At 39.3% G+C, this 144,179-nt stretch overlaps 2 protein-coding genes across 5 annotated transcripts; both read right to left on the bottom strand.

The window, feature by feature from the left end:
• Nucleotides 1–28,686: 28,686 nt before the first annotated feature.
• Nucleotides 28,687–60,119, bottom strand: LOC127415838 (tubulin epsilon chain-like). 3 transcript variants are annotated; one of them, XM_051654826.1, is made up of 12 exons: nucleotides 59,982–60,119; nucleotides 59,693–59,766; nucleotides 54,436–54,488; nucleotides 54,239–54,293; nucleotides 49,998–50,113; nucleotides 40,038–40,159; nucleotides 36,101–36,288; nucleotides 35,329–35,501; nucleotides 32,128–32,268; nucleotides 31,721–31,861; nucleotides 30,373–30,547; nucleotides 28,687–30,200 (listed from the first exon to the last, which is right to left on the bottom strand). In XM_051654826.1, exons 1-12 carry the CDS (start codon nucleotides 60,004–60,006, stop codon nucleotides 30,051–30,053), a joined length of 1,413 nt encoding a protein of 470 aa, XP_051510786.1. In that variant the 5' UTR covers nucleotides 60,007–60,119; the 3' UTR covers nucleotides 28,687–30,050. The 3 variants fall into 3 exon arrangements, with proteins under 3 accessions (XP_051510786.1, XP_051510787.1, XP_051510788.1); XM_051654827.1 differs by lacking the exon at nucleotides 30,373–30,547; XM_051654828.1 differs by lacking the exons at nucleotides 54,436–54,488; nucleotides 59,982–60,119 and having other exon boundaries at nucleotides 54,239–54,345; nucleotides 59,693–59,732.
• Nucleotides 60,120–60,794: 675 nt separating this feature from the next.
• LOC127415769 (laminin subunit alpha-4-like) lies at nucleotides 60,795–129,434 on the bottom strand. 2 transcript variants are annotated; one of them, XM_051654664.1, is made up of 40 exons: nucleotides 129,128–129,434; nucleotides 117,106–117,207; nucleotides 115,855–115,982; nucleotides 108,853–108,933; nucleotides 108,333–108,547; nucleotides 101,680–101,780; nucleotides 98,299–98,479; nucleotides 96,376–96,459; nucleotides 95,652–95,803; nucleotides 95,378–95,488; nucleotides 89,238–89,349; nucleotides 88,527–88,691; nucleotides 88,251–88,444; nucleotides 86,111–86,227; nucleotides 85,409–85,557; nucleotides 85,163–85,304; nucleotides 83,960–84,053; nucleotides 82,844–82,960; nucleotides 81,433–81,618; nucleotides 81,119–81,258; nucleotides 79,787–79,951; nucleotides 78,053–78,198; nucleotides 77,740–77,902; nucleotides 77,357–77,490; nucleotides 76,933–77,104; nucleotides 76,677–76,808; nucleotides 76,368–76,510; nucleotides 76,123–76,252; nucleotides 75,802–75,939; nucleotides 75,544–75,677; nucleotides 75,259–75,417; nucleotides 72,214–72,367; nucleotides 71,945–72,129; nucleotides 71,629–71,818; nucleotides 68,817–68,972; nucleotides 66,797–66,953; nucleotides 65,957–66,087; nucleotides 64,264–64,357; nucleotides 63,875–63,994; nucleotides 60,795–63,162 (listed from the first exon to the last, which is right to left on the bottom strand). In XM_051654664.1, exons 1-40 carry the CDS (start codon nucleotides 129,221–129,223, stop codon nucleotides 63,017–63,019), a joined length of 5,616 nt encoding a protein of 1,871 aa, XP_051510624.1. In that variant the 5' UTR covers nucleotides 129,224–129,434; the 3' UTR covers nucleotides 60,795–63,016. The 2 variants fall into 2 exon arrangements, with proteins under 2 accessions (XP_051510624.1, XP_051510623.1); XM_051654663.1 differs by having other exon boundaries at nucleotides 66,797–66,956; nucleotides 129,128–129,433.
• Between the last annotated feature and the right edge of the window lie 14,745 nt (nucleotides 129,435–144,179).

Here is a 144,179-nt window from a genome sequence, read left to right as displayed (position 1 = left end):
AGAGTCTTCTTTGATTTACGGCATATCTATTCTCCTGTGTTTTTCTTCACCTGTTTGTCAACGGATTGTTCTGAATATACACATCAAGTGACACTGTGATTACGGCGTTTTCACTCACCTGGACTAATCTCACCTGTTTATCTACGATCCCCTCCTGACACGCAAGATAATGACTTTATGTATTCCTAGTTTACAGCATATCTACTTACCTGTTGGAACTTGCATGTTATACCACGAACCACTCTGAATACTAAGGAAACGTGACTTTGAGATCCTTGAAATGACTTTGTGTTTCTATATAGTAACCTGCCCTTCAGTTTACATACCTTACTCACCTGTGTTCTGATTTGATGCTGAAGTTACCTGTTTGGACCAGTTTTTACCTGGTAGTTACCACTCATGGATTAGTGCCTTCTGCCTTGGTTCTCAATTTAATCAAAGACTGTTTCCTAAGACTGTGTGCCACATCTGAATGCTTACCTGCTTTTCCAGTGTCCTGTTTAATAAACTCCCACATCTGGGTTCATCTCAAGCTTCTGTGTCAGCGTATCATTACACATATAGAGTTGATGTTGATACTATAGAAATTCTACCGCAGAGCGATGACATCTCAGATCATTACTACATCTCTTGTTTGCTGCGATCAGCTAATGCCACTCAATCTACACCATGCTATCATTCAGGTAGAACTATTCTTTCGACAACTAAAGATTAGCTTCACTAATAATCTTCCAGAATTGTCTCACATATTCAGTAAGCCAAAAAGTCTTGAAGAACTTGATGTAATAACAGAAAATATAAAAACAATCTTCTCTAGCACTCTTGATAGTGTCGCCCTGCTTGGATAAAAGAAAATTCAAGAAAAAAGCCCTGCACCATGGTACAATGATCACACTCATGCTCTCAAGAGAGCAGCTCGGAAAATGGAGCGCAAGTTGAATACAAAATTAGAGGTATTTCGCTGTGCATGGAAGGATAGTGTCTGTAGCTACAGACAGGCACTAAAAGCTGCAAGGTCAGCATTTTTTAGCAAACTCATAGAAAATAACCACAACAATCCTAGGTCTTTAATCGGTACTGTGGTTAAATTGGTTAGGAATAAAGCATCGACTGAACCAGATATTCTGTCGCAGCACAATAGTAATGACTTCCTGAATTTCTTTACTGATAAAATTGAAATAAAATTGCAACTATGCAACTGTCACAGCACCTCATAAAACAGTGTCCCATAATTTTCCTCACAAGCAACTTCAATCCTTCACTGTCATAGGTCATGAAGTGCTAACAAAACTTATCAAAAAATCAAAAGCTACAACATGTATGTTATATCCAATACCAGCTAAGCTCTTAAAAGAGGTATTTCCTGTGATCTCAGAACCTCCTCTTTTTTTTTATTTGGTATGCCCAATTCCCACTACTTAGTAAATCCTCATGGAGGCATGGTTACTCACCTCAATCCGGGTGACGGACCACGCATCTTATCACGTGGTTCGCTGTGCATGACACCGTGGAGACTCACAGCATGGGAGGCTCGTGCTACCCTCCGCAATCCACGCACAACTTACCACGCGCCCCATTGAGAGCGAGAACCCCTAATGTTGCTGTCCTTTTCTGCATATTGCTGCCCCCTTCGGCATATCGCGGCACCATTTTGTGGCCCATTCTACATAACGTGGCGGCCCATTTCAGCTCATCGCAGCCCATTCGGCCCCGTTTCGTGGCCGGCCCTTCGGGAAAAGTCCCGGTTCTCCCGATGGCCAGTCCGCCCCTGCCTCCCAACTATGTTAATTTCTACAGAGAAATGGTATATATATGAACAATTTCAGTCAGGATTTAGGCCCCATCACAGTACAGAGAATGCACTTATCAGAGTTACAAATGACTTAATCTTATCATCTGATAATTTCTTTTCTAGCGATTTATATCTTGGTGGTGCTTTTGACACGATAGATCATGACATTTCTCTAGAATTGGACTTGCATTAGCATGGTTTAGGTCCCATTTATCAGACCGCTACCACTTTATATGTGTAAACGAGGAATTGTCAAATCAAACAAAAGTTAAGTATGGAGTGCCACAGGGATTAGTTTTAGGGCCTCTGTTTTTCTCCTTATTCATGCTTTTCCTGGGAGATATTATTAGGAATCATGGAATAAGTTTCCACTGTTATGCTGACATTACCTCACTTTATATTTCTTCTAAACCCAATGAAAATTCACATTTCTCAAAATTAGCAGAGTGTATCAATGAAATCAAAGATTGGATGGCCAGAAATGTCATTCTACTGAATTCCGACAAAACAGAGGTACTAATTATTAGACCAAAAACCTCTAAAAATAAGACGCTAAAATATAATTTGACTCTCAATGGATGTACTGTTACGTCGTATTCTACAGCGAAGAAATTAGGTGTTATATTTGATACCAATCTATCCTTTGAATATCAAATTTCCAATGTTTGTAGAACAGCATTCTTCCACCTCAGAAATATTGCTAAATTACAACACATGCTCTCTGTTGCTGATGCCAAAAAACTAATTCATGCGTTCATGACCTCAAGACTAGACTATTGTAATGCATTACTGGGAGGATGTCCAGCAAGTTCAATAAATAAACTTCAACTGGTTCAAAATGCAGCTGCCCAGAGTGCTGAATAGAACCAAGAAATACAATCATATTAGCCCCATTGTATCATCGTTACATTTGCCACCTGTTAAATTTCGTATTAATTTTAAAATTCTGTCAACTACATACAAAGCTTTGAATGGTCTAGCTCCACAGTACTTAAGTGACCTTCTGACATGCTATATTCTATCACGTTCATTACGATCACAAAATTCTGGCTTGTTAATATTTCCTAGAATATCAAAATCCACAAAAGGAGGTAGATCCTTTTCCTATTTGGCTCCTAAACTATGGAATAGTCTCCCTAACACTGTTCGGGACGCAGACACACTCACTCAGTTTAAGTCTAGACTAAAGACTCATCTGTTCAGCTAGGCATACACCATAATTTATCCATCAACTCACAATTAGGCTGCTTTATTTAGGTCTGCCGGAACCAGAAACATCTATCAACTCTGCAAAAAATTGAATGGCATCTACGCTAATATTATTTTATTTGTTTCCATTCATATCCCGAGGTTACCAGAGCTGGCCAGATCCTGCTCCATTCCTGCTTGGTGTTGGACTCAAATGCAACATGTTGCTGAGTGATGATGACAAACTACAGCCAATGCTAGCCAGACATCACTTCTGTTTTTACAGTGTACTTCAGAGGATGAACTGATGCCAACTCCAATTGTAAGACAGTGGATACTTCATATGCCACTGCCTGAACCTTGGACTTAGGATGGACCACACCAAACCTCACCAAAATGACCCGCCGGTTGAACTGCGATGCACCTCATTGATCTCTGCCTGCATCACTTTGTCTATTTATGGACTACACTCTTGAAATGGAATACATAGACTATCATTTACTGTAATTGCCAACAAATGCCTTCATCAGACAACTAACAAAGGACAATGCATCTATGTAAACTTCTGCAGTTAATCCAGGAAAGACATTAGTCATTAATCTTAAAGTTCATAAAAATATTTTTTTAAACACTGGACCTTAACACTTACTTAGTTAACAAATTTTAAACCATGACTTGCACTGCACACAAATAACTAATATGGGCATTGTATTCATGTTGTTTAGCCAGAGGGGAACTGGCCCCCACAGTGAGCCTGGTTTCTCCAAAGGTTATTTTTCTCCATTAACCAACATCTTATGGAGTTTTGTGTTCCTTGCCACAGTTGCCTTCAGCTTGCTCACAGGGGTTCAAAATACAATTATTTAATTATTTAATTTATATACACAATTTACAATCATATTTAATCAAACTACATAATGATCACTCTAAGACTATAAATATTACAGTTTCTTTGTCTGTTAAAGTGTGATTTTCTGTAAAGCTGCTTTGAAATAATGTGTGTTGTGAAAAGTGCTATACAAATAAAAATGACGACTACATAAATGTTTCCTTTGTTAAGGTTTTATAAAGTGGTTTGTTAATGATTAATAAGTCACTTACAAAGGCATTAAAAATGCATTTAAGTGCAGTTATTGAAACATGCATAAAATGGCAACTTTCATTCAATTCTTGCCAAAAAGTGAGAATTTTAACTTAAATGTTATAAATGCCATGTATCAAACAGCATATGTCAAATAATAAAGCCTGATGACCATTAATTCATACAGAAATTTATGTACAGGTTTCTAATTTTGGAAACTCCTTAATAAATGCTTTACAAGTGTCCACTTTACATTAAGGTACATTGTTAAAGGTTACTAATGTGTTATTAAGCATTTATAATATGTGATGTAAAATGGCTCTCTATTTGACAGGTATTGCATGAAAGTGACTCTTTTATGCATTTTGCTATAACTGCATATTAGTGATTTGTAATGCATTTGTAAGTGAATTATTAATCATTAATGAACCACTATAGTTCAAAAATGAAAATGTTCTCATCATTTACTTACCCTCATGCCATCTCAGATGTGTATGATTTTCTTTCTTCAACAGAACACAAACAATTTTCAGGAGAATAATTCAGCTCTGTAGGTCCATACAATGCAAGTGGGTGGTGATTAGCACTTTAAAGCACCTAAAAGCACAGATAATTGTAATAAAGGTAATCCATACAACTCCAGTGGTTAAATGAATACGATATGATCGCTTTGGGTGTGAAACAGATAAATATTTTAGTCCTTTTCACTATGAATAAGGAAAATGAGTAAAATAAATGGAAATCTTAAATGTAAGAGAAACTAGATTTTTACATTTTCTGTGGCAATCACTTACATTTTCATCACTTACATTTTCAGAGGAAAATGTAAGTGATGCTTGTCTGTGCAAAACTCGGTGCCATAATGCTAGGGTATTGTGGGTTGTTGCTAAGGCATTGCTATGTGGTTGATAAGGCCTTCTGGGTGGTTGCTAGCAACCCCCAAGTTTAGGACTGGCGCTGGAGATGGTGCCCTGACTTCGTAACATCCATATAGGTAGCCGCGGAACTGCCCAAGTCTCTTGATATGGTTAGGGTTACTCCTTAAATTTAAATCCATGGATTTGTTTGGTCCACCTATTTGATTTTCAACCAGGTGAAAATGGCTAGTCCGATATATTCGAAAATAATTGCCCCCAAGTCAACAAGCCACGCAATTTGAGGTATCATTTATGTCTGTAGCACATATACAGTTCAGTGAAGTTTAATACTTGGGGTTAGGGGTTTGTTCAAATCCTTCCTGTTAGCTTGGACCAGTCTGGCCATTCTCCTCTGACCTCTGTCATTAACAAGCCGTTTTTGTCCACAGAACTGCTGCTCGCTGGATGTTTTTTGTTTTTCGCATTATTCTCTTTACACTCTAGAGACTGTTGTGTGTGAAAATCTCAGGAGATCAGCAGTTACAGAAATACTCAAACCAGCCCGTCTGGCACCAACAATCATGCCACGGTCTAAATCACTGAGATCACATTTTCCCCCATTCTGATGGTTGATGTGAACATTAACTGAAGCTCCTGACACATATCTGCATTATTTTATACATTACACTGCTGCCACATGACTGGCTGATTAGATATTCGCATTAATATGTAGATGTACGGGTGTACCTAATAAAGTAGCCGGTAAGTGTATATATTTTTTTTATCGTAAAATAATGGCTCAGCCAATAACGTGAGTTTGAGATGCGACCAGTGGCAGACGAGAGAAGTGTCTGTAAAAATTGTTTCTTGTGTTGGTCCATGAGGCAGGGCCGTTTTTGAGCATATGGGGGCCCTAAGCGAAATCGTAGTTGGAGGCCCACAAAAGAATGACACCACAATTCAGTCTTTAACAAATCTAAATTTACTAACTTAAAACTGGAATATATTAACTAAACAAAATGCAAAACAATACATTACCAAAAAATTATAATAATTTAAAAATAAATTGATACATTTTTTAAATAAAAAATAAATAAATAAATAAATAAATGACTATGAATAACAATAAATAAGTATATACAATGGGACACAACTGCAAAATGTTAGCTACAGTAATTAATTGTTCCAACTTAATGCAGGACAACAAACAAACACCATCTACTGTAGCTAGGTAGCTGGCTTACATTCATTTGTTACCAGTAGTCTGACTTCGTTTCTCCTCCTTTTCATTTTTCCACTCCCAACTTGTAGGCGCACTTCATGACGATGAAACACCCTTTGAGTGTGAGCATGCCTGTGACATCTAGCTACATCTCTCTCCTTGCAGATACATTCTCCCTTCCCTCTTGGGCCACATGGGACTGTCTAATTGAGCCATAACATCTGCCTGAGTCTTACTCACAGCTTTTACTATATTTATTTATTTATTTGAAATTAATAAATAAAAAAACGACCTTGCTTTGTGGGGCCCCCTGGTGGCTCGGGGGCACTAAGGGGCTGTTTATACTGCTTATAGCTAGAAACTGTCCTGCTCTGAGGGGATTTTCCAGGGAGGCTAATGTGTAAATAAATACCATTATCAAATAAATAGTGAAAAAAGAGGTAGGATCATAATTATCAGCCTTACTATATATATATATATATATATATATATATATATATACTGTATATGTGTGCGCGCACGCGTGTGTACGTGTGTGCGTAAATACTGTATATTTGTCCACCAATCCAATCATGTATCAATCATGTGTGTTAAATTAATGAGTGCCCTTTTCCATCTAACATCTTGTAACGTTGTTGGCTGCGGCAACGACTATGACGAAGACGATGATGAAGATGAAGAACCCAAGTGCAGTTTATTTACAGATGTGGAATCCAAAAACCCTAACCATAAACGTGATCTAACAAAAACATAAACTAGACTTGACTATGACTAGGACTATGACTACAAAACAACATTCACATTCATCACATTCAATACTTGACCACTACACAATGGAAAACATGAGGCTTAAATACATGGACATGGGGGAACATAAACCAATAAACAAACAGAACTGATAACAAGATAATTAAACAATAACCCAATGAAAACATGACACAAGAACATGGAGGGAAAACAGAAATCACATGACAAGGGAAACAGGAACACATGACATGAACCAGGAACTAGAATTTCAAAATAAAAGACATGAATCAATACACAATACACATGACATATCCCCCCCACTAAGGGGTGGCTCCTGACACCCCAACACATAAACAAAACACGTAAAACATGACATAAATTCAAAGTTCTGTAGGGAGCTGGGGGGGGGGTGTCTTGAGGTGTGGGGCGTGGCATGGCGAGAAATGCGAGGGGCATGGGACCAAGGCAAAGTCCGTAGGGGGTGGAGCCATGAGAGGCTCGAGGGGCGGAGCCATGGAAGGCGGAGCCATGAGAGGCTCGAGGGGCGGAGCCATGGAACATGGTGCCCAGAGAGTAGCCAAGGACTCGAAGGGCCAGGGTGGAGCCGATGGCAGGGAGGACCAAGGCGGTGCTGGAGGCTCGGAGGAGCAAGGCGGAGCTGAGGGATCGGAAGACTGAGGTGGAGCCGGTGGGACTGCGGACCAAGGTGGAGCCGTAGGGAAGGAGGTCCCCGGTGAAGCTGACAGATCGGAGGGATGAGGCGCAGCCAGAGGATCGGAGAGCCAAAGCAGAGCCAGGTGACCGACAGAACAAGGAGGAGCCAGAGGGACGAGGGACCCCGGCACAGCCGACAGGCTGAAGGACCGTAGTGGAGCCGAGGGAACGCCGAGCTGAGGCAATGTCGAGGAACCGACAGGCCAAGGCGAAGTCCAGGGCTCGGAGGGTCCAGGCGGGATAGGAGGGCCGACAGTTCCCCATGCCTGTTCAGGAGAACTAAGGGTGGGTATAAGGGTGGGAACCATCTCCAGGTCCCACTGCTCAGGTGTGGCTGTGACATGGCATGGAGTAGGCTGAGGCGTTGCGGTGACGTGGCATGGAGCAGGCTGAGGCGTTGCTGTGACGTGGCATGGAGCAGGCTGAGGCGTTGCTGTGACGTGGCATGGAGCAGGCTGAGGCGTTGCTGTGACGTGGCATGGAGCAGGCTGAGGCGTTGCTGTGACGTGGCATGGAGCAGGCTGAGGCGTTGCTGTGACGTGGTATGGAGCAGGCTGAGGCGTTGCTGTGACGTGGTATGGAGCAGGCTGAGGCGTTGCTGTGACGTGGTATGGAGCAGGCTGAGGCCTTGCTGTGACGAGGCATGGAGCAGGCTGAGGCCTTGCTGTGACGTGGAACTCTGGCTCGGCGGCGGCCATGACGTGGAACTCCGGCTTGGCGGCGGCCATGACGTGGAACTCCGGCTCGGCGGCGGCCATGATGTGGAACTCCGGCTCGGCATCCGCCTCCCCCACAGTGAACGGGGAACCAATGAACCGTAGGGCGAGGTCGATATATTGAGCCAGGCTGAGGGAACTGCGACCGCCAGGCATCAAAAAAGAAATGGACTCATTCAGTCCAAATCTAAAACAGTCTTTGAGGGCAACCTCATTAAAGTCCACCTGGCTGGCTAGACCGCAGAAGTCCTCAACATAGTCCTCCAGGGGACAATTCCCCTGACGTAGGCGCAGAAGTAAAACTGCTGGGTTCATGGTTGGTCAAGTATTCTGTAACGTTGTTGGTTGCGGCAACGACTATGACGAAGACGATGATGAAGATGAAGAACCCAAGTGCAGTTTATTTACAGATGTGGAATCCAAAAACCCTAACCATAAACGTGATCTAACAAAAACATAAACTTGACTATGACTTTGACTATGACTTTGACTATGACTTTGACTATGACTTTGACTATGACTTTGACTATGACTTTGACTATGACTTTGACTATGACTTTGACTATGACTTTGACTACAAAACAACATTCACATTCATCACATTCAATACTTGACCACTACACAATGGAAAACATGAGGCTTAAATACATGGACATGGGGGAACATAAACCAATGAACAAACAGAACTGATAACAAGATAATTAAACAATAACCCAATGAAAACATGACACAAGAACATGGAGGGAAAACAGAAATCACATGACAAGGGAAACAGGAACACATGACATGAACCAGGAACTAGAATTTCAAAATAAAAGACATGAATCAACACAATACACATGACATATCTACTCACTTATAGTTTATAGGAACTCCATGCTCTGCTCCTTTTTTGTGGCAAATTTATATATTGCCCTTTTATATATATATATATATATATATATATATATATATATATATATATATATATATATATATATATATGTGTGTGTGTGTGTGTGTGTTTTATCGCAAGAACAAATGTAATTCTTTTGCACAAAGAAAGAGATTACTTTCCCCCCCATTTCCCATCCCTGCCCAACAAACCCAGAACTGGCTGCCTCAAGAGAAATCAATAACAACAACTCTAACAATAATAATAATAATAATAATAGTAACAGGAATAAAAATAATAAAATCAAGTTATGATCATAATAACAAGTTGTAATAATAATAATAATATTAGAGTAACAAGTGATAACCAACATTTGGGAACGTCAGAAATCAGAAATGTCGCAATACAGCTAAACATCATGAGCCTTATACATAAATGTGTATGAATTAAGGAAATAGTTAAAATAAAATTCCAATTAAACAAACAACCAAGTAAAAAGGTGTACCAGAGATGTCACAATTAACATCAATAAATCTCCTTAATCCTCCAGAATAGATTGTATGGTAGCAAAATATGAAAGCAAGGGTTGCCAGACATAAGAGAAATGAAGTGAACCTCTAATTGAATGTTTAATCTTTTCTAAATCCAAATATAACATCAAGTCCTGAAGCTAATGTGCTGCTTTAGGTGGATTTGCAGACTTCCAATGCAGAAGGATTTGCCTGTGAGCCAATAAGGATGCAAATGAAATGACATTCTGTTGTCTATAATTCAAGATAATTTCCCCACAAGGAACCCCAAAAATACCAAATTCAGCACATGGCTCCAGCAAAACATCACACATTTTTGAGAGTATTTTGAATACAGTGGACCAAAACAAAATCAATTTAGGGCAAGACCAAAAATTGTGTTAAATCTGCAACACCAGTCTGACATCTTAAACAGGTGTTATCGAAATTCGGATTAAAGGAAGATATTCTGGCCTGGATCAGGTGTAAATGGTGCAGTACCTTGAACTGTATTAAGTTAAAACGTGCAGAAGAAGTACTGCCATTTACTCTTTGCAATGCGCCACTCCAAATTTCTTGTGAAAGTTCTATTCCCAGCTCTTTTTCCCAGTTACTCTTGATCTTATCCATTCCTACATTTATAGACATGAGCATTGTATATACATGTGATATAGAAACTTGCAAAAGCAGGGGTGCTTCTAGGAGAGAATCTGCAAGTGACCTCAATGGAATATTCGAGAATAATGGAGTGTTAGCGTTAACAAAATGACGGACTTGAAAATAACGAAAAAGATCTGACTGATTGAGTTTAAATTTGGAATGCACATAATTAAAGTTAGCAAATATGCCATCTATTTAAAGATTACCAAACCAGGCTATGCCCTTGTTCTGCCATTGTATAAAAGTGGAATCTAGTTTGGAAGGCAAAAAAGTGTGATTATAACGTATTGGGCTTTGAAACAGAAGTGTTTGTCTTAACTGGAAATGCTGATGTAGCTGAGTCCATATCTTAAGAGTAGAGTAGACAATGGGATTAGATGTATATTGTACAGTTTTCTTTTTTTGGGGGGGGGGGGGGGGTTTCCCCCTTTTTCCCCCAATTTTGGAATGCCCAATTCCCAGTGTGCTTTTTACGTCCTCGTGGTCGTGTAGTGATTCGCCTCAATCCGGGTGGTGGAGGATGAATCCCAGTTGCCTCTGCGTCTGAGACCATCAACCCATGCATCTTATCACGTGGCTTGTTGAGCGCGTTGCCACGGAGACATAGTGCTTGTGGAGGCTTCACGCCATCCACCGCGGTGTCTGCGCTCAACTCACCACGCGCCCCACCGAGAACGAACCACATTATAGTGACCACGAGGAGGTTACCCAAAGTGACTCTACCCTCCCTAGCAACCGGGCCAATTTGGTTGCTTAGGAGACCTGGCTGGAGTCACTCAGCACGCCCTGGGATTCGAACTAGCGAACTCCAGGGGTGGTAGCCAGCGTCTTTTACCACTGAGCTACCCAGGCCCCCTTTATTGTACAGTTTTAATAGGTAAGCTGGATGTGACTAGCGCTGGTAAATAAGTTATGCAAGATTTAGATTCTGCCACACACCAGTCGGTGCCTGGTGAGTGCATCCAATAAACGATCTTTTGTACATGAGCTGCCCAATAGTAGTATAGAAAATTAGGTAGAGCTAAATCCCCATCATTCTTCTGCTTCTGAAGAAACTCCTTCCGGAGCCTAGGAATTTTTCCATCCCATATAAATCTAGAAATTAATTTACCTACCATGCTAAAAAAGCTTTTAGATAAAAAAATGGGGATACACTGAAATAAATGTAGAAATCTAGGAAGGACAGTCACTTTTACACAATTCACCCTGCCCACTAAAGACAAATGGAGAATTCTCCATTTTTGAAAGTCAGATTTAAGTTTGGTTAAAAGTGGAGTAAAATTATTTTCATAAATACCCTTGAAGTTACATATAAAGATAATGCCCAAATATTTAAACCCAGATCTCACTATGTGAAAAGGAAGAGTGGTATCAGGTATATTCCTAGCCAATGTATTAACAGGCACACACTCACTTTTGGAGATATTTAACTTGTACGCTGAAAAAATACCAAAAGTGTGTAAGACATTAATAATGTCAGTGATACATGATATGGGATTTGAAATGTAGAGAAGCAAGTCATCTTCATATAAGGAGAGCTTTTGATCCTCACCCCATCTTCGAATACCATAAATAGAAGGTGAAGCCTTAAGCATCAGGGATAATGGTTGTATTGCAATAGTGAACAAAAAGGTTCTTAATGGGCACCCCTGACGTGTACCCCTTGACAGGGGGAAATTTTCTGATCGCAACTTATTTGTAACTACTGAAGCCACTGGACATGTATAAAGAAGATGGATCCATCTATGAATTTGGGGCCAAAACCAAACCTTCCTATTGCAAAGAAAAGATAGTCCCACTCTACCCGATCAAATGCCTTTTCCACATCTAAAGACACTACAACTTCAGGGATATTTTGAGATGAGGGAGTGTAAAGGACATTAAAAAGACGACGGACATTAGAAAACAAATGCCGACCTTTTATGAAACCAGTCTTGTCGGTTGAAATAATATTAGCCAAGGGGGACTATAATCGAATAGCTAGTAGTTTTGCTAGAATTTTGATGTCGGCATTTAACAAAGAAATTGGGCGATACGAACTACACCGAGCTGCCTCCTTACCAGGTTTCAGTAAAAGTGTAATCAGTGCTTCAGTAAGAGACTTTGGCAGGGTACCTTGGGATAGAGAATGTCCAAACATATTGAGTAGAAGGGGAGATAATTTGTAAAATTCTTATAAAATTCAATGGCGAATCCGTCAGGCTTGCTACTCTGCAATGCTGAGATAGCGTTAGAAATTTCTTCAAGTTGAAGAGGTCGATCTAAATCTTTTTGTTCAACTGAAATTGTAGGGACCTTTATTTTATTAAAAAACTCTGTCAGCAGTGACTGATCACCAGGTGCCTCTGATTTATAAAGTTTAGCATAAAAATCCTTAAAAGTGTTATTGATTGTGAGGGGATTAACAGACAATTCACCAGTTTCAACTTCAATTTGGGAAATATGTTGCACTGCCACTCTAGATCTAAGTTGATGAGCCAGGGGTCGGTCTGCCTTTTCCCCATGCTCATAGGAAAAGCCTTGTGACTGAAGGATTAGCTGCTCTGTGCGAGATTGTTGAGAGTAAGTTAAATTGGGACTGAAGTGAAATCTGTTCTTTATAAAGTTCAGGTGTAGGAAATGTAGAATACTGACAATCAATTTCGAATATTGCATCCATTAGCTGTTGCTGTTTTCTTTTCCTCTCTTTATTAATGTAAGCAGAATATGATATAATGTCCCCTCTGAGCACAACTTTAAGTGTCTCCCAGAGAAGGGAGGGAGAAACCAGCTCAGATGAGTTAGAATCTAGAAAACTGTCAATAGAGTTAGAAAAAAATTGGCAAAATGTTTTATCTGTCAGCAATGCAGAGTTTAACCGCCAAAGGCTGCTGGTGTAGTTTAGGGAGAAAGAAAGATCAAGTTTCTTTTAAAGAAGAGAAAGAAAGATCAAGTTTCTTTTAAAGAAAAAAGAAGATTTTTATCTATGAAAAAATTATCAAATCTTGAATAGCAATGGTGAATATGTGAAAAGAAGTAAAATACCTTGCTGTGGGGGTTAAGAAAACGCCAGGGGTCTAAACACCCAGTCTGATTCGTGAAGGCTGACAAATCGACTGCCATTTTAGAGAGAGCATGGGGTTTAGGGTTGGAGCGGTCTAAAATTGGGTCCATTACACAATTAAGATCTCCACCCAAAATCAAATAATGGGAATTTAAATTAGGCTGCGCCGAAACAAGTTTATTCACAAATCCCCCATCGTCCCAGTTAGGGCCATAAACATTAACTAGCAATACAGGAGGATGAAACAGTTGTCCTGAAATGATAATATAATGACCCTGAGGGTCAGCGCTGATGTTAGAGATGGAAAACTGGATTTTTTAATGTATTATTATAGCTGTTCCTCTTGCCTTTGCGTTAAATTTAGAATGGAAAATTTGTCCCACCCATGGTTTCATTAATCGTAGGTGATCCGAATTAAGTAAATGTGTTTGTTGAAGAAAGGCTATATCATTTTTACGCTTAACAGGACCATTTAAACCTTCAACATTCCAGGATGTAAATCTAATTCCGGTCATTCTTCCCCCACATGATACACTAGTCATTATTTACTATAATAAAAATAAATATTGTACCTGTGACTCAATATGCATCAAAATGAATACCAGACTGAATTTTACGACATCCCTGATAACAAACGAGAACCATTACAAAACAGATAAAATAACCCTTACAAGAACGGATACAAAAGAAGATAAAAAGCAAGAGAGAGGCAGTAACCCAACCCAACATTATAACACTTTTTTCTATGTTTGCCTCCCCAACTGAGGCAAACTGCAGGACTCCATTAACACTACTCCGCTTCCAGTAACCTATCATTACATAGACTCTACTGTTGAGCTCCCATCAATTAAAATGTTATCATATGAAATACCACAGTTGTTTATATATAAGAACAGTAATCAAATGCCCAACAAAAGAAAAGAATGGGGGTCCTAGACCTTACACACGTGTATTACTGTTAGCAGATTCGCCCCCGGGGCTTACAGTCAAAGGAGATGCAATAAAAATGTGAGAGTTGGCGCAGCTGACGTGAACATACCAGTTCATACCGTACAGTTAAGTCAAGTCTACTTTTCCACAACAGCATTTATGTTGATCCGACATTCATAGAATGCTTCGGCTTCAGAGGCTGTCTCAAAGGTGACAGTTTCCCCCTCGTATGTCAGTCGCAGATGGGCAGGATAGAGAAACCTGAAGCAGATCCCTTTCTGAAAGAGTGTCACTTTGATGTTTCTGAAAGCAGCACGCTTTTTGGAGAGGCTCGCACTCAGGTCCGGGTAAAATCTTAGCAACTTTCCTCAGTACTACAGTTCGTGTTGTCTGGCCCAGCGCAAAGCCCGTTCTTTCTCCTGGTAGCAGTGGAAACAAACAATAATGGGCCTCGGATGTCCTGAGGCCCATTATTAGCCCATTTATGGGTTTAGGTGCCAATGCACGGTGTGCTCTTTCAAGCTCAGGTGGATTCTCAAACACCCGGTCACCCAAGATGTCCTTCAGCAAGCCTGAAGTAAACTTGACCATGTCTAATCCATTTTCACTGTCTTATGGAACATATATAATCTGAAGATTTGCTCTATGTGAGCGGTTTTCAAGATCGCCAAGACGGTCAAGCAGTGCTGCATTTGTCGTTTTTAGCTTAGCTACAGTATGTCTGCCTCCGCTTTGTTGAGAGCAGCGAAGTTTTCACCAGCCGTAGATTCCACAGAGGTAAGGCACTGCCCAAACGCATCCACTGTTTCTTGAAAAGTCTGTATAGACAGCTGTATAGGGGCAAGGGATGACTTAATTAATGCACTCATATCTTCCTTGAGACACACGTTAGCTCCTCAGTTAACAGACTCGGGGAAAATTCCACGTTAGTGCCCGAGGCCGCCGCCATATTTGCTGCTCAATGTAGCCTTCTTCGAATCTTGATCTGTTTTTATTTTGGAGTGTGGCATTTTATCTTAATTGCTGGGAAATATTAAAATTGCGATCCCAAAGGATATCTGACCCGCTGCCATGACAGTTCCTACAGATTAAATTAATTTAAATTGAAGTTGATGGGAGACTCGCATACACCGTCTGTTGCCTACATTGTCCTAAACCGGCAGCATAAGAGTAGTCTCGGCCCTTTTCTTTTGAGTGGTCAGTTTACTTATGAGGGAGATGTCATTTATGCTGTCAGCCTCCTCTGACATTCCATGCAGTTATTAAAACCGTTAAAACAATTATTAAAAAAAGTTATTCAAAAAAAGACTTCAATTTTGTTTCATGAAAAATATTACAACTGTCAATAAAAAAAATAATAAGAATTGATTTCATGATTTTTTTTGTTTTTGGCTCTTGTATGACCAGTAGCTTGTGATGTTCCTCATTTGTAAGTCACTTTGAATAAAATGTAATTAAATGTAAATGTACAGCATTTATCTACCAATATTCATCTTCAGTATTTGAGCATGCTTGTTTCTTTGGTGCATGCTTATAAAATGAAATGTTTTCCAAGTCTGTTTTGTACGATTTTAGAAACTATTCTAACAGCCTATACAAAAAGGATTTTCCTCAAATGGCAAAAAAAAAAATAAAAAAAATAAATAAAAAACACTTTGAAAGACTTGTTTGTTACACTAGGTCTCAGAATGCCGCTCAGCAACGCCCACATAATGGCTCCAGTCCTGTCGCCCAATTAGGATGCTGTAAATCGGCTTACAATTTTAGATTAGTTCTGTTGTAAGAGAGAGTTTGAAAGCAGAGAGGTGTGTTGGGTTGTGTCGAGTATCTTTGGGTCAGTCTCTCCCCGAAGACAGCATCAGGTGGGACAATAGCATCCATAAATTCACAGCCTTCACATGAGATTACCCCAGTGCTGGTTCTTAATAAATTTCACAGAATTCAGATATGGTTGGCAGGTTTTGCCTTGAAAGAAACTAAATCTTGACATGATACAACTGTGGAAACATTAAATACAACCACTGTAAAAACTCCCCAACCAAGTGAGACCCTTTAAAACAACATATTTCTAGGGCACCGGCAAAACTTTTCAAACTCCAACCACAGTTTAAAAAAATCTGTCATGCAGATTATAATCTCACAATCTTGCAGCTATGATTTCCTGATAAATATAGACCATTTCAAGAATGTAAACATAAACAAAGGAATTAGAACGGTCCAAACGTATTTCCGGATCCTTTCAACAAGGTCTCTTTTTCAAGGTAATCAGTCGACTCTGCGGCTGTCTTTGGATCACTCTTGGGCAGTTTGGGCAGCTATTTTTCTATGTAAACAAGCATCATAAAAGTGCAGCTCCTGTCTACTTGAATGGGGAAAGACGAAATCTCCAAAAAAGTTGGTCAAGATTACGATAAAAGAACATATTTCAAATAAGAAGTAAAATCTGACAACACTGTGTGGCGGGGTGAGCAAGAGATGGAGTTATTTGTGCCTTAACATGAATTTCTGTCAAAACATTACTGTCGCTAGAAACAAGGGATGCATGTGAGATTTCAAGAAGACATTTTTTTTTATTTATTTTTTATTTATTTTTATGGCACATGTGATTATCATTGCAGGACTCATAATAATAATAATAATAATAATAATAATAATAATAATAATAAATATTTTTATCATCCTCTAGAAAAAAAGCTTTTTGGAACAGGTATCAAAGACAGGAAGAGTAACAGAGTTATCTACTATTAGAGTAAATACTGTTAAAATACCATAACAGTAACTAAGACATAGACTACAACTTAACAGCTTCTAACATTACTGCAACTGAACAGGATTAATATTACCAGTTGTACAAACAACACAACAAAAAGAACAGAACTTGATACAGTGCTACACACACAAATGCGTTCATCAACATGCATGCGCGAACATTTTGACATGAGAGGGTTACCTTCTATACACGACCTTGATTGACAGGCGATTTCTATATCTAAAAGGTGATTGGCTATTTTACCTGTAAAGTGGGACTTCCTTTCTACATCCGCTGACCGTTGGCTGCCGTTGGGCATTCCAAATTCTCCCATTCATTTTAATAGAAGGGGCCTGACTCTGCTGAATAGTCTCTGTTTTGACAAGCAGGAAATGTTCATAGAACAATGACGCCACTTGACATCACCAACGAACAGTCCTCGAAATGGTCTATACAGGAGAGGTCATTAAAAGAGTTTAAAAGAGTATTTTTTAGTCTTCTGTTTTGTTTTTTAAAAGAGGTTCAATCTGAATTTTCAACGTTCATTTAGAAAAGTGCAATAGAACACCACTTTATGTCAATCTTGATGTCAAACTTGGAACACTACGATTCTGCTGAGATGTAGACGTATGACGTTATGTGAACATACTGTAGATGTACAGTATATATAGTGCATGATAAACATTCTCTTTTACGCAATAAAATACAGCACTGAGTCAAAGGCTATACATGATTGTAACAACTTCACAGCAGAAGGGAAGGAGAACACAGGGAAGCAGGTTTTCCAGGCTCAGGTAAGACTTTTAATCGGCCACTTCAGTGCTTTACAACTTCACAAACTCATCAGCTTCACAGGCACGTAGTTACTTAAACACATCAGCTTCACAAATACAACAGAACAAACGTAACAGCTTCAGGAGCACCGTGGCCTTCCTTGTGCCAAACTCTCTCTCTCCTCTGCTGGTGGTGTGGCTGCTTATATGCCGCTGTCCCCATGCTCACTGGAATTAGAGACAGGTGTTACACATAATCTAGCTCAGGTGCAAGTGCCCTTACCGCTTTCTCTCTCTCCGGACGGATGCTTGACCATGCCCCCGCTGCCACAATGATAAATCAACCAGTTAAGCAAACATTTGCAGAGACATATGTAAAACAGGTTAAATGATTTTCACTGATGTTTATCATATACCTGTAAAATAAATATTAGTAATGCAATTTTGTTTCTTTATATGCCATCTTCCAGACATCAGACAACAAAAAGGTATATGGTCGGTAGCCGGAGATATCAAGTAGAAATATTCCACATCCGACTTTGAATGGAACACCACAGTGACACTAAAAGAGACCCAATAATAAATACAAGCATAAAAAATGACTGCTGTATACTGTTGAAACACCTCTTTTGACAGTCTTATTAAAAAAAAAAAACAATGTGTTTGAAGGGGTTTTGGCCAGACAGTGTTGTAGAGTCAATCTGCAGTTAATCTGAAAGCAAAATTATTTTTAAGCCTCTATTGGGAGGAGAGAGAGAGAGAAAGAGAGAGACTTCTTTACCCTGTGCAAACATTACAGGAATGTAAAATCAAATACCCAGAGCTCCACCAAAACACAAGCTACAGGGGAAAGTGCAGTAGCCAGAATAAAAATGACCTGGGCTAGGTTTCCCTAAAGTATTGCAAGTTTAAATTGATCATAGAGACCAATGGTTTCTACAATCTACTTAGACTTACAATGCTTTTGGGAAACCCAGCCCGGGATTCTTAGAAAGTGGGAAAACTGGTTTGATTTCCTTATTCAAATGTTTGTATTTTAACTTTAACTTTAGTGATCCTGCAAAAACATTTGCTATTGAAAAAATAGAAAATGTATAAATACAGTGGGTCCCAAAAGTCTGAGACCACTAGTGAAAAGTCTTCTGTTGTGTATTTTTCTAATTTAATGTGGAAATTTTCATGACAAATTCTATTATCAGCAGATCAATTTAAATGAAATGTTAAACTGAAAAATTCAAATTAATTTTGGAATTTCTTATTTGGTATGTTGCCCTTTTGCTGTAATTATTGCATGCAATTGAGCTGGCATGGACTGCACAAGTTTGTGCAAAACCTGATGATCATGTTATCCAGAATGATTTGAGAATCTTCCAAAGAGCATCTTGTGTACTTCAAAGGAAGCAAAGAAATCTGACCTTTTGTACAAAGGAGTTAACATGACCAATGTCACCAATTAGCTTACATTTGATTAGTGACTATATATATATATATAAAATTAAAATTTTAAATTTCATAACATATGTTTATTACATTCCTTTGTCTTATATTTTTCAACATCCTAAAATTTAAGTTTTAAATTACATTTTGAAAAACTAATTTTCAATGTGGTCTCAGACTTTTGGACCCCAGTGTTTACATTTACATTTAATCATTTAACAGATGCTTTTATTTAAAGCTACTTTCAAATGAATCAATCAAGCAATTTGTAATACAAAAGCCAACAATATCTTCAGTAGTTGTCCACATATATATATATATATATATATATATATATATATATATAAATGGTATTATATACAGTATACATAACATTTTATAGAAATCCACAAAATTATATATTGTCAAACAGACGAGTTTAAAAACAGTGTTTATTTTTGGATTACAGTTTTCAACTCTAAACACCTTGTTATCAGAAAAAGATACTACAAGATGAGAAGAGAAGTGAGAAGAGAAAGGCAATGGTAAAAAGGGTAAAGAGAGGGAGAGAGTATATGGAGGGTGGAACATTTCAGATGGACATGTATGTGAGCTGCTGTAGGGGAAAGGTGTGTTTGGTGAAGAGAAAGAGGGGAGCTTTATATACCTCTCAGACAGGTCAGCTCTCTTTCTCTCTCTCCCAGCCTTCCCTCTGTCCCTCTCTCTTTTGCTCTGGCTGCACAGAGCTCCTTTGCAAGCTGTCTATGATGCTTTCACTACTGTGCTGGTGTCTGCTGCTATTTCAGGGTCAGGTAAGTGCCACCGATTCAATTCATTTCTCAAAATCAATGCTAGACTAGCCAATAGCATCCTTATCTTTCTATGAGCCATGTTGGCTGGCCTAGCGGCCTTTTAATCTACAATGCTGTGAATAAGTATTTCCTGATTTCTTCTATTTTTGTGTATTGTTCATATTAAATTGTTGTAGATCTTCAAACGAGATATAACATAAAACAATGGCAACCTTAGTAAACACAATATACAGTTTTCAAATATATATATATATATTTTATTATTGAAGCAAAAAAGCTATCCAACACCTATATCACTCGTGAAAAACGTACTGCCCCCTTAAACTTAATAGCTGGTTGTGCCACCTTTAGCAGCAACAACTGAAACCAAATGCTTCCAGTAACTGGAGATCAGTCTTTCACAATGCTGTGGTGGAATTTTGGCCCACTCTTCTTTGCAGAACTGCTTTAGTTCAGCCACAGTGGAGGGTTTTCGAGCATTAACTGACCGTTTAAGGTCCTGCCACAGCATCTCAATCGGGTTCAAGTCAGGACTTTGACTAGGCCACTCCAAAACTTTAATTTTGCTTCTTTTGAGCCATTCAGAGGTAATCTTACTCCTATGCTCTGGATCATTGTCTTGCTGCATAATCCAGTTGTGCTTGAGCTTCAATTCACAGACTGATGACTGGACATTTTCCTTTAGGATTTTCTGGTAGAGCGCAGAATTAATGTTTCCCTCAATTATTGCAAGTTGCCTTGGCCCTGAAGCAGCAAAGCATCCCCACACCATCACACTACCACCACCATGCTTGACCGTAGGTATGATGTTCTTTTTGTGGAATTCTGTGTTTGATTTATGCCAGATGTAATGGGACCCGTCTTCCAAATAGTTCCACTTTCGACTCATCAGTCCATAGAACATTCTCCCAACAGGTTTGAGGATCATCAAGGTGTGTTTTGGCAAAATTTAGACGAGTCTTAATGTTCTTCTGGGTTGGCAGTGGTTTTTGCCACGCCACTCTTCCATGGATGCCATTTTTGGCCAGTGTCTTTCTGATAGTGGAGTCATGAACAGTAACCTTTATTGATGCAAGAGAGGCCTGCAGTTCCTTGGATGTTGTCTTTCGCTTTTTTGTGACTTCCTGGATGAGTCATCACTGTGCTCTTGGAGGAATTTTTGAAGGCTGGCCACTACTGGGAAGGTTCACTACTGTGCCAAGTTTGCTCCATTTGTAGATAATGGCTCTCACTGTGGTTCTTTGGAGTCCCAGAGCCTTTGAAATAGCTTTGTAACCCTTCCCTGACTGATGTATTTCAATCACCTTTTTTCTCATACTTTCTGGAATTTCTTTCCAACTTGGCATGGTGTGTTACTGGGTTAGACCATTTAGCCAACTTCATGCTGCTGAAAAAGTTCTATTTATGTGTTGATTTGATTGAACAGGGCTGGCAGTAATCAGGCCTGGTTGTGTCTAGTCCAGCTGAACCCCATTATGAATGCAGTTTCATGGATTTGGGGATTTAGTAACTAAGGGGGCAAATACTTTTTTCATACAGGCCTAGTTAGTATTATTTAACCCTTTTGCTTCAATAAATAACATTATCATTTAAAAACTGTATTTTGTGTTTACTCAGATTGCCTTTGTTTTATGTTAGATTTTGTTTGAATTTTTAAAACAATTTAGTATGAGATATACACAAAAACAGAAGAAATCAGGATGGGATTTTCACAGCACTGATACTCTGCTAATGTGAGACAAACTGAGTTGTCTGTTATTTGTGCTAGTGTACTCCCTAAAAGTTTAAAAAATGAAATTATAGCAGATATATACGAAAATGTACTTTCCCAAAATTGTCGTTTTCTTCCTGGAAAATGTATGACATCATCTTGCACTCAAGGGTATGTCCAATATTTTAACCAATGCAATGCTCTCTGGAATGAGAATGCCTCTCCTCTTAATATCACCAAGTAGCAAATCGTGGTTCACTGTTGTGACGAAAAATAAAAACATTTGGCTATTGAAGACAAAAAATGGAAAGCCCTTCAATGTGTCCCACCCTAACTTCCCATTTCAATAGTAAATACTTCAACACAGCAATAAAAAATTTGCTCGTCAAGCCATTTCATGGGGTCTTTAAGTACTGGACAATGCAGAAGTTGTCAAAGTGCTTATGACAGGTCGGACTCTCAATGATGTAAGACATATGCTATTTAAAACCTGTCAGCTTCTAATGCAGGGGAAATAAACTGTTCGAGTAAGACTTCTCTGTCCATCAGATTTAGCCCTGAGAAATATGGTTTAAAACAGCTTCTACTAAAAGTGAAGCTTCATGGAGATGCTGTTTAGGAGTGTTTTTGCATTTATGTTTTGGCAATTCACATTATTATCCTGCTGTCACAGAATGAGCTTATTCTGTAAACTTCACAGAAAGACTTTTGATCTCTGGTGACCCTGAAAATTGTGTGCACTGGAGATGTGTTACAGTAGAGAGAAATAACTGCCTTTCTCTCAAGATGCAGCCCAGATTATGAAACACAAGTGCATTTTAAAACAATCTAACCACACTGAGCATTAAATCGGGTGAAAAAGAACAACACTCTGAAGCTCATAAGGCAATTAGAGACATCAGCTTCAAATCTTTGTTGTTATATATTATACAATTAAAAAAATATTTAAATAACAATTAAAACAACTATGCATTTTTATATATGTGTGTATATTCTGAACTATTGCAGGTGGTTAGTGAATAAGATGCAGGTGGCGCAACTGTTTAGTGAATAACCCCCTCAGAGTTCATGGTGTTGCTAAATAGATCTTGCCTCTAAAAATGATCAGAAATAGCTTTGGACTATTTTCAACATAAATGGTATTTTTATTAAAATGCCATTTTTATGTGCTGATGTCTGTGTGTTACCACATGCACACAGTAACACTACAGTAAACTTGGAAAAAAAAGAATAATAGTAAACTGATGCCCAAATGTAGTATCATTAAATGTAATACAAATTCCGAAGGTTTTATTTATTTATTTATTTATTTTTTAATTTCTTGTCTTGGCTCGGTTCAGTTTCCTCCGGCAAAACTCTTGGACATAATCCACCCAAATTAATGTGAAGAAAAATGGAAACTGATATGCTCATGTGGTATTTCTAAGCAAGAAAATGAAAAGGACTGGGTGTGCCACAACAACATGCCTTAGTTCAGACTTTAGCTCATATAAGTGCTATATATTTGCTGCCTGTTGAGTGTAGACACTGTAAAAGCAGCTGGGATGGGTAATGTTTTTCTTCCATAGGCTGCTATAACAGTAGAGTAGTCAGTAGAGCGGTGTAAAGGCATTGCTTGTAGACATCCAGATCTGATTTTTCCCCTGCCATGCCAAGCCTGTGGATTTGCTGCTAAACTCAGAAATAGCCATATAATTACAGTAACATAGTATTAACATAGAGGGACTGGGGTAGGGAGAAAGCAACCAGTTGCAATAAAATCACTCAGTGAAATAAATTGGTCAGCAATTGTTCTTGCCTTGTGGCATCTATAGCAGTTTGACTCTTTTGTAAAGGGCTTTTATGCATGCTAGTTTACGGCTGTAATAATCTTAAACAGTTGTACGAAAAAGTGGTGTAAATCACAACTTTATCACATCCACACCTAAATGAACTTGAAAGTACTTGAAATTATGATCTGTGAGTGAGCTTTGCTAGGCTGTCAATCGATTAAAAGTTTTAAATGAATGAATTAACTGTACAGTAAATTATGTGCAGATTAATTAAATTAATTGCAATTAATTGCTTATCATTTACTTAGAAAGGCCCCCAAATAAAGATAATTTAGTATATTATATATAAAATAATTATAAATATAATATATACTGTAATTGTCAGTTTTTATTCAGTGTCAGGACCTGTCATCTGCTTTTCTGTCTTTCTGTGTTTGTTTTAGTCTTGTGTTTCTTGCATCAGGATCCTGCCGCTTCAGTTGGTCTAGTTTATTGATTTTGTGGTTGGATTCTGACACTCGTGTTGTGTGAGTGCACTTGGCTTTGTGTTTTCTCATTGCCATGTGCACTGGTGCCTGCTGTCTTAAGTGAAACTCCACCACCTTGTGTGTCTAGTTATCTTGTCACCTGTTACACCTGTTCTCCTCATATCCTTCCGCCGCCGCCATCCCTGACCTCTCCCCAGCGGCCGCCACTGAGCCTGACTTCATCCCTGTCCTGAGGCTGCCTGACCTCATGCCCGCTCCTAGGCTTCCTGACCTCATCCTGTCTTTGGAGACCACCCCCTTCCTGGAGACCCTGACCCTGCTCCATTTCTGAAGCCTTTTTCCTGGCTGCCAGACCCCACCCCCTTCTTGGAACCTCCTCTCCGGACGCCTGACCCTGCCCCTTTGCTGGACCCTCCTCTCTGGTTGCCTGAATATATTCCTACCTTGGAGCCTCCCCCTTGGGTTTCCCAACCCTCCCCCTGGCCTCTGTCTGGTGCTCCAGCCCCGCCCTGGTCTGTCATGCTGGCGCCATCTTGTTTTGTTCTGTTGGTCCAGCTCTAGTCAGTGCCACCGGCTCCGCCCTGGTCTCTTGCCCTGCCCTGGTCTGTGCCTCCAGGGGACCTGTCACCTGTTTTTCTGTGTCTTTCTGTGTTTGTTTTAGTCTTATTTTTCTTGTGTCAGGATCTTGCCACTTCGGTTGGTCTGGTTTATTTATTTTTATTTTTTTTGGATTTTTCCTCTTTTTCTCCCAATTTGGAATGCCCAATTCCCAGTACGCTTTTAAGTCCTCGTGGTCGCGTAGTGATTCGCCTCAGTCCGGGTGGCGGAGGACGAATACCAGTTGCCTCCGCGTCTGAGACCATCAACCCGCGCATCTTATCACGTGGCTTGTTGAGCGCATTGCCACGGAGACATAGCGTGTGTGGAGGCTTCACGCCATCCATCGCGGCATCTGCGCTCAACTCACCACGTGCCCCACCGAGAATGAACCACATTATAGCGACCACGAGGAGGTTACCCCATGTGACTCTACCCTCCCTAGCAATCAGGTGTGTTTGATTAGGGAGATATCCAAAATGTGTAGTGTTGCGGACTTCCAGGGACAGGGTTGGGAACCACTGCCTTAGAGAAAAATATATGACTCGATGAAAATTATTTTAAACCATATGAATGTTGTAAAACAAGTATGTTTTAGCCAACACCAAAAAGAAATCAAAATGTTTGTTCTAATTTCCTTAAGAATAAGGGGAATCGCAGAGCAGTGCGCAAAATGCGTTGTTCCACATTAGAAAACGCACCCCATATGTATGTCACCTGATCTTAGTCACAGGAGGCCTCCTGAGTTTGGAGAACCCATAGTTGGTTTCTACAGAAGATGTAATAAAATATCACTGCATTTTAAAGCGAGCTTTTGGTGTTCAGAATAGCTGGTCACAACAAATCAGGGAAATTCTTTCTTGGCATTTCTTTGCTTTCAATAACTGGTGTGTGCGTAACGCACTTGCAAACATCTCGAAGGAATAGAGTGCAACAGTACGGAAGTAGCGGAAGTGAAAGTCCCATTCATTTTCTCCACAGAGAAATATATATATATATATTTCTTTTGTGCAAAAAAATTGCCTTTCAAGACAGACCAACCATGAGCTCTGTGATTAAGAGATAGGACATGTTTCTGCAGAAGCCTCAAGTCAGTGTGTAATTAAAACATAATAAAAACTTCCAAAAATATGATCACAGTAATGTGAAAAATAAGGTGTAAATACAGTAGCTGATCTACAAATACTGTACACCATCTATCAACAGATGACAGACAACAGAGATATATTTACTGAGGGCAAGAGCTGAGGCTTTCTTATGTACTGACTGTGTCAATGGAAAGATTATAGAATTGACTATGTTTACATAGTTTAAGATAGTGGACTGTTTCTTGTTTTAATACGGTGTAATGAAAAGTGAATCTGTGAATTCTATTGAAACCACATTGATGTGTTGTTTGATATTATGACACTTTTATGTGATAATTTCCCATTTACTTTTATGTAGTACTTTATTAACTCTCTTTTTATAAGACACAAAATCTATAAATTTTTAAAAGGAATATTCCAGTCCGACCACGAGACGTAAACAATATGCAAGTTAACATGATTTTAGAGTTGTAAAATAGCTTACTAACCTTTTGTGTTACATCCAATTTTACAACTTCGTTAAAACTCTAAAACAACCGTAAAAACAACGATTTAAACAACTTCACAGCTCAAAAAATACTCCAGTTTAAACAGAAGAATTAATGTAAGTGCTTAATTATAAGCTTCACATTTCTGCCTATAATCCCTCCAAAAATCGGTCCATTCACGTAAGTGCCTCACTAGTGTAACCTCGATTTTTTTTTTTTTTTTAGGAAAAGAAGGGACATGTCATAATTCTCTTTTTGTGGTAATCAATATTATGCCACAAATGCTGTCGATTAAGCATAACTTGTATTGAACTTGGAATATTTCATTAAAGGGATGGTTCAGCACAGTCAAAAATCAAATCTGTCATCATTTACTCATGTTGGGGCAAAATTAGGCAGAATGTTAGACTCAGTCACCATTCATTTTTATAACATGTTTTTTTTCTTTCCATACAATGAAATTGTTTGGTGATTAAGATTAAAGTTTAAGTGTGTAACTTTTTTGGTGTTAACATACTTTCTCGTACGACATAAGGGTGAGTAAATAATGACAGAATCATTGAGCCCGTTTTCATGCACTTAAGATAACAGTTCATTCCAGGGTTTTTGCAGAAAGCGGCATTCTGGAACGTCATGTAAACGAAAACGCATATTTCCTTATGCTGCTTATGGGATTAAGAAAAAGCGGTTTAACAAACCTGGGTTTCTCCTGGAGAATGATGCTTATTTTGATAATGTAAAAGTATTCTTACAGGTTTCTGAGTGCGCATGTGTGTGTGAGCAGACAGGATAACAAATGTCATAGGAAAGCCCAATCAGGGTTCCCACTCTTTTCAGGGCATAGTTTTCCAAGACATTTTATGTGCTACATGGTTGTAATACTAAAGCAAAAAAACAAACAAACAAAAAAAAAAAAAAAAAACACACAAGGTCATTAAAATTGTGGTTATTGGAGTTTTTTTTTCTTCAAAATTCCATATTCATTTAATTACATTTCATCATCAAAATGGTGTCTAATCAAATTAATTTGTTAAAACTTTAAATGAAAATAGAATTATTTTAATTTTTAACATTACATAATTTTTTTTATCAAATGAAGTGCTTTTCTACAAAATCCTCACAGCACAATCCGAAACAACACCGTCTTCACTCTTTTTGTCAAATAAAGTACTGCATGACAGAAGATCACAGATATTAGAGATATTGCTTTAATATCTTATTGTTATTAAATTGCATTATACATTTATTTTTTTCCAATTTCACACATCCATTTAAATCAAGCTTTTATTTAGTCGTTTCTGTGTGTTTTTGATGGTTGTTTCAAACCTCTGGATAAACGGTTTGCTATAAGGCCCAGTGTGACTATTAAACCCCAAAAAGCTATGATTTCATTAAAATAAATACACTCACCGACCACTTTATTAGGTTCACCTGTACGCCTACTTATTCATGCAATTATCTAATCAGCCTATGGTATGGCACCAGTGCAATGCATAAAATCATGCAGATATGGGTCAGGAGATTCCGTTAATTTTCAATCAACCATCAGAATGGGGGAAAAATATGAACTCAAGTGATTTAGACTGTGGCATGATTGTTGGTGCCAGACGGGCCGGTTTGAGTATTTCTGAAACTGCTCATCTCCTGGGATTTTCACGCACAACAGTCTCTAGAGAATTTACTCAGAATGGTGCCAAAAACAAAAAACATCCAGTGAGTGGCAGTTCTGCAGACAGAAACACTTTGTTGATGAGAGAGGTCAATGGAGAATGGCCTGAGCTGCATTTCCCAAAAGCATTGTAAGCTACGTAGATCTTAGAAACCATTGGTGCCAATGGTCTCTACGATCAACTTTAGCTTGCGATGCTTTTAGGAAACGCAGCCCAGACTGGTTCGAGCTGACAGAAAGGCTACGGTAACTCAGATTATCACTCTGTACAATTGTAGTGAGCAGAATAGAATCTCAGAACACACAACATGTCAAACCTTGAGGCGGAATAGGCTACAACAGAAGAAGACCAGGTTGGGTTCACGTCTGTCAGCCAAGAACAGAAAACTGAGGCTGCAGTGGGCACAGTTTCACCAAAACTGGACACTTAAAGATAGCAAACACATTTCTATACTTATGGTAGGCCCACCACAGTCTCAGCTTTCTATTCTTGGCTGACAGAAGTGGAACCTGACGTAGTCTTCTGCTGTTGTAGTCCATCAGCCTCAAGGTTCAACATGTTGTGCGTTCTGAGATGCTATTCTGCTCACTACAATTGTACAGAGTGGTTATCTGAGTTACCGTAGCTTTTCTGTCAGCTCGAAACAATTTGGCCAATCTCTGTTGACTTCTCTCATCAACAAGGCGTTTCCGTACGCAGAACTGCCACTCACTGGATGTTTTTTTGTTTTTGGCACCATTCTGAGTAAACTCTAGAGACTGTTGTGTGTGAAAGTCCCAGGAGATCAGCAGTTACAGAAATACTCAAACCAGCTCATCTGACACCAACAATCATGCCACGGTCAAAATCACTGAGATCAAATTTTTTTTTTTTCCCTATTCTGATGGTTGATGTGAACATTAACTAAAGCTCCTTTCCTGTCTCTGCGTGATTTTATGCATTGCCCTGCTGTCACACAATTGGCTGATTAGATAATCACACGAATAAGTAGGTGTACGTGTTCCTAATTAAGTGATCACTGAGTGTATATACAGTAGTCTGTATGTGCTACACACCTCAGAGCATTCTGCTCACTGTCATCAACGACACACATCTAAAGCATGTGTGATGCTCATGATAAGGTGTTTTCAGCATACGAGCGACCACCTTCACACATTTATTTTGGAGCACGAGGCACAAGCATAATGTGCAAATAATCACACTTGAACATATCGAGATTCTAATTAAATTAATTATGCATTTTCATCCCAAATATGTCAAATTCCATGACATTCCACATTTTATAGCTAATGCAATTTTTATGACTGGATTCAGTGAGGTATAAGCAGACTCCAGTGTTGAATGATTGAAAATGAATTTACATACTGAGGTGTAAAGGCTGCATCACCACGCTACCACCTCGGTGTAAAAAATACAAAAATAAAATCTTCAGTTTGAGCATCGTTGTTATGTTCAAATGTACAACTCAAATGGTTTTGTATTTAACACTACAGCAGTGTTGGAACGAAAAGAAAAAAAAAATTGCACTACATCAATACACGTAACAAAAACCTTGTCAGTGACACACGCAAACAGTTTTATTACGCTAATAATAATAATAACTAATAATTTTCCAGGATAAACTATTATTTTCCAGGACATTTAGGTATTTTTCTCATTTTCCAATGACTGGAAAACTGCATTGCAAAATTCCAGGTTTTCCAGGATTTCCAGGACACGTGGTAGCCCTGATAATAACAAGTCAACACAGTGGAAAGAATTTAACATTTCTGGGAGTACAGAGGGAAATGCACATACACTATAAACTATAGCCATTTATACATACCAATGTAAAATATCGTCTGTCCCACACATTCGCGAATATGCGCTCCTATATTGAGGGAATCCCAGAGTTTTATGTGAGAGGGAAACCCCATTATTGCAGTGAGTTCGCAATAGAACGTCAAGGAAACAAACACAGCAACAAGTGCCATGTTGTTTGTTATTTACACAAGCATCACGGGGTAATTACATGGCTGTGAAGAAAGCTGTTTACTGACTGAGTCGTGTGTAAATGGGAGTAAAGGGAAAGCTGCTTATATGGTGCATGCAAGCGGTAACGCCACTTTCTCGCAAAAAGCCGCTTTCAGTGTCATTTTCATTTTTGTTTCAAGTCAGGTGGCAATGGTAAATCTAGGGGCATTGGGCATGATAGGGCTTTCCAGGTGCGTGTAGTCCTCGATAAGAGTTGAGAGAGATGACAGTGCCTCACTGAATCCAGCTGACTCCATGCCATCCACTGAGAGATAGTGATGCAGGTGAGCCTGGGGGATGCACAACAAACACCATCAAACTTATATTTTGAAATTTCATGCAAAGACATTCATGCAAGTTTAAGAGTGGCTTAAGTGTCCAAAAATGTTGGGCCAATGCATGTATGCCCACTTAGCTTGAGTCTAAACGCACTGAAAACTTTTGGACAGTTTTGGCACACACCTTCCTACGGTAGAGCTTCACAAAACGCTCCCGTAGTTCACTAAATGTGGACTTGACACAAGTGTTGTTGGCCAGGGCCAGCAGGGAGTGGGTGTGGCCAACAGGAGGGACAGAACACAGGCTGGTCTTCCATCCTTCCTGATTCCATGGGACAAATGGCAGCGTGGGCCTTAGCCTAAGAAAACAGATAATTCTGAGCCTCGTTATGGAAATTTAAAGGGATAGTTCACCCAAAAATAAAAATTATCTTATTTACTCACGCCTCATGCTATCCAAGATGTGTATGACTTTCTTTCTTCAGCAGAACACAAACAAAATTCATTAGACCTTTGTAGCTCCAAAAAGCACATAAAGGAAACATAAAAGTAATCCATACTGTTTTATGTGTTAAGTGTTTAAATCCATATCTTCTGAAGCAATATAATAGGTGTGGGTGAGAAACAGAACAATATTTAAGTCCTTTTTTACTCTAAATCTCCACTTTCACTTTCAGATGTGAAAGTGAAACTAAAGAGGCACCACATGTGACTTTCAGATGTAAAAGTGAAAGTGGAGATTTAGAGTAAAAAAGGACTTAAATTTTTATCTGTTTCTCACCCACACCGATTATATTGCTTCTGAAGATTTATATTTAACCACTGGAGTCTTATGGATTACTTCTATGTTTCCTTTATGTGATTTTTGGAGCTACAAAAGGTCTGATACCCATTTACTTGCACTGTATGGACCTACAGAGCTGAGATATTCTTAAAAAAAATATTTGTTTGTGTTCTGCTAAAGAAAGAAAGCCATACACATCTGGGATGACATGAGGGTGAGTAAATTATGAGAATGTTCTTTTTTGAGAGAACCATCCCTTTAAAATCAAATAAAATGATCATGGATTATTTACGGATCATTTCATGGGTTATTAAAAAAAAAGAAAAAAAAAAAAAAGAGCGACATAGAAGCTGGCTAAATTTGGAACCGTATCTTTAAACGGCAGAAATAGTACGAGTAGTACGGTAGTGTGCTATTCTGTATTTTGCATCTGTTCTAAAATAAAGTACGCTGCCTACCTAGACAGCAAAAAAACAAACAACAACAACAACAACATTGTTTTGGCTGAGTTCAAAGGCAGCATCCACATGTATTAGGCAATGCCAGAATGCACTGCAACAAACAAAATTTTAGCCAAGATGGCAGGTATTTGGGTTGGGATGCTGCCTTAAAAGATAGCTGCCTATATACACAGCAAGGCAGCTCAGTAAGGTTTGGAACAGGCCAACAGTGTGAGAAAACTAAAGATTAGGCTGGGAAAATAGAAAGTGATGGATGAAAATATGTGAGAAAGGCAGAGGATATGAACCGTTCAATGTTCCTGCGCAGATCAGACAGCTGAACATTCCCTCGCACCATGAGAGCACAGGCCAGATACAGGTTGTGTTTGGGGTCGGCTCTGATCAGCTGATGATCCTTACTGAACGCATCTGAGAACATCTGATTGAGCCTGTAGCACAGAGAACAACAACCACTCCATAGACAGATGACACACTAGAACAGTGATTGTCAGTCCTGCTCCTTGAGTACCCCAGCACTGTCTAGCTTATTTAACACACCTGATTTAAGTCAGCTCATTAGAAGAGGCTTTAAGATCTAGGCAGGATGTGTCTTGCTTCAGCAAACACAACTAATGACAAGCAAGTATATTGACAATTTTAGGGCACTTGGGGCGGTTATAACATTACATGAGGAAAAACTGGGTGTAAATGAGACCTGCGCGGTGGCACGTTGACATCTGCGAGTGTGTAGAGGGGAGTGAGACTGGACACCAGGTAGTGTAACTGTGGGAAAGGCACCAGGTTCATGGCTATCTCATTTAGGTCCATGTTGAGAGAGCCCTCGAACCGTGCTGAGCTGCAAGAGAAGAAATCAAATCTGAACATCTCTAGCTGAAAGATCAAAAAGTCTAAAACGATGCACCCCAAATTGCACACTTCTGTGCTATTCCACGTCATTTTGTAGTGTAAGTAGTGTGATTAGTGTGCTAGCACTGAAAATGCAATAAAAAGAAGTGTACCATGTGTACCCGGTTGATCCACTTCTTCAACTGTCAAAACGGAGTGTGGAACGTTTGACACTTCCTGCACTCAGCACAAATCGTATGTAACGGAAGTGGCGGAGTTACAGTTGAAGTCAGAATTTACATACACTTAGGTTGAAGTCATTAAAACGTCTTTTTTAAACACTTCACAGATTTAATATGGGCAAACTATAGTTTTGGCAAGTAATTTAGGACATCTACTGTGTGCATGACACAAATATTTTTTCCAACAATTGTTTACAGACAGATTGTTTCACTTTTAATTGACTATCACAATTCCAGTAGGTCAGAAGTTTACATACACTAAGTTAACTGTGCCTTTAAGCAGCTTGGAAAATTCCAGAAAATTATGTCTAGCGTTTAGACAATTAGCTTCTGATAGGAAGTGTACTGAATTGGAGGTGTACCTGTGGATGTATTTTAAGGCCTACCTTCAGACTCAGTGCCTCTTAGCTTGACATCATGGGAAAATGAAAAGAAATCAGCCAAGACCCCAGAAAAAAACATTGTGGACCTCCACAAGTCTGGTTCATCCTTGGGAGCAATTTCCAAATGCCTGAAGATACAATGTTCATCTGTACAAACAATAGTACACAAGCATAAACACCATGGGACCACGCAGCCATCATACCGCTCAGGAAGGAGACATATTCTGTCTCCTAGAGATGAGCATAGTTTGGTGTGAAAAGTGCAAATCAATCCCAGAACAACAGCAAAGGACCTTGTGAAGATGCTGGAGGAAACAGGTAGACAAGTATCTATATCCACAGTCAAATGAGTCCTATATTGACATAACCTCAGCAAGGTTATCGGCTGCTCAGCAAGGAAGAAGCCACTGCTCCAAAACTGCCATAAAAAAGCCAGTCTACAGTTTGCAAGTGCACATGGGGACAAAGATCTTACTTTTTGGAGAAGTGTCCTCTGGTCTGATGTAACAAAAATTTAACTGTTTGGCCATAATTACCATCGTTATGTTTGGAGAAAAAAGGGTGAGGCTTGCAAGCCGAAGAACACCATCCCAACCTTGAAACATGGGGGTGGCAGCATCCTGTTGTGGGGGTGCTTTGCTGCAGGAGGGACTGGTGCATTTCACAAAATAGATGGCATCATGAGGAAGGAAAATTATGTGGATATATTGAAGCAACATCTCAAGACATCAGCCAAGTTAAAGCTCGGTTGCAAATGGGTCTTCCAAATGGACAATGCCCCAAGCATACCACCAAAGTTGTGGCACAATGGCTTAAGGACAACAAAGTCAAGGTACTGGAGTGGCACAAAGCCCTGATCTCAATCCGAAAATTTGTGGGCAGAACAGAAAAAGCGTGTGCGAGGAAGGAGGCCTACAAACCTGACTCAGTTACACCAGTTCTGTCTGGAGGAATGGGCCAAAATTCCAGCAACTTATTGTGAGAAGCTTGTGAAAGGCTACCCAAAACGTTTTGACCCAAGTTAAACAACTTAAAAACAATGCTACCAAATACTAACAAAGTGTATGTAAACTTCTGACCCACTGGGAGTGTGATGAAAGAAATAAAAACTGAAATAAATCATTCTCTCTACTATTATTCTGACATTTCACATTCTTAAAATAGTGATCCTAACTGACCTAAGACAGGGAATGTTTTCTACGATTAAATGTCTGGAATTGTGAAAAACTGAGTTTAAATGTATTTGGCTAAGGTGTATGTAAACTTCTGACTTCAACTGTACTTGGCTCCATGGCTGGTCTGACAAAACAACTGTAAATAATAGTGAATGTGGCAACTAGCAAAACGTCAGCAAAGACCTTACAAATATAAGTTTAACGATTTACCATCACCTCACGCTGTATGAACATGGACATTATTTGAGATACAAGTGTTGAACTGAGGTTGGCTTAAGCACTAAAGCTAGTTGCAACACACCACATGCCATAAAGAAGTCACACTGGAAATAAATTTTTAAGTAGGTATGTCAAAAGTACCAATACTTTGGTACCAAGTCAATACCAAAGTATCTACTCAATACTTGATGCTCTGGATTCAATATTTCTTCAGCATCATTAATAGCAACACTGGATCAGATAAAAATGGCTTTTTTGGATTGTCCAGCCCAGTGTGGATTGGTCAATTTTCCCCATTCCATTTTCTCTCAATCTGAGCAAAGTTGAGCCAAACCTATGTTACAGGACAGATCATAATCTAAAAAAATTATTTCTGTCATTACTTGTACATATTTTGTCACAATTGAGTTGTTACTGCGTTTTGCCTTTGCACAGTACTATTTTAGTACAGTGACCCTACATTTATCTCAATTGACATTATCAATACCATAGTGCCCAACAAAAACATGTGTAACTTGATTTGAAGGCATATTTCTAGGACATCTTGTTAGACCCCTATAATGTACCAATTCAAAATGTACTGGTTTTGTAATGGTATACAATATCATTTAATATGCTATATGATTTGCAATTAATATTACTCCATAAGATACTGTATGTTGATCACCACAGAGTAACAAAAATGCCACTGTTCCTTCAAGAACATGTCTACTTCGGTTTCAATGAGAGACACGTCTTGAATATAATGTGTGTAGAGGGCAGAAGATGCATGTCAAATCTTTCATTGAAGTTTCTCTGTATTTAACTGACCACAGCTCAACTCAGCTCAACGAGCCAGCTGTACAATCTTACAGATTTGTTTACTTTTACTGTTAAGTACTCTGTTTTGAACGCTTTTTGCATTTAGTACGTCTTTGTTTCAGGTGTAAAACATGTATCATTTCAATTAGCCTTAATGATTATAAATAGGCATAATTATTGCCTTTTTTAATGGGTTCATTTCTCTTTCATGAAATGTAAAGCTACCAATACATCTCAACCTATCTGGTACCTGGTAATATTAAGAAGTAGGTTGGCCACAATGTTGTTCATGGCATCAAAGGGCTTCTCAACCTTCACCATCCCTCCCTGCCCAGAAATGATGGTTGATTCCTTCTTGATGACACTGCCAAGTTTTCCAGTGTGGGACATATGCTGTATCTTACCAACAATATCCACCAGAGACTTCAGAAGAAAATGCAAAGAGAAAGAATAATTGATTTGCCTCATCCTGACACAGTATTCACTTGCCTTTAAAGGCACAATCCACTCAAAAATGAAAATTCTGTCATCATAATGCACCCTCATGTCGCTCAATCTCCATGACATTCTTTCTACCGTGGAACAAAATAGACGATTTTTAGCAGAATGTGCACACTGATCTTAATACATTTAATACAGCGGAAGCTTATAGTGGGGCTGTGAAGCTCCTAAAATGGCAAAAAAGTAGCATAAAAGTAATCCATATTATTAATATGCTGTATTACAACTCTTCTATAGACAAACAATAGCTTTGTGTGAGGAAAAGTCTGAAATGTAAGTTGTTATTTGCTGACAATCATTCCCTCCGCAATGACACCCAAATCTCATTTGCGCTGGTGCACATTCAAACTTGGTGCACTGCGATTGGCTACGAGACAACTAATGCCAAACATTTACTTGTGTTTCACAGAAGAAAGAGATTGGAATTTTGTCAAATATGTTTGGAGTGACATAAGGTGAATAAATGATCACAGAATTTACATTTTTGGGTGAACAGCTGCTTTAAATGGAGAGAGGCATACCTGGTTATCGACAGGCAAGACACAGTCTGCATGCTCAGTGAGTTCTTTCATGGCCAGGACGCTGTTGTAAGGAGAGGTGATGACATCATCTTCTGCTGTCGGGTAGACAGAGGTTACTATCCGATAGACCTCTGGGAACTCCTCTTCTAGAAGCTTCAACACAAATGTACCTAAACCCGATCCTGTCCCTAAGCACACAAATGTACTCTTATAAATACAAATCAAGAAAATACAGGGCTCAACATTAAGAATTATCAAAAATAAGGCCAGTGCTTATGTTCTTTTATGTCGCCAACATAAAGTTATCTAGCTGGCTGACATAGGGGAAGTTTTGTCGAAATTGCAGGAACGGCTTAGTCTTATAGACTTATAAACATTAGTCTTGGAAGCATCAGTTAAAATGTGTTAAAATTATAAACAAATCAGTAATGTTTTGCACTGCATGCTGTCATTTTCCAGCAAATGTTTAGCAGTGAAGTCTTTTGAAGTCTACAAGTCTGTCAGAGTTACATTATAGCTGTAACTAGGGTTGGGAAATTAGAACAGGTTATTTTTCTGAACCAGTTCCTTTAAAAAATTAAAAAATAAAAATATAAATACCAGAACCATTTACAGGTTCTTGATTGTGCTATTTTTTGCGAAATTAAGTAGCAGCTCTGCCCCCTACTGAATCTACAGCGTGAAACACACAGCACAACCAGCGTAGTCCAATTTCCGAACAAATGACTCTAATGTGGCGGTTCTTTTAAATGTACAGCGTGAAACACACAACATGACCAGTGTTATCTGGTTCCCGAACGAGTGACTCTTATAAGCCCTTTTTTTGCAGTCTGAATCAAAAACACCAGTTGGAGCAGTTACTGAATTAATCTCACTGACCTGGAAGTTATGACTTTTATCATGCCCTACTCAAAATGAATGAAGAACTGTCATTGTGTTATGTAATGTTTTACTTAAAGTGATAGTTCACCCAAAAATGAAAATTCTCTCATTATTTACTCACTCTCATGACATCCCAGGTGTATGTATGAATTTTTTTTTTTCACCAGAACACATTTGAAGAAAATTAGAAAAATATCTCAGCTCAGTAGGTCCTTAAAATGGAAGTAAATGGTGATTCGACTTTTAAAGCTCTAAAAAGAACAGATAGTCAGCGTAAACGTCATCCATCCGACTCCAGCTGTTAAATCAGTGTCTTCTAAAGTACCACGATCCCTTTTGGTGCGAAAAAGATAAATATTTAAGTACTTTTTATCTCTAAATCGTCGCTTCCGGTCAGCAGTGGTATGCGAGTGTGATGTAATTGCGTTGGCACGTGAGATACGTGAGAACTGAGGCACGTGCAAAACACATGGAAGAGCAGAATTGTTTACAAGTGAGGAGGAACGCTGTACAGAAGCTTTGTTGACTTTGGTTTAGATCTGCATTAATCTGTTTCTTTACTCACAATGGTGCGTTTGTGTGCTTATCCTGGATGTCTCAACCGAGTGGAGAATGTGAGATTACCTCTGTATCATGGCAACGCGAATATATCACACGAGACCCCACGTGATCTCCACCCTCTCCTGAAGCTTACTGGAAACGACAATTTACAGTTAAAAAGTACTTAAATATTTATATTTTTCGCACCAAAAGCAATCGTATCACTTTAGAAGACATTAATTTAACCGCTGGAGTCGTATCGATGATGTTTATACTGAGTGCCTGTGATTTTTGAGGTTTCAAAAGAGAAATCGGCATTCACTTGCATTTTAAGGACCTACTGAGACATTTTTCTAATTTTCTTCAAATGTGTTCTGGGGCCAGCTGCACCAGCTACACGTACTAGTTGTGGCGTAAATGGGCACTAAGTCACAATTTACACACTACTAAATATTTGAGCATTGCACCATTAAACTTAGGTAGGACGTATCCCTACACATGAACGGATGGAATAGACTACTATTTTATGACATCAATGAGCTCATGTTTTGCGTGACAGGCTCCAATTCTTTTGACATACAGTATGCTGTTGACAATTACACTCGTTTACATTTACGAGAGAAGAAAAAAAAAACGTACTTTTAAGCTGCTCTTTAGCATGAAACCGATCTAACGGTGCAGTTTTCAGGATGCGTCACCGGGTGTCAAGTTTCAACACATTCAAAATATATATAGGATATTAAAATGAATAAATGTCTATTTTTACAGCCCGTTGTATTAATATTTATTTATCACAGATACAGTTCCTATATATTGTTATTTACACAGGGCAAATATACTATTATTAAATCTACTTTTATTACGTATCGTATTTTAATGGGGATATAATTTATTACAGCTGACAGTTACGTGAACAAACAAGGTTTGAACATCAACCGTAATGAGATCAAACTGAAATTCACGGCTTTTAATACTTCTGTGTACAAATTTGAAGGCTGTTTATTGGATCAATACAGGTAAACGCCATATTATGCGACTATGCATTACGGAAAGCTTACGCCCTACTAGCTAAGTCTTGTCTTAAGAACAGGTGGTGCATCCAAGTTAAGCACCAACTTAGTTACAAACTAACTAGTAGTTACTAAGCCCTTAGTGTGAACTTTGCGTCCCAACTTATGTAAGACCTTACGCACAGCTGGTGCAACCCTACCCTGGTGAAGAAAGAAAGTTTATACACACCTGGGATGGCATGAGGATGAATAAATAATGAGAGAATTTTCATTTTTGGGTGAACTATCCCTTTAAGGCTCCTGAGATATTATGCATTGCAGTGACTGGTGTTCATAAAAAATGTTTTAATAGTTTTGTTGTAATCAGTGGAATTTTCTAGAAGGAAGATATATGAATGAAATATGTTATCACATCAGTTTGTTTGGAATTGTTTTTTAAATATACAGCACCAATTACTGCATTGCAAAAAGTCATTATACTGTAAAGTCAGTGTAAAAACATCTTTTGCAATATTTGTATTACATTTATCTATTATTTGCTTTATCTGCTCTTTTGAAATCTGAAATGATTCAACAAAAGAGAGAAAAATGCATGCACATCCAAAACTTCAACAGGTGACAAAAGATTTACTCCTAAAGAAATTAACTGTGATTTTGAAACATACTGTATGTACAAAATCATGATCACTCACATGAGATGAGGACTCTAGTCATATCAGTAACTTTATAAAAGCTGTTTTATTCGACATGGGGCAGGGGCACCCTCATGAGGGCTGCCATTTTAGAATCACATGACCAGCTGAATACTAATCACTTAACCTCAGAAACCGTCTTGTTATTGGACACTTTCACTCTTGGATTAAATTAATTATGGCTGATTGTGAACAGTGAATTTCTACAATGGCATCTGCAACTGAAAACTATTGATTTTGAATGATGCTGCATCCACACCACTAGGTGTCACTGTAAGTCCAAGATGACATGAACAAAAAGTTACAGAGTGAACCTTTAAAATATGACGAAGATCAGATCGAAACATTGCTGTTGTTTTAATCAATAAAAGGGAATGATATAACAGTGTGCAGATCTACTTTTTTCATTTCAATCTGAAATGATCTCATCACTTGGCACCAGACTGCTGAGTGCAGTAAAAGCAATAAAAATTGCATTCATTTCCAAATATTCCTTCCTCAAAAGTAACAATCGTTAATGGGACCATTAAGGAATCGGAACAGAAATTGTTACATTCCTTACAATTCTCATCCCTAGGTTTAACATTTTAAGCTGTTATTGCAAATTACAATCATTATTTATTTTCTTTCTTCTTTGTTGATATTTGTTTTTTGAAAAAAGAAAAAAAGATTTATAATAAATATTAATATATTTATAAACAGCAAGTAAAATTCTGCACTGTTGGCCAACTGGGCTAACAGAAAAAAAAAAGCCTGTAAGTTGAACCGTGAAACAACTTGAGTGAGATCATGGGAGTGCAGGATAGAACTCACCTCCTCCCATGGAGTGAACGAGAAAAAAGCATTGAAGGCAATCACAGTGTTCTGCAGCCCTGCGGACCTGATCCACAATCTGCTCTCTGTAGGCTGAGCCGTATGTGTGGTGCCCGACAGCCCTGAAGATTAGACACCAAACAAACTAACAAATCAGTCGGTTAACTGAAATAAACTAAAAACAATATTCTAATTCATTATAAAAGGAATCATTTCATTAGTGATCAAAATTTATTTTTCTGTTTTGACGTAAAAGAGCTTGATGTACTATGAAAACATAAATGCAAATATAGAACTCTAAACTTGCAGCCTAGTGTTTGGAATAGCCTTTGCATCAGGACTCTGGAGCACATCTACTGTATGATGCCTGCTAACCTGCTGTTAACCTGATGTTAAAATGCTGTCTGGGTAGGCAGATCACTAGGATTTGGAACAGAGCTAAAAAAAAAAAATAAAAAAAAAGAAAAGATTTAAAGGTGATCCCTCTTTTTATTTTCGTAACTCGACAGCTGCTCTGAGCCAACATGGCAAGGTTTAATTGAGTTTGACTTCTCTTTAGTCATAGGTTAAAGGGATATTTCACCCAAAGATTATAATTCTGTCATCACTGACTCACCCTCATGTTGTTCAAAACCTGTATTACTGTCTTTCTTCTGTGCAAAAAATTCATTTTTGGGTGAACTATTCCTTTAAAACTGGCTGGTGTCATTTCACTCTAAATCAAAGCAATCAACCATGAGTGCTGATACATGACAAGCCACTTAAACACTCAAAACAATTAAGTCTGAATTTCAGCAAAGTGCCTGGAGGCTGTCAGGTGCTTCTGAAGTATATGAGAAATAGTAACATGCAGTCTTAAGAAAGTGGGAGTGGGGGCATCTTAGACATAAAAAATGTTCTTGACAAGGTGTTCCCGTGTTCTTTACAAACCATTTCCATCGGGTTAAACGTCTGTCAAAAACCTGCCAACTGGTCACTTGTGCTTACAGGTTTGGTCTTATCCATGTAAAGTATAGAAATGAGTTAGGAAGTTTTGAAATGCATGTTATGTAGACTTAAGGACTAAATATGTCGGCCCTGATCTAGGTTTGACAGCCACCATGGCTACAGTATTTGGGATTGACCACCATATATGAAAACATGTGACTCTTGAATTGTCCTGTTCATACAACAGCTTACAGGAGCAGCTCCAATACTGTCTGCATGAATGAATAACCAAAGCAATTCCCATTAAGCAAAAATGGCAATGTCTTACTAAACTTATTAAAATGTGACTAATAAGTCCAATACAAATGCACTCCTCTATACTTGGGTAAAAAGTAAATTAATAAATTAATATTTGACTAGGGATGTTAATGATTAATTGCTAATTGATTAATTGTCGGTAATAATTAGATCGATTAAGCTTATCGGTCATCGATTAATTTTAGAACAAGTGCATTCAGTAATCATGCCAGCATATGTTGATCTGACTGTCTATACAGTCATCTGCCGCTAGAGGGTGCATTGCTGCTTGTGCGCTGTATGTCAAGTCTTGTCTGCAACACAGATGTGGATCCTTCACCTCCTCTCATATGTAGATGATGCAGGCAGAAACATTGTTTTCTGCATCCCTTTTTCAGGACACTGTATTTTAAAGATAATTTTGTAAAACTCCAAATAACTTTACAGATCTTTATTGTAAAGGGTTTAAACAATGTTTTCCATAAACAATTAATGAACATGCACCTGTGGAACGGTCGTTAAGACACTAACAGCTTACAGACCGTAGGCAATTAAGGTCACAGTTATAAGAACTTAGGACACTAAAGAGACCTTTCTACTGACTCTGAAAAACACCAAAAGAAAGATGCCCAGGGTCCCTACTCATCTGCGTGAATGTGCCTTAGGCATGCTGCATGGAGGCATGAGTACTGCAGATGTGGCCAGGGCAATAAATTGCAATGTCCGTACTGTGAGACGCCTAAGACAGCGCTACAGGGAGACAGGAAGGACAGCTGATCATCCTCGCAGTGGCAGACCACGTGTAACAACACCTGCACAGGATCGGTACATCCGAATTTCACACCTGTGGGACAGGTACAGGATGGCAACAACAACTGCCCGAGTTACACCAGGAACGCACAATCCCTCCATCAGTGCTCAGACTGTCCGCAATAGGCTGAGAGAGGCTGGACTGAGGGCTTGTAGGCCTGCTGTAAGGCAGTTCCTTACCAGACATTATAGACAACAATGTCACCTATGGGCACAAACCCACCTTCGCTGGACCAGACAGGACAGGCAAAAAGTGCTCTTCACTGACGAGTCGCGGTTTTGTCTCACCAGGGGTGATGGTTGGATTCGCGTTTATCATCGAAGGAATGAGTGTTACACCGAGGCCTGTACTCTGGAGCGAGATCGATTTGGAGGTGGAGGGTCCATTGTGGTCTGGGGCGGTGTGTCACGGCATCATCGGACTGAGCTTGTTGTCATTACAGGCAATCTCAACGCTGTGAGTTACAAGGAAGACGTTCTCCTCCCTCATGTGGTACCATTCCTGCAGGCTCATCCTGACATGACCCTCCAGCATGACAATGCCAACAGCCATACTGCTCATTCTGTGCATGTTTTACTGCAAGACAGGAATGTCAGTGTTCTGCCATGGCCAGTGAAAAGCCCGGATCTCTATCCCATTGAGCACGTCTGGGACCTGTTGGATCAGAGGGTGAGGGCTAGGGCCATTCCCCCCAGAAATGTCCGGGAACTTGCAAGTGCCTTGTTGGAAGAGTGGGGTAACATCTTACAGCAAGAACTGGCAAATCTGGTGCAGTCCATGAGGAGGAGATGCACTGCAGTACTTAATGCAGCTGGTGGCCACACCAGATACTGACTGTTACTTTTGATTTTGACCACCCCTTTGTTCAGGGACACATTATTCCATTTCTGTCAGTCACATGTCAGTTTATGTCTTAGTTGTTGAATCTTTTTATGTTCATACAAATATTTACACATGTTAAGTTTGCTGAAAATTAAAGCAGTTGAAGGTGAGAGGAGTTTGTTTATATATATATATATATATATATATATATATATATATATATATATATATATATATATACACACACACACACACACACACACACACACACGCACACACGCGCGCACACACGCGCGCACACACGCGCACACACACACACGTGCACACACACACACGTGCACACACACGCGCGCGCGGCCACAAGTTTGGAATAATGTACAGATTTTGCTGCTTCGGAAGGAAATTAGTACTTCAATTCACCAAAATGGCATTCAACTGATCACAAAGTATAGTCAGGACATTAGTGATGTAAAAAACAGCACCATCACTATTTGAAAAAATTAATTTTTGATCAAATCTAGATAGGCCCCATTTCCAGCAGCAATCACCTTATTCTTGAGTAATCATGCTAAATTGCTAATTTGGTACTAGAAATTCACTTGCCATTATATCAAACACAGTTGAAAGCAATTTTTTTTCCCTCCCCAATTTGGAATGCCCAATTCCCAATGCACTCTAAGTCCTTGTGGTGGCATTGTGACTCACCTCAATCAGGGTGGCGGAGGATGAATCTCAGTTGCCTCCGCATCTGACATAGCGCAGACATAGCGCATGTGGAGACTTCACACTATTCTCCACGGCATCCACGCACAACTCACCACGCGCCCCACCGAGAGCGGGAACCACATTAAAGTGACCACAAGGAGGTCACCCCATGTGACTCTACCCTCCCTAGCAACCAGGCCAATTTGGTTGCTTAGGAGACCTGGCTGGAGTCACTCAGCACGCTCTGGATTCGAACTCGCGACTCCAGGGGTGGTAGTCAGCATCTTTACTCGCTGAGCTACCCAGGCCCCACTATTTGGTTTGTTAAATGAAACTTAACATTGTCTTTGTGTTTGTTTTTGAGTTGCCACAGTATGCAATATGAAAATGGCAATAAAAAATGTAATGTCTTAAGGACAGTATTAGGTAAAAATGGAAAAAAAGAAACAGCTTTCTCTAGAAACTCATCAGTCAATCATTGTTTTGAGGAAAGAAGGCTATACAATGCTTGAAATTGCCAAAAAACTTAAGATTTCGTACAAAGGTGTACACTACAACACAAAAGGACAACTGGCTCTAACAAGGACAGAAAGAGATGTGGAAGGCCCAGATGTACAACTATTAGCAGACAAAGGTGTGGAGGTGGATTGTGTCTGTCGAGTGTTGATTTCACACTACATTGTTACCTAGTTGGTGAGACGCAATGCTGGAAAGCAAATAAAGTCCATCTTTTGCTCTCTGTGACAACGAGTTTATAGCTAACTAACCAACCACGTAGCTACTTTCATTGCTTGTCAGCTGAGTGGAAGTTATTGTGTAAACATGTATTCACCAAACTGTTTTATTCTCGATTCGCAGTTTGGTACCCCCTTCAACTGAACGATTCCAGTCGTTGCATTTACAAAATGTCATATTTAAAAGTCTGGTTTTCCAGCGTTGAAATTTTCCCCTGAACTTGTATAGCAGAATACAGTGTAACACAGCTGCCGCTGTTTATTTCTTGACTCGGCAGGTGTAAATGCTTCTCGTTTTACAACCTGCCCCTAATTGACTGGCAGTATTAAAATAGTCAGCATTTGACTGATACTAAACAGTACTACTGATGTTTATTTAGCTATTTATTGTATTTTTATTTATTCTTTTTTAATCAGTGTTCATTTCTGAATTTGTTGACAATGTGTAATAATAATGACAAATATTCTTTGATAAAAATATTTGAGAAAGCAGCCTTCTGAGTACCTTTGCATAGTCATATCGGTGTAAAATCGGTGCACAATCCACACAGAAAAGGTCTGTTTTCATTCCAGCACAAAAATTAGCTATATCGGTAATCGGTGAATTTGCCCCCTCTAAAATCAGTATCGGTCTCAAAAATCCCATATCAGTCAGGCTCTACCATATAGACATTGATTTCAGTCTTTAGTATTTGTTTGAATTCAGGATTTTGCAAAAGGGATACATTAAAACGGCAACTATATGATTTATTTTTCTCTGTATGTGGCAACACCTCTAAACACACCAGGGCATGATCTGAGACTAAAATGTTTCCAATTGAGCAGATGAAATGAGGGACTTAGATATATATAAAAAAATCTATTCTAGAGTAAATCTTATGGACTGATGAAAAAAATTATAGTCCCTATCAGATGGGTTCAAAAGTCTCCAAATATCTGTAAGACCAAGATTTTTTACACATCCTGTGAAGCGTCAATGTTGCTCTAGGGGGCTTGCACACTTTTGCTTCACTATGATCAAGGACAGAGTCCATCAAAAGATTCAAGTCTCCTCCCAATATTATATCATGAAGGGTGCCAACGGCTTGCAACATCCCTTCAAGATCTATAAAAAAGCCCTGATCATCCACGTTAGGTGCATAAATATTAGCCAAAATAAAACACTGTCCCTGAATTTCAGCTAAAACTATAATGACTCTTCCTAATTTATCTCTACTCTGTTTGATACATTTGAATTGTAGATGTTAACTTATCAGTGTAATGACTCCTCTGCTCTTACTCAAGACAGCACTATAAACAGCCCCATATCTTTCCAAATGTTTCCGCTTCCTGCGGAGAAAGGTGCTTTTTTTGTAGAAACACTATATCATATTTCTTATGCTTAAGAAGATAAATAACCTTCCTTCTTTTTATGGGGTGCCCCAACCCATTCACATACCATGTGGAGAGACACAATCCACTCATATTAACATTTGACATTTTGACATAAGAAAAAATAGATTGTGTGTCAAAAACAAATTACAACGACAACATTCCAACATTGGTGCGACCATTAAAACCCGAACATCCCCCGGAACAAAACAAACAGAAAAAAGAAAACGTGTGCATTAACCCCGCGCATGACAGTGCCAGCTGGCGTCCATCCCTCCAAACTCAAACAGTCCAAGTACGCCTACGAGGACCCCCGTGACAACTTTGCCGACGGATTGCTCAAGTCCAGTGTTTCTGTCAGGAGAAATACAGGCTGCTCTGGAAAAAGATGGTGTGGTTGTTTCAAGGAGCACAATACAACAATACTTGAACAAAAATGAGCTACATGGTCGAGTTGCCAGAAAGAAGCCAATGCCACAAAAAAGGCTGGTTACAATATGCCCGACATCACCTTGACACGCCTCACAGCTTCTGGCACACTGTAATTTGGAGTGACGAGACCAAAATAGAGCTTTATGGTCACAACCATAAGTGCTATGTTTGGAGAGGGGTCAACAAGTATTGTGCTCCTTGAAACAACCACACCATCTTTTTCCAGAGCAGCCTGTATTTCTTCTGAGGTTACCTGTGGGTTTTTCCTTGTATCCCAAACAATTCTTCTGGCAGTTGTGGCTGAAATCTTTCTTGGTCTTGTTGGGCCTCATGTATTCAGATAGAAGGCAAAGGCAGGCCTAACACAGTCGTAAAAACCTAACTCAGGCCCCCACAAACGCGCCAAAATCAAACAAAGGGAGTCCAAAACAGACTACAAATCCCATGAAGCCTTGCTCACTAAAGGATCGAACTCTCAACTCCTATTGGATGAGGCACACAACAGAACGTCCCTCAAACATGACATCATCAGGAGTTGAAATACCTCTGAAATGCTTCCGGGATTTGCTTCCAGCAAATTTGTTTGCAGCGTGTAGATGCAGCTCATCGCTGCTCTCAGGTGCAACCTTGTGGCACACTGTGGCCATACAATCTCCATCTCGCTGGACGAGTTGAGATTACTCTGTGTTCAACTGAACACTCTAACGGATCCGAAGGAGACCGCCGAGCAATCCGCAACTTTATCCGTTTGCCTGCAGAAGTGAAGAGATTAAAGATTTCTCTTCCATCTTCAATCAAGTCGACATTTCTGAGTTCTCCGCTAGCCCACCGAGAATCAACAGCCGTGCCCGCCAACAGAGCGAGGAAACGGCCTACCGTCATCACCCGAGCCTCAAGGAACCGGGTCGGAGTTAAAGGACGGAGGAAAACACATTCTACCTGTGTCCTCATGCGATTCAAGTAAGAGGTTTACGTCTGGGCAGAGATAGAATATTATAGTGTGTTATTCTTGTGTTTCAAGGTTTTTGCTTGTACAGTTTACGGACTGCCATGTCCGCTCATTATTAATACTCAGGGTATTAATTATCACGAATTTGTTTTGCTGTATTGTGGTCCAACCAAATTGGACTGTTGTGCAATTTCACCATCGCGGGCGAGACAGGTAAACTGAGTTCATCCATTAAAGAGTCAAAGTACGTGGGACTGTTTACGAGCCATCCACCGCGTCTCTGAGCGATGAACTAACAGCTGCTTTCTCTCCCACGATCGCGAAATCGGCTTTAGGGCCATCACTTCTCTCTCTCTCTCTCGTATTAACCACACACACACACACACACACACACACACACGCACGCACGCGACCCCTCACAAACATTCTGGCACACATTTCTGGCTCCTAGATAGCTTAATGCTAAAGCCCAGCTTTGTCCCTAAGCTATCGTACAAGCGGATACACGCGGTAACTGGTAGACGCCATTGACTGGTTTCTCGCCGCCCCCATTCACGGTCAAATTCCCTGGCCGGAAGTCTCGCATGACATACTCTCCACGAGAGTCATGTCCGCCATTTTGTGCACGTCCCTCCTTACACACACACACACACACACACACACAGTCACACAAACACCTTATGTGTTATAGGATTATTTTTATTTCCATATCTAATCATATCACTGTTTAGTTTGTAGTTGTAAGTCGGAAGTTTATTGACTGCATTGTATTAATTATTAATTGATATTACTGCATAAATAAACTTTGTTTATATTACAAAGAGAAGTGTTTTGGTTTGTTTTGCATACGCCTGTGTCATGCTGACTGGATGTCAGTGCTCGGATTCAAACCTTCATTCATTGTTTTTTTATCCCCGAAAATCGATATTCTTCGGATGTCGATTTTCCTAAGAAAACAATCTAATATTGAGACTGTTTTACTATCTGGTTATTAGTCCCTAATTCCAGGGTGGTGCCCCGTCAATGTTAATCCTTATTAATATTCTATTGATTTTTGATAATTGATAATTATCTTTGATGATTGTTGAATTTGAATGATCAATAAGCTAGTGTTAATTTTAATTAATGTTTCATCGATGTTAACAATGAATGATTATCTTTGATAATTGCTGATTTAAAGGATTAAAAAAGCTAACATTGATTCTCATCAATGTTCTATTGATTTTAATAATTAATAATTATCTTTGATAATTATTAATTATTGCTAATAACCAAACCCACTCCTAAACATAGCACACTACATTTACTGAAGCCCCATATGAGGCTTTAATGAGTTAGATTCAATTAATTAATTTAAATATTAATTAATAACTAAAGAAATAATTATTTCTGATAGTAACACTGATCTAAACAACCAGTAAACCTGACCTTGGCTTGGTATCAAGAGATCCCCAAATTTTCCACTTCTTAATAAGTGTTTGAACAGTACTGACTGGCATTTTCAAGGCTTTGGATATCTTTTTATATCCTTTTCCATCTTTATAAAGTTCCATTACCTTGTTACGCAGGTCTTTTGACAGTCTTTTTTGCTCCCCATGGCTCAGTATCTAGCCTGCTCAGTGCATCCACACGAGAGCTAACAAACTCATTGACTATTTATACACAGACACTAATTGCAATTTAAAAAGCCACAGGTGTGGGAAATTAACCTTTAATTGCCATTTAAACCTGTGTGTGTCACCTTGTATGTCTGTAACAAGGCCAAACATTCAAGGGTATATAAACTTTTGATCAGGGCCATTTGGGTGATTTCTGTTACCATTATGATTTAAAAAGGAGCCAAACGACTATGTGATGATAAATGGCTTCATATGATCACTATCCTTAAATAAAAGATGATTGCATGATCAGTCATATTTTCAAAATCAATGTCAAAATTTCACAATTTCTGCCAGGGTATGCAAACTTTTGGGCACAACTGTAGCTTACATAGTTTTAAAATACACTGAACTAAAAATATTTTAAGAAAATGCCAATACTTACATTTCTTAATTTAAACAGTAGACTACATGCACTTATTATTTGGAGTCCTCCATGTGTGTTTTGCAGTATTTCCATTAATGATTAATCGGTCATTACTTTCTACGACAATCAATTAATGAAATGTCTGAAAAATGACTTCCCTAGATTTGACGGAAGAACTTGTGCCTCGATTGGACATCTGCATTCTTCTGCTAGAACACTATCATAAAATATGCAATATACATACAGGTAGAGAGCGCAGTAAGAGAACAGTGCCCACCCACTTTTTCAGCTGTTTTGGTTCCGGAAGTATTTTTCCCAATCCATAGGGATTTCATAATATCCTGCATAAAAGAGTTCTAAGAAATCAACCAAACCAACCACCTCTGAGGTGAATCACGACATTCCAAACATTGATTTGAACTGATTTACAGAGGTAGTGCTTACTAGTGAAAAATGGGTGCCAACTATCTCCAGCAGCTGAACATAACATTCTAGGAAGAGTTCAGGAGATCACAACTGCTTTCCTGTTGCATTCAAGGTTTACCCCTGCATTCATCAACTCACTGAAGACAAATACAATGGATAGCTCCATTCCTATTTTTACAAAAGCTTGGTGCAGGGAAAGGAATTATACCCATTCAAAGAAATGACATGAGCTTCGGGCTGAAAATGACTGTACCGTGCCCCTGAATAATTATTTTGATCTCGTCACAGAAACATGCATGCGTATTCCTTGCAAAATTATGTGTAATTGATACAGGTCGGGACTGTGTCAGTTTTAAAAGAAGCAATGCTATGCCCACTGAAAAGAGAAAAACATCCCAGTGGAAGAGTTTCAAGTACGTGAGTCAATGCAGTGTGACAGACTCCCAACAGATTGTTCTCACCAGTTGTTCCCTGAACCAGAGACATCACTGATGAGTTGTGTGCTGCTGAAGAGCTGACGCAACGGCCCCTGCAGAATCTCGCCCAAGACTCCCTCCTCCATGTCCACCAACACAGCCTGCAGACACGAACATGGGTAGTCCACATATGGACTTGAACTTTTTAATTCAACAAAATTTATGTTTTAGATGCTATAACAGGTAATAGTTTCATAAACTTTTTGACTTCACTAATTCATTTAGATGGTCCCGCTGTTTAATATTTCTTTTAAAAGAATAAATATTCCATGTAATGTCTCAATTAATATAAGGTCAGGAAAAGAGCTTTCACAATGATTATACAATTAGAAAAATGCTTTGTATATAAGTTTTTGATGGTGTTAAGCATAACATCATTTATTACAAAAGACGTCAAATTTACATATGTAAATGAATTGCCGTAAAGAGCTACGGCAATTCTTTAAAGGTGTAGAATCATATGTTTGTTTGTTTTTTTAACTGAACTAATGATTTAACAATTAGTATTTAACTAATTGTCAAACTTTCAGACAGTGGGGGATTTCTATTTATTTTTTATTTATTTTGTTTGTAATTAAACTGCATTATTGAACAATGACAAAGTCCAAAATTATCCTAACAATAGCAACCGGGGTAGGCAGCGGCATAGTGTTGGGGATGTTTTTTTTTATTATATATTTTTAAACATAGATCTGTATGCCTTATAATGCCTCACGTGGAGCTGTTTTGGAGATGTAATGTATCTTATTATTATTATTATTTTACATATCTGTTGTGTGATGCTGACCCATCAGTGTATATTACTTGTGCCTGTGTTACTGTGCCACAATGACTTTTTGACATTAACACCTTATCTGTTCATATCACTTATCTCTACACCTTATTATAGATCAGGGGTTCATATCCATTCTCTCTTTCTCTCTCTCTTGCCCTGCTTGATAATTTCTCAATGCTCTTCTATCGCTGTAGGCTGACTTTTCTTTTCTAAACGGAGAGCATGCACGTGAAATGAGGTTGAGATTGTCGCAACAAACACCAACAACACGTAAGCTTGTCAGTCATTCGATTTATAGAACATCCGTACGCACATAAATCCAACTCCTGATGGCATGCAGGTCAGTCATATTACTTAAAACACAGGGGGCACTAGAACACAGAGAAAAATGAGACATCATTCACGATAAGATGTTTTTTGTGTCACCAGATGTGGAAGAAAGTCGCTAAAGCAGACTACAAAAGTCGCTGACATTGTGGCTAGTCGCTAGATTGGCAACACTGGCTGTTTGGCTCTATAAGCAGTTGCTATTAAATTGACAGGGCAACAGTTTCACGGTCCTTACACTTGATTACTAGGTATATACTAATGATTAATAAAATTAATTAGGTTGGTCCAACATAAGAAAATGTATTAAATAAACCTTAGTAAATCAAGTTTGACAAACCTAATGAGGTTGATTTAAAAATTCTATAGTACATTAATTTGACCTAATCCAACTAAATTCTGTTGGCTCAATGAAACTGATGTAATCTGAATGAAAGACACTACATTTGTTGTAAAAACTACAATTCTTCAATTCAATGAAGTAAGGGTAATGAATTCATTTTTTGAGTGGAGGTACAACTGAACCACACACAACCAACCCGTTCTAAGGACAAGTCGTAATAATAGTACGAGATGGCAAAATCATAAGAATTTTTACGAGTGGGCTAAAAGTACTACTTTTACTTCCATAGAGAAAAATAAATAAGCCAATGTTATCATGAATTTTAGTTTAATCCCTAACCTAAACCCTCACAAAAAACTCTAAACCCTCAACCAAACATAAACCTAATCATGATTGTAATAGGGAAATAACTTGTGTACCTACTACCACAGAGATGTTATTAAATCAGTCATTTGTATTGCATAATACAGCGCTTCACTTTTTCCACATTTTGTTATGTTACAGCCTTATTCCAAAATGGATTACATTCATTATTTTCCTCAAAATTCTACAAACAATACCCCATAATGACAACGTAAAAGAAGTTTGTTTGAAATCTTTGCAAATTTATTTAAAAAATAAAAATAAAAAAAATAAAAAAATCACTTGTACATAAGTATTCACAGCTCAGTACTTTGTTGAAGCACCTTTGGCACCAATTACAGCCTCAAGTCTTTTTGAGTATGATGCTTCAAGCTTGGTACACCTATTTTTGGGCAGTTTCTCCCATTCTTCTTTGCAGGACCTCTCAAGCTCCATCAGGTTGGATGGGGAGCGTCAGTGCACAGCCATTTTTCAGATCTCTCCAGAGATGTTCAATCGGGTTCAAGTCTGGGCTCTGGCTGGGCCACTCAAGGACATTCACAGAGTTGTCCCGGAGCCACTCCTTTGTTATCTTGGCTGTGTGCTTAGGGTCGTTGTCCTGTTGGAAGATGAACCTTCACCCCAGTCTGAGGTCCAGAGCGCTCTGGAGCAGGTTTTCATCAAGGATGTCTCTGTACATTGCTGCATTCATCTTTCCCTCGATCCTGACTAGTCTCCCAGTTCCTGCCACTGAAAAACATCCCCACAGCACGATGCTGCCACCACCATGCTTCACTGTAGGGATGGTATTGGCCAGGTGATGAGCGGTGCCTGGTTTCCTCCAGACATGACGCTTGCCATTCAGGCCAAAGAGTTCGATCTTTGTTTCTCATCGTCTGAGAGTCCTTCAGGTGCCTTTTGGCAAACTCCAGGCGGGCTGTCATGTGCCTTTTACTGAGGAGTGACTTCCATCTGGCCACTCTACCATACAGGCCTGATTGGTGGAGTGCTGCAGAGATGGTTGTTCTTCTGGAAGGTTCTCCTCTCTCCACAGAGAAACACTGGAGCTCTGTCAGAGTGACCATCGGGTTCTTGGTCACCTCCCTGACAAAGGCCCTTCTCCCCCGATCGCTCAGTTTGGCCGTGCGGCCAGCTCTAGGAAGAGTCCTGGTAGTTCCAAACTTCTTCCATTTACGGATGATGGAGGCCACTGTGCTCATTGGGACCTTCAATGCTGAAGACATTTTTCTGTACCCTTCCCCAGATCTGTGCCTCGATACAATCCTGTCTTGGCGGTCTACATACAATTCCTTGGACTTCATGGCTTGGTTTGTGCTCTGACATGCACTGTTAACTGTGGGACCTTATATAGACAGGTGTGTGCCTTTCCAAATCATGTCCAATCAACTGAACAGGTGGACTCCAATCAAATTGTAGAAACATCTCACGGCTGATCAGTGGAAACAGGATGCACCTGAGCTCAATTTTGAGTGTCACGGCAAAGGCTGTGAATACTTATGTACATGTGATTTATTTTGTTTTTTATTTTTAATAAATTTGCAAAGATTTCAAACAAACTTCTTTCACATTGTCATTATGGGGTATTGTTTGTAGAATTTTGAGGAAAATAATGAATTTAATCCATTTTGAAATAAGGCTGTAGCATAACAAAATGTGGAAAAAGTGAAGTGCTGTGAATACTTTCCGGATGCACTGTATGGAATGATTATTTGTTTTCTGACTATAAAGTGTTGGATAGGAGGCTAGCTAAAGTTTGATGATTAAACTTGGTCTTATATCGATTTGAAATTTTGTAAGCTGATTGGTTGATCTCTATGGGAATAAAAGTCATACCTTTTCGTATGAGTCAAGTCGTACGATATATTAAGAGTTGTCATGAGACTATGTTGCTCACAAATTACAAGCTTGAAAATTTTCTCTGTAGCTCTAGCTGGGGTCCTGATTAGCAGATCACCTAATTATAAATGGATTTTGTGAGTCTCAAAATTGGTGACAAAATAGATTTTTTTATTTATTTTTTGGGGCACTTTTAGGGCAAAATTTTAAATTCATGACCAGACATTTATGAAAGCAGACCTCATTTAGATAATTTCAATATATCCAAATTGTATTTCTATACACACTGTTCATTTTGATAGATATTTCAGTTTTTTTAATAGGACAGACATTGTGTGTTTTTTTTTTTTTTTTTTTTTTTAAACAATCTAAATGGATAATTTTATATATTTACAGACAAAAATCAGTGTTCTTTGCTGCCCAGCCTAAAGATGAAAATCTAAGAGAAAAAAATGTTTAGCCATTTTCTTTGATGACAGTAAGAATTACACGTCATGTCAACTGCCCAAATATGCACACATGGCAGCCATCAGACTTGTCTCCATTCCCCAACATCTATACATTTTCCTGCATGGTGCTCACCCTGGCCTTCAGAGCTGTGATCCTGCCCCCTGTAGAGTCTGCTCCACCAGCTCTCCTGCAAATACACCATACACACCATCAGTGCTCACGTGAGATGCCACTGTAAACTTATGTGGATTGGAGGAGAGGAGGACATGTGGAATGGCCGTGGACAGAGAGGGAGTGGCAGACCGGAAAGGGAAAGAGAGTGAGGTTACCTTGGGTCGACATTTCTAAAAAAGCTGCTTAAGGCCTCATCGTAAACTCCCTTCTGCAGAGACAAATACAGAGAGACTGAGTAATGGAGCTACTCATGAAGGCTAGAGCCTTTTATATCAGAAGACCACAGCAGGTGCTGGGTGAGAAAAACATTAAAAACACAGAGACAGATTTATGTGGCAATAACCTTTAAGGCGGCAAATATAAAAAAGCATTCCACAACAACCTGCTCGATTTTTCCATATTTAAAAACAGTTGTGCAGTTTTAAATGGTCTGATTTTCATCATTTTTGTGTTTTCAAAAATAACTATTCAAGTAAATGAATACAACATTTCCTTGCACCCATTTGTCATTACCGCAAAAGCAAATTAATTATTTAATTAATAAATGACATTTCCATTGATGAAACAAATAATATATATATATATATATATATATATATATATATATATATATCTCAATTCTAGAGACTGTTGTGAGTGAAAAATCCAGGAGATCAGCAGTTAAATAAATACTCAAACCAGCCCATCTGGCACCAACAATCATGCCACAGTCCAAATCACTGAGATCAAATTTTTTCCCCATTCTGATGGTTGATGTGAACATTAACTGAAGCTCTTGACCCATATCTGCTTGATTTTATGCACTGCTGCCACATGATTGGCTGATTAGATAATCGCATGGATGACTGTTGGTGCCAGACAGGCTGGTTTGAGTATTTATTTAACTGCTGATCTCCTGGATTTTTCACTCACAACAGTCTCTAGAATTTACTCCGAATGGTGCCAAAAACAAAAAAACATCCAGTGAGGGGCAGTTCTGTAGATGGAAATGCCTTGTTGATAAGAGAGGACAACAGAGAATGGCCAGACTGGTTTGAACTGACAAAGTCTACGGTAACTCAGATAACCGCTCAGTACAATTATGCTAAAAAGAATATAATCTCAGAATGCTGTTCTGAGATGCAGGTTGCCGCCGTTTTGGTGGCACAAGGGGGACCTACACAATATTAAGTAGGTGGTTTTAATGTTGTGACTGATCAGTGTGTGTGTGTGTGTATATATATATATATATATATATATATATATATATATATATATATATATATACACATACATACATACATACATACATACACACACACACACACACACCGGACACTTTATTAGGTACACCTGTATATCTACTTATTCATGTGATTATCTAACCAGCCAATCGTGTGGCAGCAGTGTAATGTATAAAATTATCAGATATGGGTCAGGAGGTTCAGTTAATGTTCACATCAACCATCAGAATGGGGAAAAATGTGATCTCAGAGATTTAGACCGTGGCATGATTGTTGTTGCCAGACGGGCTGGTTTGAGTATTTCTGTAACTGCTGATCTCCTGGGATTTTCATTCGCAACAGTCTCTAGAATGTACAGAGAATGGTATGCAAAACAAACCACTGACCGGCACTCCTGTGGACGAAAACGCCTTGTTGATGACAGAGGTCAGAGGAGAATGGCCAGACTGGTTCGAGCTGACAGGAAGGTGACAGTAACCCAAATAAATGTGTTAAAACAGTGCTGTGCAGAAAAGCATTCCAGACTGGTTTGAGGTGACAGAAAGGCAACGGTAACTCAGATAACCCCTCTGTACAATTGTAGTGTGCAGACCAGCATCATAGAATGCACAACATGTCGAACCTTGAGGCAGATGGGCTACAACAGCAGAAGACTACGTTGGGTTCACTTCTGTCAGCCAAGAACAGAAAACTGAGGTTGTGGGCCAACCATTTGTGTACCTCATTAGAAATTCTGATTTGTCAGACCAGGCGATGTGTTTCCAATCATCTACTGTCCAGTTTTGGTGAGTCTGTGCCCACTGCAGCCTCAGTTTCCTGTTCTAAGCTGACAGTAGTGGTACCCAGAGGGGTTTTCTGCTGCTGTAGCCCATCTGTGTAGCCCAACAATATTCGATGTATTGTACATTCAGAAATGCTTTTCTGCATAGCACAGTTGTAATGCGTGTTTATTTGGGTTACTGTCACCTTGGACCAGTCTGGCCATTCTCCTCTGACCTGCCATTAACAAGCCGTTTTCATCCACAGATCTGCCGCTCATTGGTTGTTTTCTGTTTTTCGCACCATTCTCTATACACTCTAGAGACTGTTGTACGTGAAAATCCCAGGAGATCAGCAGTTACAGAAATAATCAAACCAGCCCGTCTGGCACCAACAATCATGCCATGGCCTAAATCACTGAAATCACATTGTTTCCCCATTCTGATGGCTGATGTGAAAATTAACTGAAGCTCCTGACATGTATCTGCATGATTTTATACATTACACCACTGTCACACGATTGACTGATTAGATACTTGCATGAATAAGTAGATGTACAGGTGTACCTAATAAAGTGGCTGGTGAGTGTAATATATATATATATATATATATATATATATATATATATATATATATATATATATATATATATATATATATAAAAACACACACACACACACACACATACACAGTACATTCAGAAAGTATTCAGACCCCTTCATTTTTTTTTTCCACAATTTGTTATGTTATGTGCTAAAATGCTTTTTTCCCCCACATCAAGCTACACTCCAAATCCCATAATGACAAAGCAAAAACCAGATTTTTGATAACTTTGCAAATGTATTAAAAAAGAAAAAACTAAAATATCATTGACTTAAGTATTCAGACCCTTTGCTTTGACACTCGAAATTTAGCTCAGGTGCATCCCATTTCTCTGGATCATCTTTGAGATGTTTCTGCACTTTGCTTGGAGTCCACCTGTGGCAAATTCCATTGATTGGACATGATTTGGAAAGGAATACACCTGTCTAAATAAGGTCTCAAAGCTGAAAATGCATATCAGAGCAAAAACCAAGCCATAACAGGATTGTGTCGAGGCACAGATCTGGGAAAGGCTACAATTTTTTTTTTTTGGCTACATTGAAGGTTCCCAAGAGCACTGTGGCCTCCAGAATTCTAAAATGGAAAAAATTTGGAACAACCAGGACTCTTTGTAGAGCAGGTCGCCTGGCCAAACTGAGCAATCGGGGGAGAAGGGCTTTGGTAAGAGAGGTGACTCTGGTTGAGCACCAGAGATGATGTGTGGAGATGGGAGAAACTTGTAGAAGGACAACCATCACTGCAACACTTTCTGGGCTTTATGGCAGAGTGGCCAGACAGAAGCCTCTCCTCAGTACAAGACACATGAAAGCCCACTTGGAATTTGCAAAAAAGCTCCTAAAAGACTCTCCGAGATTCTCTGGTCTGATGAAATGAAGATTGAACTGTTTGGCCTCAATTCCAAGCGTCATGTCTGGAGGAAACCAGGCACCGCTCATCACCTGCGCAATACCATCCCAACGGTGAAGCATGGTGGTGGTAGCATCATGCTGTGGGGGTGTTTTTCAGTGGCAGTAACTGGAGGACTGATCAGTAGCTTCAGCAGTTTTTTTCTTTTATAATAACTTTGCAAAGTTATCACAAATCATTTTTTTATTTTTTTTGCTTTGTCATTATGGGGTATGGAGTGTAGATTAATGTAAAAAAATAAATAAATAAATAAAAAAATAATAATAATTTAAAGCATTTTAACACAAGGCTGCAACATTCACTTCCAGCACCTGTACAATCAGCACTGGTGCCCCCCAGGGATGTGTGTTCTCCCCACTATTCTCCCTGTATACCAATGACTGCACTGTCAAGGACCCCTCTGTCAAACTCCTGAAGTTTGCAGATGACACTACTGTCATCGGCCTCATCCAAGATGATGATGAGTCTGCATACAGAAGGGAGGTTGAACGGCTGGCTCACTGGTGCAGACACAACAACCTGGAGCTCAACATGCTCAAAACAGTGGAAATGATTGTGGACTTTAGGAGGAACACTCCAACACTGACCCCCCTGGCCATTCTAAACAGCACTGTGGCAGCAGTGGAGTCTTTCAGGTTGCTGGGCACTACCATCTCACAGGACCTGAAGTGGGAGACCCATATTGACTCCATTGTGAAAAAGGCCCAGCAGAGGTTGTACTTCCTTTGCCAGTTGAATAAGTTCAACCTGCCACAGGCGCTGCTAATGCAGTTCTACTCAGCAGTCATTGAGTCTGTCCTCTCCACTTCAATAACTGTCTGGTTTGGTTCTGCTACAAAATTGGATATCAGAAGACTACAAAGGCCAGTTTGGACTGCAGAGCGGATTATTGGTTGCCCCTTGCCCTCCCTTCAAGAACTGTACACTTCCAGATTGATGAAAAGGGCTGGTAAAATCACTCTGGACCCCACTCACCCAGCCCACTACCTTTTTGAACTGTTGCCTTCTGGCTGGCGCTACAGAACACTGAGCACCAGAACCGTCAGGCATAAGAACTGTTTTTTCCCTCAGACTATCCATCTCATGAACGTCATGAATCATTACATGCAATACACAGCCTAGTCAATTATATTACTTAACATATCCTACCTCTTCTGCATTACATTCCCTTGCACTGTATATAACAGATTTGTATTTGTACATACTATATGTATATTTTTGTCTTATTGTGTTTTTCTATTCACTTTTTATTTTTATTCTATTTTTCTTTTATTATCTCTGTCTTGTTATTGTATTGTTTGTGCACTGGAAGCTTCTGTCATCAAGAAAAATACCTTGTATATGGAAGCATACTTGGCAAAAATGAGGTCTGAATACTTTCTGAATGCACTGTACACACACACACACACACACACAACGTATTAATTGACTTGTAAAGTATTAAGTATTTATGGTATACATAATGGTATTATGCTATTACAGTAACAAAATTCTAATAAGAATAATTGAGAACGAGAATTATAAACTCAAAAGTAACAAATAAAGAGGCAACTTTGATAGAAAATGTTACAAAATTAATTGTCATGAACATAACATCACAATGCAAAATATCTTACCAGTCCAGTACCAGTTTTCTTCAAAGTTGGGGCGAAATATGAACCAAATATGTTCTTTACAGGCTTCGTGAAGTTCAACCATTAAAAATACATCTAAATGGTATCGTGAAATAGAACTTAACTACAAATTAACTTATGATGTACATTTAAATAATAATAAAAAAAGAAGATCAGAATCACATAAGAACTCAGCTCAACTTAAAAAAAAAACAAAGTCATAAAAGGACAATTATCAGGGCAAATTCTAAGTTATAACCATAAATGTATTATTTGCAGCTAATTGTGCATGACGTCATTGTTCTCACTTGATTGACGTGTGCGTGTTCTCTGAGCGCGAGGTCCCAGAATCGGCATCCCACCTGATTCCCGCACTGACCAACTGCGAAAAAACAACACAAAACTCAGACATGAGGTAAGAGACAAGCTCAAGGCTCAAGGCTCAAGGCTCAACACTCACTGACAGGCGGATGTATTACCAGCATAGATGAGAAACTAAACACAGAAAGGCAAACTGCGGTTTGCTTTACTATATATCCTGCTCCTGTAACGAAGAAACTTGTGTCGCGTGCAGTGCTACGTTATAAACTCTCTTACCTTGAACCACTATGGACTGTGTCATCTTTAGAGTTCGTGGAATAACATCAGATCAGTCCCAAATTTGACTTTATTACACCATTGCTGCCTTGAGAGCAACGTTCTGTAGTGTTACCATAGAAATAGTGGGCGTTTCGCGCCTCAAGTTGAAAATGGTCGTGGGTTGATGACGTAAACAGGATCGAAGTTCTGTTTAGTTGCTTTTCTCATCGGTTTAAATAGTGATTGGTTCGTTGTGGTATCCTCTGAGGGGTTGTTTTTCTCCTTGCGTTAAATTGGTGATTGTTTTGTCCCGTTGTTCTCCGTTGGTGCTTTTGTGAAAGATCATTTTCCATTTATGTGTGTAGCTATAACAGTCCACTGCAAATAATGAATGTATATAATCAATGGATTGTCTGTTTTTACATTAAACACAACCTAATCATAAATAGCTATTTTTGTATTTCCAAACTCTGGAACTCTCTTACATATGTTTGTTAAAGCCAATCATGCATTTATTAATTCACATTTATATATTTTTTCTTTTCTTTACAATCCATTACAACCTGTATCAAAATTGCATTTTAAATAAAGTTTATTAATATCCTCGCTGATAACCCCACCCTAGCTGGTCTTACAGGCTGGTTTTATATGGTTTTCAAGTTACAGACAGCATATTTTTATTTTTTAAATTTTATTACGTTCCACTGTTCTTATGTTGTCCACATTATGAACTGAATGTGGAGTTGAGGTTTCACGGGGTTCAAAAATGTTTGCTTTCTGTCCATCACTACACCCATTTTTCAATTACTTCACATACAGATACTATTAGAATATTAGAAATAAAATCAGCTTTATTAAATACACAATGAAGCAGAAAATCAACAAGAAGTCAGATAAAGCAGTGAGGAGTGAATAAATTCATTTACCTGATATATGTCAGACATATTCATGACAAAATAGTCTGTTGCTGTGTTGGGAATAGAATACTAAAATACTGCTCTTACTAATTCTGCAGTATATAGTATGTATACTGTGCACATTAAGCACATTTTCTGTTTGGATACAGAACCTCAATAACCTACATTTGCAAAATGTACAATGCAATGTGCTTAACTTGTCCTTTGACATCAAATGTAAAGGAATCAGAGACAATTTTAACCATTTAAAAGAATTTCATGAATTTAAAATGCAAATAGTTACTATTTCCAAGTTGATAGCTGGATTTGGAAATTATGAGGTCATGTGACAATGCAGTATATTAATTTTGATATATAAAATTTTGATTGTAGAATAATGCTGCCTTCTTGTGCTATCGGTATTATCCTACTTCCAACTTCTGAAGTGGTAATTGCCAATATGTTGTGTTCAAATGCTTTGTTGTCAGAAAGAACAGGAAACATGGACGATGCCAGGTTCAGTCATACATATTTCTTGAGGTACTTTTATTTTGACACCATAATACATAGGCCTATTGCTCAGTTAGCTTGCTGATGATAATGGGATATTGATCAAATACAAGCTATTTTCACAGTGTAAAAATGTAAAACATGCTTAAAATGGTTGCTGATATACATAAATGAATATGACCGAAACGGCAAGCATTAACAATTAGCACTAAGTATTTAGAAAAATGAAAACCTCTCATTCTTAACAGAAACCATACTCTCCTCCACCATGTTAAAAGTTTACATCTCCCAACTCGGAAACTCAGGTATCAACAGGGACTAAAAATGGTTTAAAGGTTTTTTTGTAGAACGTAACCAAAAACGGTCATTTTCAATTGTTCCGGAGTAAAAATGTTATTTTTAAATGCTGGTTGCCAGTTAATTTTGTTCCAATAACTTTTTCATGAAACCAATGTCCGAAGGGTTTGTCACAGTAAAATTCTGGAACTACACCACTTCATGTTGCCTGAAAAAACATGTGCTTTGATTCTAAAGGAAACTTCTGCATCACACATTTCTTTGACCACTGTGGATGTAGCATTCTGTGAATGAAGACCTTTTTCACAACTATGTATAATTACTAAATGCATGGTTATTCCAGATACAAGGAAAACATTTAGAAGTAAAAAGTACATTTCTCAGTTGTTTCCAAGTCTTCACTGAATTATTGTTAGATATGACACATTAATACAGATTTGATGCTGCCGGGTTTTGACTTAGACCATAGATCTGCAATAAATATTTAACTTGAATTAACTGTATGCTTGTTATGATTTCTATGCTGATAAATTCACCACAACGGAAAAAAAATCTAACGGCTTATTTTCACTTATTTTGGTGAGGCAAGTGACTTATTTTGGGCTTGTTTTTCCGGACCACACTACTTGATTTCTTGCGAGATCTGACAACACTGCAACTGGTATTTTACCCACCCTTAGCTAAGAGTACTGTCATTTTAAAAAGAACATTATTAACCATTTTTTTATTTTGTTCTAACCGGTAAACATTTGGAAAGTAGGCTGCGGAACATCCGAACCGGAACGAAAAAATACTGCTTTTGCTCAGAACGAACCAAAATGAAAAACATTTAGTTTTTAGTCCCTGGGTATCAAAATTATATTAGTTGTTCATGTGCAACTTCCGAGAAGGAAACTCATATTTACGCTAATTCCGATAGCACGTGAAGGCAGCATAATACCTACTGTTTCACTTATTTATTTTTTTATTTTTTTATTTTTTAAATAGTATGCAGTATTCAGTAAGAATAGTAAGATAATATTCCATTCCAAACATTCTTTTTTTCTCTCTCTCTCTCTCTCTCTCTCTCTCTCTCACTCTCTTACTTTATGGCTTTGTAATTATTTTGCAATTTTTGCAAAAGTATCAGTGTTTTGATGACACAAGACCTCAATTTAAGATCTTTTAGTGTCAAGTTAATATAAAGATTGCAGTGCTCATTATTTGCAGTACATTAGTAAAATATAAAATAGCCTTAAATAATGCTAAAGAGGCATGTTAGAGACATCAGCGCTGCTTTATACTTTATTGGTACATAAGCATTAACAGAGGTTCAGTTCTGTTGCTGTTGAGACCCAGAGTGGCAGTCGCTCAGGCAGCAGGACAGGTGCCCACACCGACTGCACCGCTGACCAAGGCCGCTTTACTGAAGCTCACAGGAGATTCGTTCACAGACAGGTTCCTTATGCAGCCTGTGTAGCCCCTCCTGCTGAGGAGACTCTCAGGCAGCATGGAGTCTGGAGCAGAGAAAAACATAAAACATTTAGTAAACTCTGTCACTTTAAGATATACGATCCATAGTTATTTACACTAGTTTTGGAACAGATAACAATGAAACACCAGTACGTGAACACAAATGTCACACAGTTTTTATTTCATTCATTGTGTTTTCTGGAATGTGTCAGAATGCAATTCAAACGCAATGCAAGTACGCTTGTATTCTCAACATTGCATTTGGACACTTGCATAGAGTTTGTAGCCTCACACTAATGAACTACTGTATATTACTTGGTGGAAGAATTGTTTGTTGTCATTATTATTATTATCATTATGAATTAATTTATTTATATATTTAACTTTGGTGTCTTTTATTATGCATGAAGTTGATCACTCAACTCATTTGTCATCATTTCCAAGATTGTGGTGATTTACCTAATTTTAACATGAATCTGAGAAGGCACATTTAATACAATTTTAATGTTATGTATAATGATATTTTTGGCACACATGACACATTTTATTTTCATGACTTTTATGTTTTTGCTAATTTGGCATATCACTATGCAATTTTCTTGTGTCATGACGCCATCTTGTGGTGTGTACATGTATGATGTTGGTACGCTTTGAGGTCGGAAGTGAGAATTTTGATTTTCAATATATTCCCACCTTCCACTTTGTCTAGAATGTGACAATACTGATCATTTTCTCTGATGTGAAAAAACAAATGACCTGGGGCTCCTCCAATAAACACTGGAGGGCTGGTGCTCTGTGCTGTTTGATTAACAGGCCCCACAACTTGATTCCCCTCTGAGTCCACGTCCAGCTGCACCACGTTTCCATTTCTAATCACTGGAAAGCACAACAATCAACCAAAGCTTAATGTTAGCATTGCACTAGTGAGTAAGCAATGAGCATGTAGTAGACAGTGAGGTTGACATGTTTCACATGTGGGGTTAGGGAAGTTTGATGATTTGAAATTCACAAAGTACAGGATAGATACCAAGAAGAATCATAAAAAGGCAGGCTATTGCTAATGCATTAAACTGTTTTTCAAAGTTACACATTAATATAATGTTTGGAGGTTTTATAGTAAAGGTTTATTAATTTTATGTCTCTACCTGTAATCTTGTGCCAGTTTCCATCACAGATTCCCTGTCTAGAAGACACGTGTGTGGAGAACTCACGAATACCATTATTTACCACCACAAACACCTAAAAATATGTACAAGTAAGTTTTATTATTGTTAGCAAAACCTGAAAGAAAACATTTTCATTAACTCAAATAAAAATGTATTAACAGTATTAAACATTTAAACACATTCACTTTGGCAGCCCTGAAATACTGAAACTAGATCAAACTAAATTGAAACTATTAGGGAAGGGATGATATGTTTACCTCACGATTCGATTCGATATATGATACGAGGTTCACGATTTGATATCATCTCAATTTGAAATCTCAGTTTTTTTTAAATGTTTGTGCAAATTTCACATAAAAATTTCTCATGAAAATATAGTTCTTTAATACACATTATAAATGCTCAAAGTTGAAATAAGAGTTTCTCATATACCTTTCAATATAAGAAAAGAGAAGTCTCTTCATCTCTTATTAATGAGAGAGAAGACTCGGTTCTTCAGTGCATCTGTGCTATTTGTGATTAATATTTCTTGTTACTTTTTTAACGGGCTGTAAAGAACAAAAAGGGTGTTAAAAGACACATTTTTCCATGACTGTGGAGTGCGGGACCTCATCTTTGATGAACACACATTACACGGAAGAAATGGTCCGTTTTAATTTCAAGCACTTTTTAACAAAACAAGGTGATTTTCCAGGTATTCCACTACTTACTAAATTCAAGCACTTTAAGCACTTCAAGGACCTTGTGCGAACCCTGTAAACGGTATAGAAAATGAGCGCAGTAGGGGTCAAATCAAGCGATAGAGATATTATGATGTTTGACAAGTCATTATTTTTATGATGGGTCATTATATTTATGATCACATGGACAAAAAACATTGTTGCAAATTTTTAAATATTGAGTTTTGCCTCGATATGGTTTGTCATTTTTTTCTTTGTTCGTGATATATCGAAATTCGATATATCGTCCCATCCCTAGAAACGATAGAACTGAAAAATGCAAAACTAACAACCTTTGAGTGAAAACTATTGTAAAATCAACTAAATTGGGACAAACTGAAAATAAAATAGAATTAAAAAATGAATTAAAAAAATAAAAGCTACAATTACCCTGGTACAAGTTTTAAGAATTTGTTCTGTTTTAAAGGTGCACTCAGTAACTTTTTGCTCGTGTCATCTTGGACTTACAGTGACACCTAATGGTGTGGATGCAGCATCATTTAAAATCAATAGTTTTCAGTTACAGATGCCATTGTAGAAATTCACCATTCACAATCAGCCATGATTAATTTAATCCAAGAGTGAAAGTGTACAATAACAAGAGAGTTACTGAGATTAAGCGAGTAGTATTCAGCTGGTCATGTGATTCAAACATGACTGCCCCCATGAGGGCGAATAAAACAGCTTTATAAGATTGCTTATATGACTAGAGTCCTCAACTAATGTGTGATCATAATTTTATACATATATTTCAAAATTACAATTAATTTCTTTAGGAGTAAATCTTTTTTAATGGGGAAAAAATTACTGAGTGCACCTTTAAATTGTGTGTATAAAGTAAAAACACGTATTATTTTTGATGAAATAATAACCACTGCAATTCTCTTTTTTCACAGAACTTTGACCACAATGCATAAGGAGGTTATAAAAGATCTCAGATATGATCTTCAAACCTGGCTTTGATAGATGTACATGGTAAGATATTCCTTCTCTCCACTGAATATATGCAGTAGCACTCCTGATGCTACACGGGGGCGCACCTCCATCACCAGCTCAAATCTTTGTCCAAAATTAAAAGAGTCATCTGCAGGTCAGATGAAAAAAAGCATGGTTTACATCAGGATACTATCCCTGGATCTGTTTGTAAGCACAATATGACATTCATTCAGACAACAGGAAATATGATTCTTGATTAGCAGTCTTATGATTGTATTTAGCTCTTTAGCTCCCCAAGTGGATGCTGAAATTGTGCTACTCCAAGATATGTGCACGTGTAACCCCTTGACCGCCACAACGGGGTGTGAAATTTCTCTATGCATATTCAACAGCTGCAAGTCTGTTTCCCAAGACCTTGAGGTTTGTTAGAATCCTCTTCAACCTCCCAACCAACCAGATTGCTGCGCCATGGTAAGATTAGGCATATCACATTCCTTTTCTCTCACAGGAGCCTCTGTCTGTCTATAGCTCTAGCTTATGTCAAGGGTTTGCAAAGTTTTTTTTGGCTTGTGCCTCAAAATGGCAGCTGATATGAGATGAGATAATGCTTTGTTTTTTGTTTTTTCCATAGTGCAAAATTATATATGTATATTGACTGAAAAGATGAATTCCCCTATAAATCACACTTCCATGAATGTCTCTGAGGAACAAATAAAAAATGTAAATAAATTATGTGGATAGACTCATCAGGGCTCATGGAGCCATGGTGGGAATACTGTCTCCTCTTTCTCAGAGGGGCCTTTCCAACTTAATTAAGGGAATATGAGAGAGAGTTCTAGAGATGCATCGTATTTTACCTAGGAGCACATATCCTCCCTCCTCAGTAAAGTATGTCCCAGGTTCGGAGGGGCCCTCGTAGCAGGGTGTGACCCCAAAACTGTGGGAGGCCGAGGTAAACCAGCGTCTGTTCAGTTGGAGAGTCCGCAAGCAGCCCGAGAAGCTTGACACAGACGTCTTCTAGAGGAGAAAACAGCAGAGGGACAATGGTCATTTGTTTGTCAGCCCTAAGTTTACAATTAATTTGCCCATTTCTGTGCTTCTTTAACTCGAATCATGCAAAACACACAAACAAAAAAACACTATTGTTCAGGCTGGTCCAGCTAATGCATGCGTTAGCTAACAGCCGATGTGACTATAAAAAAGGTGATTGGCTCTTTTTCCTGTAAGGCGGGAGTTTCTTTTCACCCATCATATTGGGCGTTCCAAATTCTCCCATTCATTTTAATACAAGTGATCCCTCTCAGCTAATCTGTCTCTGGCTAGAAGCGTTTACATTCACATACTTGCAAACAGTATGTATCAGGAAATTGAAGGATGTTTTACTGTACGTTGTTATGAACTGAATGGGAAGCTAAACACTAATAAAGTGCGACTGCACTAGTGGACGAGCACAACACGTGTAAACCATTTGCTCATCACCAGCTGCTGATACTGAGGTGCAGATCAATGCAGGCAGCGCTTGTAAATGCGTCTGCTTTGCGTGTCATGCAGCGTGGTTGAGTGGATGATATCCGTTATTTTCTTATTTTATTTGTTGCTTTTGACTTTCAGAACAACACGTGATGTAAAAAAGAGAATAAGCAATCAATATTTGAGATTTCCTGTACAACACACACGCTACTAAACCACAATGACGGTGAATTAAACTACATAATTAGGGAAAAGAACAAACACACCTAGTACGGTAAAATGTCAAAAAGGTTGCTGACCCCTGTTTTAGGTAATACTGCTAAACTTTGCCTATTATTTAAACTCTAGAGGTACCAGTTAAATGCTACTCCAGCAGATACTGAAGCCCTGCTAGCTCAGTTGGTATAGCTTGAGATTTTTAATTTCAAAGTCGTGGGTTCAAACCTCACTTAGGGTGATAGTATGTACTGTATGTTTCATTGCATTTCAGAATGCAACACCACAATAAACTGAGCTAGAAGTGTTTGAGGTCACATACTTGCGTACAATATGTTTGGGGGTTTGAGTTGTAAGGCTCTAAATAAGACTCAAATATGTATTAAAGGATTTTATAGGTAATCCAGCTAAAGTTTGTCCACTAACTAAAAACTAGAGGTACTGAGTTAATGAGATGTAAACTGACACATATAGAAGTCTGGCTAGCTCAGTTGGTAACGCATGTGACTTTAATCTCAGGGTCTTGGCTTCAAGACTCACATTGGGCAATAGCTTTAACTAGTTTAAACTGTACGATGACAATAAAACAGCTTAACTGAACTAAAACATAAAACTTTCCCAAGGTTTACTCAAGGTGTAACAAAACAAGGAACAGATACAATACTTCATCACTACCAACAGACATGTGCTATGTGCTTGGCAGTGATCTGTGAGGATAACAGCGCAAGTGAGTTACTCTGGTGCAGCTGCTTGCATTCCAGAGGGCTGTCCACCCCACAGGCTTTACTAGAACTTGAGAGTAGAAACTACTATGAAATTTATGATCGTTTCCATGACTGTGAAAGCTTTTGCACAAAATTGCACAATACTATTTTCTTAACCTGCAAGAACACAAGATATTTCATTAGGTTTACTGTGACAGGGTGCTAAAGCTTGAGGCTTCGGAATATTTAGTGCACTTCTACAGAGTTCATTGGGTCGTGCTCGTTAATCCGTGTTTGTAGAACACCTCTTGGGCAACAGATTTTGACAGATGAGAAGTGTCATATTGTAATAACAAAAAGCCTAACACTCCCAAAACATGGTTAATATAAAATGATTGACAGCTCCAGTGATAAAGTCATAATTGCATTTGAATGATTTGCTGCACCTGGGGGCATGAGGAAGTAACTTTGTATGGGATCACTATACCTGAATGTTTTTCTGAGCCCGTTCAGGTGGCACCCCACCTACATAGAGAGGATCTTGGACTAGCAGCGAGATGTTTCCACCTGGAGCTTTGTCCTCTAATACTGTTAGACCATCAATTATCAGTCTGCCCATATTCCCATCTCTGATAAGGACAAACTACAGAGAGAGAGAGAGAGAGAGAGAGAGAGAGAGAGAGAGAGACAGACAGAGACAGATAAAGAGTGTCATAGACAAAGAGTGTAAGAGAGATCTAGGGCAAACTAAATGTCAACACTTAGTATTTACTTGAGGAACATATTTTAAGACTGACAAATCCAACAAATGAACATCTCAGCATTCAAAGGCGGCATCCCACTTACCAACTTGAAACAACTGGATTTTGGCTGGGGTAGGACTGTCACTTATCGTACGATATATGGACATGACCCCAATCATTTTTGCTGACCTCGATATCGCCCATTGTGTTTACATGCATGTTTGTTTACATAAAAATGAACGTCACCAACATTTTAGCCAGTCGCACTGCGTCTGTGCTCTCGTCCGCTCTGTGTCGGAGGCGGGGCTCAGGAAGCTCCACACACACACACACACACACACACACACACACACACACACACACACACACACACACACACACACACACACACACACACAGACAGAGACAAACAGAGCAGACAGCGACAGGTGAAGATTATGTGTTACTCGAGGCTAATAGGTGTTTTAAAGGTGTTTTTACCGAATGACTGCATAATTCCAGCCAGAAAGTTTGGAGGAATAATTCCAAATGGACTTGGTTTCAAAGCCGCATTCCAGAGCTCCAGTGTGGGAACATTTTGGCATTAAGCCGAATGAAAGTGGAGAGCCCACTAACGTGAACGAGCCGGTATGTCAACTTTGTTTAAAAAAAGTGAAAAGTGGCAATACATCTCAGAGCTCGTCATTAACGCTTGTCCGGGACAAGTGGATTTTTGCCCGACCAGAAGTTGCCTGATTGAAACCTTAATAATGATAAAAAATACCAGGTTTATTTATGATTTAGCTTATGCCTGTATCACTTATAAAAAAATTTTAAAAAACATATCCTGCTGTTGAAAATAATCTACAGTGTCTGAAATTCTGCGTGGGATTCTGAGTATTGTCTTATATTAATTCCAGAATCCGCACAAATACAGGAAATATGCTTTTTCGCGTCCTTCTCTGTCTCTCGTGCAGCAGCAGAATTTGGTGTGAGCCCGCAAAGTGGATGCATTTTTTCCGACATGTGAATGTCATTGTACTGCGCCTGTGTTAAGAGAGCGATGCAATAAAACTATCGCACCTATTTATAAACAACAAAGCTGTCAACATTGCAAGCGTGTAACGTCGGAGCGATCCAGGTTTGCAGCCTCCATCATAATACAACACCTTTGACAAGAACTGCAGAAATAGCAAAAATGCTTTGTGTAATGCTGCCTGCTGCAGGATGAAGAGAAACATTTAAACACCTGTTACATCTCTCATCTTCATCTCTCTGGAGCTCTTTCTGACCTATACAGGTATTCTCTGCCATGTGAATCAGTCAATTTTAATATTTAATAATATACAAACATAAAAATGAAATGGTAATATAAACACTATAATATTAACAATATACATAAAATGAAAATATATTATTTGTCTTTAAAATACATGGGTCAGTCAAAAATAACGTTCTCCATAATGAAAATGGAAAATCCACATAATCTAAAAAAAATAAAGTAAAAAATAAATCTTAGAACTATAATACTAGCCTATATTTATGTTTGTTTCATGTGGTTTTGAACATACCAGACATTTTGAACACATCCAATTTTTTAATTTAATAACGAAAATGTCGGGTCATACAACTATCAAGTAGTATCATACTTAGTATCTGAGTATTTCTCAGGATTCGTTATAATTTTAATGCATTTTGTTAACATTAAACAGCCATTTTTACTGCTAATTTTAGAAAACAGCAAAAAAAGGTTTTACTCGGACGAGTGAATGACCAATTTACTTGTCCGCAGGACAAGCACATCACAATGCTTAATGTGTAGCCCTGTAATCTAAAAGCTCATCTAAAACAACCATTCCATCCAGTTTTCCGAGCTGGGAACAAAAACCTTTCCGACTTAAATTTATTTGGACATTCCGATTCCAATGTCTGACTATTCTTAAGAATTAAAAGTTAATTGCTCTTTGAAAGGGTGTACTTGCATTATTATGCTATTATATTATCATTATATCAGTGGCATAAAATGGTCTTAAAATGACAATAATATCGTTTATCGTAATTATTTCTGGGACAATATATCGTCCAACAAAAGTAGTTATCATGACAGGCCAAGGTTGGGGATGTCACACTTACTGACTGAATTCTGCCTTCTACTGTTGGAGGTTTTAAGAATGTAAGGGGTGACATATTAAACGACTTCCTCTCACATTTCTCTCCATTTCCCTATCACTTATTGCAATGCCCCATTTTGACAGTAAATCAATGGACAAATTACTCTGTGAATTACATGACTCTGTGATTGTAGGTGATTGTGTCTTTGTCCCTTCAGGGCTTGCAATAAAAAGCATACTGTATGATCACACACAGATTTAATGGGAAACGATTATACAAATGAAGCTAACAACTGAAAAGATACTTGTGGTATGCCAGTATTAAGGTGAAGTGTAATTTGATGTGTGGGCTTCTATGTGTTTGTAACCGACCATTATTTCTGCAATTACTTTTGGTGGAGCTAGTGGCAAGGATATTACATGACACCTTTAAATTCATGAGTGAATCTTTAGTTAGCTTCCTTACGTAATGCCACTGTCCATCGCTGTATTTCTCTTTGGTTCTAATTCTGACGCTGTTTTGGCCTGAGCCAAAGGTGAACACAAGTCTGCCATGAGTGAGGAACAGAGCCATGAAGTTCTGCTCAGATTCGTCAGCCATGTAGAAGACAAGACCAAATGCTGAACTTGTCTTCAGAGACAGAGAAAAGTAAGATCTAAAAGAGATGGAAAAATGGAGAACACTGTTAATTAAGTTTTGTCAGCACTAATGGGATTCCTGGACAAATCAATAGAGCATAATAGAGTTAAGTCCATTTTCAATCGTGAGCACTGGTACTCACTCATCTCTGATAGCATTGGCAACGCCTGTATACTCATGGTGGCTGTGGGCGAAGCCTCCATAGTGGTGGGCATTGTGGGTAACTCTTGGGCGGGAGGACAGGTAACAGGAAGCACCCTCTGTCTCTGGATCATCCAAAGGATTGCTCTTCAAGATATGTGGTAGGCTGGGCTCATTCCTGCCCACCTAAGAGCAGCAAACAGAATGTTTAAGTATGCATATGCATAATTGTACACTGTTTCTATGTATTTCTGTGCATGTCTGTTGCACCTTGCGGGAGTGCCCTGGCCTTTGTCTAGAGGAGTCTCTGCTATCTTTATTGAGCAGAGAAGCTGGGGGTCTCTCCAGTGGGCAGTCCTGTAGTGACACCTGCACATTCTCAGTGTATCGCTGGAAATCTTCTGGGTCTATATCTCTATCCTGCCTGTATTAAACACATACGGCACACTTCCATAAATTACCACAGACTTAAGTCATTATTGAAAAAAAAAAAAAAAAGATGAAATAAATGTCTAACTCTATTGGAAGCAATTGTGAGTTCAGTCTCACATATGCTTCACATGAAGAGCACTGTTTTGTGGCATGCAGAGTTGCTGCCTGTGAAGGGTGTTCCAAATCAGTCACGTATGATGTAGGACTTTGCCGATACAATCATATATCGTAATAATTTTTCTCCTGATATTGGACTGATACTGGTGATCCCTGTATTAATATACATTTTAATCTATTTGTGCATTCAAATCATGTCTAACAGTTTAATAATGAAGAAGCAACTCATCTAAAGCGCAAACTCTGAGACCAACATTCTTCAGTGCAGTTGGAGCTGCTTTTACGAGGCATGAAACAAATTGAAACTAAACCCGCAGATTTACACTTTCTCTCAAGGACCTGCTAATAACGCTCTCTCACATTTGGCGCAAAATCAATTGCGATCCAGTTACAGTGCTGTGAAAAAAATATTTGCCCCCATCCTGATTTCTTCTTTTTTTGTGTATATCTCATACTAAATTGTTTCAAAAATTCAAACAAAATCTAACATAAAACAAAGGCAATCTGAGTAAACACAAAATACAGTTTTTAAATGATAATGTTATTTATTGAAGCAAAAAAGTTATCCAATACAAACTGGGCCTGTGTGGAAAAAGTATTTGCCCCCTTTGTTACCAAATCTATGAAACTGCATTCAAAATGGGGTTCAGCTGGACTAGACACACCCAGGCCTGATTACTGCCAGCTCTGTTCAATCAAATCAACACCTACATAGAACTTTTTCAGCAGCATGAAGTTGGCTAAAAGGTCTCACCCAGTAGCACACTATGACAAGGCTGAAGGAAATTCCAGAAATGATGAGGAAAAAGGTGATTGAAATACATTAGTCTGGGAAGGGTTACAAAGCTATTTCAAAGGCTCTGGGACTCCAAAGAACCACAGTGAGAGCCATTATCTCCAAATGGATCAAACTTGGCACAGTAGTAAACCTTCCCAGAAGTGGCCAACCTCCAAGAGCACAGCGACGACTCATCCAGGAAGTCACAAAAAAGCCAAGGACAACATCCAAGGAACCGCAGCCCTCTCTCGCATCAATAAAGGTTACTGTTCATGACTCCACTATCAGAAAGACACTGGCCAAAAATGGCATCCATGGAAGAGTGGCAAGGCAAAAACAACTGCTAACCCAGAAGAACATTAAGGCTCGTCTGAATTTTGCCAAAACACACCTTGATGATCCTCAAACATTTTGAGAACATTTTCTGTGGACTGATGAGTCGAAGGTGGAACTGTTTGTAAGACAGGGGTCCCGTTACATCTGGTGTAAATCAAACACAGAATTCCACAAAAAGAACATCATACCTACAGTCAAGCATGGTGGTGGTAGTGTGATGGTATGGGGATACTTTGCTGCTTCATGGCCAGGGCAACTTGCAATAATTGAGGGAAACATGAATTCTGCTCACTATCAGAAAATCCTAAAGGAGAACATCTGGTCATCAGTCCGTGAGTTGAAGCTCAAACGCAATTGGATTATGCAGCAAGACAGTGATCCAAAGCATAGGAGCAAGTCCACCTCTGAATGGCTCAAAAGAAGCTAAATTAAAGTTCTGGAGTGGCCTAGTCAAAGTCCTGACTAGAACCCAATTGAGATGCTGTGGCAGGACCTTAAATGGGCAGTTCAAGTGTTTCTCGAAAACCCTCCAATGTGGCTTAACTAAAGCAGTTCTGCAAAGAAGAGCGGGCCAAAATTCCACGAAAGCATTGTGAAAGACTGATCTCTAGTTATCGGAAGCGTTTGGTTGCAGTTGTTGCTGCTAAAGGTGGCACAACCAGCTATTAAAGAGCACCTATTATGGTTTTTAAACGTGCCTAATTTTGTTTTAAAGGTCTCATACAATAGATTTACATGCATCCAAGGTCAAAAAACACTTTAATTTGCTCATAATTTAAATTGCAGCATTACCTTGTTTTCCCAGTGTCAAAAACGACTCGTTCAATGATCCGTTCTAAAGGATTCATTCTAAACTCCTCCTTTCAGAAAGCCTACCCTGCTCTGATTGGTCAGATGTCCCAGTCTGTTGTGATTGGTCTACCGCTTAGTGTAGTGTTTGAGGGCGGGTCAAAGCTGTTCGCGAGCAGCCAATGAAGACCAGAGGCGGGTTTTTTTTGTTACCAAATTACGTAGGTTAGTACAGGAAGTAATTCTGGAATTACTAACGACTCGTTTCAGATGTTCAGAATCGGTTCTTTCTTTTGGGAGTCAATAATTCCATTTCTCGTGCACTTTGATTTTTGAAACTTTGCAGACTTTTTTGCATTGACAAACAGCTATATAACACTATATGAAGGGTAATATTTGAAAAACCATAATAGGTGCTCTTTAAGTTTAAGAGGGCAGTTAGTTTTTCACATGGGTGATATAGGTGTTGGATAACTTTTTGATTCAATAAAAAATATATATTTGAAAACAGTATTTTGTGTTTACTAAGTTTTCCTTTGTTTTATGTTATATCTCATTTGAAGATCTAAAACAAATAACTATGGAAAATACACAAAAATAGAAGAAATGTGGAAGGGGCAAATACTTTTCACAACACTGTATAATATTTTGATGCATTCAATATATTGGATTGTGACATACTTTATGTATTGTGACATGTAGTGTATCTCACAGCCTACATGAGGTAACATTTCAATTAAGATGCTCCCTAAGAATACAACTACCTATGTAGACAATAGAAGCAAGGCAGCTCACCAGGTTTTGGAGCTGTGTTTGGTAAAAAATTAGTGTGGGTTGTAGGTGTGTGGAATACAATGCATTACCTGCTAATGTAAGCGTAACTGATGCAGCCAGAAAAATTCTGTACAGAACTTGAAGGAGAGCCTCCGTAGTAGAAGGTCTTCAGAGTATTATCTGACTGAGATGTGGAGGCTGGCTTCTTCTTCTCCTGCTTGTCTTTGTCATCAATGACAAGTTCATACCTACCAAAAAAGTTGATGTAATGAGCTTATACATATAAGAATACCTGGCCAGCTTCAAAGCTAAATTTGAAATAAAGTATTCACTAGGGAAAGGTGGAACATTGATTTTAAAAGCCAGCAACTTACTTTTGATTGGACACGGTTGCAACCAGGAAATGAGATCGTCCATCATTGTAATTCTTCTTATGTGATCTAACTCTGGTCCCTTTGGACTGGAGTACCACTGCACCATTCTCCAGTGAGAGAGAAAACTCATCTGACTAAGATGGAGAGCAAGAGTGAGAAGCCTTTGACCTCCATGCCTTTTATGAGTTTGGGTTAGAATTAGATTGCCTGCCTGTTATGATTTAAAGAAAGGGTAAGACTTAATAAAAATAATTGTACCCCATCTTTGTGGTAGAATAGGAGTCCATTGGACTGTAGGGTTTTGAAGTTCAGTCCACCCTCAAATGTCTGGAATGGTGAAATTTTAGCTGTGGAGCCCAGGTAGCCCTCACCTGTGAAATATACCTTACGGGACATCTGCAGGTAGAAGACAACAAAAAATGTCAATAATACAAACAAATAATTGTTTATAGTATGTGTGCACTTCCCCTAGCCTAGATACACTGGTGCGGCCTTCACTTCATATTACTACCCAACAGTCCAATGTGGCAATAATAACAATATTGCCATGCTATTTTGATCGGAAGGTGTGCTACATACAAATGATTCCTCTGGGCATCCACTGCTGATTCCTATGGTTCCTGGCTCCTCCAGGAGATTGAAGTCCTTCTTCTGGAATTGGAATCCCTTCACACAACCCTTCAACCCCACCAGGGTTGACAGCTCTGGCCTGGGGGATAGTCATATGGAATATTTCAAATAGGTACTTGTCTGGGAACCTGTGCATTAAAATTTGTATGTGAAAAAAAGAAAGTCTTAGACATTGATGACGCAAATATTCTCACCTAGAAAGCAGAATGCTAGAAGGAGCTCCTCCAATAAAGATATCAGAGAATGGTAATGGTTTCTTCTCATTTTCCAAGGTCTTGACATGGCTTCTGTCCACTAGCAGAATTACCTTTTTAGTGTGATGATATATTACAGACACCTGAGAGAGAAATGCAAACACTGAGGTGTTAAAACCTGCCAAGCATATCCAATGGCTTATTTGTATTTCTTGACAACATCTGATGATCCATTTCACAGTACACGATTAAACATTTGAAGACAAGACTTGATAAACATCCAGAAAGAGGCCTCAAGATAGAATTCACCTCGTGATATCTGGCATCGTTGATCTGAAGTTTGGCTAAGTTCTCCTCCATTATGACAGGGCCATTGGTGAAACCAAAGTCATACATCAGACGTAGAAACCCATTTTTCAGCTCCAGCACAAAGAAATTTGTCTGAGGAAGTCCATCGTAAATTAAATAATATACGCAATCATTCAGTTTGAATGCTTTTTAGTATGTAGAATGAATAAATATTCTAAATAATTTCAGAACAAGATTTATAATGCAACATGTTTACCTCGTTGACCATGAGGAAGAGAATGCCGTTGTTTGCAACAGTTCGCACTTCGATATCAAACCGAGTGACAATGCCAATTTTGCCTCTTCTCTCAATGTTGTTGACTAAAGCATAGCCAGTGCCATCAAATAAATAACTTGTCACACGACTCTGAGAGAAAGCCAACTTATGCCTGGAAATATAGAGAGATCGTTATGTGTAAACAAACCATAGATGAAGTGCCACCTTTGACCTCAGTCAAACACAGAGGCAACAGCAGCTTCAGTGAGAAATATCAGAGACTGCCCTTTGACATTTAGAGTTAAGATTCATGAAAGCCTGGAGAAAACAGATAATGGAAGTTTTTAAACTCTTTGTATGCTGAAACCTCACCACATACCTCCAAGTACATAGAAGATGGGGATGTAGGAAAGTGTTTCTTTACCTGGGACAAGGCACTGTTGCCACAACATCCATTTTGTGAAGTTCTTTAAAGTTGTACAAACTGATGACATCACTGTTCAAGGTCTCTAACTCTATGCAACCAACAAAAGGAGCCAAGCTCAAAGCTGGAGGAAGCTGAAAGAATGTGAAGACATCATTAGAATTTAGAACTAAAACACTTATACCTTTTAAGTAGAATGGTACTCTAAGAAAGGCTAATGCATTATGGATGTACAAAGCCAGCAAGCTGTTCACCTCTGCAGCCAGAATCAACATCTGGCTGAATATGGGAGGGTCTGGATCTATGTTCTGTGTTCTACACATTACTCTTCCAACTTGGGCATTATCCTAACAGAAAAAAGAGTTACATCTTTTTTTAAGCACCTTCACATCAGCTGGCACTCCTCCCACAATGAAGACAGTGTCTTTGGGGTCAAGGTCAAACAGGGAGTCAGTTCCATCTGCTTCTCCTTTCTGGATAAACTTTTGCTCTGCTGTGGTGTCCTGACTTGGAACAGTCAGGAACACTTTACCATGACGACCCAACCTACCAAGAAAAGAAAAGGAGGGTAACCCAATGATGGTAGACAATGACACAGCTATATGCCCAAAACGTTTTAAAAAACCTTTGTGTGAACAGTTTCCTAAGAAAACCATACAGCATTTGTGGAAGATCAGATCAGATCAGTTGTTTTACCTCTCCACTTTAACAAGGTTGAAGACAGGAGGCCAGGAGCTGACCGGCTTTGAGCTGAGGGGAATCTCTACGTCTTCTCCTCCCAGATTGTACACATACACCAGGTTATCATTCTTTATGGCCAGTCCCATGTAGTCTTTTTGTCCCTACATGGACACGTACACACAAAAAGTGAAATGAACATAATACCGAACATTCCTGCACATGTTTTCAAATACACACTTATTTGCTGAATAGAAATCAGGACACATGAACCACTAGAGAACATTTTCACACTAGAACTTTTGGTTTGGACCTTTGATGTTGTTTCGGTGCAAAAGTTGCTTTCCGAACTTGGGTGCACACCAAAGAGCTGCACCAAAGTTAAAACCTGGGCTCTGGGGTACACTTCACTTGAACTTCAGAACGGATCATGATTGGTGTGAAGGCAGTCTGGCCTAATTTGTGGAAGTGATCCACTGTCAACATAATTTGTTGGATGTCGCAGAATAATGGACAAGGTTTACTCTTTACAATGCATTTGCGACAGACAGTTGTGAGTACCATTCTGTGTGTAGTAGTTATTCAGCTTGTTATTCATATTTTTGTACAAAGGGACAAATAGAAATTTATTTATACTTTTGTTTAGACCAACAATCAAACCAGCTCAAGAAAGTGCACCCTAAAGTTTCATAAAAGTACTCTATGCGGCTTATATATAAAATTCAAAATATTCGGAAGGCATACATAAAACCTATTTTTGGGGTTCAGTCAAGATTTTGCACGTTGTTTGAGCGCTAATCAATTCAAGTTATTTGCTTGAGCATGCAAGCCACCATGTCTCTCTAATAGCACTGGACATCAAATTTTCACTTAAAAATGAACTGAAGTGTCAGATTGTATGCCTTCAAACTTGAAATATGATGCATGAGCTACATAGACTACTTTTATAATTCATTGGGTGCTTTTTTAAGATTTAATGTGAGTTCCTATCACCTGCCATTGTATTAAAGAGACAGACTGGAATATTAAATAAAAATTTTCCTTTTGTGTTTTGGGTTTAGAATGACACAATGGTGAGCATAAGAGAATTTCAGTTTTGGGTGAACTATCCCTTTAACAGGGCATCAGACAGTAACTTCTGAATTCCCATAGTGAAGAGACCAAGATGAAAGATAGAGGGATGGATGTGGAGAAGATACACTGCAGATGGATTTCTTGCTTCGTATAGTGAATGTGATGTCTAAAGAAGCTTATGTAAATTATCTCTTGTCTTTGAAGGCTTCTTTCTATTGTGGGAGTAACAGAGACAGCCTGCACTCAAAGGCTGCACTGTTCACATATTCACAACAATCTTTTTCTCTGTTCTCTATGTACTGTTTCTTCATGTCTGCTTCTGTTCTTTTCTCTTTCATCTGTCGTCTTTTGAGTTTTGCCTCTGAAGTTTTAGCTGGCAAGTCCTCGCTCTCTCTAGGGCTCTTATTTCCTGTCTGCCTCGCTCAGACTTTGAATATTATCTCTTGGCTTTATTGCGCAGCTATGTTTGTTGAGAAAGTCCTGCTGGGAGTGTTGAGTGCCAACTCTATCTCTTTCTCACTCTGTCTTTATCCTTTATTCATTTGGCCTTTTATTCACCCTTGGCCCCTCCCTTTCGACAATCCTCTCTATTGCACTATTCAAGTGTGATAGTACTTCACACATTCAAGGTTGAGCGGTTCCCCCCATTTGGCCCCTGCCTCTCTTGCTGGTGCTCACTTGTTTGTCTCCCAGGTAGAGCAGGAAGCGGTCTTCTATGGGGTCTTTGTCTGGGTCCACTCTGATGAAGAAACTGATAGACGTCACAGTTTTGAGCTCGTCTAGGTTGGAGTGTGGATGAACCTCCACGGAAGACTGGCCATTAAACTTCATGGACACTTGCACCTGCAATCATACAGCATCATGATCTAATTCTACACCAGTGTTATTGTCATTACCCAAAAATAAAACATCAAATAAATGAAAAGGTTTTTGTTTACTACAATAAGAACAAACTATTTTTTTTTCATAACTCCATAATTTACTGAAATAAAATTTAAATGACCTAAAATTAAAAACAATTTGATTAATACACTGTGTATTCTAAAATTTGAAACCTTTACAACTTCCTTTCATTAAGCATGACAATGCAACTAGATATCAATAACACTACACAGCCCTGAAACTTTAACAGCGTTAAATATTTAAATTATATTATTTAACACAAATCAGATATCAGTTAACACATAAAACAAAGGAACTGGGTTCTTTGGAGGAAAAAAAAAAAAAAAGAGTCTTTTGCTTTCACATTCCTGTTTAGACTGCAAAAATAGACTGGCATCTTTTTCAGCAGCTTGTTCCGAAAGTATTCCCATTCATTTTCTCCACAGACATTTAAAAAATAACTCAATAAAGATTTATAAGCCATTAACCAAACCAACCAACACTGAGTCAAGACAAAGCTACTGTGACAAAGACTGTGCACTAATAACGGATTGAAAGAACTAATCATATAAAGCAATTTTTTAATCCTATTAAAATTATATAATCAAATAAATGTGGGGTTTTGTGTCTTTGTAGAGAAACCCACTACTGTCATTAGTACTACCCGACTAACGTTGGGGTAGGTAGCTAGGTAACGTAATTAAAGTTAAGTAGAGAGCATCTGCTAATCTGCAAGATACCACAGCTCTGCTTGCCACAATTCCTGTTACAATAAAAACAGTGAACATGGTTTATTGGATCTTGTTATAGGAATGTGGGTAGTGTAATGCTTCATCCCAAAAAAAATGTATTCAGCAATTAAACATGATTTTAAAAAAAAGTTGAAATCACACTGACTTATGGCTTCTACAGAAACATATACCATTGTTTAACAACCTTATGGTAGAGGTTGGAACTCAAGGTGGGTTTCTCTTGAAAGGTTTATTTGTTATCGCTACAATCATTTTCTCTTTGGAAACTCTGAATGGGATTTTTACTTCCACAATGCTACTGTTGCACTCTATAGGAAATGAGTGGGTTGGTTTTAATTTACTCAGACAAGAGGATCTTTTATTGCCAGTAATGTACCTTCTTGGCGACGCTGCGTGCCTGAGCTATTAGCTCTCGGATTTTCATGATGTTTGTGGAGACATTATTCACAGGTCTTTTCACTTCGACCACACGCAGCTTATTGAGAAGCTCTGGCACAATCTCTGAAAGGTCCTCCACTTAACACACAGTGAATAAAAAGACATCAGCAAGACTCTTCAGAATCCTGCACAGATTCACTGATAAAAAAGCCAACATACACTAAAGGATTATGGATTGTTTAGTATGGAATACATTTTATTTGCTCATGTAGTAAATGCTACTTTTCTCTGTTTTGTGGAAGTGGGTCATACCCGCCTCGCCAGCCGACAGCACAGTGCGTTCAAATGCTGCAGGGGAATACGCCTCATTCTTCATGTTGTCCTTCCACTCTTCTACTCTCTTTAAAATGGGTGTCACCATCTGCAACACTTCAGCCGAGCGGTTCATAGTGCCCTCAGCCACTTCCTGAGTGAACTGCAGACGCTTCGGTGTCCGATCTGATACAGAAACACAAAATAAACATAAAAACAAGCACATCTACGAACACGTAGAGTCCTACATCTTAAGCGCAGTGTTATGCAATACATCATATGCACAAAGTAATTTGGAAAATGTACTTTTTGTTCATGCACACAAGTTTTAGGCATAAGTAAGCCTAAGATAACTTCTTTAACATCGGCCTCTTATATCTTTTTGTCAATACACCCACAGTTTACGTGTATACACCTAAAGATGGCACAAACACTTCCATCCGTGCCCAGCTGCGTGTGGCTTTGGCACTAAAATTAACCTTTGATTTAGCACTCTAATTAAAATTTATAAGATATAGTGTACTGTTTTATGACGTTTCGAGCAAACTACTCATTGTTATTTTAGTTAAGGTTCTATGTTAACTGAACTTGTTCATTTACACTACCGGTCAAAAGTTTAGGGTCACTTACTTATTCTTTATTATTATTATTTTTCACATCTAAGGATAATAGTAAAGTCATCAAAACTATGGAAGAACAGAAATGGAACTATGGGAATTATGTTGTGACAAAAAAAATAAATAAATAAAAACTATGTTATATTTTAGCATCTTCAAAGTAGTCACCCTTTGCCTAGAATTTGCAGACATGTACTCTTGACATTTTCTCAAACAGCTTCTTGAGGTATCACCCTGGGATGCTTTTTAAACAGTATTGAAGGAGTTCGCATCTATATGCTTGGCACATATTAGCTGCTTTTCTTTGTTATTTGGTCCAAATCATCCATTTCAAAAACTTTTTTTTTTTACATAAAATTTTAGTTTTGTAATGAAATAAATTAATATGTTGGCACAATTATATTTTTTGTCTACAAAACTAATTTCAAACATTTAAGCATATGCCTTCAAATCAAAAGGCTTTTAAGATCACAAGAAGCATTTCAGTCAAGTGACCCCAAACTTTTGAACGGCAGTGTATATGTTTGGGCTTTTCCAGATCTTTTGAATGGACTCTTGTTTTCTGTTAAAGCTGCAAAAACACTTGTTTTAGTGCAACGGATGATTGACGGGGAGTAGGCCATCATTTGATGTTGCCCAGGACACATTAGGGTGGATTGGCATTTGTGTTACAAATGCGATGTAGTCATGTGTTTTGACAATCTCCCAATTTGGTTTTCCCATAATGGATGTTAATACCACGTGTAAAAAGGCAGTAAACAATAAGATGAAAAGAGACAATTTGTTATTTTTGCCTTTCTGAATTGCATTGATGTCACTGATGATCTTAGCTAGTTTTTTAGAAGAGCTCTCCATCATCTCATTGGTCTCCTCTATGTATTTCTTGTTGTCGAGCACAGTGGATTCAACCTCTGCAAAGGAAATAAACATGCATTCAACTTTTGAAATCATGTATAATCCAAAACTACTGCAGGCAATACTAGAGAAATGTAGAGTTTGACACACAAGCTTCTTACGGAAATTTGGCAACACTTTACAATAAGGTTCCATTTACTAACATTAGTTAACTACTATTTGGGAGCATCTGGAGTCAGCCATTTCTAGGGCTGTCTCAATTGCACAATCATTCCAGTGCACTGAAACATTTGCCACAAAATCAAAATCTCCCACAATGCACCATAAAAACCAGGGAGCATCGTCGCTCACTATGTTCCCTTACCGGAAACGTTGTCATGTCTTCTGAAGTCCTTCTAGTTGTTAGAAGATGAGCACAAGTGTAAAATATGAAGTCAAAACCTTATATTGTCTTTAAAAGAGATGCTTTTGTAATGCCTTTCATCCATAATGACCATGAAAGGGAAATATTCTTTTAAATATTAGAGTCGTTAGAAGTTTATTTCTTTATGTAATTTATCTGTGTTTGAATATCTACCACGAAAATGCACAACAGTGTCATTTATGACAACAGTGTGATTAAGTCACAAGTGTCCTGATGTTCGGTGAATGAACACCCTTGCCAGTGCCCGAATTCGTGTTCACGATATAATGATTCACGACATAGGGAGCTAGGGAGCTGATTGAGACACACCCTCTGTTAACATGAAATAAAAATGAACAATACTTTAACAGCATTTGTTAATCATGGTTAAGGTTCATTTCAACTAGGTTCATTTACTAATATAATAAAAGTTGTATATGTTAATATGCAATATGAACGAACATGAATAACTATAAACGGTTGTTCTTTTATCAATGAATGTGAACATAGATAATAAATGTTGTTCATTGTTAGTTCATGACACCTAATGCATTAAATAATGTTTACAAATGTAACCTTATTGTAAAATGCTCGCAGAAATCAAAAACATCCTGAAAGTAGAAAATAGCGGGAAAAGCCTTCTCTGCTTCACCTTTCTGTTCAGAGCGTAGGGACGCTGCCTCTTTGAACACTTTGCCACTCTGAGGACTCAGGATGTTCAGTTGAGAGTTTAATCCATCAATAGCCTAGGAGAAACATCAGGAAACACATGAGATAATCACAAAAATCGTTGTGCACATTTTGGCTTCCAGGGCTCAACAGTAAAGAAGGCCGGGGCACTGTGAGAGAGTTTCGGACCAGTTGACGGAAGTGTCACTTGAATGACTGCTGCATTGTCACTGCATCTTATGTCCATGGTATCTGTACCCTAACTGTGATTTTGCCATATGAGACATGCTCCTGGATGAACATCTTTAGTTAGTTCTAGAACAACATTTCTTTCAAAGGAACATATGTTGCATTCCATTCAAAGTCAGATGTGGGATATTCCAACTTGATATCTCAAATCTCTGACCATTTAGGCAATCCATTGCACCATGTTCGAAAGATGACATAAGGTATAAGGAAACAAAATGGCAATGTTCCCGTTAGCTTAGCAGGTGTTTCTGATTGTATAGGGTGAAGTCTCCTAGCAACCAAATTGCAGAGGATAAATTATACTATGCGATGTTGGCATTTGTTATACGGGTGTACGATTATCATAAGAAAGTAAAATCGACCGTTTTTTAAACACCTGACTGGCAAACGTTAACTAAAGTTTTATTATAATCTTATGTGAACCTCGACTCATTGATGCGGATTATAAGAATAAAAGTGAATATTTATTGTAATTATGTAATTATGTGAACTTCCGTTTGTGCTAATCATTTTTGTCAAATCATGCACTTCCATCTTTGTGAAATAAATTGGAGTTCTTGTTTTTCACTCTAGTTTCCAAGTTGGAAGTCTTTACGTGGCATTCGTTTGCACTTTTCCTAGTGGGAAGTTGGAAATTATGACTTTCCAAGTTGAATGGAATGCAGCAATAGTCCTAACCAGGGGATCAGGAATTGGCTGGTTAGCATCAACCCCGGAGCCCCTCTTGGTTGATGCTGGAACTACACCATTATGATAGCAAAAATCATGTTTCCCAATTGAAAACTATTCAGAAGTAACTGTATACTACTGATTACTATACTACTTGAAGAGTCATAAGATCATTATTGTTGAGCTCTGGCAAAATCTTCTAAATTGAACTTTTAAGATAACGGAATGAAACAGCAGTAGGAATCAAAGTATCGACATCCTCCCTTACGTCATTAGTCCTGCTGGAGATGTTGAGAGTGGTCAGGCCAGTGATGTTTGCGTCATCGATGTATTTGACGATATTATCGTATACGTTCAAGGCACTCAGGGCTTTCTGCACATGTCCGTTTGCGTCACTGCCTTTCAGATTACTAAAGGAGAGATCAGAGTACATTAAAACAATACTAATGGAGTGAGCTGAATTTTCCTTTAAATGCTGGTGTTTCTTATTTTAATAAAGTTGAATGAAACTTACTACTGGAGTTCTTCGGCATGTCTCTCCAGTTCATTAGCATGGTCTTCAGCTCTCAGCACTAAATCTTTGTCTGACAGAGACAGCTTCTCTGTCTTCCTTTCCAGTAGCACACTGGCCCCATCGATTTCAGCATGCTGTTGTCGCACATTCTACACTCACAATAAGAGTAGCATATAAATAGTTTACAAAAAAAAAAAAACTGTCATTATTATCTCACCCTCATATCATTCCAAATGTGTATGCAGTTAATGATTCCATGGAATACCAAAGTAGACATTTTCATCTATTTTCACACTACTCTTTTTGTACAATGCCAAATCATTGTGCAATGTATGTAAAGCGCCAAAAAAACACCAAATAATCACCATAAAAGTATCATAAATGTAGTCAATACAACTATATTACAAGTCTTCTACAGCTGTTTGATAGCTTTTTGTATGATGAACAGATCAAAATTTAAGCCATTATTCACTGATAATCTTCTACACTCCGCCAAAGCATGCATCTTGCCAGTGTTTATTAAATTTAATTTAAAAATTATGTGCGAAGAAAAAGATCTGTGTGATCATTCTAAAAAAATAAAATTATATGTGTGTGTGTCACACTAAAATAACAGACAAGGTTTTGTCTTTGTGGACATAATAATACACTGTATATATCATATTACGTGTAAGACAGTAAGTTGAGCAAAAGCTGCTTTACCATCACCATATCTTCCACCTCGATGACGGTCAGATTTGCCACAGAGATGATTTCCTCAGTAGTAGCAAGGGTTTGATTGACAGCTTCGTAGGTCTCTTTAAGACGCTGCTGCTGTGCCTGAGTTAGTGGGAATTAAATGTTTCTCTTACACTGGATCATAATATAAACAATAAACAACATGATAAAATAGACAATAATTTCTATAATTTCAGACAATCCACCAGGCGTGGGTAGTAACACAATACATAATGAAACTGAGTTACTTAATCAGGATACAAAAGTGAGGTAACTGAATTCCATTACAGTTACATTAACCCTCTTATTTTTCAAAAGAAACCGCACCCTCCTTTTGTCCTGACATTCAAAATTCATACATTCATACATCATTCTTGATTAGTGTACAACAGCACTCAAGACCCTCCTAAATGAAAATCTGTTTTATTGTGGTCCCAAAGTCTATAATGATTGGGGGAGAAAAATTACATGTATTGAATATTAAAGGAGTAAAATTATTTTTTGAAGAATTGTTAAAAACACAAAATAAAAATGTAAAACAAAAACAACAAAAAAACTTCTCAATTTACATTTATATTAATCACTTTTGGCATTTTAAAATTGCTTAACTATATTACAACCATTTCTGATTTATTCTGCATGAAGAAAATTAACAGTGTACATTTTTGGAATTACAATTTTAGTACATGTTTATTTCACAAATGAATCTCTATTGCCTTTTCCAGCAGTCAAAATGGCCCACATTATAACAAATCCATTAATCCGCACTAATGTCAAACAATTTATTGCAGTGTTACAGGGGTTTAAAAAAGGTGCCGTAATAGTTCTTTCAGTCATCTAATGTTTTAGGAGAAAATTACATCTAACAGGTCTTATACCATTGGGGGGCCTTCAGCCCCATAGTGCCCCATCATATAAAATAAAGTTAGTAAACTTATTTACTAACATATTACCTGTTCAAAACTGTAAAAAATAAATAAATACTGTGTGTGTGTGTATACATGCATGTTTATACTGCATTGTGGCGACCTGAGATCACCTACCTTGTGGGGCCCAGCCAGCGGTCCCCATGAGGAAAATGGTATTAAACATACTTTTATGTTTTTTTTTTTAAATGTACAAATGCAAAAAGGTTTCTGTGAGGGTTAGGTTTAGGGATGGGGTTAGAGTTAGGGGATAAAAATTATCGTTAGATCTGTATAAAATTCATAAAATGCATGGAAGTCTATGAAGAGTCCCCACAATGATATAAAAACAAGTTTGCGTGTGTGTGTGTGTGTGTGTGTGTGTGTGTGTGTGTGTGTGTGTGTGTGTGTGTGGACAAACCTGATTTGAGAGGAAAATATGCAACTATTGGGAAAGATGCAGTACCCGGTGGAGCAGGTGGGGAAGCTAGAGATCGGTATTTGGCTTGGGGCTAAATTTTTGAAAATTGTAAATATTTTTAGGACATTTTAAAGCCTTATAACATCAAGAAAGTCCAAAGGTAAAATGGATTCTTCCCATATGGGTCAAAATTGACTTGATAAGACAATGGAAAGGAACAATTTGTTTTAAATGGTTGTTTCTCTTAAACGATTATATACAAAAAATATTTTATTGTTTGTTTTGATGGTCTTGACAAAGTCACAACATTTGTTTCCAGTACCAAAAACGATGCTGTATTTATAACTTGTTCTTTACCTGTACTGGTAAAGTCACCATTCACTTTCGTTGTATGGATAAAAAGATGCAATGAAAGTGAATGGAAATTTAGGCTAACATTCTGCATGACATCTTCTCTTGTGTTCTACAGAGGAAAGAAAGTTATACAGGTGTGCAACAACATGAGGGTGAGTAAATGATGAACTACACTATTGTCGTCCATTTCATCCCAAATTCATTAAAATTCTGTGAAATCCGTGATTTATTCTTAATACCATTTTTATGACTCAATTCCGGGATTTCTGTCTGCTTTTTCTGCATCGCTGAAATCATAGGGCCCTAGAAATGGAAAACCTGGAGTAGAGTTGGGGCGGGTTCTAAACAGAATGCTTGAATGAGCAGGAAATTGCTGTCTCTCTACTCCTCTCACATAACAAGTTTATGTATTCACAACAGTTGTAATATTGTGTGTGGAAGGTACCTCTCTCCTCAGAAGTTTGAGCTGGTTGGTCTTGTATTTGCTGTGTGTCTGCTGCATTGAGTCCTCAGCTTTGTTGAGGAGATCCTGAGCCTGAGAAAGTCTGGAAGTGAATCGACCCAGCACCTCCCGCACAGGTGACAGACGCCCCTGCATAGTCATCAGAGTTTTCTCCAGCTGACGCACACGCCGTAGCACTACACTCACATACGTGTGGAGAGGTTGAGTGAAAGAACACACAGATCCACACAAGCATATCTCAGTTAGAAACAAACTCACATTCATGGGCCTCGGAGGACTCGTCAGTAGCAAGTGGTTCTTTGGGTGAGAGGTTCAGATTTCTCATCCAGCCCAAGATCCGTTCAGCCTCTGCCATTTTCTGCCTCTTCACCTCGAGATCCAAATCCTGATGGACACTGTACAACTCCCAATCCCTGATCATATCTGAAAAACACACACAGAAATATTTATGACAAGCTCTTTGTCTGCAATGAAGACAAGAAGACAGAACTTGGAACAAGTGGTCGCAAATTTAGAGCTGAGCTGAGGCTCAAATAGGAGAGACCAGGGCTAGTTCTCACAAGGGCTATATCTCAGTAAATATGTTTGAAGTCAAAAAATCCAAAAGTATGTTTTTTGGTGTAGATGGTGTGATGGGGGTGGGGGTGGGGTATGTATCTCCCCAAATGTTCACATGAAACCTACACCACTAATGTCAGGTTCCATTGTGACAACTTAACACATATAGTGTGACAACATTGCTATTGTGGCATGTTTTCACAAAAGGTCAACATGTGATCAATTAACTGCATCTTTTGGGCAATAAACTGACTTTCAAAAATAAATCTTAATCTTAACCATTAAAGTAAAAAGAGTGACAATTAGCCCCGCTCTTTTAAAGAGAGTCCATAATGAGCCTTCAAAAGAGGCAATTTTTTTGTGGTTTATGATGTGTTGGCTTGTATGGATGGGAGTGAGGTCTCATATTACCCTCTATGAGAACATTGAGAAATGAGAGGTTAGCACTAAGTGTCTTCGCTAGTGTGGAGCTTTCAAGGGTCTCTTGATCCACCTGCTCTCCCACTGATTTCACCGCTTCCTCCTGACAAAACAATATGAACAAACAGCATTGCGGGCGCATTCTTCTTGTTCATCTGTGCTGTTTTTACATTGTTTGTCTATGTAAACGTGTACTAGTTAAGACTATTGTTTGGTCTTCCTTATGCTGAAGTGACAGCATTTACTCAAACTGCCATTTTATGTGCTTTAATAAAAGCAATATAATCTGACTGTACAAGGGTCTTGTTTTTTTAAGTTATCCAAAATACATAAAAAATGCAATTCATGCAAAACAATTTCTTGAATGCACCTGTACTATGATGACCATATTTTCAATTTCTGAATTCAAAGTCATTTTTATATTTTTTGATAATTGGTATAACCATCCAGAGATTCAGGACAAAATAAATAAAAGTATAAAAAAAAAAGAAAAAAAAAAAAAGAAAGAAATGTTGGTGTAGTAGTTTGGAATAATCGCCAAATGTCAGCCATGCAACTCAATATGGCACAAGCCGATAGATATCTCAAATCTCTGACCATTTAGGCAATCCATTGCACCATGTTCGAAAGATGACGTACGGTATAAGGAAACCGCTATAAGATAGCTTGCTCACATGTGACATGTTAAGCCAAACGGCTTGCATGGCGTATGCTGATTGGTCCTCTGACTTATTATCTGGTAGCCAATCAACTTACGTCTCTCTTTTGCAGTTAAGCTGGTTTCTCTGAAGTGTGCTGTGAGAGTTTTTTTTCTCTGAAACCCACCTCAACCCCAGCTTCAACCTGCCTAGATCTCCTACATGGGGGATAGATTGTTATGTCTGTTTGTGCAGCAGCATGTAACATGTGTGATGCAGCATGTCTTGCGTTTTGTCTCATTGTGCAGCAGCAGCATGTCCTCATGCTAACTCAGTACATACATTATGTGTATTTTCTAGCAGTAGAAAGTCTAGCAGCAGTAGCAGCTGCAGCAGCGTAGCAGATCTAGACTGCCAGGGCCAATATCCTATCAATATGTCATACCCAGAGGTGGAAAGTAACGAATTACAACTACTCTCATTACAGTACTTGAGTACATTTTTCAAATTTTTCTACTTTAAGTATAAATAAATAATATTACTTATACTTTTAAAAATGAAGTATTTAACTTCACTACAGTTATTTTACACCACAATTACAAAGTAAAAAAAATTTATAATATTTTTGAATTTTTGGGAAGAAGAAATTTATAAGCGCTAAATCTGTTTATAAACTAAATCGCACTGTGCACAAGCTTGCATAAACTGTCCTCTCTTCTCTAGCTTCTTCAAGACTTTCTATCCTGTCAGTATACAGGAACTGTAATACTGTGATTTTCTGCATATTTAATTTTATTCTAGAAAGGAGCCATTCATTCAGGTACGAGGGAACCGTCTGAACACGTTTAACCACTGATCAAGCTTCACTTGTTTTTAAGGTAGGCAATGTTTTAACTGTGTCAAACATTAACACAATGTAGTTTGACATATATGTGGGGATATCTTGTTTACTTGCTACTATATGTCTAAAACAAACTTTTAAATACCTTAGAAAGATTCAATGCCAATAGTGTCAGATATTAACTAGGACTGGGGGCAAAAATGCCACCGAAATTAACAAAAATATCCACAAAATTCAAAATATGGAGGCAAAAAATGCCCATGCAATGAGTTCCTGTGTTTTATTAATACTATCTGAAATAGTTACAATTACATACATTGCGATCTTCTTTTGACTTTGCACTGAACATCATTTTTTTCCCCTGCTGTCCGGTTTCTCGCACCATCACGCACACAGATGGGCACACCGCTTCTATCAATCCACATCAGTTTGGTATTGTACTCTGCATTAAATTCCGTAACCATTCGCCCCTCTTGTTCAAAATAAACTGTCCTAGCGGGTAACACTCTCGCTCAAGGTGCTGTACTGTACTTCCCTGCTCGGTGCTGCTGTTTATCTGTCTGAAAAGCCTCACACGCTAGAGGCCAAAAGTGCACAAGGGATGGATGTTATATAAAGAAGGAATGAGAAATAACAAAACATAATATAAACAAATTCTACAATTTACTTAATAATAATATCTCAATATGTTAAATAACCATAATGTTAATTAAGACTTTATTATTACAACTGTAATACATATACAGAACAACCACTTTTTGTGTTTGAATCAATCATATCTCTCACTAAACACTGTGTGAAATGTTTATTTTTGCCTTATTTTATTCAGTTGGCATGTAGGAGTTGATAACAGTTTGCTTAATAATCTCATTCCATATCTGGATAATTGCTGCAATATCATAGAGGATAAATTTCCTCCTCTGTGATATTGCATTATATTAGTTTTGTGCAGTATGTTAATAGCCAAAATACTTGGATATGTGTGAGTAAGAATAAACATGAAATAGGAATGTGTTTCAGTCACAATTCACGTTATGTAGTTTAGAGATGATTTAGAGACATTTAGAATATTACAAATGGCTATTTCTATTTAAATAGATGTTGAATTCTTAAAAATGTCTGTTTGTCCAAGAATGCTCTTGCAGCAATGCAGGTCTTTGGCATTTAGAAGCTGCTAGTTTGGGACCTTGAGGATTCTGTTTCTCAAACTAGAGACTGTGATTTACTTGTCTTTTTGTTGTGCATCTGGGCCATCCACTTCCTCTCTATCCTGGTTAGAGATTCTTTTTTCAAAACAGTAATGCATGGAATAGCCTTCATCTCTCTAAAACAACAGACTTTAGGAGAAATTAGAATTTTAGGAGAAATATGTTTCTTTTGGCCTATTTTTAAAACCAAAATTTGACTTGCAAGTGTAAAGCAACTTGTAAGAACCAAATACCTCTGTATTGTGATTTCCGCATAGTAGCGCAACCATTTTCATTGTTCTAATAATACGAATTTTCTTGAGGACCAAATTAGCACTTTAGAATGCTTTTATAAGGAATAGGTGATACAGTATATGTTTGTCATCACGGGTCATGAAAAAAAGGAATAAATACAACTTAAAACAATTATTTCAAACTGTAATAATAATTTGCAATTATTGATTTTGACAGTATTTTTGATCAATTTAATGCATCCCTGGTGAAAGGAAGCATCAATTTCTTTCAAGAACAAAAATGTCTTTGCGTTCTGAAAATGGAAGCATATACTATATATAATATAATTTTATATTTATTATTATATAATGTAATTACTTGAGTAGTTTTTCAGCAAACTACTTATTTTCTCTTACTTGAGTCATTATATTTCTCAGTACTTCTACTTGTACTCAAGTGAATTATTTCTTCAGTAGCAGTACTTAAGTAAAAAAATGCTAAATCCTTCCGAGAGTTGGCATGACTAAAAATATTTGTATCATTATTTCTTAATTCATCATAATAGCATTATATCTCTTCAGTCTCTCTTTTGTCAAGTAAAAAAAAAAAAAAAAAAAAAACATAAAACAGAGAAGACTCCTCTAGACCCTCATGACTGTATGTGAAGGTTTAAAAAAATATCATACATTTTTTATGAAATGACACATTTTGTCCAGGTCAAATGGAGTAACCCTTTGCAAACTTCTAGATATTGTGACTAGTAAATTCATGCTTTTATATATATATATATATATATACTGTTTATATTCACTCGCCACTTTAATAGATACATCTACTTATTCATGTGATTATCTAATCAGCCAATTGTGTGGTAGCAGTGTAATGTATAAAATCAGGCAGATATGGGTCAGGTGCTTCAGTTAATGTTCACATCAACCATCAGAATGGGAAAAAATATGATCTCAGTGATTTCGACCATGACCTGATTGTTGGTCCCAGACGCACTGGTTTAAATATTTCTGTAACTGCTGAACCCCTGGGATTTTCATGCACAACAGTTTCTAGAGTTTAAAGAGAATGGTGCGGAAAACAAAAACATCCAGCGAGCGGCATTTCTGTGGGTGAAAACAACTTGTTAATGACTGAGGGCAGAGGAGAATTGCCAGCCTGGTCCAAGCTGACAGGAAGGTGACAGAAACCCAAATAAACATGCGTTACAACCGTGCTATGCAGAAAAGCATTTCTGAACATACAACACGTCGAACATTGAGGTCGATGGGCTACAGCAGCAGAAAACCCCTCTGGGTACCACTACTGTCAGCTTAGAACAGGAAACTGAGGCTGCAGTGGGCACAGGCTCACCAAAACTGGACAGTAGACAATTGGAAAAACATCGCCTGGTCTGACAAATCTAGATTTCTGCTGAGGTACACAAATGGTAGGCCCACTGCCGCCTCAGTTTTCTGTTGTTGGCTGCCAGAAGTGAACCCAACGTGGTCTTCTGCTGTTGTAGCCCATCTGCCTCAAGGTTCGACATGTTGTGCATTCTGAGATGCTATTCTGCTCAATACAATTGTACAGATGGGTTATCTAAGTTACCGTAGCCTTTCTGTCAGCTCGAACCAGTCTAGCCATTCTCCGTTGACCTCTGTCATTAAGAAGGCGTTTTCATCCACAGAACTGCCTCTCATTGGTTTTTAGTTTTTCGCACCATTCTCCATACACTTTAGAGACTGTTGCATGTGAAAATCCCAGGAGATCAGCAGTTACAGAAATACTCAAACCAGCCAGTCTGGCACCAACAATCATGCCATGGTCTAAATCACTGAGATCACATTTTTCCACATTCTGATAGTTGACATGAACATTAACTGAAGCTCCTGAGCCAAATCTGCATGATTTTATACATTACACTGCTGCCACACGATTGGCTGATATGATAATCGCATGAATAAGTAGATGTAGATGTCTACCAAATAAAGTGGCCGGTGAGTGTATGTATGTGTATATATATATGTCATAAATTTGCATCGTTGCTCCCTATGGTCACTCAGACTGATCTCACAGTGAAGTCTGAAACAGTTGGTTGACTTGTCTTTAGCTAAAATCGGTCTGTGCTTACCGTAATTCAAAACACTGCCCCCAGTGGCCAAAGCGGCAAGTGTTGTTGGACGAATGGGCATGTGTGAACTCCATTTTCCTTGTGAAATGTCCACAGAGGAGCACCAAAAACAAGTTGCGAGAGTGCATATTTTATAAACCGTACCCCCAAACCCCAAACCTGACCACCAATGGAGTAAAAATGTAATGTTAGAGGGAAAAAATCAACCTCCGAATTGCGCTCGTCAGTGATTATGCAAACGCAATTACTTCCTGGTTTTAACGAAGGATCTGACCCTGGGTCTCCCACACTGCTGAAGCAACATGCTTCCAGATGTGCCACAAGGTTAGATAAACATGCTTGAGCCTATGCAAAAATGTCTAAAGGGAGATGAAATTTGTCAGTGAGTCAGCATAATGTCTCATAATGATCCTAGGACCCTGGAACATCTGGAAACAACATGCAGACTTCCTGTGTGTTCATGTTGGTGACCGGCAGGGTTGGGGAGTAACGGAATATATGTAACGGGATTACTTAGCATTTTATTGTCATTAGATTCATTTAATATTTAGTCCTTTCAGATGGAAAACATTTATACAAATGATGCGATCCAAAGAGCGTTTGAACAGCGGTGAAACACTTTCTTATGATGTGTTACATTCATACCAGCAGACAGAGAAGTAAGTTTGAAGTAAGTTTGGAGCAGAAGAAATAGAAATAAACCTTGTGTAAATTGTCAGCTTTATGCTAAGCTAAAATGCTATTTCTAGCCATTTTACATGCACATGTTACCAGGCACGATCATATTTTTTTATCAAGAAAATTCACGTTACACTGTACATTTTAAAATCTACCACGAAAATGTAATTTATACATCGGTGTTGTTGATTAATACAAGCTGCGTTTTAATGCTTGACCTCATAATCGTGTCCAGGTAATTGAGTCATAAGTTTCCCAATGCTCAGTGGATCAACACCCTTGCCTGAATCCCTGTTCACTATATGCTGATTCACGACATGGGGACCTAGGAAGCGAGATGAGATGCACCTATGCTCAGCACATGACAGGAAAAAAGTAGGGATGCAGATAAGGAATTAATGATAATGAGGATATGCTGGATTGATAGTTACCGCTCCTGTAAGCAGATCCATTTCAGAAAGCAGCTCTGCGGTTTGTTCCTCCAGGTGTCCTGTATCAGACCTCAATACTGCAGACTTGTTCCTCCAACCTACAAACTGAGCCTGTTACAACACATAGTCACAACATCAACTTTTGTTTGAAAGCCTCCATTTCAACTACAGCCCGTAATTTTTGTCATTTTGCTTAAATAACCTTGTGTTCTTCCTGTAATTTGTGACATGTGGGTGCATTTCCCTGTAATCTTTGCAGCTGGAGTGTTGTTACCTGTAGTCTGTGCGCTGTGTAGTTGTAGTATTTTAATCGGTCATTGGCAGCAGCTCCTGTAGATATGTTCAGCACGCTGTTCCTGACCCTGTCCAGAGTTTTGTTGGACTGACGAATGTCTCCAATCAGATTCCAGATACACGCATCACAGTCTGCACAGGTGGGAAATGGTGGGTGGAGTTTTTTTTAGGAATTATGTACTGAAGACTTGTGTGGCAAATTAATCAATCAGTCAGTCGGTTGATCTGTCTGTCTGTATTTTGATCAATTGGTCAAAATACCAATTTTCGATCTTGGGGTTCAAAATTCAGAATCCGCTTGTATCCTATTTTGAATAAATAATAATATTAATAATAAAATAATAATAATTAATTATGCTATTAGCATAGCAAACAGAAAGGTTGCATTGAAATATGTACATGGATTTCACAAATTTGCTTAGAATACTTTGTCATAACATTCCTTTGTTTAAATTTTTCTTAAAACTTTGTTTATTTCCAAGTTAAAATCATATTTAGATTTTGTATATCAATGATTAAATGATATTGTAATATCAATAATATAAAAATTATTTGAAATATTCTAATTTATATTTTTAAATGATATTTATTTCCAAATTTAAATTATATTTTGAATCCCAGATTTTCAGTGTAGACTTTTGAACCCCACTGTATATTGTTTGAATTATTATAATTGTTTAATTGTGTTGTCTCAGTGAACTCACTGATATTGCACTCGCTGATTTGTGAGGCCTCAGGCAGACACTCTCCTGTGTGCATGTCACAATTCTCCTCAGGACAATCACACTCTGAGTGAGAGAAACACATTCATACAGTACACAATGAGCGTAATATATACCTTTACGCAACAAAACACGTGCATACTGAGCTACTACACAACCTTGAGCACAAACAAAGTGTATTACACAGCTGTGCCAGCATGTTACAAAGTATGTCCAACCTAATTAAAAGAAAGAGACATACTATAAATGAAACATTACACATCCCTCTGCAGACACACAAATGATCATAATACATCCCTGAGCAGCTGAAGAGAAAAGTTAAACTTTTACAGCATATTTCCCAGCAAAGTTAAAATATCCACAGCATTGAATGGAAATAACAGTGCAACAGATCGACAAACTTCAGCACAGATGTTTAAAATCTCTAACGTTGGATACACACCAAACAACTAAAAAACCTCCATGGACCAGAACTGCATTAGACTGAGACTGGTATGTTAGAGTGGTAATGATGATGTCATATGTAATACATTATTAGCATTAATCCCCGTGCTCATCTGCAGGTGGCCATGGAGCTGTGTGGGTTTGCAGATGCCTTCATTTTATCATGAGTGATGATGGGGTGTGGGAACAGCACTGTTTTACTCAGGAGGAGGGGGAAAGATAGTGACCTCATTCATTCTCTCACAAGATTCACAGGCCAGAAGGAAGAGTACAGTAGTGTACAGGGAAATGGCCATGATGAGTACTTGTAAATAGTAAAGAAATAGTTCACCCCAAATGAAAATTCTTTCATAATTTATTTACCCTCATGTTTTTTTTCCAAATCTGTATGACTTCCTTTCTACTGTGGAACACAAAAGGAGAAATATTGAAGAATGTACAGACCACTCTTTTCCATATAATGAAAGTAAATGGGGACAAAAAAGCATCATAAACATATCATAAATGTAATCCATAAGACTTCCACCACAGTATATAAGTCATACTTGATGTCAAATGTATGTCAAACCTGACTTGTTGGGTGTAAGGGTCGTCCATCTAAATAGATGCAGAATTCAGAGGACAAGATTTTCAGACAAAAACAGCTTTTATGTTGCTTTTTTGTCATTTTGGAAAAGAGTGGCCTTCATTCTATTTATGTTTGTGTTCCATGGATAAAAGAGCCATAGGTTTGGATTTGGATTTGGTTTGGGTGAGTAAATGATGACAGAATTGTAATATTTGGGTGAACTATTCCTTTAGCTGTTGCTAAGTGAAACTTCAGTTGCTGAAATACTGGGTGCTTTCACACTAGAACTTTTGGTGAGGACCAGTGTCCGCTTGAAATTGTTACGATATGGCTACAGTTCATGTTGACTCCAGTACACTTCACAATGGGTATGAAAGCAATCCAGTCCAACTTGCAGAAGTGAACTGGTATTTATAACGTATAATTTGCCTGTTATAGTATACTGTATTTCTCATAGCTTCTTGTATCCTCAGAAATTGCCTTCGGCGAGCAGCTCCCCATGGCAGACATTTTGGTAGTAAAAGCAAAGGGAATCTACCATGTTTTCCACTTGAGTCACTACCTACTAGATACAGTGATAGGATCCACTACTAAAAATGGTGGTACTTACTGATGACACAAATATAATACTACAATGTCTAAAGAGTTTGGTAGGCGTAAGGGTTTGGTTTGTTTGGTTAGTGAAAGCCAAACTTTGGTGCGCACCAAAGAATTGCTCTGGGGCAGAGTTTATGTGGACTCCAATATGCTTTGCAAATAAAAGTTCCAGTTCCCTGTCTGCCCTGCCTAGATCTGGAAGAATAGTTAAGGAATTTGTTGCAAGGACTGTGAAATGGGCTGAACCTACAGCAGAAGTGAATCAGGCCATATGCAGTGAGACAGTTCATACTTACTCTGGCAGCCAGATGGACTGTAATCCCAGAATCCTGGCAGGCAGCGTTCACAATACCGGCCTCCGGCCCCCGGGCGGCACTGGCAACTGTGCTTAAGAGGGTGGCAGGTGGCACGCAGAGCTGCAGGGGCACATTCACACCGATGGCATCCCATACAGCTGCCAAATCCAGAGTAACCCTCCTACAGATGAAACATTAGTAGATTCTTAAAAGATGTTGCTGATTAGATGTGCTCAGTGCGTGTATGCATGCATTTGAGCATATATGGTGGTTTTTCAACTATGGGCACTTTTGGCTCCACTTTCAGAAATTTAAACTTCCTTCGTTAAAACTAAGTTAAACTAAACTACAATAAACTAAACCACATCTCAAATCATCATTTATTTTGCAGTGGAAATTACATTTAAACAGTATTTGTCTGAGCTTTTAACACTTTACACTCCAAAACATGATCTCCGCTTCTCCAAATCTGGTCTCTTAGCTCTTCCTCAGACTCGTCTATGCTCAATGGGGGACAAGGATTTTTCATCTTACACTCGCTACCAGCTGATATTAGAGAAGCACTCTTGGTATATTTACATTTAGTCTTAAAATATATCATTTCAGGACAGCTTTTACTTGAGTATTTTATTTTTTGTAATATGTTTCAGGTAACACTTTAGTTTAGGGATCAGAAATTAGACAGTAATTAATAACTAATAATTGGACTTGTAAGGGACTAATTACGGATATGTTTGGAATTATCAGTTATTATTAGGCCTTTGTTCATTGAGTTCTTACCCTTGCCTACTAGCCTCTTTAAAAAAAATATTTTTCTCTCCTAACAATTAACTTATTAGGTAAAAACAAAAGATACCAATAGCTAGTTAGGTGCAAAATACATCCTTTATAGGTTCTCATTACACTATGTGAATGTGCAACTTATAAGTATAAAATAAATATAGAAGGCAGAGACTTTTGTTGCTTAGTGTAAAAGCAACAAAAAGCATCCTCTTTGCACTAAGGGCAAATAGTGTTAGATGCTATTTGCACCCCAAATTATAAACTACAGTACAGTACAGGGCCAGGGTTTTCAAACTGGGAGGCGAGCCTCCCCAGGGGGGCGCCAGAGCCCGTCAGGGGAGGCACGGAGTTTGATGATAAATTCACCAAGTGAAATCAAAACATACATAAATTCTATAAAAATCTATTGTGAAGATAAATGAAAATTATTGGCTTAACAGACCATAGTCTATCTTAATAGACCATAGCTCTATGGCGTTATAACACCATTAATGTCGTGAGCGCATGCATATAATTCGAGAGCGCATCCATGTACCGGTGCACGAGCATGAATCTCTCCACTCGCTCTCGGATGTCCTTGGCTCTCGCTCAAAACTGGACGCTTGCTTTCAAATATACGCTGCTCTATGAATCTCCTTGCTTCGCTCAGAGAGTGCGTGAGCGACAGTGCATGCTCAAAACGTGTCATATGCACTTGCAAATCTATTTAAAAGCCACACAGCTCTGACTTTGGTCATTCTGCATCTAAGACGCAGAAAATCCGAAACAAAATCACAAAAAGTGAACAAAAGTGTCCAGTATTACGAGTTCAACATGATATTGGGTCGATGTGTCTTCATGTATTTGTGACAAGTGCAGTTTGCAAATTTGGACAGAGATTAGCTCATATGATGCGAGTTTATTACAGATATAGGCTAAAACAGATGAGTAATCCCAATGTCATGTGGATAATCCATATTTTTATGAAAATAATGCAAAATACGGTTTCATAAAATCCAGCTTAAACTGCAGCTGTGTTTTGAAACATGGTAGCTGGTCCAAGCTGGTAAAGAGCTGGCCATGAGCTGGTCCAAGCTGGTCCAAGCTGGGCCAAGCTGGTCCAGCTTGGACCAGCTTGGACCAGCTAAAGACCAGCTTGGACAAGCTAATGACCAGCTTGGACCAGCTCATGACCAGCTTGGACCACCTAGAAATCAGCAACCATGTCCGAAAACACAGCTACCAGCTTAAGCTGGATTTTCCAGCAGGGAGAAATGTTTATAGCCATTTATCATGCATCAGTGTATAACGCATTGCCAAATAAGTCTGTCAGACTGAATTAAAGGTTAATGACCATCATTGGTGAAATGCTACAACACCTGAAATATGATACAGTTTGATAATATTACACTAGAGGTCAATACCTGAAATAACTTCAAATAAGTGGCCAGAATGAACCTGCTGTTTTATATTTATATATATATATATATATATATATATATATATATATATATATATATATATATATATATATATATATATATTACATTTAGCATAGGCTATGTTATTTATTATTTACTTTGCTATTGTAAAGGCCTATATGACATTACTGTATGTTTATAAAAGGGGGGGGGGGCTTACTGTCCAAGACTTTGAAAACCCCTGGTATAGGGGCATCACTTCAGCATGTTTACTGTGTTTATTTAGAGTTCCACAAACACCCTACACCAACCCCTACCCCTAACCCTAAACCTAAACCTAACCCTAACCTTCCCTGCTTTGTTGAATTACTATATGCATTCTACATGAATGTCATACTTATAAGCCGCACATTCACACAGAGTACTGAGAACCTATAAAGGATGTATTTTGCATCATACTAGCTATTGATATGTTTTGTTTTTAGCTAAAAAATTCATTATGACAAAAGCAAATATAGAGGGGCTATAAAGCAAGAATAAGAAATCAGCCAATAAAGGCTTAATAAATACTTTTTAATGCCAAACAAGTCCACAACTAGTCACTTACATGTATAATTATGAGTCATGAATTACATGCAGTCTAATTTCTGATCCCTAAAATAGTGTTACCAAAAAAACTTTTTAAAATACTTTATTAGTGGCAAATGTGTAGGTTTTGGTGGAAATGACACCACAACTGAGAGACAGGGTCAAAATGTGTGTAAAATGTATGTAAATAATTTTCACACAATGAATATTTCATTGGTTTGTTTATTTTACTTTCATTTTTAGATTATCACAGTATATTATTATGATGGATTTATATATTTTAAGATTGAAATTCTGTTACAAGAGTAAAACGATAAAATCTAAATAAAATAGCAAAAGTACCAACTTATTATTATTATTATTTATTTTATTTTTTTTAAGTAGCAAAAATAAATGAAGGCATGGTTAATAGTACCCAAGAAGTTTCTAAGCTTTAATGTGACCTTTGTCTGACAAATAGAAGAAATTCTATTTTGTTTCAATTAATATACATTTCTTGGACATAAATGACACCCATATACATGCAAAGAAATAATTAATTGTTTATTTTAAACCTGCCAAGCAGACATGATGTTTATGTAATACTCTGATACACTGCACATGTCCATACCTCACACCTGTCACACAGATGACCTGTGACCCCAGGCTTACAGTGACACACACCTGTCCTGTCATCACATGATGCAGTACCACACTTATCACACATACACTCTGAAACAGAGAAAGAGAAACTTTCATAAAACCCTCTGATCAAAAAAACTCTTAAAAGGAATATTCCGTGTTCAATACAAATTAAGTCAATAGCATCTGTGGTGTAATGTTGATTACCACAAAAAAATAATTTCGGCTCGTCCCTCCTTTTCTTTAAAAAAGCTAAAATGGAGGTTCCAGTGAGGCACTTGCAATGGGAGTGAATGTGGCCAATTTTTGGAGGGTTTAAAGGCAGAAATGTGAAGCTTATAATTTTATAAAAGCACTTACATTCATTCTTTTGTTAAAACTCATGTATTATTTGAGCTGTAAAGTTGTTTAAATTGTAATTTTTACAATCATTTTAGGGTTCCAGGGTGTGTTGACATTACATCGTCATGGCAACGAAGTAGTAAAATTGGCTATAACATTACACAGAAAAGGTTAGTAAGTGATTTTATCACACTAAAATCATGCTAACACATATTTATGTCTCGTGGCTATACTTGAAACTCAAAATACATTATCAATCAATATTATGCCACAAATGCTTTCGATTGAGCTTAACTTATATTGAACCCGGAATATCTTTAACTGAAATGCACTTCAGCTATTTCTATTTCTACAAGGTATCTTCATTAAAATTCTAAAGATTTTCTAAAATTTTTGAATTAACTGAAGTTCATGAATGCACCACAAGACATTTACTGGTACTGTAAATGTTTCCTATACAAGGTTAATGCAGAGACAAATAAAAGTAAGCCATTTGTAGGTTGACTACCTCAAAAAGTGTGAACTCTATTACCATGTGTCGCTTTCAACATTGCTCTGTTTGTGTGTAACAGTGTATTGCTTACATACATGCAATTTCTCAAACATTTGTTAATTTTGTAAACGCACATTGGCGACAAATATTGCATAAAATTCATGTGTAAGCTGAAACACTTGAATAAAAAATGTAGTCCAAGGAACATCCTCAATTAATGACTGATTATACAGTATGAGTTGAACAATCGTACAGTTAGAGAGTTTGCCAGTGCCTTATACACACTGTAAAAAGTGGCAACCTGCAATTGTTACCTTAAGGAGATACCTGATCTAAACCATTACATGAGTTATTTTAGATGTTACCACATGAAGTACATTTTTAGGTTAAGATTGTTTTCATGTCAACTTAAAAAAAAATACTTTCGTAAAATAATATTAATAATGTAAAATAATATTTTGGATTTACAGTTCATAGAGATTAAGCACATTTAAAGAAGAATTGGTCAACACAGAATAACATTTTTACCTAAAAATTTTCTTCATGTGGTAACATCTAAATTAACTGATTTTACTCACGTCAAAAATATCATTTAACATCAGGTTGTACTAAACATGCAGCTGCAGCAAGGTTGTTGCACTGAACGATGTGTTGACAGGAATGCAGTTCATCTTGGTGGGTACACTGTGTTCTCTTTTGAAGAAAACTTCGATGTTTGTGTAATGACGCAATTGGGATTAAGTCAGTAGTCTCACATGGTTTGAATACAATCACGCTAATTTATTGGCTGATGCAGCTTAAGCGACACCCATAGGGAGCCATGTCACGGGCTCTATATAGGCGAGCACTTGGTGCCATCTCACCAGATTTTCTTACTTCAGTGCACAAATTTGTCTAAGCCCGTATTGGTTACTAGCGACTCACGCCAAACCGAGGACTATGCTCTCCCTTTTGAGTGACAACACGTGAGGACATCATTGGAAATGAGCAGTTTGTGTGGGGATTCAACCGCATTGTGAAACAGGCCCGATGGCGCTTCATCGAGGCTCTGTCAAACCATGTGGTCTCTGAAATGAGCCATGTGAGCCTTGAGGCTCCGGCTCTTGTCCTAAGAAGAAGGACTGAGGATGGGTACCAGACTTTTTGTTGTGTTTCTCTTTTCCTCCGGATGGATGCACCATTCTCACCATAGAGACATGCTCCTTGATCTGGCGTGAGGCCAAGTTCGGCATCGTTACGCGTCACGCAGGCCGTTTTCCATCAGAAAACACTGGTTTGGAGGTGTTTCATCGTGAGAATGATAGAAAAGGTAGGCAAAAAATACCTAATTTCTTCTATTGTGTCGCACAAAAATGTGAATGAGGCACTTCCTCTCAAGTGTTTGGAGCGCTGTTGCGTAGCAGGCGAGCTCCCGCATGACCGGTGCTCAGGCCCGGGGACTTAAGAGACTCAAAAATGAGCATTTTTTTCCAATACAGTAATTGTGAACTGACACGCTGTTCTCCCTAGGTCCCATCAGCAGATGGCAAGGCTGTGAAACTCAAATGGTTGCGTGGCCATATTTTCTTTGACAGGAGAAGAGACGTGTGGCAGATCTCTGCCTTCCCTAAGGAGGAGGAAGCGGGGGCTGGGTGAACGGTTCACAAAAGACTTTAAATAAACACAGACACAACATAATAAATGCTTTTCAGCACAATAACGGCAGCGCACACACACACACACAGCTCCGTGTGATGCTCACACTGATGACCTTCCCGGCCCAACACAGAATGCACACGTCTGCGAGCTGTGTGCAACTCTCTCTCTTTCTCGAATTGGCATCTCCAGCTCCTCTTTATCCCTTTCCCGGCTGATTGGGATAATTCAGAGCCAGGTGTCCATCCTCACAGCCCGGCCACGCCCTCCTCCTTGTCACAAGACGCAAATGCTATCTCTGTCCCTGTTCAATGGTGGCACGAACTTTGCGCACCTTGCTCCTTTTAAGATGTGTTAGTTCTACACTCACTGATTTGCAGTATTTCTTTTGTTAAGGAGTTGTGGTTTGAGTTCTCCATCGGTCAAGCTCTTCTCCTCGTGTGAGTCTGCCATTTTTTACACATCAGACACGAGATTTGGTGTGTATGGGTGATCGAGTAGGTCTTGATTTGTGTATGGAGGACTTAACACGTCATAATTTATGTATGGAAGTGTCTGCTTAAGAAACCATTGGGTCATAATTTAATATGTAGGCAAATTGGTATCAAAATTCTTCTATGGAGGCCATATTCGCCTATTAAAAAAACAACAACCTCTCATTCTGAATCTAGCCTCTGTTAATTTCTTCCCTATGTTCACACATTCTTCAGTATTCTAATGCTAGGGAAGATGGGTTATCTGGCATTCTCTGCTGTAAATATATTCAGAGTGACCCTTTTTTATACTTACCTGATCGAATTTGGCCTCTGTCCCCATGACCAAGGGTCTCGAGACAGGCATAACTGAATTCGATGTATAATAAGCACAAGCGATCACGAATCACTCTCTCATAAATTTCACATGCTCTTCCCCCCATAATAAATGCTGGGACCACTGTGGCAAACCTGCTTACTTCCAATTCCTCCCATGTTTGCATATTCTTCCCCATTCTAATGCTAGGAAAGATGGTTTATCTTGCTTCCTCTGCTGTAAATACATTTAGAATGACCCGTTTTTATAAATCCCAGTTCAAATTCAACCTCTGTCCCCATGGCCAAGGGTCTCGGGACAGGCATAACAGAATTCGATGTACAATAAGCACAAGTGTTCACAAATCACACTTGTAAAACTGTTAAACCCCATTCAATCAGCCACAGTGCTGGAGGCGCTAGGGCTTCCCTTGGGCTTCGCTGATTGCAAGGCAGCCGCCAAAACTAAGCCAAGAGCGCCATCTAGTGGTTACTTGTTGCGCTGCAATAGAGAATCATGCATTAATTCCTCTGTCTGCCCATCTGACGGCTTGGCAGCAGATACAAGGCATTCCAAATTGGGTAATCTGAACTAGAGAGAATGCGGTTTTTACAGCATAATGTCACAAGTGCAGCCGGGGAACTGGTTTGTGACAATAGATTTGAGGGATGCTTATTTCCACATTCAAATTATGCCAAGGCAGCAAGGCAGCATTTTATCAGGTTCACTTCTGGGGGCAAAGCTCTTAAATTTTGCTTCCCTCTTTTTGGACTTCTGTTAGCACCTTGTACGTTCACAAAATGCATGAATGCAGCACTGATGCCTTTGAGACTTTAGGGCATCCGCATTTTGAGTTATCTCGATGATTGGTTGGTGTTAGCTCACTTAGAGTTCGGCTGCCCGACATCAAGATGTCATTCTCAGTCACTTAAGCAGTCTAGGGCTGCGAGTCAACCTAGACAAGTGTATCTTCTTGCCGAGGCAACAGACTCTGTTTCTAGGGATGGAGCTAAGACTCTGGAACAATGCAGGCGCGCCTATCCAGCTCGTGTTCTGTCATTCCGCCAGTGTCTAGCAATGTTCAAGTGGGACATGTTCTCCCTGCGAGAACATTTCACATGATGTTGGGGTTTATGATCGCAGCATTCGCTGTCATTTCCCTGGGCATGCTGCATGTGAGACCTTTTCGATGCTGGATGAACTCCATAAAGGAACTTCAACCACTGAAGCATGTGTTTCATCCCATCCCATCAGAGTGACGCGTGGGTTCTACCAAGATCTGGTACCATGGAAACGGATCCGCTCTCTGTGGATGGCCGTTCCATTGGAACAGGTGTGTTGTCGCAAATTGATAATGACAGACACCTCCTCTGTGTATAAAAAAACTTCCAATTCAGGGAGTATGGACAGGTCAGTGGCTGAATTGGCAAGATGTTAGCGGTGCTGTTGGCATTAAGGTTCTTCCATCTGGAATTTCGGGGCAGTCATGTTCTCATCCGATCAGAGAATGGGCATTACATCCTCAGATTCAGTAGAGCAGAGGTGGATCTGTTCGCATCGAGCGAGATGTCACACTGTCACCTCTGGTTTTCTCTCTCGCCCACGGCACCGCTGGGCATTGATGCGCTGGTGCATCAGTGGCCGATAGCGCATCTTTACATGTTTCCACTGATCAACCTACTGCACTCGATTGTGCAGAGTATTCAGGAGGATCATGTTCGCCTTCTGTTAGTGGCGCCGTATTGGCCATCTCAAGTGTGGCTTTTGACTCCGGTCTCTCTCCTGGAGAGAATGCCTTGGGAGATTCCAGTCAGAATGAACATGTTGTCTCAGGCATGGGGCAGCATTTGGCACCCCCGGCCCGAGTTATGGAAATAGTGGGTTTGGCCACTGAACTGGGCCCTCTTTTGAATGATGGTTTATATATATGGTTTAGTGCTGTTTTGTCCACCAGAGGGCATTGTCTCTTTTCCAGGGGTGGAGGACAAGTGCAACGTGTCTCCTGATGAGTCCTGGATTTAGAGGCTTATATAAAAGACCCTTCTCCTCAGGGTTTTTGCCTCCCCTCACCAACACTTTTGGATTTATTGTTCTTTTGGATTTATGTTATTTTTATTTATTTTTTTAACTAATAAGCCTTTATATTTTTGTTAAATTGTATCCATGTGTGGCCTCCCCTTCATGTTACTCTGCCTTGAGCCAGGTGGTTTGTAACATATGGGGGCTCATCATCTGAGATTGTAGCTGGGATCAGGTCAGTAATGCCCTTAGGAATATTTTTTGCAACACAATATGTGAGAGGTATTGTGTTGGTGTTGGTTTGAAATATTTGGGTGGGCCTGTTTACCAATTGGTAATTTAATAATTTAATGATAACTGATTGTCAGTTGGGCCAGTTTAGGTTTGGAGAGTGCTACATGGATTTTGGTAATGTGATTATGAAGAAATAATATTTTTGTTAACTTTAAAAATTGGGTTAGAATTAAAAATATTTTCTCCTTTTCATTTTGGAATTTTTCCTGGTGCTGGAGACGAGAATGCCAAGATTGTCCTGTGGTCAAATTTCCGGTACTTTGATGCATTTGATAAATTAAAGTGAGTGTGAAATTATGTTATGTTTTCTGGAGAAAATGTTAAGTGTGGTTTAGATCACTAGAGCTGCGTAAAACCTTGTGCTAGGCAGTAGAGCGATTAATGCTGTTTGTTATTTTATGTAGAGGTGAGGGCGTGGTCGAGCACCCGTCTGGAGAGAAAGTGGTAAGGAGTTCCACCTGAGATGAATTGCTACTAATTACGGTTTCTATGTTCACAGTGAGAGATGGGGGAGATAAAAGCAACCCAGTCCACATAGAGAGGGATGGTATTCATCCCAATTGCGTCAATTGCGTATTCCTTTGAAAGGGAACGTCTCAGTTACGTAACCTTGGTTCTCTGAGAGGGAACGAGACATTGCGTGGCTGGCCATACTCTCTAGTTGCTGCATATAGGCTCGTGCCTTTTGCAGAAAAAATGGCGAGTTGGCGCCAAGCGCTCACCTATAAAGAGCTTGTGACATGGTTCCCTATGGGCGTCGCTTAAGCACCATCAGTCAATAAATTGGCGTGATTGTATACAGGCTTCAGACTACGTGAGACCACTGACATAGTCCCAATTGCATCATTAAGCAACGTCTTGTTCACTTTCAGGAACCAAGGTTACGTTCGTAACCGAGACGTTTTGTGATAACAGTCAGCAAAGCCTGAATAACAAGCATCATTTTCAAAATTTGCTTGATCCTGCTTTGGCTTTATTTGAGCTATTTTTGTTAGTGTGTTTAGTGTTTAGTGTGCCATACTTATGTAATCAAATGGTCAGCAATGTATTGCTACACTCCTGGCACCTACCCTGACAGTCTTTGGCACTGATGGCGTCACCATAGAAACCTTGTGCACATCGCTCACAGTTGTCCCCGGCGGTGTTACCCCAGCAGTTCAAACAATGGCCTGTCACATTGTTGCACTCGTTGAAGATCAGGTTGGGGTCAGAGTTACCATTACAATCACACTTTTTACAGGAGTCGCCCAACTGCATGGGGTTGCCATAGTAACCTGGAGCGCATCTTGGTGGTGAGAGAGGGAACAATGACATTAAGGAACAATGTAAATAAAATCACGAAACTAATCGCAGGCAGATATGGGTTTTTTAATGGCCATGCTGATACCGGTATCTAGCTGGGTGGCCGGAATAATGGAGATATGTAAAGTACATACAGTATGTGCACAAAATTGCTTGAATAAACACTTATTTTACACAATATTCATGCAAAATTCACTAAAAAACATTTCTAAACAGACCATCCATGAACTTATCAGTCTATCACTCATGAAAAAGAAACTATGCGCTGTATATGAGTGGAAAACTGACCTCTCACAGTAGTGTCCAACATACCCTTCCTGGCACATACATCTCAGAAAATCACCCCTTTTATCACAGTGGGCTGCAAAGCTGTGGACACACAGAACAATCAAAGTCATCAAAGAGACTGCTGCCCTTTCTCTGAGAGAGAATGCATTTTTTATGGCCAAAGCCACTTAAAAAAAAAAAAAAAATTCTCTCAGTATTAGTAACTTTAAGGATCCAAAATAACAAATTCCAAAACGTTCTGTCCATAAATACTTGTTACCAATATGCTGCATTATTTTTAGTCCTCTACTGCGAGAAATATTCCATATACGTGACTGAGTTCTAGAAACTCATGATGGTAAATTTTCCACTGAAGAAAAGCAAATGTATGTTTTCTTTTGTAGATGGTGTAGAATGAGTTTGATTTGTATCACTTACATTAGTCAGATTAATATCCATATATGGTAGTTAAAATTAAACCATCTATTGTATTGCATTTCCTAATAAATTTACACATGTGCCAAAATTGTCCTGGTTACTTGCGTAACCTCCATTCCCTGATGGAGGGAACGAGATGTTGTGTCGATGTAGTGACACTAGGGGTCACTCTTGGGAGCCTGAGACACCTCTGGTCTTTGATAAAAGGCCAATGAAAATTGCTGAGTGGTATTTGCATATCACTCCCCCGGACATATGGGTATAAAAGGAGTTGGTATGCAACCACTCATTCAGGTTTTGTGCTGAGGAGCTGAGACAATGTCCCGGCCATTTTAGCGGGTAGTTCAGCGCTGTGGCAGGAGGGACACAACATCTCGTTCCCTCCATCAGAGAACGGAGGTTACGCAAGTAACCAAGACGTTCCCTATCTGTCACTCACTCGATGTTGTGTCGCTGTAGTGACACTAGGGGTCCCTATACGAAATGCCACAACTGGCTGAACTGTGTTACATGAATTGGCGGTGTGTGACGGGTAGACCACTGTGTGCCTCGTAGCCAGCACACCAGGCCGACACGTAACCTCCCCCAACGCTGTTATGAGTGTCGAATGTCCCTTTGGGGACAAGTTGACTGCCCAAAAGATGACAGCTAACGTTTGCAGGTCTCCTACCCTCTTGATGGAAGTGAGCGCAGTCAGGAGGGCAGTCTTCAAAGAGAGTGCCTCAAGCTCAACTGACTGCAAGGGCTCAAAGGGGGCTCTCCGTAGATCCTGAAGAACTACAGAGAGGTCCCATGAGGGAACGAGGCGCGGTCTGAAGGGATTCAACCTCCTGGCGCCTCTCAAGAAACTGATGATCAGGTCGTGCTTCCCTAAGGACTTACCATCCACTGTGTTGTGGTGTGCCGCTATAGCGGCTACATACACCTTCAAGGTTTTCCTTCCCAGGAAGGAAAGCACCAATCTGACTGCGCATCTCTGGGGGTCTTCGTGTTGGGAAGGAGCGTGAGGTCCGAGAACCATGACTGAGTGGGCCAGTAGGGTGCTACCAGGATGACCTGCTCCTTGTCCTCCCTGACATTGCACAGCATCTGTGCAAGTAGGCTCACTGGGGGAAACGCATATTTGCGAAGTCCAGGGGGCCAGCTGTGTGCCAGCTCTTCTATACGGAGAGGTGCCTCGGTCAGGGCGTACCAGAGTGGGCAGTGGGAGGATTCTTGTGAGGCGAACAGGTCTACCTGTGCCTGCCCGAATCGACTCCAAATCAGCTGGACCACCTGAGGGTGGAGTCTCCACTCTCCCCTGAGGGTAACCTGCCGTGACAGCACGTCCGCTGCACGGGTAACTTGGGATGTGAGTGGCTCGTAGCGACTTGAGGTGCTGCTGACTCCAGAGTTGTGACATACAATGACATACAAAACATACTGCCTTGACGGTTGACATATGCTACCGTTGCCATGTTGTCTGTCCGAACGAACACATGCTTGACCTGGATCAATGGCCAAAACCTCCGTAGGGCGAGCAGAATTGCCAGCAACTCGAGGCAGTTGATGTGCCAATGCAGCCGCAGGCCCGTCCATGAGCCGGCGACTGCGTGCCCGTTGCATACAGCGCCCCAGCCCATTTTGGAGGCATCTGTCGTAACCACGACGTGCCTGGAGACCTGCTCTAGGGGAACACCTGCCCATAGAAAAGTGAGGTCAGTCCAAGGGCTGAAGAGGCGGTGACAGATCTGCGTGATGGCCATGCGATGTGTCCCGCAGCGCCATGCCCATCTCGGGAATCGAGTCTGAAGCCAGTGCTGAAGCGGTCTCATATGCATCAACCCAAGTGGAGTGGCCACCGCTGAGGATGCTTCATCTCATCGGAGGGACAGGCTCTATCGCATCCTTCCATAGGAGGGTAGCGATCTCCGTGCGCAAGGTAGCAGCGTTCTCGCCCTTCACTGAGGTGAAGTGGATACCGCTGAACCTGGATGGATGCCTGGCGAACTTAATCGCATAGCCGAGTCGGACGGTCTGGATCAGCCATCACGACGGATTGGAAAGCGCAAGCCACGCGTCCAAGCTCCGGACGAGGGGGACCAAGGGGACAATCTCGTCGGACGTACCGGCGGGTGGGGCCCCGCGGCGGGGCGGAGCCTGAGGCACCACGCCATGTTGTGGCCGTGCTGAGTTCAGGGACATTGAAGCACTTACCTGGCTCCTTGTGACCACCCTCGGAACAGCCTGGGATGGGGGAGGAAGAGGCTTGTTCTCGTGACCCGTGGAGACTGTCACATCGGGGGCAGATTTGTGACACAGCTGGGCGTGCAGGGGTGGGGAGACCGCCGCTGGAGCGCCAAACCCGCCAAAATGGAATGGTGGACGGTGGTCGTGATGACGGCCATGCACACCGGGTATGTGACCCAGGGAACAAGAAAACTGCTCTTTTGCTGAACTCTTGGGTACCGCAGCCACTTGGGCATGCAGCGAAATTAAATGAAAAGGCAACAAAAGATTCTCCTCCCGGCCCTCCACCGGGGGATGGAGTGGTCTGTTTACCAGCTCCAAAGTAGTGGGTTTCATCGTCCCTGGGTCGCCCATCTCAGGGGCACTTCAAAGGCTTTCACAGGTTCTTGGCGGCCATGAGACGGGTGGCGTCTGCTTCCTGCGGTGGGCTCCAAACCGGGGCCGGGCTGAAGGGGCGGGCTGTGGCGGAGCTGGTGCACTTGAGCCGCACTGGGGAAGGCTGTGCTGGATAGCCTCCATCTGCTGCTGTCGCCGAATAGGCCAACCTGGGAAATGGAGGCAGCAAGGAACAGTTTGAGCCAAAGGTGGCGCTCCTGGACCACCAAGGTGGACATCGCCCACCCGGAGAGCGAAGTCGGTCACCGAGCGCAGCTCCTGCATCAATCCCGGGGTGGAACTCCCTCGTGCAGTTCCTTTAGCGCCTTGGCTTGGTGGACTTGCAGGAGAGCCATGGGGTGCAGGGCGGATGCGGCTTGTCCAGCGGCACAGTAGGCTTTGGCCATCAGGGACGACGTAAACCTACAGGCCTTGGACGGGAGCTTTGGGCGTCTGCGCCAGGTGGCGGCGCTCTGCGGGCATAGGTGCACCGCGAGTGCCTTATCCACCAGGGGAATCGCAGAATAGTCCCTGGCCACCCCACCATCGAGGGTAGTGAGGGTGGGGGAGCTGAAAGATCGGGACCGGGCAGTAAAAGGTGCCTCCCACGACCTTGTCAGCTCCTCGTGCACTTCCGGGAAGAAAGGAACTGGAGCGGGACGTGGCTGTGAGCGGTGCCGCGAGCCCAGGAACCAATCATCGAGCCGCGAGGGCTCAGGGGAGAGCAGAAGGTTCCACTCTAGCCCGACGCTCGCGGCTGCCCGGGAAAGCATGTCCTTTATTTCCACGTCAGCCTGTGACTGGGCGACCGTACCCGAGGGGGAAAGCCCAGCTGAGGCTTCCGCTTCCGACTGGACGAGCCTGCTCTCAGATGCTGTGCTCGAGAGCTCATCAACTTTGCGGGCTCCGAACAAGAGGTCGAACTCGCTATGAGACGAGCCGGCAGACTCATCCGGAAGCCTGATCGGGGCAGACGAGCGTACTGGGGAATGGGAGGTCCATGGGGGGATACCCGGTGGAGGTGGTCCCATTGGGGTCCCCAAATCTCATACCCGTAGGTAGAAGGACCAAGGCGGGGAGCCTTTCTTACGAAAGCAAGCCACGACCACAATGTTGCCATGGTCATGTTCTCGCAATGAGTACATGATCCATCCACGAACGCTGTCTCCGCGTCGGTCGCGCCCAGACACGAAAGACAGCGATCGTGACCATTAGAAGTGTTTAGATAATGACCACAACCAGAAATAACACACAAACGGAAAGGCATCTTTAAAAAGACGTGTCTTTAAAAAGACGTTCCATGTGTGCCGCTCTTTTAGAGAAATATACTCTTTTAGAGAAATATACTCTCTTATTTCTGCCGAAGCGCCCAGGGGCATTCTCTGCAGTGCACCAGTGCACAGGAGGGAGAAGCCTCTGAAATGCACCGTCAGATCCAGCAGAGGTGAATGAACAGTCAGCTCAGTAAACATCGACCGTACGGCTCCGAAGAGAAAATCTGAATGAGTGGTTGCATATCAGCTCCTTTTATACCCGTATGTCCGGGGGAGTGCCATGCAAATACCACTCTGCAATTTTGCTCCCAAGAGTGACCCCTAGTGTCACTACATCGACAAAACTTCGAGTGAGTGACAGATAGGGAACTTTTTTTTACTTGCATTTGGCACACACACACACACACACACACACACACACATATATATATATATATATATATATATATATATACTATATTTGTTATATTTTTGTTGTCAAATTTGAAGGATCCAATGTTGGTACAAAGTTTTTTGATGAGACTTCAAAACAGACACATATTCAGCAGATCTAATATCCCAGGGCTGGCTGTTCTATAATCGTGGGGCCTTCACTACAAATGCTCTATCACCTTTAGTTTTGTGTCTGGATCTTGGAACAGCCAACATTTCATGACAAGAAGATCTAAGAGGTCTAACTGTTTCATAAGGTCTTAAAAGTTCTGCTAAATATTCTGGTGCCAACCAATGTAATGCCTTTTATGTAATTTCATAAAATCTTAAGATCAACCAAAATGAATTGGTAACCAACGCAAAGAAGCTAAAACTGGAGTAATACACATATTCAGTGGTACGCATAGTATAAAGATGTTAAAAGCTCCTTGATCACATCTGATTTTCCACAACTCATGATATCTGGAACTCTTTGTATACTGAATGTTCTTAGACAGATATTTCATCAATGTTTTGACCGTGGAATGATCCAAAAACACTTTAAACTGCAGGACAGTCCATTGAAGAGACTGTACATCAATCCTTCACAGCATCGTTGTTATTCCTATTAAAAATCAAAGATTTTCTGCTGTGAATAATGTCTATATGATTTGAAGATCTAGTTCATGTCAAAACTAAGGTTGCAGCATTTTGCATTAATTGGAGCCGTACTAAAGTGCACTGATTTAAAATTGAAATGGCATTGCAATAATCTAGGTGAGACGAAATAAAAGCATGTGTAAGCTTCTCTGTATCCCTTATATTTAAGACATGTCTAAACTTGGAAATGTTCCTCAACTGATAAAAACAAGACTGATCTAACTGCCTGATATGGTATTCAAAATTTTAATTTGTATCAAAATAAACACCCACATTTCTCACCACCTGCTTAATATTTGGGACCATCTGTCTAAGTGTTGACTCAATCTGGCTTTTTTTTTTTTTTAAAATGACCAGATATAACAACCTCTATTTAATCAGTTTTTAACTGAAGAAAATTACATGCCATTCAATTTTTATTTTTGCTCACCAACACAACACCAACACAACCAAGCGGTAACATACCGTAAATAGTGAAAACAATATTGGCTCTAACAGGGATCCTTGCGGAACACTACAATTAATTGTTGAAGAGAAGGGCACCTCATCTCCAACAAACACTGCAAATGTCCTATTCGACAAGTAGGAAACAAACCAGTCTAATGCCACCCCAGATATTCCCACCCATCTCTTCAATGTATCAATTAAAACTGAATGATCAACTGTATCAAAGGCTGTAGTTAATTCAAGTAACACTACAGTCATTTGTCACCCTAAGAAGGTCAGTTTCTGCACTGTTGTTTGCTCTAAATCCTGAAAAACATTTATCAAAATATTGTTATCCTTCACTACCACCAACAGTCGCATACTGTAGCTACAGCTTTTTCTAATATTTGAGAGATGAAAGATAACTTTAAGATTGGTCAATAGTTATTCACAACCAAAGGAACTAATTAGGGTTTCTTCAGAGGTAGTTGAACTATCACAATCTTTAACTCATCTAGGACATCCTGATACTAGCAAGCTTTTTTACTATAGACAACAATGCAGGGCCTAAGATCCCGATGACTTCCTTGAAAAGTATTAAAGCAACAACATCTGTATGACAACTAGATGGTTGCAACTGATGTACAATTTCTTATGGATTGCTCTGAAGTAGATGAGAATCAAACACTCCCTTCAACCTGGTTTTTCTACATATGGTAAAGGAGGAATAATTGATCCTCTTATGCTAGAGACCTTATTAACAAAAATGATAAAAATGTATAACAACCTATCGGACATAGATTATTTGTACAAAACTTAATTTACACAATTCCACCTTTGTACATTTGAGTAGATATTGAAAAGTACAATATCAACATACAGTATTAACAGCATCTAAATAATCAGTGCTTTTACATGTGTGCTTTAGAGACTGACAACTGGTTTGAACTGAAAGGATACTGGTGCAGGTGAACAAGTTCAATGTTCAGACACAATCCCATAACTGGGCTTTGATTTATCAATGAATGATGGAGAAACTTTGTCAGAGAAAGACTAAGAACTGTTTAATTTATTGTTTGCTCTTAATTACCCAGTGTTTTATTATTATTATTATTATTATTATTATTATCATTGTTATTATTCATGGGAAAAGTGTGATTCTGTCTCCTAAGTGCTGTTATGGTTATAAAGTGCAGAAGTCTGGACTCACTTGTTAGACTCCAGTGAGAGTGGGCAGGCACACGGTCTACAACCGAAGGTGCCATCAGGAAGAAATGCAGGTAAAAAGCTGTTTTCACACTGTTCACAGAAATCTCCAACAGTGTGGTCCTGACATTCCTAAAGCACAACATGCAACATAAAGAGAAGATGCAGTTCAGGAAAAAAACAAAAACAAAACACACAAAATATATGCATCATCTATGGGTAATGTGTAATATTTGCTTAAAAAACCTTAATTGCTCTGATTTACTCAAGAAATCTGCAGCATGATTCAGACCTCTTGAGGTTTTCACTCTTACTGGAAGCTTTTGCAATCAAAAAAGCTTAAACATAATGGCTCCACATCGTTTTCATTAGAGATTTTTCGCAATAGCAGTTTGGTTTCAATTAACATCCAAATACTACATTCCATCTCTCTTTAGAGAACGCATTAACTCATTCCACATGGTCCCATTGTTTACTATTAAAAGTAGTTGGCTGTGGAATATTATGTTAGATAAAGATGAATGCATAGTTGCTTTTCCACCATGGGGCCGAATGATTCTTGTTGCTTTTTTCCCCCACTGTGGAGCGGTGAAATTAGGATTAGAATGTATGAAACAGTTGGTGACAGTGTGAGAGGTAAACATTGGAGCAAGTGTGCTATACTGGAGTATTTTTATATTCCAGTTTTTAGAACTGCTTTTTTCCCCTGCTTTTTAATCTGTTAAAGCACAGAAAAGACATGGCCCATGTCGCAAAAAGGAAAGCAAAGAGAAAAGGGCAAGTGGTTTACCATCTTATGCTGGAGGGTTGTGTATGCCACTGGACACAAACACACAGACAGGTAAAAGTTCTCAGACTAGATAAAAAGGACAATTATGTACAAAATATTTTATGAGTAATGTATTTATATGTGTTTTAACGAGCTAGCTATCGTAATCTCCCTCCCTGAAGAAAAAAGCGCATAGAAAAACAATGTACTATACTAGTTAAACCATCATAAAAACATGGAGATATATAAAACATGCCGTCATTTTTATTAACAATTATTAGCAAACTTGGCCAGCTACCTAGAAACTTATCTTAGTTATCTAACTTATCAAGTTATCTTGGCTTTGAGTCACCGAGAACGGTTTGTAATCGTACTCTGCTGAACTGTGGAAATGCTACTGGAACCTTTCCTCACCATGCTCAGAACTGTTCAGCCCGATGGTGGCCCGTTCGGCCCTTCATGAAACAGTTTTGAAATCAAACTTACAATGCATATTCCAGTGATGTCCTCGCAGCTATCGGCATGCCCTTTACAATTACAGGGCAGACAGGTCTCCTGCTCACTCAAGAAGAAGCCTCGTGCACATACCTGCAATGAAGAAATGCCCAAACATGAGCAATAAAGGTAGTAAAATCACAAACTGAGACAAATTATCTATCACATAGAGTGTAAGGTTTCCGGAAGCAAAATTTTCTCAATAGAGTAAATGATTTTTAACAATAATGTGTAAACCTTTCAGGATAGACTTACTGTACCAGTAAGTACTGTAAAAGCCAAAAATCAGAAATGCAATGTAAACCCTTATGTTGTCATTACTGTAAAAAATCAAGTTGCCTTAATTAAACATTACTTGAAAAAGTTTCCACTGGCACGTTTTGCGCGAAGGTGAGCGAGTGTTTTCAATGCATTCCTATGGAAGTCAGGCACCATGCTCACGAGGTGGATTGTGGGATTGACAGTGGAGCGGAGGAAGGTCTAGGGCGTAGAAAAACTTCAAATTCCACTGCTTTATGCAAATGAGGAATGAAAACGGCAAGCACCAGCCAATCATTGTGAACTGAAAGCAGTGAAGTCTGTCATAAGCACTTAAAATATGCCTTTAATGCTGGAGATTCTTCTGGATTCAGTGCTTTATTCACGTCATTATGTATTTTTTCTGACTTCAAACATACATCAAATAATGACTGCACACATTCATTGTTGCAATACTGAGGCTGGGTATGTAAACGTGTAATAAATCAACACTGTTTGTACATTGTGGGCATTAGGAAATGAAGCTGGCATCTTTCCAACTGTAATCGTGTATATATAAAATTATATTATTGCTCGTGTACTGAAAACAATGATAGACAATACACACTAGCTTTGCATACTACAAACACGCCCCAAAGCGGTAGCTATCTAGTGTGGTGTGCAGCGTTCAGCAGTGTTGTATAAAGTATCCATTTGCCATACTTGAGTAAAAGTAAAGATACCTTCATGGAAATTGACATGGTAAAAGTTAAAGTAGCTCATGAGAAAACGACTTAAGTAAAAGTATTAAAGTAACTGATTTTAAAATTATTTAAATAAATTGCATAAATTACAGAACAGTTCATTAAACCTGAGGCAACTTATTTGAATGGTGGTGCTCATCACTTACACACCCTCATGCCATCCCAGATGTGTATGACTTTCTTTCATCTGCAGAACACATACAAAGATTTTTAGAAGAATATTTCAGCTCTATAGGTCAATTCAAAGCAAGTGAATGGTGGCCTGACATTTCAATCTACAAAAAGCACATTAAGGGAGCATAAAGTTATCCATACTACTACAGTGATTAAATCCATGTCTTCTAAAGTGATTCAGACGGTTTTGGGTGAGAACAAACCAAATTGTAACTCATTTTCACTGTATATTTTGCCATTGCAATATCTAGGCACGATCATGATTTCAAGCTCGATTTCACTTTCTAGTGCTTGACGCATGCTCAGAGCCCTAGGTGGTGCTATAGGAAGTGTAATCAAGCTTGAAATCCTGATCGCCAAGGAGACTGCTAATGTCAAGATTTCTAGTCAAAAAAGGAGTTATATTTTAGTCTGTTCTTACCCAAAACCAATTGGTTCAGAAGACATTGGTGGAACCACTGGAGTCTTATAGATTACTATTTTACTGCATTTAAGTGCTTTTTGGAGCTTCAAAGGTCTGGCCACCATTTACTTACACTGAATTGACCTACATAACAGTGATATTCTTCTGAAAAACTTTTTATATTTGTGTTCTGCAAAAAACCATCAAATGAGGGTGAGAAAATTATGAGATCATTTTCATTTTTAAACAAACAATCCCTTTAATGGCGCATTCAAGTCACATCAGAATGATCATATTTATGGGATGAGTGTAGCCATATTAGTGACTAGAACAGAGACTTTTGGGGGTGGGCTCTTTTCATTTGGGCCAATAAGCAACCACCCAGAACACCCTTGCAACTGCATAGCAATGTTCTGAAACACAGTTAAAACAACTTAACAACAGCATAGCAACAACCTGACAACCACCTAGAATACCCTGGCAACTGCATAGTAATGTGCTAAACACAGAGTTAAAACAACTTAACAACAACATAGCAACAACCTGACAAACACCTAGAATACCCTGGCAACTGTAGAGCAATGTGCTAAGAACACAGAAAACAACTTAGAAACAGCACAGTAACAACCTGGCAACCACATACTGTAGCAATGCACTAAAACACACAGCAGATCACTTTGACAACTACATAGCATGCCCTAGCAACCATCCAGAAAACTCTAGTAAGCAAATACTGTAGCATAAATGTGCCCCAAAGCAAATATAACACTTTAGAATCCACCAGAAAACTAGTTTTGCTTAGGCAAAGGCCATTCATCCATCTTCATAAAATATAAAAATAAATATTGTTGGACATTTTCATGAGCACTGGTAATTATTCATACACATCATACCTTGTTTAAATGTAAAATGTAAACGCATATTATTTTACAGCTTTCATAATGTTTAAAGGAGCAAATGTAACATTGACATCAAGCGTTTAAAATGGGTACTGCAGTCCAAATTCAAAATTTTGGAGAGAGTTGTCTCCCCCGCCTCCTCCTCTCTAGACTCTAAGCACACACGGGTTGCCAGGTTGAGGACACGCCACAGGAACGAGCAAACTGACAATGGCAAGCGACGAGCCTTACACTGTAAGTTGATCAGCTAATGTATATGTTTGCAATGTTTTTATTGTTTGCAAATTATAAACCAGCTCATGTGGATTTTTTTTATAACTCTGTCAATGTTAGCTAGGTGTATTGCTGGCTTCCATGGCTACAGCGTGCTGGGTTTGCCCGCTAACTTGTTTTAAATATGGCAACCCGGGATGTCGAAATACTATTGGGAAATGGGCAATGGGCGGGATCACACAGGCCAAAACACAAACAGAAATTCCGGCCCGGAACAGACATTTTAATGTAGAATATACTGGCTGTAGCATTGTTTCGGAGAAGCCAGTATTTCAACTTAGCATGCTTCCTAAATCTCTTATAACATATTATGAAAATTTTATGCTTTAGTACAGTAAATATATTATATATTGCACCTTTAATGCTAAACTTATCAAATTAATTAGTCAAAAAAATTATTTAAAGAGCACAAGAGCAGTTTCTTCTCTTTACCAGTGGAGACGACAGAACACACAATCTGGCGTGCGCTTCGCTTGTGATTATGATTCAGATTCATGATTCACAAAACGAATCATTTAGACAACTTTTGAATCTTTTTGTTCAGTTCAATGGAATCAAATTTAAAAGATTCAACTCAACGAATCACACATCACTATGGGCAATCTGCATACAGCTGTTTTTTTGTGTGGTTTTTTTTTTTTTTTTTTTTGCCGTTATCATGCCGCAAAAGTAACGAAAGGGTTTGGAGAAATTTATCGGAGTAAAAGTATCAATTTTTTCTTCAAAATGTAGTGAAGTGAAAGTAAAAATCCAAAGAAATATTTATACTCAAGTAAAGTACAAATATGAAAAAAAACTGTACTTAAGTACAGTTGTGAAATATTTGTACTTCGTTACTATACACCTCTGGTGTTCAGCACTTTTTTCCCACGCCAGAGGAAACACACACATTTACACAGAGCGACAATTAAAAATAGCACAGAGAGAACACAAGAATGCATACTGTGAGAACTGGACACATTGACAAATTTGCTATCAACTGTAGGTTTGTTCAATGATATGAGAATAAAACAATATATTGAGTTCTTAAGTCACTTTTTTAATTGTCTCATCAATGCTTTATCTGCCACAATAATGCAGTTTATTTCAAACTAAATTTCAATCTTTAATATATTTTTATTATAGGCCCATACATATTAAATTTATAGATATTTTAATTATGAATTTTTCATATGAATTATCTTTATTTGGGGGCCTTTCTCAGCAAATAATGATGTATGCGATTAATTCGATTAATTAGTTGACATGTCCTGTTATTATTTGATTAAAAGTGTTGATCCATTGACAGCCTTGGTTATTATCTGCTCTAAATTGGAGTCAGTTCAACTAAAATTAAGTAGAAAAACAATACTTTACAATAAAATATTTTAATAGTAAATATGAGTTATGTCGACTTGCATCTAGTTACCTAGTTAAATAATTCATTCTATATGAACACCAAGCTAAGTGAACTTAATTACAAAATTTTTGGAGATGCCATTACTCAATTCAATTGAGCAAACTAGATTACTCAGTCAATTGAGTAAAGTCAATTTATTAGGGTTTTCAGTGTAATTGAACTTAATTTTTAAACTTTTAATGCAAAAGACAGCAAACATTAACCCCCCAGGAAGAATTTGGTTGTCACACTACAAGTCAGCAACCTGAACAAGCAAACTTTTTCTCTTTGGTGAATCGTGCATTTGGGTGAAAAGAGTTTGTTTTTGTCTCTAACTAATAGAATATCCTCACAAACAAACTATAGAAACAAAACAAAAAACTATAACTAATTAACTGCCTGAGGAGGAACAAACTTGGCAGTCGGTCCCTCCTGACTGTTTTAGTCACGAGAGGGTTTAGTGATTAACTGAAGGCAATACTAAAACCACACTCTACCGCAGAGCCTGATGGTCATGCCAGGCCGTCATATGGGAGCAATCTAAACCAGAATAACAGTCTCACGGCATCAAAAGACAGCACATGGAAGTACTTTAGCATGGTACTTTCGATTCAGTTATAACAGAAGAGAGTCTTTAACCATTCTGAAATCAGTGTCGCACTGCATCCATCTATCAATCTATCTATCTATCTGTCTGTCCATCACTGACATTTCTTAAAGTATTGGATAGGAGGCTATGTAAATGTTGATGCTGTATTGAACTGATTTGAAATTCTGTTCTCTTCTGTTTAATTCTCTATGAGAATTAATGTCATACCTTTTCGTATAAGCCAAGTCTAACAATATTTTTTATGATTTCACTATCTTGTACAAATTATTACAAGAGCTGTCATGAGACTATGTTCATAGCTACTAGGGTAATTTCAGTAGTTGACAACAATACCAGTATAATTTCACAATTCTCAATACCAATTGGAGATATGATTTAAGTATTTCCACAAAATGCAAGTCAGTGGGGACCAAAAAGGACATAAGGGCAGCTTAACGGTATTCCATATGACTCATACGATGGTTTAATCGATGTCTTCTGAAGAAATCCAATTGGTTTTGGGTAACTCCAAAAATATGACTCCTCCAGTAGAAAGTCATACAAGTTTGAGATGGCATTAGGGTGAGTAAATGATGAGAGAATTATATTTTTGGGTGAACTATTTCTGTAAGTAAACGTTGCTTCATGTTTTTTATATGAGTAAATATATACAATATAAGTAAACAACAAACAAAAAATAAAATAAATAAATTAAGGACATTGAGTGCTTTTCAGTATAGCAGTGAGGGTTTTTTTCCTTTCACTATTGTTTGATTTATGTTAAAGACATAATATACAGCCATTGCCAGGTCTAATGCTCAGATCAGATATTTTGACACAAACCTGATTTATTTTATTCCGCCTGTTTGCAATCACTCAACATTAATACCACATCTGATGACCAGTTTGACCATAAAGGCATTGGATTGTTCATGCACGCAGCCATGTAACCCCATTTGCCGTGAGGCGCAAATGCTCTTCTTCTGATCACTTCTCAGTTCCTTCTACGAGCACAGGCTCTAATACAACAACAGGTACTTCTACAGCCCTGTCGTTGCTGTGTCCAGTGCGTGCTTTGAGCATCTACTTGGATCACACGCAGAGCTTTAGACACTCTGAGCAGCTCTTTGTCTGCTTCAGCGGACAGTGGAAAGGAAATGCTGTCTCCAAACAGAGGCTTGCCCACTGGATCGTGGATGCCATCACTCTGGCATACCAAGCCCAGGCCGTGCCCTCTAGCAAACATCTGCAGAGCAGCGGGCTGGGCAACACCCAATACCTTTGCGAGATTTTACAATCTCCGGGTTGAGCCGTTTTCTTCCCGTGTTTTGTAAGGTATGAACAGGTAAGTTTGGTAATACGGAACAGCTGGTGTGTCGCTTGCGTATAGTGCCTTTCCCCTCTGTGAGGCAAAGACTTACGCTTCTTCTCCCATGCGAGTTCACGAAACTGTGAACCCTGGATGTCCTTCCTCCCTAGCCCTGTGGCTTGCGAATTCGGCAGAGGAATTCGCAGCCAGAACCAGTACGTCTGCTAATATGCCCTGTACTGGGATAGGTGCTCCACAGGTGCCGGTTACTCCGGTAACCACCTGTGATGTATTTTCCGTGGTACGGTCTCCCTGTCGGCAGACCCGCGTCTCCCTTGGGCAGAGCCCTCTCTGCCACCAATCGCTGTGTTGTAGAGCTCCTCCCCTTCAAGGCAGGACCTACCACTGCGCCTCTTCCATGTGTGGCTGCTGAGCCCACGTGACATATTGACACATGTTACCTCCCCTTCGGGAAGGATGTGGTCTCCACGGGGTCTTTCTCCCTGAAAGAATAGGAAAGGGAAAGAACACCTTCCCCGATGCGTATAATAGCGTTAGATGGCCCCAGCCGAATCTAATACTCTGTGGCGAGAAACATAGAGAGAAAATGCCGCGACTCCCATGCTAGTTACGTCGCTTCCCCCCCCCTCTGGGATGTGGGGAACTACATGACGTATTGTGGGGCGTTGGGGGACGTTATGTGCGGACTGATGCACCTGCTATTATGCACGCAGCAGCTTTCTTGCACCTGCATCGGCAGTTCACGTAACATGGTCCAGCTGTTGTGCCGTTTGTCTATAGGGACCCCTAGTGTCACTACATTGACACAACGTTGAGTGAGTGACAGAAGGGGAACGTCTTGGTTACTGTTGTAACCTCCGTTCCCTGATGGAGAGAATGAGACATTGTGTCCCTCTTGCCACAATGCGGTACTATCCGCTGAAATGGCCGGGACCTTGTCTCAGCTCCTCAGCACAAAACCTGAATGAGTGGTTGCGAGCCAGCTCCTTTTATACCCGTATGTATGGGGGAGTGGAATGCAAATTTTGTGTTTGGGGCTCCCAAGGGCGACCCCTAGTGTCACTACAACGACACAACATCTCGTTCCCTCCATCAGGGAACGGAGGTTACAACAGTAACCGAGAAGTTTTACTCTATTATAAACTAAACCGTCATGAAATCTAGTTTACATGAGGAAAGTGTGGCATGCCTTTTACTGCTTAGTTAACTTGCATCAAGATGTCTTTTATTCAGTCAATGGGTGAGTAGTTTTACAGTATTTTATTTTGGGTCATAAAAGCTTTTATTGTAAAAGATTGTGTTGATAAATAGGTTTATAGTACATTTTCAACATGTTTTCCATTGAGCTCAGTGTGTGCTGTGTGGTTAAAATAGGCACCTCATCTCTCCTCTCACTGCAGCTTCGGGAAACAGCACCACACTCTGTATGCACGGCTCACGCACACAGTGTAAAGACTGTAACCTGAAGACACTATTTGTGTAAAACAGCCCTAACCAAATTGTAGCTACAATCCTGGTGTCCTCTGCTGGTGTTGTTGGCTGCATCTGAAAACTATAAAATACTGCCTTCGGAGGTTGTATACGGAAGTGGGATGAACATAATTTGCTTTTCAAACTGTTCTTAGACTATTTTTCTTAAGAGTTCCATTCATTAAAAAACGCAGTTGGTTAATCCATTAACTGATTAGGCAGCAAGTCAGGCTGCTCTTTTTTTTTTCTTCAGTTGCAGCCATTGATTTTTTTGTTGCTATTGAATTGCGAGTGCAAACGACATCAGATGAAAAATGGTCGACACTGGATGACGTCACTATGGGGGTTACATTTGTGTGTGTGAATGCAATGCAAGAAGGAAAAGTCTCATCAGGTTTGGTGTTCCTCTTAAGAGATTCAAACAGGATTGACAAACTCATTCTGTTCAATGCCATATTTTCCTCTTTCTTCTGGTTGTGGGTTAATGTGAATCATCATGTTGCTAACAAAACAGTGAGGGTCTAAGCCAGAGCTTCTTATCACCTTTAGATCCTGCCAATAAACACATGGATCACAAACAAAATTACATAGATGTGTATACCTAATTTACACAACCTATGCACTGAATAAGCTAAGTTGCTGACTATTTTTTGTCTCCATGTTTCAAGAATCTGTGAGTGTTTTATCAGCTGTATAAAGGTGTATATAGTAAAACGTTTTAATTGTATAATGCAGCCCCCGATAAACATGCCCTCAGAACTCTCTGCCCCCGATAAACATGCCCTCAGAACTCTCTGCTGTACTATTGAGTGGCATGACAGCAATATAGTGTAGTGAGAACTATTTAATTCAGTCATCTCCGACTGAACAAAGCCGACCTTCACACACTCTCACGGTATTGCTTCTGAACTGCGTAGAATGCACTACAACTCGCGTAAATGAGCACTCTGTTTCTGAACTGTTTCGTGAACATAGGACGGGCTGCTTCAGAGATTAAAAGATGTTTAAAATGAGTCAATAAGCTCAAATGTTTCTGAGGATGCCTCCTGGAAAATGAAGGCATAAGTTAATGTAAGCGCTACAGTATTTTAGCGGTCCCCTAGGGTAATGATTAGATTTACCAGACTGCTAAACAGCTGTCCTGAGAACATACACACAGGGCACTCTCAGAGCAAAGGATCGTGGGAAGCTGGAGCAGATTCCGTGTTTGAGTCATTGCTGAACAGCGTGAGAATCCAAACCTCTGCCTTGAGTGTATGTTTGCATATGAAATTTGAGAGTCCTTATTCACGGTGTTTAAGTTGTTAGGACATTGATTTTTGAGTACCTGGACAAAACAAACAAACAAAAAAAAAGTATATGTCAAAGATTTATTTAGGATCAATCAGTTAAACATGGTCACAGGTATACACCTACTTTGGGGGGTTGTATCAATGCAGGTATATTTGAAGGTATAGTGCAGTCACTTTAATTTTACGCTGTAGCCCCTGATAACGAGCCGCATATTTCGATATGCAGAATTTCTTTCATACCCTCTGAACTCTCTGCCGGACTATTGAGTGGCACGACATCAATGTAGTGTAGTGAGAAGTATTTAATTCAATCCTCTCCCTCTGCAGGCAGAACAAAGCCGACCTTCACACACCACACACTCTCACTGTCTCAACAGTGTAGAACCCACTATAATTTGATAGAGAGTAAATATCTGAGCAATCTCTGCTCCAACTGAACTGTTTTTTTTTTCTCTCCTCAGAATATAAGAGGAGCTGATTACAGTTATAATAAGACAGGAAATTTAATTCTGAATCAGTTTTATATAACCAGAGTTGGCTCTTTGAGTCCAAGGTTTCATTCAAAGGATGGCTTTACCTGCTGAACAATTACAAATAAATCAAACAGGGTGGAAACAATGTAATCAGGAATCACTCATTTACACACAAATACAGTATCAGCCCTAATGGATTATTTTCAAGCAGGAATGATTATCCAGAAACTGAAAGTATGTTTGCATTCTTGTATGATAGCAATGTTTAAGACTCTGTTCATTTTATAGTTCTGTGAACTCGTTTGAAGAAGAACTTGAAACAAAGAATTGATTGTTAAAATGTTTTATCATAAACTCATGAATCAGGATATATTGTGTATAGAATGTGGCACTGAATGTGCATTTCATTTTGTAGCGTACAAATAACTTCATACTTTTAACTGTTCAGTAGAAAGTTCTAGATCTACTGTAAAATGTAAGGTTTTCTTTTTTTTGTTTCCCAGACATGCCAATTTATGTTGGTTATCATGTAGCCAAGCTAAAAAATGCATAGTCTCAGTCTCAGATTGCACGTCCACAGACTGTGATGCATATTGCACACAGAAATGGCAAGCACTTGCCAAAACCACAAGCCCCAATCTGAATGGCTGGCTTTACACAACTTTTAGGAATTAAAGTTCACATGTTTATATGAGTCCGCCTGGAAATAAAGTTGTGGTATAAGGTACCTGGTAGATATAATGTGCACTTCTGAGGAAGAACTAATGACTGGGTTTGGTTGCTTGGCATGTCAGTCAGATGAACACTTCCTGTCTAAGTGGCCGTTCTTGGCCAGAATATGCTGCAAAGTTGACCATGACTTCATGCCGATAGTCAAAAGCCTGACTACAAAAGCACACAGCTAGCTGTTAGTCACGATTGCCTTCTGCATGCATTACAGTCAAATTTGGAATGCTTGTAACCAAAGCATATATGATGATTAAAACTGAACTTGATCCAAAGTGTCATCAGTCCTGAGTTGGAACCACATTGGCCAATATAAACACATTTCAGGCCTGTCAGAGACATTCTCGCAAATGGCAACAACCGTTTCCTCCTCGTCTGCAATCTATCTCTCTTTCCTTCTCTCTTTCTTACACTTTTTACATTACTTCAGTGAATCAATTCAGTTGAGTTACTGACATTTCCCTTTTGAGATACAGTGAGAGGATGAAAACACACTAAGTGTTCATTTCAACATGTCACACACCAACTCAGAAACACTCAACTGTGCAGACCAGCTCATGAGATTAACATCATTACTTAATTTCAGACAATCTGACTACATTCACATGAGAGCCTCTTGAGCCAATCTATAGTATAATCAAACTAAACTAAGCCTTAACACTCCTTTAATTAGAACTGAAGATCTTAAAATCAGGTCAAGTAACTTCAAAACTGTGAGGGTTATATCAGTGCTGGTATATTTTATGTTAATTTTAAGAGCTATCATCTTGTTTCAAACATTAAAGCTCTGTTCCAAACCCTAGTGGGCTCCCTTGCTGTCTACTCTTTACATAGACAAATATCTTCCATGCTGAAAAAACTAAAAATATATATATTTTTTTTACATTTAAACCAGCCCAAGCTCTGGCTTTTGAAGCGTTTTGGGTACTTTTCAGTGGATCAGGATAGGAGACCAGCTGACCTCTCAGCAAAACCAGCTTGGGCTGGTTGGGAGACCAGATAGAGCAGATGAAGACAAGCTTAGCCAGGCTGGGAGACCAGTTTAAACCAGCTTAGGCAGGATTAAAACAGCTAACCAGCCAAGGCCTGTTTTAACCATTTTTAGCGGGGTTCTAAGCATCCTAACTAAAATGTTGATTTGGAAGATGCTCTCTAGTTAGACAGGTCACTGGGTTTTAGAACAGAGCTTTTTTCTCTTCTGATCCACAGTGAATGCATTGGTACAGATATAAGTGGTCCCACTCGCATAGCTGCCCACTGGAGCAGTACGTCCCCATACCAGATGTCCTCCATTCACCTCCGCTGAGGTTCCTGTGAGGAGTGACATTGCCCTCAGAACCTCAGGATCTAGACGATCAACAGCTGCTGAGGGGAGCAATTTTCCAGACCACGGCACACACACTTACACATATGCATAAACCCCTCTCTCAATTTAGAACTTTTTGCAGCTTGTTTTCATGGCATATTAAACACTCAACCCTGAATGTCAATATGACATTAGATTCAACACCCAAAGTATTACTGCTCAAAGATTGCTCTCTCACAGTTCAGAACACTTAATAGAGTTCTGACTCATCTTTCATTCAAGGATCAATTTGTCTCAGATGCTTCTCCTGAAATTCCGTAGGAAAAATAAAAATGGACACAAATAAGGTGCTTGTTGATGTACAGTAACAGCATAGAGCTATAAAACTCAGATGAATAGCACAGTTCAAACACATTGGTTTTGGGAGAATTTGATCACGCTCTTGGAACTTGGAAACAGTGCAATAGGGTGTGAACGCAGAGCTAAAAAGAGTGCAGTACAATTCAAATATTCCAGAACTTGCTCTGAAATAAAAAGCATATGTGCATATAATAACAGCACTAGACCCACAGCATGCACTTTTATACTTAAAAATACATATATAACCTTAGTTCTGGACCATTCTGAGATTTTTGTTATATGACATTAATTCAAATGAGAAAATCTTTATCTTTTCTCAGCCAAAAAGAGAGGACTTACCCTGTAAACTGTGTTAAACTCTTGCGAGTAAGCTGCAAGTATGAGTGCAGACAGGATACCGAGAAAACAGACAGATCGAAGCAGCAAAGAGGCCATGATTCCACCCGCAGTGACTTTGCGAGCCCTGGCAATGTGTATGATTATGTTCCCCTGCTACAGCGCTCTTCCTCTGTTCTTGCGACTCTTTCTTCTCTGGATACTTTTTCTTCTTCTTACTCCAGACTCTTAAGGCTGCACTGCGCTCGTCTATTCTCCCGTTCTCTCGCTTGCGCCAGCTCTGCCCAGAGTCCTGTAAAACAATCTCTCTGGACTTCCTCTCTCATACACCCCTGCCCCCTCTCCCTCACATAGCCACACACACAAACACTTCCCTAACAAGATCTTGAATGGAAATCACATGTGGCTGACAAAGTTAGTGTGAAGAATCCAAACTGAGAAAGAATAATAAAGATGGCTTTTGTTTTCTAGTGTAACTTTGGTGTTTTGGCCCTAAATGAATTTAATCTGATTGGCAGAGATCATCTGAATGACAGCCCTCTGCACATTACACTATCCTTTGACCTTGGCTGTGGCCCATCCTCCCACTGTAGCTGTCTCTTAACATCATGAACCCTGTGGAAACACCATCTCTGCTGTCCTCCTGCAACACACACACACACAAAACAGGGTCAGTCTTCCCGTCTTATGTGTTGGTTACTCTTTGTTGTATAGTCACAAATTAGAAGTGAAAAATCTTAAATAGGAGTTTGTACTCTCCCATGAGTTTTTAAAGAGAGAGTTCTCCCAAAAATCAATGTTCTTATTATTTACTTACCCTCATGTAATTCCAAACCATTTTTCTTTTATTTCTGCTGAAGTTTGCGTCTACCCTGTGTTCCCATCCAGAATAGAAAATGGTGCATCATGTTTGGTTACTACACTCACTAGAACCAAAAAGACATATCACAGATGCTGTCCATTTTTTTTTTTGCCTAAAATATTCCTTTTAATTAATTCTACTGTATGTTTACCACATAGACTGTAATGGAAAGAAAAGTCTATTTATAGACTCTGAAAGGACTGAAGTCAGTGGACACCTCTGTAAGAGCGTCATGGGAGTTAAGTATTTGAATGTGTATGTGGTTCGGGTTTGGCTTACATTGTGGGGACAAAATATCATATACATCGTGGGGACTAGCCAGTTTTGCCCATGAGGATAAGAGCTTGATAGGCAAACAAAAACATATCTATAATGAGCATATAAAAATTCAGTGTGTGTGTGTGTGTGTGTGTGTGTGTGTGTGTGTGTGTGTGTTTTTCGGTATCTGATGCAGTGTGTGTTTGGCTGGTCTCCCTACACTCGTAAACAACTTATTTATTTGTATATAATCTGAACAGTTTTCAATAAAATTAAAAGTATTTTTTTCTATACTTATAATAAAAAGTTTAATTTAATAGTTTTTATCCTTTGTTTTTAATTTGATTACGTCATTCGAAGTGCTTCATGGGATTGTAGTTCATTCCCTCATGAAAGATGTTAAGTACACAGTCTTGTACCTTTGTCTTTTTGTCTGAACACACTTTTGCTTCAAATCAAAATTTGTGTCAGTGTTGTGATTTACCTCACAACTGGTTGGTTTTGTTCATGGCTCACAACTCTTTTATGAAGGATCTGATGAAATCCCATTTTAAAAAAATGTATGAGAAAAATACAGCCAAGTCGGCTGAAAAACTTGACGGGCACTGTAGTGTTCTATATGTTGCACCTGGTCAAAATTACATTGTTGAGAGAGTCACATGACGCCATGCGAGGCTGGTCGTGTGAGCGGCGAGCTCTGCACACTTTGCTAGTTTTAATACTTTTCATATCATAAACCGGTGAGATTCAATACACCCTGATTCTTAACTGTTTTATGAAGACAATATGTCAAAGAATTAAAGATCCTCGGGCTCTGGAGACATTAAAAGACCCTTACGTGCTCAAGCTGATACCCCAGACAGGGCCGCAGACCAGGGACTCAGTTTGGATGGTGCGGCGGGAGAAATTCAATGGCAACTGTCGAGCATGTCTGCAATGCTGGGGAAAGCTGTCGCAGACTTGGAGGATTTGGCTGTAATATGTCAATTGATCACTTCCATGGAGATTAAATTCTCTAGGTTGGTTACAAGATTGTCGGACGTTGAAAAACGGATCGATTATCTGGAGTCATCAGCGAGGGAATTAGCTGCTAACCTGCTAGCGACCAAGACAGACTTGAAGAGCATTTGGGAAAAACTGGAGGATTTGGAGAATCGTAATCGACGAAACAACGTCCGAATTATTGGAATTCCTGAGCATGAAGAAGGCAGAGATATGGTGAAATTCCTAGATGAGCTCTTCCCGAGTCTGCTTGACATAACAGGCCATAAGCTGGAAATCGAGCAAGCTCACAGAGTCCTGGCTCGGAGATCCACTGAGGGAGACAGGCCCCGATCAATTCTGGCCAAATTTCTGAGATCATCCAATAAAGATCTTGTGTAACACGAGGCGAGGAGCAAAGGAAAGCTTTCTTGGAAGAACTACAACATTTTCTTGTTCCCAGACTTTGTGAATTCGACAAGAGAGAAACGTGATCGATTCAAGGAATGCAAGAATCTCTTACATCAATGGAAGATCGCGTTTGTTCTGATGTTTCCAGCCAAACTGAGAATAGATACTAAGGATGGCTGTTGAGAATTTACATGCCCACAGCAAGCACTGTCCTTTATAAAAACATTGGAGTGAGTAAGTCATTTGGTGATTTTCATGTTGCTGTTTAGTGGGCCTAACTCACTGAACATACACTCGACTGCCCGAGGAAGCTGGTCGCCTTCTTTTTTTATTTTTGCGCTGGTTCCGCCTAGCGGCTGGAGTTTGTTTTGTGTAATATCATTTCTTTGGGAAAGCTTGTGGATAAATATGCACATTTTTGGTGCTTATGCCTCCTGTGGCCTGGAGTTTGTTTTGTGGAACATCTGTTGCATGACATTGGAGTGATTGGGTCTTTTGTTGCACTCATTTATTGGCTGAATGGGCCGGTTTACTGAACATTCGTTTGACTGTCCAAGGAAACTGTACTTTCTTTTTTTTTTCTTTTTCTTTTTTTTTTTGCTGGTTCCTCTAGCGGCTGCAGCTTGTTCTGTGGAGGAACAGTTATGTGGATGAATCTACAAGTTTTTTGTGTTTATTCCACTTATTGGCTGGATTTTGTTTTATAGACAGTTTTTTACTGTGTAATTCTGTCTCACAAAATCTGTATTGAAACACCAGATTTGAGCAATCTGACGGCAAGTTTGTCACAGGGACTCTCATAGGCGTACATGGACTGTTTGAGTTTAGAGGGATGGACGCCGGTTGGCGCTGTCGTGCGTGGGGTTAATGCGCACGTTTTTCTTTTTTCTGTTTGTTTGGTTTGGTGGGAGGTTATGGTTTGATTGTTACACTAATGTTGGAATGTGGTCTTTATAATATTGTTTTTGACAACAATCTATTTTATCTAATATTTCAAAATGTTAAATGTTATTATGAGTGGATTATCTCTCTCCACGTGGAATGTGAATGTGTTGGAGCACCCCATTAATAGAAGGAAGGTTATTTATTTTCTTAAATGTAAGAAATATGATATAGTGTTTCTTCAAGAAACACATCTTTCCCCGCAGGTAGCTGAAAAATTTGGGAAGATATGGGGTGGACATGTTTTCTTTAGTGCTGGCTCAAGTAAGAGCAGGGGAGTCATTACATTGATAAGTAAACATCTACAATTCAAATGGCTCAAACAGATTAAAGATAAATTAGGAAGAGTCATTATTGTTTTAGAAGAAATTCAGGGGCAAAGGTTAAATTTGGCTAATATCTACTCACCTAACGCTGATGACCTGGGCTTTTTTATAGATCTTGAAGGATGTTGCAAGCCGCTGGCACCCCTCATGATATAATACTGGGTGGAGACTATAATCTTGAAAAAAGTGTGCAAGCCCCCTAGAGCAACATTGATGCTTCACAGGATGTGTAAAAATCTTGGCCTTACAGATATTTGGAGACTTTTGAACCCATCTGGTAAGTACTATACATTTTTTTTCATCAGTTCATAAGATTTATTCTAGAATAGATAATAGAAATAGAATAGATTTTTTTTTTTATATCTATGTCCCTCATTTCATCTGTAGTTGATTGCTCAATCGGAAACATTTTAGTCTCAGATCACACCCTGGTGAGTTTTAATGTATCCCTTTTGCAAAATCCTGATTTTCAACAAGTGTTAAAGGCTGAAATTAATGTTTATATGGAGACCAACTGGTCCTCAGTATCCTCTGTGGGCGTGGCTTGGGAGGCACTTAAGGCGGTTCTTAGGGGCTGGATCATACAGTATGCATCATTCACCAAAAAATCCAAAGCAAGAGAATTCGTGGAGTTGTAAGGGAATATTAAAAGTGCCGAGGCAGAGCTGAAGTAGATCTGATAGCCTCAGAGAATTGACACGATTGAAATACAGATATAATACTATTTTGTCGTGGAAGGTGGAGTTTTGGCTATTCAGGGCAAGACAGTCATACTTTGAGTCGGGGGACAAAGCAGGGGAGCTTTTGGCTAGATACATAAAGCAGAGAAAGTCTTTTTATACCATTCCCTCAGTGAAATCAGCTGGTGGGGAAATATTTACCTTGGCCATTGATATTAATAATGCTTTTAAAGAATTTTTTCTTGATCTTTATAGTTCCATGTCTTCGTCTACTGATGAAGATATTAGGAACTTTGTGGAACCATTAGAACTCCCTAAACTGACGACTGAGCAAAAAAATTCTCTTGATTCTGAGATAATTTTGGAAGAGCTTGGCGAGGTAATTAAGGCCTAGCCTACAGGCAAATCTCCGGGGCCAGATGGCTTTGCCACAGAATTTTTTAGATCTTATGCTACAGAATTGGCTCCACTTTTGTTAGAAGTTTATACAGAATCTTTAACATTCTGGGGTCGACAGACTCGCCGGTGCGTCCTGCTGGATTTTTTCCTCATAACAGCAGAAACAACTTAATATACTCTGTCATTTTTGGGCATACAGATAAGCCTACAGTAAGACATCATTAGAGACTATAAAGGTTCTACTTTTATTTGTGAACACAAAATAATAACAATACCTTGTGCTTTTGTAAAATAAAGAAAATAAACAGGGCGCGCTTTCAGCTGTCTCTGTCTCCGCGAGCATCTTTCTGAAACGCGTCACAAAAATGAACTGAAACTCCGCGAATATTTATCACACAAACATGAAACATATGTCTAAAGAAAGCTTAAAATGTTTACTTTTAAATAAAACAATTCAAGTTTAAAACAAATATTCTACTGCAATGTAATCTGTATGAAACAAAGAGATGTACAGTTTCTCCTGGCTTAGCTAATTATCCCTAATGTGATCCTACCCACCAGCAGAGCGCGCTATTCATACGGTAATGTGCTGAGGCGATCAATGCAAATGGTAAACGCCCCCAACAGTGCCTTAAAAAACATCAAGTTCATTCACTTTTCTGCACGTTTAGAAGATGGCATGCTACACAGGTGAGGAAGCTCCTGGATGGTGACGAAGAGTTCACATTTTCCTCAGAAGAAGAGCGGGAATCTGACGAGGAACGTTTGCATTTTGAAGAGCGACTTGATCCAGCCGAGGATACAATTTCGGATGATTAAGTCATTTAGTTTTACTTACATAATAGTTGACATGCTATTTTATATAAACATGGACATATTTTACTAGTTGGACTATTTCCAGACTTGCCAGCCAGGATTCAGAGTATTGAAATTTGAAATATGTCCTAATAGGCAAGTTTTAGTTACATTTAAATGTTGTTTCGGCTAAAGCAGGTATTTAAATTGTATGCTGTATGATATAAATATGATATGTAATATATAAAAATAATATGAATGTTTAGATTATATTTCAACTAGTGTTTATGCTGCCTCATTATCATCAACGAAGCCTGTGCTTGCAAATATCTGTTTGGGTATAAATGTGTAAAATGTGCTGTAAATATGCCCATATTAGAAAATCAGCATATTAGAATGATTTCTGAAGGATCATGTGACACTGAAGACTGCAATAATGATGCTGAAAATTCAGCTTTGATCACAGGAATAAATTGAATTTTACAATATATTCAAATAGAAAAGTTATTTTAAATTGTAAAAATATTTTACATTATCATAGTTTTTGCTGTATTTTGGATCAAATAAAGAAGACTTTTTTTTAAAACATTAAAAAATCTTACAGATCTAAAACTTTTAAACGGTAGTGTAGGTCTAAAATTTTTAAGTAAAGTCTTTATGTAAAGAAAATGTATTGTCAGATTACTTCTTTTAACTTAAACTACAAACAATACATTAAATCATTAAGTCTCCTCACATTCATTCTATCTCAGGGGAGGGGTCTTTATCTCAGGTGTGAATCACATCAATATTCATGATCATCCACGCCTCCTCACATATGTCCTTTCTAACACTAAAAGTGTCTTACAAAAGTTAAATGACTGTATTGTTTTGTATGAATGAATGATCAGGATGGTTTCACATAATTTTGTAGCAAACTCTAGGCTACAAGATCCAGTTCTCAAAAGTCTTGTGAACAAATGTTTAGTATGTGTTATATGGCCTTATTTCAGTGACTTCAGTGAAAATTTTTGTTGTAAATACATGTACATACATGTTGTTCACATATTATTGTAGCCCAGTTTGTGCTGAATACAGTGTTATCAGAGTTTAGCCATTAATATGTTTTTAAGCAACTGAAAAAAGCACAAATGTCAAGGCATGTCAAAACTTCTCCAGGGCCCAAAACACCCTCAGACCCCAGAGGGTTAAAGAATGGAAAGCTTCCGCCAACCATGACACAAGCCCGGATCAGTCTGATCCTTAAAAAGGACAAAAGATCCAAGTGAATGTAAGGGTTACCATCCAATTTCCCTGATCCAGCTAGACGTAAAAATATTGTCAAAAATTCTGGCTAACCGATTAAGTAATGTTAATACATCTCTTATAAATATAGATCAGGTGGGGTTTATTCGGGGCCGCAGCTCTTCTGATAACATTAGGTGTTTCATCAATATTATGTGGTCAGTAGTGAATGATCAGACTCCGGTCGTGGCCATCTCACTTGATGCCGAAAATGCATTGAATATGGTAGAATGGATTATCTTTTTAAGATTTTGGAAATATACGAGTTCGGGAATACTTTTATTGGATGGATTAAGTTACTTTATAGACACCCGGTAGCGGCAGTACAAACAAATTGATTAAATTCATATGATTTTATTCTGGATAGGGGCACCCAGCAGGGTTGCCCTCTTTCCCCATTATTGTTCTGTCTTGCCCTGGAACCATTAGCAGCCGTGATAGGAAGGGAAGATGATTTTCCAGGGGTGGTGGCGGGAGGTATGGCGCATAAGCTTTTGCTTCACGCAGATGATATTGTATTATTCATCTCTGACCCCATTAGATCTATGCTTTGCCTCCACATAATTATGAATTCCTTTTCTAAGTTAATTGGTCTAAATCCGAAGCTTTGGATCTGACAGCGTACTGCCCAGTAATGGCTTTTCAGCCGGGTGCCTTCCAGTGGCTTAAACAGGTCATTAAGTATTTGGGCATTTTATTCCCAGTAAATTTGTCTGATTAAGTTAGAGTATATTTTGACCCCTTAATAAAAAGGTTTTCAAGTGATGTGGGCAGGTGGGCTTCATTACATTTATCTATGATTGGAAAGGTTAATGTTATTAAAATGAATTGTATTCCAAAATTCAACTACCTGCTACAGTCTCTCCCTGTAGATGTCCCCCTCCCTTATTTCAAACAATTTGATAGCATAGTCCTTCATTTGGTATGGTGTCCCAGATTACATTTCAATAAGTTACATAGGCTGATTGACAAAGGTGGTCTAGGCCTACCTAAGATTTTGTTTTATTGTTATGCATTCAGTCTCAGACATTTGGCCCATTGGTCGCTTCCACCTGAAAGAGCCCCTCCCTTGTTTTATATTGAACAGGAAGTTCTTGCCCCTATTTTACCATTGCAAAACCTTTCTATTAAACTAATCAGAGAAGTTAAGTTACACCCTGTTATCTCGCATTTGCACTTGGTATGGACAAAAGTGTCCAGAGTGTTTAATTCAGACATTTATTTAAATGTTGCCTCGAGCATATGGCTGAACCCTAAATTACGTATTAATAAATCCCCTTTCTGCTGGTCAGAGTGGATTGTGAGGGGGGTTACTACACTCTGTGACCTGTATGAGAGTGGAGTGTTGAGATCTTTTGAGAATTTGGTTCATCATTTTGGGATTCCCAGATCTCAGTTTTATAGGTATTTACAGCTACGCCTCCTGCTCTGTATTGTTTTTGGGAGTAGCACACACCCCCCTAAAGCGGCAGATACTCTAGGAGAGGTGATTACTGCTTTTGGAAAAGGTCATGAGGCATCAGTGTATTACTCCCTGATATTTCAGAATCTGGGGGACAGAGCTTTAACTTTTCTCAAGAGATTATGGGAGAAAGATTTAAGGAGGAGGGAGTGTGGGCTAGGATTCCAAAAAAAGTCTGCATCTAGAGATGCAAGGGTTCGCCTTATGCAATTCAAGATTTTACATAGATTTTATTGGACCCCCTCTAGATTATATAGGCTTGGTCTTAAAGACACACCCACCTGCTGGCAATGCCAATCAGAAGCTGGAGACACAACCCATGTCTTTTGGGGGTGTGATAAGATCCAAGATTTTTGGTTGAAGGTTCAGAGTTATTTGTGTGACGTTTTAGGCACTCAAATTTTACTTTGCCCCAGACTTTGAATTTTGGGCGATGGGGCGGTCATAAATTTGGGGGACAAACATATAAAAAATTGGGTTCTGACTAATATTATGATTGGCAGACAAATTATTTTAAGGGGTTGGAAGTCGGACGGAGCGCCATCATTTCTGGAGTGGTGTGCAGAGATGGGGAGGATGGCAGCTTTCGAGGAGGTAGCAGGTAGAATGCTGGGATTTGGGGACTTGTTTGTCAGGAATTGGGGTAGGTATTTGGCGGTTTTGGGGGACTCTTGGGGAAGGGATGGGGGGAGAGAAGTCTAGTTTAATTATGTATGTTTATTTATTTATATTTATTTTATTTTTGTGTGTGTATTATTTTATGTGACCACGAGGGTATTCATTGGGGGTTAGGGTGGGGTTGGTTATTGGGGAGGGTTATTAGTGGAGATTAAATGTTAAATGTTGATTCAGTATGTATTTGTTGTGTTTTTCTCTGTGTTTTTTTTTTCTTTTCTTTTTTTGAATAAGAAATAAATAAATGTTAATTACAAAAAAAATTACATTGTTGAGAGAAACCAGATCAGCTGCATCCATTCATTCATAAGGGTGCCAACATAATGGAGAAAGATGAACATCTACCTGAAGGGGCTAATTTCCCATGCTAACCAGCCAAACCCTTAACCCATGGTCTGTTCGCACAAAGAGAACTTCCCGTCTCTTATTACATTAATAGTATTCCATTCATAGATCTGTGAGTGTGTTTCCTTGAAACTTAGAGCACCTGAAACAACAGGAAACTGATTCATAATTCTGCAGCTTGACATGATCAAACACAAAGACACATGTCTGCTTCGAAATCTCTAATGATCCTTTTGTGGAAGTGAGGAGCAAATTTGTCCCTAAAGTATGGCTTGTTAAGAAATGTGCATACACAAAAATATACTTCAAAGGTAAATAGAAGGATTCTCAGCCTCCGCTCTCACTTAAATAACACACTGTAGTCAACATTTAATTCTTTAATAGTATTTAATGGTGTTCTTGACTTTTGAGCAGTTTAATTTTAATTTTTTGCAATTTTGGGTTCTAGAGGCACGACAGCTGGTTTATCTAGCTGGTGGAAGTGTGTCTTATCTTTTCTGTTCTCTCCCCACCTTCTAGTCAGTTTTTCTTTTCTGATTAACAGTTTTTATTGATTCATACAATTAACAAAGAAAAGCAAAACATATATTCACAGAATTAACATTTAACCCCCACTAATACCCCTCCCGCTCCCAATCCCCAACCCCACCCTGACACTCAACAAACATCCCTGTGGTCACACATGAGTATAAACACACACACACATATATATATATATATATATATATATATATATATATATATATATATATATATATATATATATATAAGCTCTCTGTTTTATATATCTAGCCAGAAGTTTTCCTGTCTTGTACCCCGACTCAAAGTATGAATGTCTTTCCCTGAATGGCCAAAACTCCACCTTCCGCGACAAAATAGTATTATATCTGTATTTCAATCGGGTCAATTCTCTGAGGCCATAAGACGACATTCGGCTCTTCAGCTCTGCCTCAGCACTTTTAATATTCCCTTCCAACTCCATGAGTTCTCGTGCTTTGGATATTTTGGCGAATGAGGCATACTGTGTGACCCGGCCCCTAAGAATCACCTTAAGTGCCTCCCAATCCGTGCCCACAAAGGATACCGAGGACCAGTTGGTCTCCATATAAACATTGATTTCAGCCTTTAACATTTGTTGGAATTCAGGATTTTGCAAAAGGGATACATTAAAGTGCCAGCTATATGATTTCCTTTTCTCCATATGTGGCAACACCTCTAAACACACCAGGGCATGATCTGAGACTAAAATTTCCCAATTGAGCAATCAACAACAGATGAAATGAGGGACATAGATATCAAAAAAATCTATTCTAGAGTAAATCTTATGGACTGATGAAAAAAAGTTATAGTCTCTACCAGATGGGTTCAAAAGTCTCCAAATATCTGTAAGACCAAGATTTTTACACATCCTGTGAAGCGTCAATGTTGCTCTAGGGGGCTTACACACTTTTGCTTCACTATGATCAAGGACTGAGTCCATCAAAAGATTAAAGTCTCCTCTCATTATTATATCACGAGGGGTGCCAGTGGCTTGCAGCATCCCTTCAAGATCTTTAAAAAAGCCCTGATCATCAAAATTAGGTGCGGAAATATTTGCCAAAATAAGACTTTGTTCCTGAATTTCTGCTAAAACAATAATGACTCTTCCTAATGTATCTTTAATCTGTTTGAGACATTTGAATTGTAAATGCTTATCAGTGTAATGACTCCCCTGGTCTTACCTGAAAATGCCTTATGCCTCAAAAGTATAGAAAATGGCTATTATTCCCCACAAACTTAGCTTTTGTGACCAGGACAGTGATATTTTGAAATTTACCTATTTCCAATGAGAAAACGGGCGAATTTGTGCCAGTCCCACCTGTGGTAGTGCGCCTTGGTGTCCCTGCTGTTCCAAAGGCAAAGATAGCATGGAAACTTGGTAAAACCGCCTTGGAGACCCATCAGGAATGCTACCATTTTTAAGTCTCCTATGACCTCCCAGCCGTACTCATCATACTTCAAAGCATCCAACAAGGTCTTGATGCTGTTGTAATCCTCTTTGAGGTGCACCGAGTGAGCCAGGGGAAGAGATGGATACTTGTTACCATTATGGACCAGCACGAATTTGAATATTACTTTAGTATATATACATGTTAATTTGGATTCATATGTTGTTTTTTTCTGACTTAATGTGAATGAAAAGACAAAAATTCACCCGTTTTCTCATTGGAAATAGGTACATTTCAAAATATCACTGTCCTGGTCACAAAAGCAAAGTTTGTGGGGAATAATAGCCATTTTATATACTTTTGAGGTATAAGCAATTAGGAAATAACACTTACTACCCAGGAACAAAAAATAAATAAAATAAATAAATACATTTTGTTACACAGTGTGATCATTGTAGATAAATACAAGTAAAATATCAGCATCACACCATGTTTTACACAGTGCGTGTAAGTGTTAAGATGTGAAGCGTTAAAGATGCTCTTGTCTTTACTGAACAGAGTCCATGCAGAGCAAGAAGATATATGTGGCACTATGATATTAAGGCCCTATACAGTATGTTTGCTGCATGAACACATATTCAGGTACTACGGAAGATCGTAGACCATGACAGAGAGAAACTCAAGAGCTGTTTTAGAGCTTCACAGAGTTGATAAAAAAAAAACCTTGATGAAACTTGTCATCAGAATTCATCTCTTAGCTCAGGCTTGTGTAGACGGTGGGTTGAAAATAATCAACACAGTATACAAAGGGGGCCTGGGTAGCTCAGCGAGTATTGACGCTGACTACCACTCCTGGAGTCGCGAGTTCAAATCCAGGGCGTGCTGAGTGACTCCAGCCAGGTCTCCTAAGCAACCAAATTGGCCCAGTTGCTAGGGAGGGTAGAGTCACATGGGGTAACCTCATTGTGGTCGTGATTAGTAGTTCTTGCTCTCAATGTGGCGCATGGTAAATTGTGCGTGGATTGCGGAGAGCAGAATGAGCCTCCACATGCTGGGAGTCTCCGCGGTGTCATGCACAATGAGCCAAGTGATAAGATGCGTGAATTGAGTCTCAGAAGCGGAGGCAACTGAGACTTGTCCTCCACAACCCGGATTGAGGTGAGTAACCATGCCACCAATGAAGGCCTACTAAGTAGTGGGAACTAAGCATTTGAAATTCGAAAATGGGGATAAAAAAATAAATTTAAAAACAGCGGTTGATGGGGCCATATATATATAAAAAAGAATGGAACACAATAAAATGAAATATGGTAAAATGAAAAACGGAAATAAAATACAAAAATGGAATACGGTACAATGAAATACGGTAGAGGCCAGTCCTCGCATGTATACAAAACTTGGTCAAACTCCACCCATGCAATTCATATGCAAAGAATTCTCAACCGATAAACAAAACCGGGAGCTTGTTCTCACGTCTCTAACCAGCACACATGCACAATACGAGGGTTGCCAGAAAGCAGGTGTCACAAAACTTCAGTTCTTAAAGGGGGCACATCCAATTTATGACTGGATTTAAATTACATGAAATTTCTCCAGTTGGCTACACGTAATACAACACTGCATCTTGGGAAGAGCATTTCAGTCAAGATGTAAACTTGTAGGCAAGGGCAGATTTAGAACTGAGAGGCCCATGTGCTGATACACCATGGAGGCTCCCCATGCCCAATGAAATAAATAATAATAATAATAATAATACTGCATGACACTAGTTACGTGACTATGTTCACCTTTATGCACTCTACAGGATGCTTGGCAGATTTGTTAGGATTTTTCAAATAGACAGACGAAAAGTTTGGAAAACTTTGTAATAATTATTACAGAGAAAAATGTGAGCAATGTCTTACACAGCCAATTATATGTCCTTTTGTATTATGAACCATAACAAAATCATGCGTTAATAATAGGGATGTGCACAGATAGTTGAAATTCGGTTTCCTATCTGTCACTCACTCGACGTTGTGTCGATGTAGTGACACTAGGGGTCACTCTTGGGAGCCCGAGACACCTCTGGTCTTTGATAAAAGGCCAATGAAAATTGGCAAGTGGTATTTGCATGCCACTCTCCCAGACATACGGGTATAAAACGAGCTGGTATGCAACCACTCATTCAGATTTTCTCTTCGGAGCCGAACAGTCATGCTCACTGAGCTGAATTCCCACAACTGTTCATTCACCTCTGCTGGATCTGACAGCGCATTTCAGCGGCTTCTCCCTCCTCTGCACTGGTGCACTGCAGAGAATGCTCCTGGGTGCTTCGGCAGAAATAAGAGTATATTTCTCTAAAAGAGTATATTTCTCTAAAAGTGCAGCACACACGGAGCGTCATTTTAAAGACGCGTCTTTTTAAAGATGCCTTTCCTTTGTGTGTTATTCCTGGTTGCACTTGTTATCTCTCGCCTTCTGACAGTCACGATCACTGTCTTTCATGTCTGGGCACTGCTCACGTGGAGACAGCGTTCGTGGATGGTCATGTACTCATTGTGAGGACATGTCCATGGCAATGATGCGGTTGCGGCTCGCCTTCGTAAGAAAGCAAGCCACTCCGGAGGCTCCCCGCCTTGGTCCTTTTACCCACAGGTATGAGGCCAGCGCGGCTAGTACTGGGGGCGATTTGGGGACCCCAATGGGACCGCCTCTGCCGGGAATCCCCCCGCGTACCTCCCATTCCCCAGCACGTTCGTCTGTCCCGATCGGGCTTCCAGATGAGTCCGCCGGCTCGTCTCACGGCGAGTTCGACCTCTTATTCGGAGCCCTCGAAAGTGATGAGCTCTCGAGCGCAACATCGGAGAGCGGGCTCATCTAGTCAGATGTGGAAGCCTCAGATGGGCTCCTCCCTTCGGGGACGATTGCCCAGTCACAGGCTGACGCGGAGATGACGACATGCTTTCCCGGGCAGCCGCGAGCGCCGGCTAGAGTGGAACCCTCCGCTCTTCCCTGAACCCTCGCGGCTTGATGATTGGTTCCTGGGCTTGCGTCGCCGCTCAAAGCCACGCTCCGCCCCCATTCCTTTCTTCCCGGAAGTGCATGAAGAGTTGACAAGGTTGTGGGAGGCACTTTTTACTGCCTGGTCCCGATCACATTAGTGGTCCAGGAGTGCCACCTTTGGCTCATCCTGGTCAAGATGGGTGAGGCCGACAGGACATGGTTCCTTGCTGCCCCCATCTCCCAGGCTGGCCTATTCGGAGACACTGTCAAGGACTTTGCCCAGCAGTTCTCGACGGTGGAGCAGCAGACGGAGGCTATCCAGCATATTCTGCCCTGGCGCGGCTCAAGATCCCGCACCCCATCTGCTCATCACCAAGGGTGTCCCCCTGCGGTGACTGCACCGGCTCCGCCACATCCCGCCCCTTCGGCCCGGCCCTGGCGTGGAGCCCACCGCAGGAAGCAGATGACACCCGTCTCTCGGCTGCCAAGAACCCGTGAAAGGCTTCAAAGCACCATTGAGACGGGTGACCCAGGGACGACGAAACCCGCTGCTCTGGTGCTGGTAAGCAGACCTCTCCATTCACTGGTTTTTTAATCTAGAATCTGTTCTGCCTTAATTTTAATTGGTTATGGATGGAAATCCAAATTAGGCACCCAAGAAATGGCAAAAATTCTGGTGAACGGGATCTGCCTTTGTTAATGCACTGGACGGTGGCTTGGAT

The sequence above is a fragment of the Myxocyprinus asiaticus genome, chromosome 25 (assembly GCF_019703515.2).
Source record: "Myxocyprinus asiaticus isolate MX2 ecotype Aquarium Trade chromosome 25, UBuf_Myxa_2, whole genome shotgun sequence".
NCBI classification, from domain to species: domain Eukaryota; kingdom Metazoa; phylum Chordata; class Actinopteri; order Cypriniformes; family Catostomidae; genus Myxocyprinus; species Myxocyprinus asiaticus.
Note: the sequence above shows the minus strand (reverse complement) of the source record. Positions and strands in the feature narration are given on the sequence as shown.

Bases quoted from the DNA above. Each gene is read 5' to 3' on its own strand.
- LOC127415838 (XM_051654826.1), bottom strand. From the start codon at position 60,006: ATGACACAGTCCATAGTGGTTCAAG. The intron at 59,767-59,981 runs GTAAGAGAGTTT...GTTTTTTCGCAG, and splicing joins ACAGTCCATAGTGGTTCAAG to TTGGTCAGTGCGGGAATCAG. The intron at 54,489-59,692 runs GTGAGAACAATG...TTGTCTCTGCAG, and splicing joins AACACGCACACGTCAATCAA to AAGGGAGTTTACGATGAGGC.
- LOC127415769 (XM_051654663.1), bottom strand. From the start codon at position 129,223: ATGGCCTCTTTGCTGCTTCGATCTGTCTGTTTTCTCGGTATCCTGTCT. The intron at 82,961-83,959 runs GTGAAGCAGAGA...TTTCCTTTGCAG, and splicing joins CCTACGCTCTGAACAGAAAG to AGGTTGAATCCACTGTGCTC. The intron at 75,940-76,122 runs GTATGTAGCACA...TTCTACCTGCAG, and splicing joins GATGCCCAGAGGAATCATTT to ATGTCCCGTAAGGTATATTT.